This window comes from Pyrus communis, chromosome 14 (assembly GCF_041283825.1).
Source record: "Pyrus communis isolate YQ-2024b chromosome 14, ASM4128382v1, whole genome shotgun sequence".
NCBI classification, from domain to species: domain Eukaryota; kingdom Viridiplantae; phylum Streptophyta; class Magnoliopsida; order Rosales; family Rosaceae; genus Pyrus; species Pyrus communis.
In genome coordinates, this window is record NC_142578.1 from 5,939,870 (window position 1) to 6,081,658 (window position 141,789).

The 141,789-nt window shown below is 38.6% G+C and overlaps 12 protein-coding genes and 1 long non-coding RNA gene across 23 annotated transcripts; 8 read left to right on the forward strand and 5 right to left on the reverse strand.

The window, feature by feature from the left end:
• The first annotated feature begins 32,647 nt into the window (after nt 1-32,647).
• On the forward strand, nt 32,648-34,300 carry LOC137712321 (17,18-epoxy-17-hydroxycur-19-ene N-malonyltransferase). The gene has a single exon (XM_068451421.2). The coding sequence runs from the start codon at nt 32,773-32,775 to the stop codon at nt 34,045-34,047; it is 1,275 nt and encodes a 424-aa protein (XP_068307522.2). The 5' UTR covers nt 32,648-32,772; the 3' UTR covers nt 34,048-34,300.
• Nucleotides 34,301-34,670: 370 nt separating this feature from the next.
• On the reverse strand, nt 34,671-39,135 carry LOC137713605 (CBS domain-containing protein CBSCBSPB1). 2 transcript variants are annotated; one of them, XM_068452926.2, is made up of 15 exons: nt 38,618-39,135; nt 38,217-38,398; nt 37,740-37,908; nt 37,483-37,615; nt 37,223-37,393; nt 36,967-37,045; nt 36,765-36,878; nt 36,552-36,618; nt 36,246-36,351; nt 36,096-36,154; nt 35,871-35,980; nt 35,636-35,769; nt 35,473-35,558; nt 35,277-35,366; nt 34,671-35,029 (listed from the first exon to the last, which is right to left on the reverse strand). In XM_068452926.2, the coding sequence occupies exons 2-15, from the start codon at nt 38,351-38,353 to the stop codon at nt 34,844-34,846; spliced, it is 1,641 nt and encodes a 546-aa protein (XP_068309027.2). In that variant the 5' UTR covers nt 38,354-38,398; nt 38,618-39,135; the 3' UTR covers nt 34,671-34,843. The 2 variants fall into 2 exon arrangements, with proteins under 2 accessions (XP_068309027.2, XP_068309026.2); XM_068452925.2 differs by having other exon boundaries at nt 36,967-37,051; nt 38,618-39,131.
• Nucleotides 39,136-42,318: 3,183 nt separating this feature from the next.
• On the forward strand, nt 42,319-42,664 carry LOC148691133 (uncharacterized). Its single transcript, XM_088683861.1, has one exon. It carries the CDS (start codon nt 42,319-42,321, stop codon nt 42,526-42,528), a length of 210 nt encoding a protein of 69 aa, XP_088539987.1. The 3' UTR covers nt 42,529-42,664.
• A 1,848-nt stretch (nt 42,665-44,512) lies between these two features.
• Nucleotides 44,513-45,011, forward strand: LOC137713706 (uncharacterized). The gene has a single exon (XM_068453046.2). It carries the CDS (start codon nt 44,656-44,658, stop codon nt 44,869-44,871), a length of 216 nt encoding a protein of 71 aa, XP_068309147.1. The 5' UTR covers nt 44,513-44,655; the 3' UTR covers nt 44,872-45,011.
• A 6,351-nt stretch (nt 45,012-51,362) lies between these two features.
• Nucleotides 51,363-56,122, forward strand: LOC137713976 (MADS-box protein SOC1). Of its 2 annotated transcripts, none has more exons than XM_068453336.2 (8): nt 51,363-51,571; nt 51,663-51,750; nt 53,791-53,852; nt 53,990-54,089; nt 54,185-54,226; nt 54,397-54,438; nt 54,567-54,652; nt 55,887-56,122. In XM_068453336.2, exons 1-8 carry the CDS (start codon nt 51,390-51,392, stop codon nt 55,897-55,899), a joined length of 615 nt encoding a protein of 204 aa, XP_068309437.2. In that variant the 5' UTR covers nt 51,363-51,389; the 3' UTR covers nt 55,900-56,122. The 2 variants fall into 2 exon arrangements, with proteins under 2 accessions (XP_068309437.2, XP_068309436.2); XM_068453335.2 differs by having other exon boundaries at nt 51,364-51,571; nt 54,573-54,652.
• Nucleotides 56,123-56,799: 677 nt separating this feature from the next.
• On the forward strand, nt 56,800-60,822 carry LOC137713380 (gamma carbonic anhydrase-like 2, mitochondrial). Its single transcript, XM_068452667.2, has 2 exons — nt 56,800-57,219; nt 60,184-60,822. The coding sequence occupies exons 1-2, from the start codon at nt 56,847-56,849 to the stop codon at nt 60,558-60,560; spliced, it is 750 nt and encodes a 249-aa protein (XP_068308768.2). The 5' UTR covers nt 56,800-56,846; the 3' UTR covers nt 60,561-60,822.
• A 3,879-nt stretch (nt 60,823-64,701) lies between these two features.
• Nucleotides 64,702-73,610, reverse strand: LOC137712974 (F-box/LRR-repeat protein At5g63520). The gene is made up of 11 exons (XM_088684408.1): nt 73,551-73,610; nt 68,539-68,863; nt 68,334-68,441; nt 68,125-68,217; nt 67,893-68,036; nt 67,596-67,697; nt 67,451-67,490; nt 67,097-67,252; nt 66,180-66,361; nt 65,874-65,992; nt 64,702-65,355 (listed from the first exon to the last, which is right to left on the reverse strand). Exons 2-11 carry the CDS (start codon nt 68,776-68,778, stop codon nt 64,908-64,910), a joined length of 1,632 nt encoding a protein of 543 aa, XP_088540534.1. The 5' UTR covers nt 68,779-68,863; nt 73,551-73,610; the 3' UTR covers nt 64,702-64,907.
• Nucleotides 73,611-77,388: 3,778 nt separating this feature from the next.
• LOC137712320 (F-box/LRR-repeat protein At5g63520) lies at nt 77,389-80,333 on the reverse strand. The gene is made up of 10 exons (XM_068451420.2): nt 80,061-80,333; nt 79,825-79,932; nt 79,634-79,726; nt 79,418-79,537; nt 79,257-79,346; nt 79,097-79,136; nt 78,855-79,007; nt 78,556-78,737; nt 78,242-78,348; nt 77,389-78,154 (listed from the first exon to the last, which is right to left on the reverse strand). The coding sequence occupies exons 1-10, from the start codon at nt 80,310-80,312 to the stop codon at nt 77,728-77,730; spliced, it is 1,572 nt and encodes a 523-aa protein (XP_068307521.2). The 5' UTR covers nt 80,313-80,333; the 3' UTR covers nt 77,389-77,727.
• Nucleotides 80,334-81,915: 1,582 nt separating this feature from the next.
• LOC137713832 (squamosa promoter-binding-like protein 13A) lies at nt 81,916-85,366 on the reverse strand. Of its 2 annotated transcripts, XM_088683654.1 has the most exons (5): nt 85,046-85,366; nt 84,887-84,932; nt 83,884-84,421; nt 83,128-83,261; nt 81,916-82,731 (listed from the first exon to the last, which is right to left on the reverse strand). In XM_088683654.1, the coding sequence occupies exons 3-5, from the start codon at nt 84,306-84,308 to the stop codon at nt 82,052-82,054; spliced, it is 1,239 nt and encodes a 412-aa protein (XP_088539780.1). In that variant the 5' UTR covers nt 84,309-84,421; nt 84,887-84,932; nt 85,046-85,366; the 3' UTR covers nt 81,916-82,051. The 2 variants fall into 2 exon arrangements, with proteins under 2 accessions (XP_088539780.1, XP_068309289.2); XM_068453188.2 differs by having other exon boundaries at nt 84,887-85,318.
• A 13,639-nt stretch (nt 85,367-99,005) lies between these two features.
• Nucleotides 99,006-102,103, forward strand: LOC137713245 (SUMO-activating enzyme subunit 1B-1). 5 transcript variants are annotated; one of them, XM_068452529.2, is made up of 11 exons: nt 99,006-99,092; nt 99,217-99,312; nt 99,449-99,500; nt 99,611-99,806; nt 100,017-100,096; nt 100,202-100,318; nt 100,540-100,590; nt 100,848-100,914; nt 101,413-101,516; nt 101,592-101,696; nt 101,787-102,103. In XM_068452529.2, exons 2-11 carry the CDS (start codon nt 99,230-99,232, stop codon nt 101,892-101,894), a joined length of 963 nt encoding a protein of 320 aa, XP_068308630.2. In that variant the 5' UTR covers nt 99,006-99,092; nt 99,217-99,229; the 3' UTR covers nt 101,895-102,103. The 5 variants fall into 5 exon arrangements, with proteins under 5 accessions (XP_068308630.2, XP_088540261.1, XP_068308631.2 ...); XM_068452530.2 differs by having other exon boundaries at nt 99,011-99,128; XM_068452531.2 differs by having other exon boundaries at nt 99,016-99,124.
• Nucleotides 102,104-103,258: 1,155 nt separating this feature from the next.
• On the forward strand, nt 103,259-104,422 carry LOC148691134 (uncharacterized). 2 transcript variants are annotated; one of them, XM_088684136.1, is made up of 2 exons: nt 103,259-104,113; nt 104,200-104,422. In XM_088684136.1, exons 1-2 carry the CDS (start codon nt 103,367-103,369, stop codon nt 104,230-104,232), a joined length of 780 nt encoding a protein of 259 aa, XP_088540262.1. In that variant the 5' UTR covers nt 103,259-103,366; the 3' UTR covers nt 104,233-104,422. The 2 variants fall into 2 exon arrangements, with proteins under 2 accessions (XP_088540262.1, XP_088540263.1); XM_088684137.1 differs by having other exon boundaries at nt 103,262-104,348.
• A 1,550-nt stretch (nt 104,423-105,972) lies between these two features.
• Nucleotides 105,973-108,136, reverse strand: LOC137713244 (UDP-arabinopyranose mutase 1). 2 transcript variants are annotated; one of them, XM_068452528.2, is made up of 4 exons: nt 107,705-108,136; nt 107,336-107,586; nt 106,908-107,076; nt 105,973-106,453 (listed from the first exon to the last, which is right to left on the reverse strand). In XM_068452528.2, exons 1-4 carry the CDS (start codon nt 108,011-108,013, stop codon nt 106,136-106,138), a joined length of 1,047 nt encoding a protein of 348 aa, XP_068308629.2. In that variant the 5' UTR covers nt 108,014-108,136; the 3' UTR covers nt 105,973-106,135. The 2 variants fall into 2 exon arrangements, with proteins under 2 accessions (XP_068308629.2, XP_088540259.1); XM_088684133.1 differs by having other exon boundaries at nt 106,908-107,085.
• Nucleotides 108,137-126,638: 18,502 nt separating this feature from the next.
• Nucleotides 126,639-128,070, forward strand: LOC148691135 (uncharacterized). 2 transcript variants are annotated; one of them, XR_015956014.1, is made up of 3 exons: nt 126,639-127,134; nt 127,230-127,373; nt 127,837-128,070. It is a non-coding gene; the product is annotated as an uncharacterized LOC148691135 (long non-coding RNA). The 2 variants fall into 2 exon arrangements; XR_015956015.1 differs by having other exon boundaries at nt 127,852-128,070.
• Nucleotides 128,071-141,789: the final 13,719 nt, after the last annotated feature.

Genomic DNA, 141,789 nt, shown 5'->3' on the forward strand with positions numbered 1-141,789 from the left:
TAGGGAGCTAAAGTACAACTCATGCAACGAAACACGCCGTTCAGTTGGTTAATCACAAGTTCGGAATCACCAAGGACGAGAACGCGGGGGGCCCGCAGATCGTGTAAAACATGGAGGCCGATAATGAGGGCTTCATACTCGGCCTGATTATTGGTGCAGCTGAAATCTAACTTGAGAGAAAAATACCATCGGCAGTGGTCAGGCGACTGAATTGCGATACCGACACCTGCCGAGGTCGAAGTACTGGAACCATCAAAATGCATAGTCCAATGGTTATCGCGTGTGGTGACGAAACCGATGTCGACGTCGCCTCCCTCAAAACCATAAGGGGATGGGTGTTGTGCCAGGAAGTCGGCGAGGGCTTGCCCCTTGACGACCTTTTGGGGTACATACTGAAGGCTGAACTCGGATAAGGCGAGTGTCCATTTCCCGATTCGACCTTTGACAATAGGCCGAGTCAGCATGTAACGAATTACGTCAGTTTGGGCGATGACCTGCGCAACTGTGGGGAACATGTAATGCCGAAGCTTGGATGCAGCAAAAAACAACGCTAAGCAAAGTTTTTCGACAGGGGAATAGTTAAGCTCTGGTGAATTCAGGTTTCGACTAAGGTAAAAGATAGCTTGTTCGCGTCCGACGTTGTTATCTTGTGCGAAGAGGCACCCAATGGATTCAGCGGCTGCCGAAATGTACAATTTAAGGGGTTTGTTGCGACAAGGTGGAACAAGCACAGGTGGGGTGGAAAGGGCCACCTTGATTTGCGTAAATGCAGCTTGATGCTCTTCGCGCCATTCAAATCGGTCGGTCTCCTTCAGTTTAAGGAGTGTAGAGAATGCTTTCATCTTACCGGCCGAATTGGCGATGAAACGACGGAGGAAATTTATCTACCCGAGTAACGACTGAAGCTGTTTCTTTGTCGTCGGAGGTGGGGCGCTAATGATGGCGCGGGCTTTATTTTCATCGACCTCGATGCCGCGATGGTGCACCAAAAATCCTAGGAAATTACCGACCGAAACACCGAAAGCACACTTGGCCGGGTTCATCTTGAGGTTGTTCTTGCGCATGCGAAGGAACGCTTGCCTCAGGTTCGACGACGTTTGGATTTTACGACCACATCATCGATATAAACTTCGACGATTGTACCGATTAAGTTGTGGAAGATCATATTCATGGCTCGTTGGTATGTGGCGCCGGCATTCTTGAGGCCGAAAGGCATGACTACCTATTCGTAAGTACCAAGTGCCCCCGGGCAACGGAAAGCCGTCTTGTGGACGTCAACTTCGGCGATGAAAATCTGGTTGTAACCCGCGTGACCTCGCTTTTCGCCACGTAGGATTCTGGTCAAGGCCTGCATTTCATGATAGCTCCACGCGAAGCAATCTCTAAATTCGTGGAGTAACTTACGGAGTTCGACCTTCATGGACTCTGGGAGTAACGCGCTAATAAACAATGTTCGAGGATCATCGGCCGTGCCTACGTTAACTTCTTCTAACGGGTCCTTGACTTGAGGCCGATGGTCTTCGAGTTCGGCCGGCGCAGCCTGAACTTTATCGAAAGATAGAACGGGGCCGTTATCTGTTTCGGCCAGAAATTCGATTAAATTGATGCCAGAATGTGGTTGCTTGGTAATGGCGTACCAATGGGCCAGCAGACGTTCCATTGTGGATGAAACCGCTGCCTGACGCCGTTCTTGCGTGGTGTGCTCAATCATCGGCGCCGACCTCAATCACTTTCTGTACCGAAATTCTCGTTGGCGGCCCATCCTCATTGAGGCCTTGGAGGGTGATGTAGCCGACGTGATCATCGTAATAGCGAGCCTGAATCATGTTGGTTTCAAATGGCTGGTTATCGGCTGGGTAGACCACGACCGATTTGCCATCCCAAAAGATGAGGACTTGGTAGAGTGATGAAGGAATGCAACTGGTATGGTGGATCCAGTCGCGACCAAGTAATGCGTTATAATCGGTCTTGGAATCAATGACAAAGAAAGCCGTCATGTGTTGACGACCGGCAATGCTAACTTCCAACGGGAGTACTCCTTTGGTCTGAGACTTATCACCAACGAAGCTGCTCATAGTGATCCCTGACGGAATGAGTTCACTATCCTTCATGACGGAGATTGGCATAATGTTGACTATGGCACCACAGTCGACGAACACCTTAGAAATGGGAAATCCTTAGATGTGAGCCGTGACATACAACGGCTTCAGGTGTTGGAGATTAACCGAGGGGGAGCGGGGAAATAGCTCGGCCAAAGCTGTCTTAAGGTTGTCCCCGCTTCGGGTTTCTCTGTCGTCGTCGTTTGCGACGAAGTCTACTTGTGTTGCTTCCTCGGCAACTACGTCCCCGTCCAAGAAATTCGACTGGTGGGTACCTGGCTGGAATTCAGCTGGTAGGACGTGGACCATACTGATCTCCATATGTTCAAGGACCGAAAGACCCATTAGATCGTGGTCGTCGTTCTCTGCAGAACTAACCTCAGTAGTAGTCGGCGGAACATCCTCGATTAAACTTTTGAGTTCCTTGGTAAGAACTGGTATCTGAGACGTGGGAACCAAATCGAGTGCGGGTGGGCTATTTCCCTCGACGATGTTGACTGCCGAAGATTTACGTTGGTCCTTGGCTACACGGGCTCGTTCTTCATAGGCAATACGGGCGTTCCTCGTGTCTAGATATGTATCCAACCGTGCTATCCGTTGTTCCTCGTCGGCCGTGAGGCCGAAAAGTGATACAGCCGAGAAAACTTCGAAATGATAGCGTAAATGCTGGAGGTCTTCAAGCGAAAAGGGTAATTCGGCGATGTCGATGTCTGTATAGGGATCGACCTCAAAACCAAGGACCTGAGCCTCCCGTATATGTTGGAACCTAGCTTTAATTGCTGGGTCGGAAGTTTTCTAGATAATTTGCTCGGCATCAGGGCAAGTTAAAGCTAGGTCGAGGGCTTCCTGACACGCCTTGGGTAATCTGTACAAGTCATTGGCGGAGTATTTCTTATGAAACTCTCGCATGTATTCCAAGGATTCACCGAGGAATGGAGGATGTAAGTTGCGCCGTATTTTAATAAACGGCTCGCGCGGTGGTAATGGAGAAAGTCTCTTTTCGGCCTCTTGTCTAAAGTACTCTAGACGAGCTCTCGTTTCCCCAGGCCGGAGAAGGATCTTAATACGTTTCTCAGATTCCTCAATGGTGGTTTCGAAACCGGTAGCTGCTACTTTCTTCCCTTCGGCTAACTCGGTCATGATAGTCGGGGTTGGCCGTTCGCTAATGTCTTCCACGGCCTTCTTTGGTTGCCACTGGTTGGCCGGGCTGACCTGTTCTTCTCGTCGCCGAGCCATGCAATCTATCCGCTGACGACGACGTTTTTGGGATTTGGACAGCGCCGTATATAAGCCAGTCGGAGAATTGTAACTGTACCAGCGTTGATCCGATGTCCTGGGTGGTTTGAAAGTTTTGCGATCGGCTGGTGAGCCCGAACTGTTGGTATTGCGCGAGTAATAATCCTTATTGTAGAAAGGTGCGTCGAAATCCAGACGCCGCCTGACCGAGGTCTGGTCTTTCGGCCGTACTTGTGGGCCGAGTCGATCAAACACTTGACGTCGTGGACCATTACCAAGTCCCTTCGGTGATGTTGCAGGGGCCGTGGGGAGTGTTGAGGATATCTTCTTCCCAGGGTCAACTGGTGTTTTACAATGATCACATAAAACTGTTGATTCATGAGTTCCGTCGGGACTTGATCTCGTCATAGGATCATCGGCGGGTGGCCCTGATTGTTCCACAGGTGGTGCATTTGAAAACAAATCAAGCTTTAATCTTGTTCGGCCATTCCGTTTATGGATATGCTGCACCGGGACGTATTCGGCCTTCCCTTTGTTTTTAGGGATATGAGCATCCACCATACCGATCGTTGTTGAAGGGAAGGGATTGACGTCGACCGCCATCTGCTTTTCCGGAAATTTCAACTTTCCTTTCTCGATCCAACTTTGAATTGTGTCTCGGAACACAACACAATTATTGGTTGCATGCTTATTAGAATTATGATACTTGCAGTATATCTTTCCCTTTAATTCATCGGCCTTAGGGATATTATGTCCCGGCCGAAGCTTGATGATTTTTGCTGCCAATAATTGATCGAAGATTGCATCAGCTTTGGTGATATCGAAAGTGTATACTTTCGATGACTTACTCATTTCCTCGGCGGCCAAACGGGTTTTGGTGTCTTTGGAATTCACCTGCGCCAAGGCCTTGCAAACATAGGGTTTGTCTATTACTATCTCGGCCGCATCTACACTAGCATACTGAGGGTCTTCACTTTCGGCCGATGCGTAGCTAACCGTGGGATTCTTATACAACGTTCCCCGAGATGGTGACTTCGATATCTTTTCTTCTCGGAGCAAATAATCATATTGCTCAACGTGTTGACCAAGTTCGTACATATCTCGGATGTTTGCCCCCAGGAACTTCTTTTTGTACTCCACGTCTAATCCGTTGAGGGCAATCCTGACGAATTCCACTTCGAGGAGTGGCACTCAGCACCAATTCCTGGCCGATTTAAACCTTGTTAGGTATTCCATTGGAGATTCGTCAGATGCTTGAGCCATCCTGGCCAACGATGATACGGACATCTCCATCCCTGGCCGATAGAATTGTTCATGGAACTTTTCGACTAACTCTTCCCAACTCTGCACGGAGTTGGGTGGAAGATTAATGTACCAGGCGAAAGCTGAGCCTGTCAGTGAAAAGTTAAACAGCCGTAGTTTGTAGAAATCGCTATTGACGTCCCCATACTGCGCTGTGAACCGAGCCACATGTTCTAGTGAGGATAAAGATGATTCCCCGGCGAAGAGGCTGAAATCAGGGATCTTAAATCCTCGTGGGTATTCAAACCTTTCTACATAAGCCGGGTATGGATGGATGAATTTTGGAAACTTCGGCACTTTCTTTAGGGCCGAATCAATCATTCTCTGGACTTCGGTCACGTTTATGGAAGCGGCTTCTTCTCCCTGGCTTGGTCCCTCGGATCTATTTCCTGGTCCTCTTCTTTCTAAGGGGACTGGTTGCGGCCGAGCGGACCCTTTCTCGGCTGGTATGGGCACATTCGTCGGGAGCTGCCGAGGTGGGCCGACCTGGCCATCCTCAAAGGCTTTACTAACCAGTAGTTCAAGCATTCTGGTCTGTGTATCGCTGTTACTACGTATTGCGTCTAGCAAATCATTCATCTTTTGACCAATCGACTGCTCGACCTGACGATACTGTTCATCCAGTCGTCTCCTAAGGAATGTCCTAGTTGGTGGATCGGAACCTTCCCCACCATCGTCATCACAATCTTCCACAAACATTCCAGCCGTTTGATTCGGGACTGTTGGGTTGTGAGGTTGCCCGTCTAGACAGATTTCATTCTCTCGGCGTGTTACACTTGTGGCCTCGGGCGGCGCAACAATGATCGGATTTTTTGTAGAGTGCAAATCCTGCCCAAGGCCTTGCACTGGCAAGTCAGTTGTTGACTTTCCCATGGTTGTTTTCTTCTTTGTAGACCGTGTTTCAACGGGCATGAACTCCGAAGGTTTAGCACAAACGTCCCACCGGGCGTGCCAAAATGTTGACTCTAAAAATTACAAAACCTACGTGGCGCGCAGGCCGAGTAACTAGTAAGCTAACTACGTCCTTCGATCGAATGCGGGGCGTGCCAACTCGTTGGCCGAGCTCGGCCGAGGAGTAAAATTTGTTGATGTCACTTTGAGCGCGTCGTTGACTTCTCTATCTTGCGATTGCGACCGAGGAAGGAACATTCTCGGTCTCTGGGTTCCACAGCCTGAAGACAAGGCTACTAATTCTACGGAGTTCACAAATCGTCGGAGCCCGATTCGGTCACTGTGATTATATTCGTAAGAGTATAAACACGTCGAATCGAGACCAAACTGTATGGGCACAGGTACTCGAACGTGATGTATGTCTTGATGGTAAACGTAGTTCGGCCGTTGGAATGCCGAACCCTGAAACCTACTTGCGAGTATCCAATCATAAAATAACTCGACGTCCTGTACGCCGAGCAATGCAACTCGTAACACCTGACTATGCCGAAAAGGCTAGCAAGGTGACCTCTGCCAACAAAGGTTCGAAAACCCTTCTCGGCCGAGACTTAGATAGATAACCGGTCGACCTCGACGCAGTGCTGTTTATCCAAACTGAAGGTGCTTCTCGGTCGGCTGATTCTGCGGCAGCAGTGCTGTTTATCCAAACTGAAGATGCTCGCCGGGTGCTTCCACAGTGCTGTTTATCCAAACTGAAGGTGTGTCGGCAGGAAAAGAAAAGGAAAAATCTCAAGGTGTTTGAGAGGTTTTGCGCAGGGCAATTGTATGCTGATTTTGTGTAGGTCCTTTCTGTTGCATGATTTCTTGCATTTATAGTGCCCCATTCCTTGAAACCAATTCGTATTCTGATTTGGATTGGGAGTCCTTGTCCCATTTCGATTCTAACTCGAACAAACCTACTCTCTCTGGGATTCTGAATTTTCCTTCTTTTCGAGACTCCATTTCTTACCGGTCGAGAATCCTGGTCGTACTAGGACTTCCTCGACCTTTCCTATTCATCCGGACTTCTTAGAATAGGATTTGGCCGATCCTGCCAGCTGGCCCGGGATTTATTACTCGGCCCATAGTATTTACCATCACTTTGGGCCGAGCATATCCTGCAGCTCGGCCCAGCAATAATATTTTGGGCCCAAACAGAAGTATATAATGAGATTTTTGAAATGCCAATAACACTTCCCGATGTTATTTGCTTTCTTCAAAATTTAAAGAAAACTATTATTTGTACCCGATTTTACACCATCTAATTTAATTAGTTATGTACATTAATCTAACGGTCCAATTATCCCAATACGGTAGTATGCGGCCATCGTAAGGTTTAGGCCAAGATTCTAGACGTAATTCTAGTCTAGGTTAAAAATGATTTAGGCTAGAATGAGTCGATATCGTCGCAGCCCTTATTTATGTCAAAATTGATAGCACGGGTTGATCGTGCTTGCGGTCAATCTAAAAGTTCGGTCGAACCCGTCTATAGCAAGGGTAGAACAATTTATTGGAGCCTGAAAGTCGCAACTTCGGCCATGATACGTGATTCGTTCGTCTAAGAAATCAAGCAAAACCCAAGATCTTGAAGTTAAAATATCCGTCACGGCCCAGAAACAGAGAATGTTATGGTGGTCTAAAGAATCCCACACGCGGAAATATCTAAAGAGTAGCAACGATCAAAGTCTGGATGCAAACGGAGTAATTGATGGTCAATATAAGGTAATCATGGTTCATGATCCGCGAAAGAAAAAGGTCTAATTTCTCCTAGAGATATCCAGAGGAGATTAGCACATGAGAAACTCAAAAAGGCAAGAAACAAAGTTAATCAACCCATAAAGGCATGAATACTTAATCACGAGCTGGCGATGTTTTCTTAAAACTAAAAAATGGAGATCTCAAGTTCGAAATCCGCTGCTGGTGTGAAAGCTAGACTTGTGATCAGGGAGAGGCTGAAATTCCTCTGTGAGTCTTCCCAACCCCCAGAAAGGATGGATAACCGTGATTTATCGTCAATTGTTCCCTTTTTAAAAAAATAAAAAAGTTTTTATTTTCGGCTACCGGCCATTTACATTTCATGTAAGTTTATTGCTTTAGGTTTCATGTAAGTTTATTGCTTTAGGCTTTAATGTTTTAAGTACTTCTAGTTATCTTGGTATTTCAGTTTCATTTTAATTTAAGTTCGTCTATTCAATTGCATTTTACTTCACGTCGTTTACTTTACGCGCTTACCTTCCTATCCTTTTATGTTATTGTTCTTTATATTATCTCACTTTACGTTCATGCACTTTAATTCCTCGCACCTTTAAATTCCTTTGCATCTATAAATCCAAAATTACAAACTATTCAAATCCGCTCTAACCACCCTTGATCCTAAGGGAGTAAAAGGACCTAGGCCAAGAAGAGATTCCTTCCTTGGCCGTTCAATCATTCGGTTAGAAATCAGATTCACGACGCACAACATCCACATATTCCATCCAGACCACTCCTTGGTTTGGTGGGCACGCCTACGCACCCAAATGGAAGGAGGACCAAAATTCCTTCTCTCGATCGGCCCAACCCGACTGAAAAGAGAGAAACAGTTATGGAACTAAATTTATGTATCTCCAGCCATGCACGGCCAAAGTTTTCCATCTTAACTTGTAATGCACATGTTAAGGTCTGCCGAGAAGCTTGAGGGCTTGTTATATGCAGCAAACCCTAGCTAAATTTAGCCTTGATTAACAGATTCATCTTGGCTCCTGGTTGGTGACAGGTTTTGCAAAAATTCGAGCTAAAATTGGCATGTAATTTTTGGCTGGAAATGACCTAAGTGCAATAAAATATCAAAGTAATTTTCGTACACATTTAGATCTCTTAATATTACTATTGATATTCTTCTCTATTCATAAGTGAGTAGTTTTATATTTGATTTCTTTAACTAATAAGTTCAAAACAAATTTATTATCACTAATGACTTAACTCGAACTCATAACTCCTTAATACATCGTTGTATTAAAAATACACGTTCGATACATTCAGATGCCATTATTTCCACTGGACAAGAGTTGGTGGGTGCTAAATTGGCTAACATTGTGATAATGGCATAATGCTATGCATGTGATAGCATGCCACTGTGATGTGAGATTTGATATTTTTTTATTCTTTTTCTCTTTTTTTTCCTTTCACTTTAGTAGGTGGTGGGGGGAAATAGCATATAAAATGTTTAACATCTTATTGTGAATGCGTGACTTTACGCGACATGTTCATCCTTTTAAAATTTGCCTTAATCATGTTGATCGACCATGATTTAAGGTAATCAAGATGTGGTTCATGTGGAATTAAAAATTAATAATGATTGAAGCAAATGGTTGTGTAAATATTATGGCTTTTTAACTAAAATGGTTTCTAAAATTAGCATAACTTTTTACTTTAGTCTTTTAGATTTAAATAAGTAGAAATGGTCTCTGAGTTTGTCCACTATCAATCATTTTGGTCATTCTATGAAAATTTTTGTTAAATAAGAATCAAAACAAAAAAAATTACTCTCAATTTAATAATGGGTCTAAATGATTTGACAAAAATTAAGGGTATTTTTGTCATTTAATCTTTATTTAATTGAGATTTTCATGGAAGAACTAAAATGATTGATAGTAGACAAACTCATGGACCACTTCTATCGATTTCAAATCTCAAAAAACAAAATAAAGAGTTATGATAATCTTAATGATCATTTTTGCTAAGAAGCCAATATTATTAATATGTTTGAGGTTATTATGTACTATGTAAGTAGTTTTTGTTAAAAAAAAAAAAAAAAAAAAAGAGACATTTTTTGATGTAAATTTTACACCTATAAATAAAATTTTAATGAGAAAAAAAATGACAATTTGATTTCTCCTCCTAATCTCTCTTCTCTCTTTATTTCTCTTTACTCTCTCTTTATCTATATTTTATTTGTAATACATTATCAGCACAAATGTGCTCTTAATTTTCGTTTTAGGAGAATGTAAAGATAAAAGTATGGCACAAAACTACAGGATCAAAGAAGTGTAGAAAAATAACTACTCTTTGTAGGATTATGTTGTCTATATTTCTTGCTAAAACTTTTCCACTGATTGTGACGACCCGTCTCTAATTTTATGTTTTTATTAATTTTTAAATGAGTAAATCGACGAAAATGCCCTAGAGGCTAGATTGTTGATTTTCGTTAATCGCATTTCGTGACACATACAAGTTATTATTTTACCATACTCTCGAAGTTCTCGACGGGACGATCACGTAATCACAATCCGAATCGAAACCTGAGTTACGATAGGGATTTTACGAAACTATAAATCTGAAAAGTACTTTTGTAAAGATTACTATTTATTATTTTATATAATTCTCATTATTATTATATTATTATTTTTAAATTATTTGGTGAGAAATGAGATAAGGGATAGTAATGGACGGAGGAAAGAAGGGAGAAAGCAGAGGGGGCTGCTGCCCAATTGGAGGAGAAAATGTAAGGGTGGATGGACCAACCAGAAGATGGAGGTGAGGAGATGACCAATGTGAGAGGAGAGAAATGAGGGGAAAGGAGAGTGTGAGGTAGTACCAGATCCCCCTGACCCGATTCCTCCCTGCTGACCCGATATGGTTCCTAGACACCCCGACGCTGATTCCGGCGTTTTACCGGTGAAATGATCGTCACCACTACCCAAAACCAACTCCACGACCTTCCTTCTTCAAGTTCCACCCCAAACCCGATGGTTTTTCATCTTGGTTTCGTGGGGATAGCAACGGTGGTGCCGGGAAGAGATTGGCGGAGATTTGCCATTTCTGAAGGCGATTCCTTCGTCCACCACTTAGCCTTCCCTTGAGCCGAGGAACAAACCCCAAACAAGTTTGGAGGCGGCGGAGCTTTGGATTCGACAAATCAAGAACACCCAATTCAAGGGTTTCTGGTGGTTTGAGGATGATCTGGGGCCTTTCCTGACCAAATTGGATTTGGCCACAGATATAAAACTTGCTCTACTCGTTGAGATCTTCATTTTTGTAAAATTTGAGAATTTTTGAAAATAGTTGAATTTTCCAGCAAGTCGGGGCAGCGACGTGTGGACAGAGACACCACTTGACCTCCCTAGGCTAAAATTAGTGCCCCGATTCCATATTAGACATCTGATTGACGAAATTATGTTGGTTAGTTATATTTCCATTAAGGACCGCTACCTGGCTATTATATGATTTGACGATCCGACCATTGAATGGTCACCAAACTTTAAAACATAATAGTACATAATATTTAAGGATATTAGGAACTAACGGATCGGGAATTTGACATACAGATCTTCCTGGATGGGTTTTCTAAGTTTGCAAATCTAAACGTTGGCCTCCACTTAATTTTAGCAATTGGTGGAGATCTGACTGTTGGATCGTTTCGAAAATTTAGGATGTTATTCTAGAAGATTATTGAAACTCTTAGGAAGTTATGGATTGGAAATCCGAGGTGTGAATATTTCGGATCGAGTTACGTAGGTTTGTGGACCCTACAGTCGACTTTTGACTGACCGTTGAATTTTGGTCAATGGGTTACAAATCATTCTAGAATGTCCTTGGGGATATGTTTTATGTAAGTTACATATTCTATTGATAAGAATTCTGAGACGTGATTTGATATTTGTTCTAGGCGACAATTGTTCGTGATGCCTCGATATTCGTGCTAAGGAGTTGTAGCACGAACTTCAGATGAGTAGGTCTTTTTCTTTTTATAGTGTGTGTGTATGTGTGTGATTGATAGTTTCCATTTATGCATTTGAAAAAGAATTTCTTACGTACGCCTGGATTAGACTAAAATTTATAAGCATTAGCGAACTGACGGAAATTATGAAATTATTCTGGATCCTACGAGATGCCTTAATCTAAGTTATGGCTTAGATGAATGTTATATTGACTAGAAATTATGGAATATGCTACATCCTATGGGATGCACATGTATGCTTATAATCTTTGATGCCATAATTATATCTACAACTATGAATGTTAGTATGTTGATTAGAACTATTGAATCATTGTGACACGACTATATTTGTGTTATCTGCTTATCGTTTGATGCACCCGGTGTTAGTGCTTGCCCAGGGCCAGGGCCAGTCTTTCACGTGTATGTTCACATCCACACCGCACGCTCGCCTTGGATCCAAGTAGGTGCTAGTCATGTCGTATAGGTTGCAATAGGTAACTCCAACTCGTATATGACCGCGAATAACGCCAGTCTTCACGTGATTGTAGCACTATAGCGTATATTATGATTACACCCAGTCCTGTTGTACAAGTTGCATTAAGTAACTCTAACTTGTGTGCTAGCATAGATTAATGAGCATCAGTTCAGTCGTATGGGTTGCATTAGGTAACTCCGACTTGTGTGCTAGTATAGATCGATGAGCATCTGATTTTATTATGCTATTGTTCAGATATTGTGATTGGTATATTTTTGGAATTATTGTTGATTTGCATTGATTTCACTTAAACACAGTATGATTTTCTAGAAACTATGCATGTTTTACGGCGAAAGGTTATAACGTTTTGAAAGTTTTTATTAAAACTTTATTTTCAGGCCCACCCACCCTTGTTTTTCGCCCCTCTAGGTTTTAGCTGATGAATTTTTGTATCGACGAGGGTTCTTGGTAAATCTCAGTACAGGTGGCTATCTTTGAGGGTATAATCCTTATCCTATATTATTGTACTTTACTTATGCCTTAACATCATGTGTGAAATGAGTTCATTCTTGCTCACCGCGCACTCTTGTATTTAGGCACTTGTAGGTTTAAATTTATTCACATTTTTCACATCACTACACTTTATGGCTTCATCACCTTCCAGGTGTCGACCAGTACAACTCAATTCGAAGTCCTAGTGGACATTCCGGGTCGGAGTGTGTCAGTTTGGTATCAGAGCATAAGTTTGGGCAGTATTGCATTTATCACCCGTGTGATGTAAGCATTCTTGATTCTTGAGCCTAAATGTTGAATCTTGCCGCCTCGTCAAATACGAAAAACACGTTAGATTTTTCCTAAGTTTTGGGGGTGACTTATTGACATTCTAGAAAATCATTTTGATGAACGTCCCTAGACTACAAACGAAGAACCTCCCTGCCAAGGAAAATTCCATGTTGGAAATGAGTTGTTGGCCCTGAAGCAGGGCTATTATATTGATAGTTGTGCATCACAAAAGATTTAGTCACCAATTCCACTACCATCTAGTTATCTCTACCAACATTTTCGAATTAGGAAATCAAGAATAGTTTTGATTCCTTAGCAGTACCCGTTAGTATACCACCTATCGGAATCTTTGCAAAGATTTTCTTTTCGTCTAAATTTCCAGAAGCATCTCAAGTGATATGTGGTACCAAAGTGATGGCACTCGACGAAGGAACATCTAGGGGAAAATCACTTTTGGTCCTCGATATCACTAATCTTCTAAAGCACACTAGTTATAATTTCGAATCTTCAGGAGGAAAATCGACTTACGTTTAAGCCCATCCTAAAGTAGATTTGTAGTAAATTCCTTTTTCAGCCTTAGGACGTTCTAACCAATACTAGTTTCCAGGGCTTTTTTTGGTGTTATACTCGTCATTTTGATGAGTATAGGAATCCCTGAAGTAGTAAGCATCTTCCCTAGAATTACTAAAACCACTTTACAGGATCATTTCCTTACCAATCATCTGAGACCATCTACCCGAGCGGGTTCTAGCCTGTAATCAGCCTACAGTGGCATTACTAATTGACGATACTGTCCGATATTCAGGAACTGTCAACCAGTATTCAGGCGGTATAATTTCTGATACCGGACACATGAACTAGTATCTGGGAATGATACATTTATGCCAGAACGCCGGTTTACAGTTTCAAGGTAACAAACAATGTCAAAAATATCAGAAGTATCATATATACGTTAATTAACGGCGCGACTGATAGATTGATTAACAGTTTGAACCGAAGAAACTAAATCATGGAACATAGGAGCAAGCCTTGTCTTAGGACAGTAAATTCATAGTATGTTAACCATATTACCCAGTTAGGTAACCCGAACATTCTTGACAATTCATTCTTATGGTCACAACCACCTACAAACATTAGAATTGGGGCATGAGTTGATTCTCACTGTAAAAGTACTTGAGTAACAAAAAAAGTTGTGAAAATCTATAGCACGTGATGTGGAGAAAGGAAGTAGTATAGTACATTTTGAGGACGTACATCTCCGGTGTCATTTCTAAGAAATCTAGTCTGGATATCACTAAATGGAGAAGTGAAATACATTATCGATCCGCTTTCTCGTACTACACCAGTTTCTTTGCGTCGTTTCGAGCAACTCCTACACCATTGGAAAACTTAGTTACTAAAGTTTACCAATTAGGAGTTTATCCAACCAAACACTTTCTCTAGGGAATATCAAACCTATCCGCGAAGGTGGAAGGCTAAACCTTAGGGTCGTACCTAGACTTGAGCGACTTAAGCAGGTGATGTTGAAAAATCGTTGGCCCCTACTTTGGGTTGATGGTCAAGCCAACCAACCTTTGTAACCCGAGTTTTCTCCCATAGCCTGATGCATTCATAGTGGTCTTATCGACGACTTTCTTATCTACCTTGACAATGAGACCAAATTCTCTAAATATCAATAGTTAGCTTTATACCAAAGTCCTCAACTGTTAACTTTGATTAAATTAGTACTTTTCTTAGGAGACGTGATCACCGTAAACGATAATCATTTCTTTTTCCAAAAAGGGTTTAGTGGAAGAAAGTTGAAATTCTCACAGAATGTGGTGAAATTTGAGATAACTTTGGTCTTGTCAATTTTATTGACAATTTGTTAGCAATCTTTCGGCTATAGTGTTTTTCCTCACTTACAACCGAGGAAAGTTAGTTTAGTTGTGATGTTGATTATGAATAAAATTTCTGACAACTGAATTGTTGTCTTATCTCACCTTCGTTTTACACCTTTCAATGATAATGATCATTTTGGAAATCCATGATGACGTGTTCTTTTGATGTTTCGGCTGTATAGAGGCAACATGACGGAGTATCGCTTATATTTCCCAACATGTAGAACCGTTCGGAATGAACCATCTTTTTCATGCCTTAGAGTCAACAGTTACCATTACTATCTTTACTTGAAAACTGGATGACACTTCTTTGTGGAGAAGTGTGCCCAAAATCTTTATCAACCTTAGACCTCTTAAATACATCTTCATTTGAAGGGATCCAAAATTTTTGATAGCGATATGGAATAACCAAATCAACGTCTACAATTGTACTATCGTGTATCACCCCAGTTGTGCAAACATAATTACTGTTACATCAGCAAAAGATACATCTACCCTTAAACATCTTTAGTTTGTCCTATCCCATTCTAGTTGGTATTCACGAGTATTGATTTGACGTTAATTACAAATGAGCAAGAATCGTTCAAGTGGTTATAATCATTTCTTGTATATGAATGGAGTTGAGAAATATCACCATAAGCTCTTGGTATGAGATATTTTGTAATGTGGAGATTACGATGATATTTCGATGATTATCGATTGATTTGACAAATCAACTCACTTTTCGTTGGTTAAGAGTGACCACATTTTAAACCACTTGGTAAAATTACCCATTCTTGAATTTTCCAGATTTTATGGCATTTCGATCATCGTCTATTAGAACTATGATTTCATATTCACCTCTTTGTATCGGAAAACAGTTCCGATCAACCTTGAATACATGTTTACCCTACTAAACTTCGCATTAATTTTGAAGCAGACAGACAGTTTTGGTGAACCGCTCAAACATTTAAATTTTTAATTTTGACATATAATGCTTTAATCACCCTACAAATACATTGTTGAACGAATCTTTATCGTTGATGATTGATTATTCCGGAAGCCACCATTGCAGCGAAATGTTATATATTTGATCTAGTTATCCTATACTCTAGATTTGATGGACTTGTCTTGACCTTCAAATTCTTGAGTGTTATTTTAGCCTTCTCGACAAAATTTTCTACTAAATTCGAGAGAAATTCAATATGAATTTGCTCACTATGGTGTTGTGAACTGCATTGTTTAAATATTGGTATATGTGTCACTACTTCATCTCGCCGTGACACAGGGTTGACTTTCAAGCCTTAGGAAGTCTTTTTGAAGGCTATAGGTACAAAGTTGTTGTCTGGTACCACACTTCACCCTCAGACTAATGGCCATTCTGACCGAACCATTCGGACCTTTGTGGCATGTTAATTTATCCGTTCTATAGTTTTAGCATGATAGTAGTATATACTTATCTTTGTTAAAGTTGCGTGTAACTACAGTTACACTTTTGGTTTTTGGGCATGGTACTGTTTGAGCCGTGGTATAAAGATTTTATGCATTGTACATGATTGACAGTTGAGTATTGTGACCAGGTATTTGAATGATCAAGATTACGATACAGAAAATTTTATGGTATTAATGATGTTGCCTAAGAGGGTAATACATAAGCGCAGTCGAGACGCTAATCAGACGAATTATACGTATTTTCCAATGAAGGGCAAGATGGTAATATTGCATCCTCGGAAATTTGTTACTTGCTCATCAAGACAACAGTGAGTTATCGGTATTGCGGGCTGCATACCGTAATATCAATAACTTATTCGTTGTGTTCGTTAAGCAAGTAGACAAGTAGGTCATTCTACATTAGCATTTGTATTTACTTATTTAATTAGTTATTCATTGTCTGGGCTTGACTCAAAGATACTACACGCTTATCTTCGAAGTACGTAACGCATCGAGTGCATAGGTGAAAAATAGTCTATGTTCATTTTTAATTTCAGCACAATTCCTTTAACTTTATGTTATTACATGTATATGTATTTTGACGGGATGTTATTATACATACGTAAATACTCTTGGCTTTATGTTTTTATAAAAAGTATTATATTATAGTATTGTGTTGAAGGAGAAGGAAAGTGGGAGTTTAGGTGCATGAAAGAGGAATCATTGCACTCCGATCGCAACGAAATGACATTCTCTTTTATGCAACCACTCTAACTTGATATCTTCCTTTACATATTTATTTTCCTGCTATCTTTTCATTACTTTTGTATAACAAGTGATTTCAAATTTCGGGGAGGAAATGTTTTTTTTAAGGTGGATAGATTGTGACAACCCATCCCTAATTTTATATTTTTATTAATTTTTAAATTAGTGAATTAACGAAAATGCCCTCGAGGCTAGATTGTTGATTTTTTTTTATCGCCTTTTGTGATGCGTACGAGTTATTATTTTACTATACTCTCAACGTTCTCGACGGGACGATGGTGTAAGCGTAATCCGAATCGAAACCTAAGTTACGATAGGGGTTTTATGGAACTATAAATCCATTACTATTTTTTATTATATATAATTCTCATAATTATTATATTATTATTTTAAAATTATTTTGTGAGAAATAAGGGAACGAAAAGTAATGGACATAGGAAACAAGGGAGAAAGCAAATGGGGCTGCTGCCTAATCGGAGGAGAGAAAATGAGGGTGGATAGACCAACCAGAATATGGAGGTGAGGAGATGACCAATGGGAGAGGAGAGAAAGGAGGGGAAAGAGTGAGGTAGTATCGGATCCCCCTGACCCGATTCCTCCTTACTAACCCGACACGGTTCCTAGACACCTTGACGCTGGTTCTGACGTTTTCCAGGTGAAATGACCGTCGCCACTACACAAAACCAACTCCACAACCTTCCTTCTTCAAGTTCCACCCTAAACCCAACGATTTTTCATCTTGGTTTCGTAGGGATAACACTGGTGGCGGCATAAGGAGATCGGGGGAGATCTATCATTTCTGAAGGCGATTCCTTCGACCACCACCACCATTAGCCTTCCCTTGAGCCCAAGAACAAACCCCAAACAAGTTTGGAGGTGGCGGAGCCTCAGATTTGACGAATCAAGAACACCTAATTCAAGGGTTTCCAGCGGTTTGGGAATGATTTGGGGCCTTTTCCGGCCAAATTGGACTTGGCCACATGTATAAAACTTGCTCTACTCGTTGACATCATTCCTGTAAATTTTGAAAATTTTTGGAAATAGTTGAATTTTCTGGCAAGTCGGGGTGGCGCATGAACAGAGACACCACTTGGCATCCCTATGCTAAAATTGGTGCCCTAATTCCATATTAGACATCTGATTGACAAAATTCCATTGTTTGGTTATATTTCCGTTAAAGGCCACTACTTGGCTATTATATGATTCGACGATCCGACCATTGGATTGTCACCAAACTTTAATACGTAATAGTACATAATATTTAAGGATATTAAGAACTGACGGATCAGGAATCTGATGTACGGATCTTCTCGGATGGGTTATCAAAGTTTGTAAATCTAAACTTTGGCCGCCACTTAATTTTAGCGATTAGCGGAGATTCGACCGTTGGATTGTTTCAAAACTTTAGAGTGTTGTTCTAGAAGCTTATTGAAACTCTTAGGAAGTTACGGATTGGAAATCCAAGGTGCAGATCTTCTGGATAGAGTTACGTAGGGTTGTAGACCCTGCCGTCGACCTTTGACTGACGGTTGACTTTTGGTCAATGGGTTACAAATCATTCTAGAACGTCATTGGGGATGTGTTTTATCTAAGTTACGTGTTCTATCAATAAGAATTATGAGACATGATTTGATATTTGTTTTAGGCGAGGATCGTTTGTGACGCCTCGATATTCGTGCTAGGGAGTTGTAGCGCGGACTTCAGGTGAATGGGTCTTTTCCTTTTTATAGTATATGTGTGTGTGTGTGTGTGTGTGTGTGTGTGTGTGTGTGTGTGTTTGATGGTTTCCATTTATGCATTTGAAAAGGAATTTCTTACGTATGCTTGGATTAGACTAAAATTTATAAGAATTAGTGAAATGACGGAATTTATGAAATTATTCCGGATCCTGCAGGATGCCTTAATCCAAGTTACGACTTTGATGAATGTTATATTGACTAGAAATTATGGAATATGCTACATCCTACGGGATGCACAAGTATGCTTATAATCTTTGATGCCATAAGTATATCCACGGCTATGAATGTTAGTATGTTGATTAGAACTATCGAATCACTGTGGCATGACTATATTTGTGTTATCTGCTTATCGTTTGCTGCACCTGGTGTTAGTGCTTATCCAGGGCCAAGGCCAGTCTTTCACGTGCATGTTCACATCCGCACCTTGGATCCAAGTAGGTGCCAGTCATGTCATACAGGTTGCAATAGGCAACTCCGACTTATATGTGATCGCGAATAACGCTAGTCTTCACGTGATTGTAGCACTAAAGCGTGTATTATGATTACACCCAGTCCTGTCATACAAGTTGCATTAGGCAACTCCGACTTGTGTGCTAGCATAAATCGATGATCATCTGATTTTATTATGCTATTGTTGAGATATTGTGATTGGCATATTTTTGAAATTATTGTTGATTTGCATTTGATTTTATACTTATACGTAGTATGATTTTTTGGAAACTATACAAGTTTTACGGCGAGGGGTTATAACATTTTGAAAGGTTTTTATTAAAACTTTATTTCAGGCCCATTCATCCTTATTTTTCATCCATCCAGGTTTTAGAAGCTGAACTTTTGTATCGATGAGGATTCTTGGCAAATCTCAGTATAGGTGGCTACCCTTGAGGGTATAATCATTATCCTATCTTGCTATACTTTATTTATGTTCTGAATTCACGTGTGAAATGAGTTCATTCCCGCTCACTACGCACTCTTGTATTTAGGCACTTTTATGTTTAAATTTATTCACATTTTTCATATCACTACACTTTATGGCTTCATCACCTTTCAGGTGTCGACCAATACAGCTCGATTCAGAATCTTAATGGACATTTCAGGTCAGGGTGTGTCATTAATAATATTTATTATTTATTCTTTAATCCCACAATATTTCTTATAATAGTTTAGCCCTTGTTGCTGATTCATCACTAGGTAAAAAAAAGTGTTGTACACTTTTTTTTTAATCAAAATTGTTCCACACTATGCTACGTTGCCAGACGATGAAAATACGAAAGAGGAGATCTACAATTTGCTTGTAAGACCGCTATGATTGGCTGTTGGTTTGCATTGGCTACTCATTCAAGAATGAGGATCTTTTCCAAATTCTCTTTGTAGGGATTCTTCATTTGAGTTCGTTCATCGTATATCGTGCAGTAAAAAAATATTTTATTTAAAATTGAACATAAATAGCATTTAACGAAAGCAATTGGAAGATCCAACAGACACGATTGGAAGATCCCTGGAATCCTCATAAAGAGGATTCTCATTCCTGATTCAATAAAATTATCTTTCTACGGCTAAAATGAAAGCAATTACCTTTATTTGCTAATCAACTAAAAGCATATAACTTTTTATATTATCTAACTCCACTAGAGCATTATGAATTTAATTATTATGTCATTAAATCATATTATGATGATGAGTTGTTAAGAAATTAGGATTTGCAGTCCCTCTAACTTTCGTCGTATGAGTGGATCTGTTTTTGGGCTTGTTTTGTCGCCATTCAACTTTGAGTGTTGCCGCCGCTCTTCTTGGTTCTCAAGTTGATTTTTATCTTGTTGGTTATGCTGATACTGATACTTATCCGATCTATACAGAATAAATCTTTTAAATGAGTTATGTCTTTACTGTTAGTGAAACTACAATTTCTTAGAGGTCTACTAAGAAGATTTTAATTGCTACGTCTTCGAACCATGACAAGATACTCACCCTCTATGAAGCCGCACGTGAGTGTACATGGCTTAGAGAAGTTGCCTAGTATATTTGACCCACTTGTGGATTATTGTCGGTCCTTGACGTCCCAACAATAATATTTGATGATAATTCCGCATGTATAGACTAGACTTGGGAAGGGATGCAAGTAGAGTTCAGCAGGAAGAGTTGATATAAGTGTAGACATCGAAATTTCGGTGAAATGAATGTTAACCAATAATTAAAATTTCAACGCTTACGTGTCACATAAATTTTACATGTAGCGTGTGACTCAACGAAAAATCGAAATAAATTGGAAAGGTCATCAAATAGGACACGTGTCAATATCTGGCAGAAATGATTTATTTCATCTGATTATTTAAATCCAAAAATCAAGTTTTGGAATTCTATAAATAGGAGGCCAGGGCATTCATTTCGAAAAGGAGAAAAGAAAGGAAGAAAGGAAGGAAGAAAGGAAGAAGAGGAAGAAAGAAAGGAAGGAAGGAAGGAAAAAAGAAAGGAAGAAGCCTTGAAACTCTAAAGCTCTCAAGCAAATCCCGAAGGATCAAGAAAGCTCTCTTCGTTCTTCGTCAAATCCTCCTTCAAGATCAAGCCCCAACGGCCCTTGAAGAACTTCCACCAACTCAAGATCAAGCCCCGACGGCCCTTGAGGAAAGTGTTCATCGTTCATCAACTGTTCATCCCTAGATCAAGCCCCGACGGCCCTTTGGATCAACAGCTCATCCCAGTCTTCAAGATTAGGCCCAAAAGCCCTTGAAGATCCGCTCATCCATCAACCTTCAAGATCAAGCCCAAAAGCCCTTGAAGAAATCCATACATCCAGTCTTCAAGATCAAGCCCCGACGGCCCTTGAAGAGAAGTGTTCATCGTTCATCATCCGTTCATCCTAAGATCAAGCCCTAACGGCCCTTTGGATCAACAACCTCAACAAATCCACATATCCAATCAGTCTTCAAGATTAGGCCCAAAAGCCCTTGAAGATCCGCTCATCCATCAACCTTCAAGATCAAGCCCAAAAGCCCTTGAAGAAATCCATACATCCAGTCTTCAAGATCAAGCCCAAAAGCCCTCGAAGATCCGTTCATCAACTGTTCATCCCTAGATCAAGCCCCGACGGCCCTTTGGATCAACAGCTCATCCACAAACCTACACCCTACGAAGATAGAATCAGAGGATCAAATTACAAAGAGATTGTAACCCCAAAATCAATACAAACAAAAAATATATTTTGTACACGGTATTCTTGTTTCTTGTTTCAGGAATTTTCCGTGTTTACAAATTTGGCACGCCCAGTGGGACCATCTCTACCTCTCATCTCTGTCTCCGTTCAAGATATTCAAGCACAGTCCATGACTTCAAACAAAGAACAAGTCATGATTATCGGCACTACCTCCATTGAAAAACAGCTGGTTCAGATGAAGGAAACAATTGCAAGGTTGATAAAGACTGCAGAGGAGAAAAACTTGCAAACCGCCGGACTCATCAACCGTCTGGAGGCGCAACATGGTGTCATAGTGAAACCAAGCTCTCTTCCAACTAAGAGGACCGAAGAAGGATTCAACCCAAATGCCTACGAACTCATGTCAAAGGTTAGGCATGACTTTGCTTCCTCTTCAAATCTTGGAAAGAAGGTTTCAAACACCGTCAACAACAAAGATCGCGACCTCACCGAGACTCAAAAGAAGTTGAAGGAGCATGATTATGGAGTTGACAACAACAAGGCTGGACTTGGCTTCACACCAAATGCACCCGTGAAGATTTCAAGCAAAGTGAAGAAAGCTAGCGCTCAACACATCAGCGTGAGCATTGAACAAGACCAAGAAGAGCCTAAACCCTCCCCTCGGACGTCGGTCTTCAATAGGATGAGCCATTCAAGCTCCAGAACTTCAGTGCTTAATCGCATTGGTGGTCAAGACCGAACCTCTGTCTTCAAGAGGCTTAACGCGCCGACATCCCAAAGCTCTGTTTTTGAAAGGTTGTTAAAGCCTAAGAAACAAAGCAACACAGCTACCTCTCCTCTGCAACGATCAGCTTCAGAAAGATTTGGAAAGAGGAAGACAACACCAAAGGAAGAAAAGCTCGATGGGTTAGGAGAAAAAGACGACGCTCGAAGCTTGATTCCTTCAAGGATGGAGCGCCAAGCAATCCTAGAGGTTGACACAAAAGGACCACTGAAGGTAAGGAGGCGCATCATCGTCCACACTGGCAAATCTTCATGCCAACAAACCCAAGAGAACGGCACTGAAGAAGAGATCCAAGATGTTTTCTACATCACGGTTCAAGAAGGTAAAGAAGACGAAAGCCCGAGGAAATACTCAGAGTCCCTACTCTCCGACCCTGATCCAAGCGGCAGTACAACCATGCAAGTCATGACCACTGGAGCAACTTCAATCGAGGAGCAGCTAGCTCGGATGAATGAAGCAATCGCAAAGCTCACACGGACTGTGGAAGAGAAGGACTTGCAGATTGCCGCACTTGTCAACCAACTAGATGCGCTGCCCGACGTAAAAGTCGACCCAAATATTGGCCTATTAAAGAAAGAAAGTGACGAAGAAGAGGAGCCACCAGTGGAGAAAGCTGAAGAGAAGCCGAAGCCAGACCAAGCAATGACATCCATGGGATCTCTCTCTATCCAGCAGCTACAGGAGATGATCGCAAGCACTGTCAAAACACAGTACGAAGGAAGCTCGCATGACTCCGTACTGTACTCAAAGCCTTACTCCAAGAAGATTGATGCTTTGAAGATGCCAAGGGGTTATCAGCCCCCAAAATTCATGCAGTTCGATGGAAAAGGCAACCCGAAGCAACATGTCGCCCATTTCGTTGAAACTTGCAACAATGCTGGGACAGAAGGAGACTACCTCGTCAAACAGTTCGTGCGTTCGCTGAAAAGTAACGCTTTTGACTGGTACACTGACCTCGAACCTGAGTCTATCAACAGTTGGGACCAGCTAGAAAGGGAATTTCTCAACCGTTTCTACAGCACTCGTCGTACTGTAAGCATGCTAGAGCTGACCAGTACGAAACAGTGGAGAGATGAACCTGTCATCAACTACATAAATAGATGGCGCTCCTTAAGTCTGGATTGTAAAGATCGACTTTCTGAAACCTCTGCCATTGAGATGTGCGTTCAAGGCATGCAGTGGGGACTACACTACATCCTTCAAGGCATCAAACCACGAACATTTGAGGAGTTAGCCACCCGCGCCCATGATATGGAGTTAAGCATCACCCGTCATGGGAAGAAAGAACAGATCGCCGACTACAAGAATGACAAAGTTTTGGGGCCAAAGGTGGATAAGGCTGCGTGGAAACCCACCAAGGAAGCAATGACGCTCAACACAACTCCAGTCAAAACCCATACACGAGGCAAGGCGATTCAAACCGAAGCTTTTCGTGATCAAGAGATACGTAGACGCACTTTGAAGGAGCTTGAGGAGAAGACTTATCCATTCCCCGACTCTGACGTGGTTGCCATGTTAGATGACTTGCTGAAAAAAAAGGTGATCAACCTACCTGAGTGTAAACGGCCGGAAGAGATGAACCATACTGACAGTCCAAGGTACTGTAAATTCCACCGCTTCATTGGTCATCCGACGGAAAAGTGCTTTGTGCTAAAAGATCTCATCATGAAGTTGGCTCAGAAAGGGATCATCGAGCTAGATCTTAATGATGTGGTGAAATCAAACTATACCTCCGTCACTTCTGGCTCTTTGAACTCAAAATCTTCACCTCAACCGCTGGGGGCATGCTCCAAAACCATGTCAGTCAAGTCAAGTGAAGTTGAAGGATGGACTTATGTCACTCCAAAGAAAATGCACAAGAAACATAGGTCTCCTCCACAAGTTCACCAATCGGAAAGGGGGCAAAGCAGCTACCGTCAACCTTCAATATTACATGAAAATGTTGAGGATGATGAAATTATGACACAAAGATCGCCCGTTGCCATCACAATGCGCGATTTCTTCCCCGAAGACTTCTTCAATCACTCAGTCAAGACTCCTTGCTATGAAGATTGCAAGGAATGCCTCTACCAGATCGTTTGACAAAATCATCAAAAAAAAAAAAAAAAAACACGCTCCTCGTTCGCACGAGCCTAAAAGGCGACAACCAAAGCTCCTTGTCCGCACGAGCATAAAAGGCGACAACAAACGCTCCTTGTCCGCACGAGCATAAAAGGCGACAACAAACGCTCCTGGCCCGCAAGAGCATAAACTGTGTACGGCAAAATCATCATCAAAACCATCACTCATTTGAACTACGTTATGACTTGATCTCTTCTTTGGAAGAGTACGTAGGCAACTTGAAACTTCAAAACTTCAAGTACAGTCACATCAAAATAAATAAATAAATGTTTCATTAAAGAAAGTCAATTTTATTACAAAAGAAAAGAAAAAAAAAATAATACATATGTTATTATGTATTAGAAAATATATATATATATTCTCTACTCAACAAAAAAAAAAAAAAAAAAAAAAAAAAAAAAAAAAAATATATATACATATGTTATAATGTATTACAAATAATAATAATGGCGGTGGGCTGGATTGTTGAGGATAAAGCCCAAAACCATGAGTGGGCTGGATTGTTGAGAATAAAAGCCCAAACCGTGGGCTGGATTGTTAAAGATAAAGCCCAAAACCGTGAGTGGGCTGGATTGTTGAGGATAAAAGTCCAAAACCGTGAGCCTATTGGCATCAGCCCAATGGCGTCCTTCTTCTTCCTCGCACCCATGCCCAGCAACCTCTCCACTACCATGGAAGTGAAGCATCAGCTTTGCTACCTCACTCCGCCAAACCCCACCTGCTACACAGGGTGCGCACACCCGGAGCAAGGTGGCCTCCACCGACTTGGTCTCATCCCCCTCACCTCCGACCGCGCCATGAGCATGCGCTTCTCACGTGACTGCGACGCCTGCGACGGCGACGGCCAGTGCGAGTTCTGCTCCGTCGAGTTCCACCATCCGCGTTTCCAGAGCCTCCGACGGCAAAGATCGCCACAGCCTGCTCACCAGACGCAGAAGCTATCCGTCCCCGCCGCCTTTCCCAAAGAGAAGCCCGAGTGGGTCATGTCCGGGTCTCCCCAGTCGACTCTGAGCGGAATCGGGAGCTGGTCCAGCAACGGAAGCCCGAAGGGCCCGTCTTCCCAGGTGCCTTCACCACCGACGACGCCGTTTGGAGCTCAGAACGACATCTGGGTTATCTGTACAATTTGGACTTCGACTATGGTCCTCTAACACAGCTTCAGCATTTCTCCATCAACAATTTGGGCGATCCGTTTATCGAGAACAACTACGGTGTCCATTCAAGGCAGTTTGAGGTTAATGTTCTCGATTGGTTTGCTCGGTTGTGGGAGATTGAAAAGAATGAATATTGGGATACATCACCAACAGCAGCCACAGGGACACCAGCACCACCAAGCCACTGCTCCGATCGCACGGTCTAAATGAGATTGGATCTTCCAACTCTTCTTCTTGTTCTTCGACATCGTCGGCGGCTCTGGTTCGCCAGCGAAGCTCTCCAGCTGGCTTCTTAAGCCATCTCACCGCCCCTGAGAGCAATGGAGGATTCTCAGTTACAAGAGGAACTGGAAGCTATAGATCACAAGGGGGCAATAATGGTGGTCCCGGAGTAACAAGAATAAAGTCTCAGTTGAGCTTCACTGGGCAAGATTCTCTTTCTCAAATCTCTCAACTCCGCCAAGTAAACGAGCTAAAAATATGGATGTTGACATATTTGACTGCCTCAATACTTTAGAATCTCAGTTTAGCCTTCCCCATACGTCTTTAGAAATGGCAACAGTAGAGAAGCTACTACACATTCCTGAAGATTCTGTTCCTTGCAAAATTCGTGCTAAGCGTGGCCGTGCAACATATCAAAGGCCTTCAACATCAAATCCAGGATCTTCATAATGATCTTGAGCATTGCACTTGCGGTTGCAAACCAACCGCGAAATGATCCCAAATGATGATGAAGCACGCGAAGCTCACGAGGATCCAGTCGTTGCTGCTGCGGTCGTCGCCGACGATTCGATCCTCCATTCACAGCTTCAACTCTGTCACGGAAGAGGACGTCTTTGCCGCCAACGAAAACCACCGCTATTGCCGTCTGCATATGGCTCATTGCATGAGGAAGTTGCCTTCACATGATACAGGATGTCTGCTCACCTGTGTAAATGACTTGAAAATTGTGTCGGTGAGGGTCATGTCAGCACAGGAAACCTCTCATGGAGCTGAAAACAGAAGATTGGTTGTTAGTCTGATGGAACCAACCATTGAGTATATCATGAAATGCATATTTAGGAATGCGTCTGAGAAACAAGTAGGTGATGTACTCGTTGAGCTTGGAGTTGGGTTGAATCAAAAGGAGTTGCTTGGAAGGTTCCCATGTGTCTCGACCGTTCTTCATCATCTACTCAAGCAACTTCCATCTGAAGTAGTTAGCTCAAGGGCAGTGGAGATCCTTCATCTTATTGAGTGCAGCAGGGATGATTCCCTTGATCAGTGCTTGAACTACAGGTTACTTGAATTACAGGTTACTTGGATTTAGGCTCTGTGAAAAATCTCAAATGGACACTGTCAATGCTGTAGTGGACAAAATCATTGAGGTTATTATTGAATATGATGGACTTGATGACTACTTGAAGGTTGTGGATGCTTTTGTGGATATTGTTCTACAAAATCATATGGATGAACATCTAAGCTCCATTTTAGAAGGCATTTCAAAACGAGCATGCACTAAAGGTATTTCTGATGATGACCTGGCAACCTTGCAGTCCATTTTGGTGAAGCTTCTTTCATATTGCAAGGACATAGAAGACATATTTTCCATGAATCATTTTCTCAAAATCTTGGATCTGATGTATGGAAATTCGCGAAGCATCGTCAATATCCATATCCTTGATATGGGGATAAGGAAGGGTTGTATACGTGATCCAAGAACTATACAGTTTCTTCTTGAAATTTCTCAGGCAGTGCAATGGGTGTGTAGTGGCTGTGCTTGGTGGTTGTGCTCGGTACTCATGCTCAGTGGCTGTACTCCTTGCCTGTGCTCAATGGTGATGGTGGAGCTTTTCCCTCTGTCTCCTCACGCTGCCAACAAACCTCGAGCTCCTCACTCTGGCCACCATGATCAAAATCAACGAAGAGCTTCATTGACCGCTGTCAAACGACTAGCCGGTCTTCAAACTCGACGCCTTACGCTCTGCTTCAAGCTCTGGCTGCTTCTGCACTTCCGCCATGGCTGCTGCCTGTGAATGTGATTAACAAAAACAAAGTTTGTCAACTCACATCTGCTTGCCTCTGCTGCTGCCTGTGAATGTGATTAACAAAAACAAAGTTTGTCAACTCACATTTGCTTGCCTCTGTGAATGTGATTAACAAAAACAAAGTTTGTCAACTCACATCTGCTTGCCTCTGCTGCTGCCTGTGAATAACAAAAACAAAGTTTGTCAACTCACATCTGCTTGCCTCTGCTGCTGCCTTTGAATGTGATTGACAAAATCAAAGTTTGGCAACTCACACCCAAAGACTTTCTCCGTCTCTTACCTCCTACTACTTCAAGCTCCTCTGCATTTCCTCCCTGCACCATGTGGGGAATATATATATAAAAAAAAAATATTATTAAAAAAAAAAAAAAAAAAAAGAGGATCTATCTTGGTGGATCGGCACCACCGAAAGCAAAGAAAAAAATATAATAAAAACAATGATGGTGCTTCTGGAACCATGTGCAAAAAGAAAAAAAATATATATATATAATAAAAAGAAAGAAAAAAACAATGGTTGTGCTTCTGGCACCATCTGAAATATATATATATATATATAAATGAATGGTGGATAAGCGCCACCGAAAGCAAAGAAAAGAATAAAAAAAAAAATATAATAAAAAGGAATGATGATGGACGGTGATGTATATGTTTTATCTGTATTTAGCACAATACACTGAATAAAATAAAGCATATCCATTAATCTCCAAGAAATTACAAGTGTGTAAAAAAAAAAAAAAAAAAAAAAAAAAAAAAAGAAAAGATGGAGCTTTCACAAAGGATGTTCACGTGAAGCCCCATTACTTGGCAAAACTCTAGAAGCGGAAGGCATCGGAGCAGAAGGCATCGGAGCGGGATGCATTGAAGCTAGAGCATTCCAGGCCTCAATACTTGGCCAAACGCTGGAAGACCCAGGAAAAATGTGCCTCTGGAGGAAAGACGAAAACCTTTGACGATCACTTTGAATCCGACCTTCAGATTCTTGCAGCTCATCAAGCTTCCTCTTCATGCCCGTCGAATAGTTGTTTGCAAGCACGTGCAAACTTCTATTCTCATACTTCAGCTGCTTGATCTCTTGCTTGAGACTTTCCACCTCTGCCATCAACGATTCAACCTGACGGGAGCGAGCAAGTAGGCGTTGGCCCATGTTGGACACAGAGCCTGCACACTGAACGCTGAGAGCGAGGGACTCTTGAACGGCCAACTCATCGGACCGTCCTGACAGCAGCCTACTATCTTTTGGAGTGAGGAGGTTCTTAGCTACTATTGTAGCTGTTGTGGCGTCCTGCATCACGGAGTCTTCACCTGTAAGAGGACCGGTAGAAGATAAAAAAGAAGGGCGCCATACATTACCTTGACCGGGTGCAACCGGATCGCTGCTGAGACTCAAATCTAAGCAAAGGTTCGATGAGTTAGTCATGTTTTCAAATGTGTTCAGAGAGAATGGGTGGATGAAGATAATTCTCAAAAGGCCGGAGACGATTTTCAAGAATGGGCAATTTTCAGAGTGTGTATGTTGGAGTGATCGATACCTCTGTAAAAAGCCAAGCGACACGACCACCGATTCAAAAATCCGGATTTTCCTGCGTGAAGTTCGGCGACGCGTTCGCGGCTTTTCAGAAAATGCGTTCAACTTTGTCAAAAGATATCTGACAAAGTCGAGAACACGTGGAGGCCATCATCGCAACTACACGTCTTTAGCCGACAAGCGCAAAGTTCGGCGACGCTTTCTCTGCTTTTCAGAAACGCGTGCAACTTTGTCAAAAGTGGCGCTCGTTCAGAAATCGAAGAGGCGTCGTTCAGAAATCGAAGAGGCGTCGTTCAGATATCGAAGAGACGTTTGTCGACAAGGGTAAAAGAACGGTACCACCACTTGCTATTAAGAAATCCCTATATACGTCGACCTTCGTCTCTTATGACAAGGCAGACCTGAAGAAAATGCCCAACTCTTCCTCATCTCTGAGGGCGCACTCCCAGCAAAGCCTCTCGAAATACACAATTCTTCTTCTTCCTTTGAGAAAACCTATTCAACCTTTGAAGATACCAGATGCCTCGAGTACAGATGACCCAGGAGGAAACGATAGATTGAAGCATGTGCTGATTCATTCACCGCTTCTTCAAAAGCAAAGGTATCTCATATCATCAAGGGCGAAAGCATAGGTATCTCATATCATGCTTTTTCCCTATCTTTTCCTTTGCCCTTGTTCTCACCTGCCAAGACAAGGACAGAGGAAGCAATATGTCGGAACCTCCACTCAAACCAGTTGCCACCAAGGAGTGAAGCACCATTTAAATGCAAAGGTTGCATTCAACTCCTGCATCGGAGGACAAATACTACAAGAGAAGATGCTAAACCTGCATAAGGAAATACCACTTCTGCAAAGGGGAGCAAGTAAGGCAAGCAAAAATGATACATCGAAGCATGTGGAGACAAGCACAACAAATATATGTGCTGATTCATTCGCTGCTTCTTCGAAAGCAAAGGTATCTCATATCATGCTTTTTCCCTGTCTTTTTCTTTGTCCTTGTTATTACTCGCATGGCAAAGTGAAAGAGAGCAGTCAGCGGCACTTGGAGTCAGTCTTCCGATCTGGAACCGACTACCTGGAATCTATTCCTGATTGCTTACCTAGTATTGCTCTCGAGTAGTCATCTTCAACGGTTGATACACTGCCAGAGAAGGGACAAGGAAACTTCAATCTTTCCAACCCTCTTCAATACGAATTGGAAAGATTGAACAAAGAAACAAGTCAGCACCTCCACCTTGTACTTGCCTGCCATATCCTGAAACCGCTCGTAGACCTTCGGCGGGAGACCAAAAGAATCCTGCTGCCCAGTTCAAGAGTAGCACAAAGGAAAATCAACGAGCGGAGGAGACCAGAAGAATCCTCCAGCCCAGATCAAGATCAAGCCTCAATGGCCCTTGAAGAAATCACAAGTCCGATTCAAAATCAAGTGATTCACCACCCTTGAATCAAATTCAACTCCAGATAAAAGGAGTAAGTTCAGACCTTCGGAGGAGACCAAAAGAATCTTCCAGCCCAGTTCAAGATTAAGCTTGTGGAAAATCAACGATTGGAGGAAACCAGAAAATCTTCCAGTCGAACTCAAGATCAAGCCTCGATGGCCCTTGAAGAAATTTCCAGCCCAATTCAAGATCAAGCCCCGACGGCCCTTGGATCGACATCTACATTAAGGAACTTCAAAACGCATCTCATACACGTGACAAGCACATGTCAACGACGCGCCTTGAAGTGGGGGCATTTGTAGACATCGAAATTTCGGTGAAATGAATGTTAACCAATAATTAAAATTTCAACGCTTACGTGTCACATAAATTTTACATGTAGCGTGTGACTCAACGAAAAATCGAAATAAATTGGAAAGGTCATCAAATAGGACACGTGTCAATATCTGGCAGAAATGATTTATTTCATCTGATTATTTAAATCCAAAAATCAAGTTTTGGAATTCTATAAATAGGAGGCCAAGGCATTCATTTCGAAAAGGAGAAAAGAAAGGAAGAAAGGAAGGAAGAAAGGAAGAAGAGGAAGAAAGAAAGGAAGGAAGGAAGGAAAAAAGAAAGGAAGAAGCCTTGAAACTCTAAAGCTCTCAAGCAAATCCCGAAGGATCAAGAAAGCTCTCTTCGTTCTTCGTCAAATCCTCCTTCAAGATCAAGCCCCAACGGCCCTTGAAGAACTTCCACCAACTCAAGATCAAGCCCCGACGGCCCTTGAGGAAAGTGTTCATCGTTCATCAACTGTTCATCCCTAGATCAAGCCCCGACGGCCCTTTGGATCAACAGCTCATCCCAGTCTTCAAGATTAGGCCCAAAAGCCCTTGAAGATCCGCTCATCCATCAACCTTCAAGATCAAGCCCAAAAGCCCTTGAAGAAATCCATACATCCAGTCTTCAAGATCAAGCCCCGACGGCCCTTGAAGAGAAGTGTTCATCGTTCATCATCCGTTCATCCTAAGATCAAGCCCTAACGGCCCTTTGGATCAACAACCTCAACAAATCCACATATCCAATCAGTCTTCAAGATTAGGCCCAAAAGCCCTTGAAGATCCGCTCATCCATCAACCTTCAAGATCAAGCCCAAAAGCCCTTGAAGAAATCCATACATCCAGTCTTCAAGATCAAGCCCAAAAGCCCTCGAAGATCCGTTCATCAACTGTTCATCCCTAGATCAAGCCCCGACGGCCCTTTGGATCAACAGCTCATCCACAAACCTACACCCTACGAAGATAGAATCAGAGGATCAAATTACAAAGAGATTGTAACCCCAAAATCAATACAAACAAAAAATATATTTTGTACACGGTATTCTTGTTTCTTGTTTCAGGAATTTTCCGTGTTTACAATAAGACTTGCTCATGGTGGAGCAAAAAAATTTGTTAAGGAGGGTCAACTTTAAGTAACTATAAAATAATGATAACTTGAGTTTACATAAAAAATTTACTTAAAAAATAATCATAAGTATCAAGTATATTCTTAGTTTACAACCTTAATATTATTATGTTTTAATGAATTACATTATAGTAGGTGACGTTTTTCAACAATGACGAAAAACAATCATACTTATACATCTTGATGCGAATTCAAATAAAAGTAATTGAATACGAGTATGAGGACATAAGGTTAAATATTTTTTATTTGATTAAGAGGCAAATAATGAAATTAAGTGTTGAAACCTCTAGGCAAATTGGGAGATGGGTCATAAAGAGAAGAAATCATCCTTAGATATCTTCCACCAAGGCTATCATATCAAATGATCTGAGCCTTTGAAATTTTATTCAACGACTCATTTATTTTGACTTTTTAAAAGTTCTAATAATTTTTCACCGTTAAATAAAATTTCAAAAATTTAGATTACTTCATCCGGTAGTCCTGTTGAAATATCTTCTCGGTCGTAAAACCCTCCTAGGCCTTAACTGGCTCTGTCAGTGCAGCAGATTTGAAAATTCAACTAGCTTGACTGGTGTATACAACACTGACTGTGAACTTTTCCACAAGAGAACAGGAGAAAATAATTAATTATAAGTTAGTCAAGATTGATGGGTGACTTGTCACCAGGAAAACGCGGTTAGGTCGTGTAGAAAAACACCAACATCAAAGTATGCGGTGCGATGAATTCATTGGAATTCACCTCTGAGTTTCGGAATCTTTAGGGTTTCTTCTTCTTCTCCTTCTTCTTCCTTCTTGTCGAAATTCCAAGACATGGAACTCGAAATAGTATCTAGAGAAATCATCAAACCCTCCTCTCCAACTCCATCTCACCTAAGAACTTTCAACTTCTGCTACTTTGATAAGATGGCTGGTCGTATGTACGTGCCGGTGGTTCTTTTCTACAACCCTGCGGCTGGCGCATGTGCTGTTGAAAAATCCAATCTGCTCAAGAAGTCTCTGTCGGAAACACTAGCCTTGTACTACCCATTTGCTGGAAGGGTCGTAGAAGCAAAATATATTGACTGTACTGATGAGGGAGTGACATATTTGGAAGCGAAAATCCATGCCAAGTTGTCAGAAGTTCTTCGAAATCCTGACAATGAAACATTAGACCTTCTATTTGCAGACAATTTGCAATGGGAGGACACAAATCTGAGCACTTTACTGGCCGTTCAGGTTAGCTACTTTGAGTGTGGAGGAATGGCAATAAGCATGTGCATGTCACACAAACTTGGCGATGCCGCCACCCTGATCACCTTCATCAAAGACTGGGCTGCCATGGCTTCAAACTCAGGTGAACATGTGATCCCTCTATTCGATATAACCTCAATGTTCCCACAGGACGACATACCGATTGGTAAGGAACATGTTAATGATAAAGGGAAGCTTGCCACAAGAAGGTTTGTATTTGATGCCCTAAAAATTGCCGCCCTCAAGGCCATTGTTGCTCAGAAAGTGCATAACCCTACAAAGGTAGAGGTTGTGACTGCACTACTATTTAAGTGTGCAAGCTCAACCTCTGGTGGACGAGCAGTCCTTTGCCAAAATATCAATTTGCGTTCGAGGCTCGTCCCTCCCATGCAGGAAAATTTTGTAGGAAATTTGGCTTGGTTCTTTCCAGTCCCAAAACTAGAGGGGGATGGTGAGATAGAGCTGCCTGGCTTCGTGGGACAAATGAAAGAGGCTTTGGCTGAATTCTGCAATACATATGCGAGCAAGTTTAGAGGCAAAGAATGGTGCTTGAGCATTCAGCAACACATGAAGAAGGCTAAGGAATTGTATGGGAGCGGCGCAGCTAAATATATATGTAGCAGCTGGTGTAGGCTTCCGATATACGAAGTGGACTTTGGGTGGGGAAAGCCGGTGTGGGCGAGGATCGGCAGCCAGGCGGGGAAGAATGTCAGTATTCTACTGGATACCAGAAGTGGGGATGGGATTGAGGCCTTTGTGACGTTGGAAGAGCAAGACATGGCAAAGTTTGAGCGTAATGAGGAGTTACTAGCATTTGCTACTTTCAACCCAAATCCCATTGAGGAACTCTCGTAAGCTCTTTGATTGACTAACTCTCAATCACTACAAATTGTTTCACTTTCTTTTCTCTTGCACACAACCGGATTACAACGCCGGCAGGCCATATATTTAGGCTTTGTAGAAAACTCTAGCTCTGTGTTTGGAAAATAATGTAAACAAGTTATGAGAACGGCATCTTAAGATTACGAGTTTATGTACAAGACGACGTTGAGTTTTAAATTTGTATTGGAAAATGTTCATAAGTGAAGTTAAATAATGTCTTCTTAAACATCACAAGAAATTGCTATCAGCAGCACGCCAGACCAAACTAATCGTCGTGCACTCTTCTTTTATTCTTCTATGTATGAGAGTGCTTGACGGCTCTTAGTGCCAATAACAGCTCTCGTGTTATGTATCATGTCAATCATAGACAACCAAAATAAAAGTTCCTAAAACGACAGTCTTCACAACAACATGGCACTTTGAGCTGTTTGACAGGAGAAAATCAAGAATCCAAATTCCCCGAATCCAAAAACTTGTACATTTCATGTGGCAATGTTTAGTTCTTTTTTTTTTTTTTTTTTTTTTCTTACACAAGTTCATGAATCTGCGCGAATATGTGTAGGAGGAAAAAAAACGTCACACATGTCATCGATCAATAATCAGCAAAGGAAGAAGTGAATTTCACTTGTGTATGTTGTATAGTTTCTATAAAAAGCACGTATGAAGCACAGATTTTGCCCTCCCAGCCAAATTCAATGAGGTCCCAGGAAGAGTGTTTCTGCTGCTCTAGGAAAATCTCTACAGGCTTCAAAACAGAAAAATGAATCACTCAGTTACCGGATCTCTTCAGGTACGCTAAAACGCCTAAGCCAACAGCAAGAGCAGCCCCAGCTGCCGCAGCATTGTATGCTGATGCCCATGCAGAATCTGCATATGCATAATCCACATTTCCTGCAGCTGAACCCCTTCGCTGGCGACTGCGTGTTCCTGAATAATCCAAATGCAGTCTCAAACCCTGCAGAGTTGATCATTTCAATGTCAGCCTGAGCTCATCACATACTTCTTGCTATGACGAATCACAAATGTATATTATTGTCCCAGATGACATAATTTCAGGATCATACTCTAGAATTTGAGTCTCGGGTAGGAATAAGTAGAGTACAGGAAAATCTATAACCGAAAACTAAGATCAAATTCTGTTGGAAACTTCACTATATTTCTCCTCTATAAGCATCTAGCAAATGTAGACAGATATATCATACCTTCCAACCAACTTGCTTTGCATGATCCACAGCCGCTACAAGATCACTATCTGATGCCAATATAACTTTATCACGGTCTTCATCTTCATACTACAGAGTGCAACACCAATTAAAATAATACGATTAGGATGAGGGAACTCTAGCGCCAGACTGAAAAACAGATAAAAAATGTTTACTATTGTAATCTACGAAATACCAAAATTTGAGGAAGGTTGTTGCGGTCAATGTCATCTCCCATTCTCTGAATGATGGAGGTTATAAGTTCTGTCAAATTCTGAATATCTGAAGAGGAAAGAAAACTCAGTTAAGAGCTAAATTTGGCACACTAATTTGATGAGTATTTAGAACAAGGAGCATACTGCAAGTGAATCTATGCATTCGACCCCTTTTATCTTGAAGTTTGAAAGCAAACGTATTTGGAAAATTGGACGGCGGAAAGGGAAGTGATCTCCCTGTCACTGCGCTCTCAGAAGCCAGTTTCAACGAATTTTCACTGAAATGGCAATTATAATGCATAAGTACATATAAACTGAAAAAACAGTCAAAACTTTTGATGTTTAATATCCATAACATATGCATATATAGATATATAACCTCCGAGACTCATCGTCATCATCATTGGGACTCAAGGCCATGGCAGAATCCCAAAACTTTTGCATCATATTGGTTGCGGCCTCATTACTCACTCCAGCAGTATTTCCAACCTGGTTAGCAACGAATATTGTGTAAAGCTAACAGCGGCCACAGCAGGAACGACAAAAATGTACAATAGGCAACAAAAAATTGTAATAATCAACAGTAGGTAAGGACTAGACTTACAGTGGCCACAGCAGCATGAGTGATATGAAGCACATCAACAACGGCAACTACAGCTCCATCTGCATCCCGGTATTCAATAATTATCATAAACTATAAGTCTTATATTACTTGACAAAGCAAAACACATTACCCTTACTATCTGTATCTTACCTCTGTCGAGAACAGGAATGTGTAAAAACTTTCCATCATGCATGGTATGCAACGCATCGAGGATTGGTGTATCAACTGTAGCACACTCTGGATTTGGAGTCATGACCTATTAATCAAATCAAAAGAATGCTGAGATGGTTGGATTATTTGTATTCCTTCCATTATACAAGCATTAAATGAAGAGCTTCTTGGAATTAGCAGATGTTACAACTTCTGGCCAGATAAGACAAGGACAGAGGGATACATTTGCAGTTTTCATTAAAATGGCCCTACGGACAAGATTTCCAAACTGATAGAGACGTGTACCTTCTCTACAAGAGTGGTCTTCGGAGGAAGATTTTGTGATATTACACGCATTAAGATATCTTTTGAGCTGACAAGAACCAAAAGCGCAGATTAGAATCCAACTTATCTATGAAACAATAAGATTATCACAGCGACTAAAAAAGGATAGAATTACTGTGAAAAAGTTAAAAATGTAGTTTTGTTACTTTAAAAAACTTAGGACAATAAACTCACGTAAGAATTCCTCTTGGTTTGTTGTCAATCGTCACGACTGCTGAGCTTACTCGCATTTCCTGCATCTTCTTTGTTGTCATCAAAACTGTATCTGTTGGTGAAACTATTAAAACCCTGAAAGACAAACCTCTGTTAAATCAAAACTGGTAAATTTTATAATCGTGTGGCCACATAAAACAACAGACATAAAAATATTACCTACTTTGTACTCTCCAGAATGATTGTTGACAAGGATGGTCTAAACAAACGCTCTCGAAGTGTCTCAACGAATGTATTGGAACCTGCATCTCCAAAAAAGAAAAAAATAGCATTAAGTTAATATTGTTTTTTCAGAAAACTGACTACTCGTCATCACGCAAGTCTACCCAAAAAAAAACACAGATATTCGTCCAAAACTGCAAATATATCTTAACACTTTGACATAAAGTTCTAAAGAAAACACTAAACTCTCTACTAACCAGAGCTAGATGTGCCCCAATGTTTTTCAACACCTTCCACAGCAGCAGCAATAGCCTTTCCCTTTTCAGCTGCTCTTTCCATTCGAGCAATGGCATCATATAAACACTTTGCTATATCAAGTAAAGCAATGACCTCTCCATTCTCCACAACAGGCAAATGTCTGAATTTCCCTGTAAATGCAGAAATCATCATGCAGAAAGAGCAAGCCACAATAAGATCGTATGCCAAGAAGTAAATTTGCCTCTCATTTAATACTAACCTTGCACCATTTTCTGAAGGGCCTCAACAGCAAGAGTGTCTGAAAGAACAAATATTGGGTTCCTTGTCATAACTTTAGAAACAAGGGTTTCTTCAAGATCAAGCTCACGAGAAATAACCCTTGTCGCTATATCCTTCAACCAAATAAAGAAATAGATGCATAAGAAAACAATGCAACATTGAGTTCAAATATTGTGTTCTTTGTTTTTCTATGAAGGTATTTTCTTGAAAAATGCGACACTGAGTTCAAAGTCATACCTTGTCCGTAAGTATTCCACATAGCAATGCATTAGAGTCCGTCAACAACAAAGCATCGACTCTACGAGCAGCCATCCGACGACAAGCTTCTTGAACACTGGTATTTTCAGGTACCGTCAGAGCCTTTGATAGCCGCAACCGTTTCACTGTACGCTCTCCAGTTAGCCCCCTGCCCCCAAATGCAAACAGATAAGAGACTATTGTCACTTTCATTCCAATGCACAAAATTTCAAACAGAACATGCCTATGCCTATTGATTTAGCTGTCCTCTACAGCAGAAACCGATTCACTCTCAATATCTACCGATACCCAACTTCTAATCAGAACATCGAAATCAACCTTCATAAAATTTTACTGTTTTACATTTACACAATCATGGGGTTTTCCACCCAACTCACATTCATGTAAAACCTCAATTCTTTCAAATAATAAACATTTCATTTCATTGGATATATATATCGAAAGTCGAATACTCACATTGAACGAGAAGCTGTGAAAGATTTTCGGCCAGAATCTGGGCCTCCGTTACTAGCATCAGAGGGTTTCTTCTTGTCCTGCAACGATGTGTTCGTCAATGACAGACTTCTCCTCGAAGAACCGCCTTGACTAGCCATCGTCGCCTTCAATCAAACACCTTTATATTCTCCCTCTTCAAATCCCTGCACCAAAATTAATTATTCAAAATTCAAAGCAATTCACGAATTTAATTTCCAAATTTTATTCATTCCCAAGATAGAAATTCCTCAATCTTCGATTTTCAGCTCGTTTTCTCCATTGCCAAACATTCCAACCAAATAAACGATAAAAATATAGGATTCTTTTATTCAATTTTCTTCCATTTTCTCGGCAACCAAACAGAAACAGAAACAGAAACTCACCGGACCCGGAACAAAACCTCCTCCTCCTCTTCCTCCTCCACTACAATGGAAATTCAAGACTGCTTAAGAATCAGAATCCGAAAACCTGAACGAAAATTCACAATCTGATTGAGTCACATCCTATCCCAGGTCCAAGGCCAAGGAAATCGAAGCTAACGAGCGACTCTATTGGAATTGGAGGCGGTGCTTCGAGGATTTTCCCGGGAAAAAGAAACGCTCGCGGTCGGGGAGTCTGGTCAGAAAACCGTGAAATTTTCCGGGAAAATACACCGACCGGCGAGAATGAATGAGACCCAGAGAGGGAGGGAGGCAGGGAGAGAGAGAGAAAGTTTCCAATAAGCTGAAAAGATGAGACGACCGGCCAATCGAACCCGCCCACGTCGACGATTTTCTAACAGAAAATTTCAATTACCTCCAATTTACTGGCGCTTTTTTTTCAAGCCCTCAAAAATTCGTTTGCGGTTGATTTACGGATTTGACCTTCGAATTTGAGGAAATGTACATCCTTTGTCGCGGCCGTTGTGGGAGGGCTTTCCAGTCTTTTTATGTTCATACCATAAATTCCAGATTTGGTTAATTAGATATCTGTCAAATCTCTTACTATCTAACCACACAGGTAACATATTATGTTTCTTTAACGGTCTAATTGGATTATTAGTCCTGTAGTGATATGATAGTTAGAAAGTAACCTCCGTGCTAAAAAAAACCTAGAATTTATGTTTTGTGGTGAAGTCTGTTAGGATTTAAGTTCAAAATTGAAAATTCCTTCAACTTTCCATTAATTGTTAGCATATAAGCCACACATATTAGGCTAAAATGGAACTCTCCGTTAATTGTTAGCACGTGAGGCTTACATGTGAGGCTAACCTTATATTTTTAGTCTCATATGTGAGCTTCGTGTGTTAACAATTAACAAAGAGTTAACGAAACTTTTAATTTTTGACATAAATTCTAACAGACTTCATCACAGGGACTTAAATCCTAGTTTTATTTACCATAAGGGCCATCTTCCAACTATTATATCATCACGGGAACTATTAATCCAATTAAGCCTTTTTAATTGAGTGTCGAGTTTAAATGCGGTCTGGTAGCATAGATTAGTCATATTATTTGTAATGAAAAAAAACCTTGTGTTATTTAGAAAGCACTTGTACTTTAGTTACGAGCCTCCGGTTTAGGCTCGTGAAGTATGTGTTTTCATCCCAATCTTAACATATTGTGAATTTATTAATGCCTAAGGATTAAGGAATGAAAATATAAGTGGATCTCGCATAAAATTAATGTGTCATACTTAATTTGAACCAAGTATCAATATTAAGATGGTTGTTTATCTCATACCTGAACAACTAAGCATCATTCTCATGCCTAAAAAGTGAATAAACACGCCCTTAACTACTTGGTATGCTTGGTTATGTTCGACTATGACATTGATCCTACATTTTTACTAAATACCATGTTATACTTAATAATCTTACAGGATATGTTACACTAGAAAATCTATTTATGCAAAATGGTAATCTTTATGTTATCGCGTAATAAATTGCAGCAACTCAATCTAATTGTTATGTGGCGAAGTTAGATGCAAAATATTGGGGGCCATTAAACTCGTTTTTTAAAATCTTCTAATCTATTAAACATAAATTATTGTAAGTTTAAGAAGAATTGAAAACATGCGCGCTTGAGGTTTGGGATCAAGGCCACCATTTCATGCCTTTACACCGGTTCGCGCCTGTTCACAGAGAGTTTGTTGTTTCAAGTCATTATTTTTTTGTTTGTGGTGTTTAGTTTAACTAAGGACTAATGCTTGATTGTTGAAAGAAGAACAGCATATCGTGCTGAAATAAACAAGTTGTAGATTACAAATGAATACGTGGTCAAACAAGTAAAAAATTGAAAACTCGAATCAACATCACTAAAAACAAATGGACACGTGTCCATTTTTAATTAGTTTTTTTTTTTTTATCAAAACTTGCTGCTCTTCCTTCAACAATAAAGCATGTTTGTGGAGTTTAAAATAATCTCAAAAATCCTAGAGGCGACATGTGAACTTTTGCTCAAGAAAAACATAATTGTCCTCATTAAATGGGCAAGCTTCTCAAATAATCCCACACACAGCTTAGCACCCTTGAAGATCCAAGCAACTGAATACGACTACCCACATCTCACCTGCCCATGGCAAGGAAAAGTAAAAATAAAAATATTAAACATAAGAATTAATTACCCAAATCCTATCTATAATACATTCCCAATTGAAGATTGACTACATTCAAGTAAGTAATCCCTATTTAAATCAATTAAAGATATTTACACCATTATATCTCAAGATATTATTTCCTATTTAATATCTTGATAATATTCCCTATTTAATATCTCCATAACCATTGGCCAATATATCAAGATATTAGAGAATATTTACACTATTATCTCAAGATATTATTTCCTATTTAATATCTTGAGAATATTATCTCCATAAACATTGGCCAATAAGATGCCGCCATGTGCAGGGTAAAACCCTAACACTATGGCTAGCTTTCTCCCCCTATATATATCTCCAATTCTACCAAAGTTCGGTAAACTTTTGTTACCCATAAAAGCTCTAAACAATACTCTTTTTAGAGAAATTACCTTAGGTATCAGAGATCCATTAGCCAAATCCCCCACCTCATGGGCGCATAAGGCTTAGATCTTTGTTCAAATGTGTTGATTATTTTGCAAATGCATTTTGGTCAAAGTAAGAGACGATGAAAATTTGCATCGACAATGTTCTTAACTAAGTCTATTGATTTTATGCAAAATATTTATATTGGCTATTTATGATTGTGGTTAGTTGAAGACATTATTTACTAGATTATGAAAGCAATTTTGTACTGACTAAAAACAAGTTAGGACTTTTAGCGAAGGGTGATGCTATCTACACATCTCCTATTAATATTTGTCCTTTAATCATTTTCAATTCATGAGTCGAAAAAAGAGAAGTATAAAATATTTAAAATGAATGTATGGATAACACAACTATTAACAAATTATGATTTGATAATCAGATTCTAAATTCTAATAGTAAGGTTTGTGCAAAGCATCAATGATGCATTTGTTTATAGAAAAGAAAAGGCCCACTGCGTGCGAATTTTGCCCTTAATGTTCAAGATTCTACATATAACTTCCCTACAAGAATGTAGTGGTGTTGGATTTATAATTCAAAAACTGAAATGTATAAAAGCAAAAGATGCCCTAATTAGTTACCTCAGGAGGCTTTGGATTTATTTGGATATGCTATACTATCCTGCAACCTGTCATGATCTTGGAACCAAATCAATCATTACGAAAAGAAATAGCGAAATTTACGTGGATTAGTGGATGTTATCGCACCTGAAAAATGTCATTATGCACTGATTTTTATAAAAGTTTTGTTTTGTATTTTTACACATATAAAGTACATAATGACATTTTTAAATGGTTAGCCTGAAATGTCAAATCGGGATAGCTGTGCTTATTTTAGAATGTCGAGAACAGATAACATTTACGAATGAAATTCCAACAAAAAATAAAAGAGAATTAAAGGGTTAAAGCTAGCATGATTGGAGCTTAAAATTGTTCATAGGAATCCACTTTTCTTTAAAACGTGTTGTATAAAACTCATGTTCCTGTGGATTAGAGTATTCAAATTTCATTTTACCAATTATTTCAACAAGCACGTAACAAAAATGTTAGATTGGGCACCAATTTTAATGGGGTGGTTGTTGTTCATACTGCTCTCTCCTGGCCTCTTGTTCCAGATAGCAGGAAATTCCAGGCATGTAGAGTTTGGAAGCTTCACCACAAATGGCAAAGCAATTTTGGTTCACACTCTTATTTTCTTTGGCATCTTCACCATCCTCATTTTGGCAGTGGGAGTCCAAATCCACACAGGCTGATTCATCCGGGTGCTAGTCGAGCTCAAGACCTGCTGGCTTTGAGTTTTAACGCAAAATCAACAAGTTGTACAAAGACTGGCATTTCATATTATATTTTTCTTTCATTTTTCCTCCTCAGTATTTGTGTATCTTCAAAATTTTACTTTCTCTTGATTTGGAATTTCTTGTTCATGTCTTGATTGGAGTTGAACTGGTTAGCCTTAGTTTTCTTTCTTTTACTATGCATTTTAAGCCAAGATTTGAGATGCAAATGCTCAAATTAAGCTATAAATCCATAGAGCACCATTAGTTAAGAAGAAATATTGGTAAGAAAATGAGGCAGAAAACAAAGTTATATATTTGTACACAGTGATATATTTAGACCTTTACTAAGGAGTAAACGAGTAGAAGAATATTATTAGACCGTAAATATTTTTATGTGAACTCCTTATGATAGAAAAACGGCCAATCTTAATTAATCTTTATTTTTCTACTAAATGATAGATTTTTTATTTAGTCAATGGTGATGTTCTATTGAGAATGAATTTCACATCGATAAGAGAAGATACGTTGCATGAATTTATAAGTAGTTGAGTTACTTCTTATATTGCTAATTGATTTTGTAGTTGAATCTTTCAAATGGGCACAGTTTTTTAATTTTTAATTTTTTTTAGTACAACGATATATTTTACATTAAGGGGAGGGGGGAGTTCAGCTGAGCCACACAATAGGCAACCTAATTTGATATCGAATTTACCATCTACAAGATTCGAACTTAAGACCTCTCGCTTGTAAATGAAAATGAAGGGGGGAGTCTTATTTAAGGAAAACTAATGAAAAGGACTTGAAAACTTTGAGTTTTAACTATAAAGACAAAATAAAGGGTAAAGTGAATAGTATCAGGTTTGACTTTTTAGTGTAAAAATGTGATTTTTCGTTAAAGTGAGTAGTACCGTGAGTTTTTCGTTAAAACTTCCTTTTATTTATTTATTTTTAAACAGAAAGTAGAACTATCGTTGGATCATAAACCGTTATTAGGTCAAGGCCCAACTTGTATGCACACGTCAAGGCAGGCCTAAATACCCAATTCAAAAGTAAAATTAACAAAAACGAAACACTTTTTTGTTTTTTTTGTTTTTTTTTTTGGTTTTCCTAACAAGGAAAGGGGTAAATCCGAACATACGAGTCTACTAGGGCATAGGTTTTTTTATTTTTTTATTTTTTTTTATCAAACAATAGATTTATTAAATTAAAAAAAAAGAAATATTTTAAATTATGATTTTTTAAAATTTTGATTAAGGTGTTTTGTATTGGACGATTCTGTTTACACCCAAAAATAATAACTGGACAATCTTTTACTTTGTTCGACCCAATTTTTAAACAAAAAAAACACTTTTTATGATCTAAACCTCGAGATATCATTTAGTGTAAGCGGTAGATTGACATATACATTATATATTATTATATAAGTGAAAAGATACTTGAAAAAGAAAATTTTCTTCATTTGTATAATAACATATAACGTACTTCTTTGTGTGCCGAAAACATAAAAAAAATCTCGTCTAACCTCAAAAATTGGTGGACATGCCCACTCCTAAAATTGATTGACATTAATTTCTTTTGTCCATAAATGTGCACCAATATGCCGTGTGACGACAAATTCTAAAAAAGCAATTTACTTTGTAAAATTTAAAAGCACAGATTAGGAAAGAGACCTTCACCCGATTCATTCCATCAAATTCATCAAATTAATAAATTCAGACTTTTAAAATTTTATCTAACCACTACAAATGTAAAACTCCTTTTTAAAAATTATAATAATTTTAATATTTCAAAAGCACGAATCAGGTAATTTGATGAATTTAGTGGAACAAATTATTAGTCCCACCAAAAAGGTCGCCAACTTTTTTCATCCTCATCCTCCTCAAGAAGATCGCAGCCGTCGAAATCCAACAGTCAAGATCCTGACTCGTCCATTTTCACGAGAAAAACACATTGTGCCAGTGCATTTATGTTCCCACCCTCAAATTTCTTCAAAAACTTCCAAAACCCACCCACCTTCCTCTCAGATCTTCGAAACCCATCTTTTACTTTATCCTTCTTTTCCTCGTCGTTGGTCTGGTTTTGCAGAGGAGAGCAGGGGCAAAAATGGCAGACTGGGGTCCGGTGGTGATAGCGGTGATGCTGTTTGTGCTATTGACACCCGGGCTTTTGTTTCAGATACCCGGACATGGGAGGTTGGTGGAGTTCGGGAACATGGAGACCAGCGGCGCTTCCATTCTGGTACACGCCGTCATCTACTTTGGCCTCATCACCATCTTCCTTATTGCCATTGGAGTTCACATCTATACTGATGCTGATTAAGCTGTTGTTTTTATAAATTTATTTATTTGTATAAGTGAGTGATTAGATTAATAAAGTGTGTGCACTCAATTAAAATTTTAATCTTGTATTAATTGTGTAATTAGTTTGTCTATTATAATCTATTGTTGATTTGGTATTGATCTTGTTTCTTTGTATTTAATCATCAAGTTTTGTGTGTTTTATACGCATTTTGAACCAACTGGCTCTTAGTCTAGCGGATTTCTCTTTCAAAATATTTTGAGTGAGGGTTTGCTAAAAGAAATGTTTTGAAAGAGGTTTCAAATTCGAATGACGATGAACATAGAAGTAGAACTTAGAAGCATTGTTGGGGTTGAAATGGATGGATGGATGGATACTTGATGCATTTTTATATGCTCATGCTCCTAAATTATAATAAATTGCTATTGACGTTTACTTGGGTGCTTTACCCACATTTATGAGAGAGTTCAATACACTCTGGATCTGGAGAGGTACTCTCTTATAACCGTTGACGCGACTTAGAAAATATACCATGGATACCTGGGGTAATTTTATAACACGGGACACTTGCGATAACTTTGGTGTATTTCATTATTCGTCACGTGTCTTTTTATTTAATCATGATTTTTTTTTCTTTCAAAATTTAAAAATGAACATTTAAATGTTGTCTAACGCGGGCCGGGTGGAAAATTATTCATGGGGTACAAGAATTTGGGTCACTCGCCGTTGAGTTGTTTCAGACTCCGTTGGTCCTTTTTCAATCCCTTGGGCCCTTGCAAGTTAGAATTGGTGTAAAATTGCATGAGACTCGTAAGTGAAATGATTTATAAAACCTTCACCTTGCATACTACGGCAAAAAAATAAACGTGAAAATATACATTTACCTCTAAATGTAAATAAAAAAAAAGTGCTGATATGCTCATTCCATAGTCTTATTTTTTCGCTCACTTTTGAATGAAAATTCCAATATCAGATTAAACATTATGTAAGCAGACTTAAAAAACTCTGTTAAAAATTAATCCTCCTATATATTCTATGTTAAAAAAAAAAAAAAAACTTAAAATGAGAAACGAATCAAACCTTTCCATTTTGTCTCTCAATCACTCAGCTCTTTCCAATTCTTTAGTCTCCCTCCATCTTCTCTCTCTTCCGTCCCCTCCCCCTCCCCCCCCCCCCCCAAAAAAAAAAAAAAAAAAAAAATCTACCTCTTCTTTTCTCCCTACTTTTCAATCCTTAATTCTAAATTGAAATTCAATAATAAATAGATATGAATCTTAAATTTAGATCCTGGTAGAGGGAGAAAGAAAAGGATAGAGACTAGAGAGGAACATAAAAAGGAGAAGAAAAAGAAAGGAAGATAACTTTCTTAGCGGCAAAGAGAAAAGGAGTTGCCGCCATCATATGTGGTGTCTGGTTGCGATTGTTTTCAACTGGGTTGTACGGGGACATTCATGGCTTATCCATTTTTGTAAAATCTTCAATATTCAATCATCGTTTATATTTATTTTATTTAGGACTTAAAATTGTTAGGGATATTTTTGCAATACAAGTGGATTGGAAAAATATAAGACTATGAGTGGACATAGTAGCACTCATAAAATAAGGTACTGGGATATGAGATAAGATCAAAGACAAACATTTTTCAAATAATACTACACTTTATAAGCCCTTGGATCTATTTACATTTAACGCTTTTAATTAAAAGTTAAGATGAGTACTAAATGACGTGACAATGAAAATAACCGTCAAATAAAATATTTTGATAAGGGAATTTTGTGAAGTTAAAATAGATCTAGCCTCCATCTTCCCCCTTTGTCGTTTAGGTCAGCAACTCTCCAACACCAACAAAAAGGTCTGCAATGCCATTGACGAAATTCATCTTTGTCTTTGATGCAGTGAATACTTCTTAACGTAGGCTATATAAATATTATTTGTCTGCCATGAAAATAAAATCAGGGCTAATATGAAATCCAAATAAGAATATAAAACTATTTGCAGAGTTTACCACTTCTGTTTTCCTCCCAACTTTAATTTTTTGCAATCATTTTTTTATGAGTACAACGATATATTTTACATTGGGGAGAGGGAATAGTTCATCTTTAGAACTAAGACCTATCACTTACAAGTGAAGAGGAATACCACCAGACTATAGTACTGAGTAGCCAATTTTTTGCAACCATTAAATAGCAAACAAGAAACTACTCAACATGATACGATTAATCACAGTTTTTATTCATTTTAAGTTTTAATCTTTATTATTTATTATATTAGTTATAATTTGTGTCATTGTTCATGTCATTTAATGACTAAAAGCCTCCATGTCACTCTTAATAAGTCATTGGCCGTTGAAAAATCTAAAATGGCTAAAAAAAATGTAAAAAAAAATTGTTAAAACATTTGTCTCTTGATCCTGTTCTTTGGAAAATATAGAAAAAAAATGAAGAGCAAAAGTTAATCACTCCAAACATGGTTAGCAGATTTTTTATTACAATGTGTCAATATCTATTTCAACTTGAGCTTGCCCCAAGCAATAAAAATGCTTGGGATGAATTGGATTAATGGTCCTTATAGTGATGGGTGATCGGAAGATAGTTCTCGTGGTAAAAAATTTGAATTTAAACTTTCGTGGTGAAGTCCGTTAGAATTCATGCCCAATTTAACATTTCCGTTATTTATCCGTTAACCCATTCCATCTTCATAACCCAAAAGGAAAAGAAAAAAAAATCTCATTCATCCAAGGCTATGAATTCTTTGCTCCATGCTTCGATTTCGACTTCATTCAAAACTCTTTTGTCCATCAGATCGACTGGATTTTTTTATTTCAGCACTAGCCAATCCAAGTATCACTGAAAATCTTAGTTATTCTTTCTTACGTGGAACTTTAATTGAACTGCTTGTTTGTTAATTTTGCAAGAACTAAAACCAAGAAAGATGAATAGAGTAGCAGGCATATCTCAAAGGTCTGTTTCTGGGGATTTGCTCATTAACAATGGTACGAGCAACGAAGGGAAGCTGAAAAGCTAGAGAGAGAGAGAGGGAGGAGGAGGCAGGTCGAATGTCTAGAGAGAGAAAGAGAGAGGGGGAGGGAGGGGATGCAGAGAAGCAGGTAAGCAATCTGGAAAAAAGATGGGGTGGTTGGGGTGGGAATGTGAACGAGACTTATAGAAATATTAATTTGTGCTTGAATCTTAACAAACTTTATTACCAGAGTTTAAATCCGAATTTTTTTACCATGAAGCTGTCTTTAGCTTACCCTGTTACCACGGGAATAATTAATCTAATTTAGCCAAATGCTTAAACTTGTAGGGTAACACGAAAAGGCGTTAAACACGTTCGATTAATTGTTAGAAAGAACGATACAAGAAAATAGTAAAGCTTTTGATTTGATTGGTCATCTGAGGGAAGAGACATGGAAGGGAAAATATGAGAGACATGTCGGCATTTCTCTCGTAAATCACATGTTATGACTAGATGAGCAATTAAAATACACAAAGTGATTGATAAATGAGATATTGGTCACTTGAGAATTTTATGGTTTGCATTTCACTTTAAGTCTGTGAGTTGCGAGTTGGAGTCTAACTTCGTTTAAGAGGCCTTGTTGATAGTGTTCTTTTACATTTAAAATAAAAGTTTTGCATAAAGTGCTTTAAAACATATTAAACATGGACACGTACCAAGAGAAGAGATATCTATTTTTTAGACAAAACTTGTTACGTCTCAAACACTCAACTAGGTATGTAACTAAAGGGTAATATTAGGTAGGCCAAATTTTTAAACTAAATTTTGTAAACCGAATGATGTGATTGTTGATGATTGAGTTATTACTTAAGTATTGATTAAAATGCTTATTTCATATTGATGACACATAACTTGGTTTGTAAATAAGGTAGAATTTGATCTCCATAGCATTATCCTTAATTAAATATTGAATTGTATGTGTTCTAATATTCTAGTGGATAAAATGATAAATTTTCACTTTTACAACCCCGATTCGAAACTTCCTCGTTCTTAAATTTTTATAATAATTTTCAACTCTCCCATCTTTAAATAATAATATTAGATTAAATTTTGAAGACTCTAAGATTCCCTCTTTTCTCTCTTAAGTCTTCCACCCAATGATAATAATTTAAGTCGATCTCTTTTGCACTCCTAGGTTTTAAGTCCACCTCTTTTCTCTCCTCCACTTTCGCTACTGGGTTTAAGTCCATCACCATCATAGTGGCGTGGACCACCATTGAGGAACAACTCCAATCTTGTCTGAACATGTCCATAAATCTCCCCTAAAAATAATCCATAATTTGACGCTTTGTCACCCACATTTTCCTGTAAACCCAACAAAAGTTTTTTACGTCTCATTTTATTCAAAAGGTATTGATGGGTTTCACAAACTTTTGATTTTACAACCCATGTATGTCTCATCCCCTTTTTTACTATTTTTAAGTACTATGTTTCACGTGTCAATTAGCGATTAGTATAATCGCAACATGCAATATATATATATATATATATGTGTGTGTGCGTGTTAGTGAAGAAATTGTTACCGAATATTTTTTTCCACCGTTTTATTTATCATTGTTAGATGAGTTTAGGGTACTGATCATTAACATCACTTAAGGGTGATGAATAACAATGCACCCAAATTGTTATTACACATTTAATTTGTCACATCCCGGCCCGGGCGGGACTACTTCCCGGGCCCGACTTCACTACTGTAGCACGATATTGTCCGCTTTGGGCTTACCATTCCCTCACGGTTGTGCTTTTGAGAATTCACGAGCAACTTCCCAGTGGGTCACCCAGCATGGGATTGCTCTAGCCCCCTTCTCGCTTAACTTCAGAGTTCCTACGGAACCCGAAGCCAGTGAGCTCCCAAAAGGCCTCGTACTAGATAGAGATGGGAATATACATATAAGGATCACTCCCCTGGGCGATGTGGGATGTCACAATCCACCCCCCTTAGGGGTCCGACATCCTCGTCGGCACACCACGACCAGGGTTAGGCTCTGATACCAATTTGTCACATCCTGGCCCGGGCGGGACTACTTCCCGGGCCCGACTCCACTACCGTAGCACGATATTGTCCACTTTGGGCTTACCATTCCCTCACGGTTTTGTTTTTGGGAACTCACGAGCAACTTCCTAGTGGGTCACCCATCATGAGATTGCTCTAGCCCCCTTCTCGCTTAACTTCAGAGTTCCTACGGAACCCGAAGCCAATGAGCTCCCAAAAAGCCTCGTACTAGGTAGAGATGGGAATATACATATAAAGATCACTCCCCTGGGCGGTGTGGGATGTCACAATCCACCCCCCTTAGGGGTCCGACGTCCACGTCGGCACACCACGACCAGAGTTAGGCTCTGATACCAATTTGTCACATCTCGGCCCGGGCGGGACTACTTCCCAGGCCCGACTCCACTACCGTAGCACGATATTGTCCCCTTTGGACTTACCATTCCCTCACAGTTTTGTTTTTGGGAACTCACGAGCAACTTGTCAGTGGGTCACCCATCATGTGATTGCTCTAGCCCCCTTCTCGCTTAACTTCAGAGTTCCTACGGAACCCGAAGCCAATGAGCTCCCAAAAAACCTCGTACTAGGTAGAGATGAGAATATACGTATAAAGATCACTCCCCTGGGCAGTGTGGGATGTCACAATCCACCCCCCTTAGGGGCCCGACGTCCTCGTCAGCACACCACGACCAGGGTTAGGCTCTGATACCAATTTGTCACATCTCTGCCCGGGCGGGACTACTTCCCAGGCCCGACTCCACAACCGTAGCACGATATTGTCCCCTTTGGGCTTACCATTCCCTCACGGTTTTGTTTTTGGGAACTCACGAGCAACTTCCCAGTGGGTCACCCATCATAGGATTACTCTAGTCCCCTTCTCGCTTAACTTCAGAGTTCCTACAGAACCCGAAGCCAGTTAGCTCCCAAAAAGCCTCGTATTAGGTAGAGATGGGAATATACATATAAGGATCACTCCCCTGGACGATGTGGGATGTCATATAATTACTTACTATATTGTTGATCACATCTTTATTTAGAGAGGTTGCATTCTTAAATCAAAATATTAGCTAGTTAGCTTACACGATACGGTAGATATGTAATCAAAATAGGTGATGTTAGTAACACATCATGTGGTCATCTAATATCTATTGACATAAAGTTGGAAGAGATTCAAATTTTTTAAGGAATTGTTACTGGTACTTCAAATATCTCATTTTGCATTCTAAATTTTTTATAATTCGAAAAAAAAATACACTTGTAATTAAGAAATATGGAATAAAATTGTTGGAATGCTAATAACAGTTCCAACAAGGCAATAATAATGAAATTCGAGTGGGATGATTGCAAAAGGGGAATTTGGTAGTGACATCTTGTCAAAAGTCCAAATATTATTAACCAGCACCTTCATGAGCTAATCACGAATCAATCTCCTAATTAACTACAGATTAACACCGATATTCTTCTATATATATAGTATGGAACGGTGAGTAAGTTAACAGTGGACAAATATAATAAGGTATTAGTAAATATGGGGAGGGGGAAAGTGGAGCTGAAGAGAATCGAGAACCCAACAAGCAGACAGGTCACCTTCTCAAAACGCAGAAATGGACTTCTGAAGAAGGCTTTTGAGCTCTCTGTCCTCTGCGATGCTGAAGTTGCCCTCATCATCTTCTCTCCATCTGGCAAGTCCTACCAATTTGCAAGCCACGAGTACGTTTAATTAACACGTAATTAAACTAGCTAGCTAGGTGTGATGATGATCCTTCCCAATAATAATTGGTTATGGTAACGTGTGATGCAGCATAACTAGGACCATTTCCATGTATAAAAGGGAAGTAGGGTTGCCTGAATCCAACAACTCAAGCTTCGGAAGGGCCAGAACAATGGAGGTATATATACAATATAGTTATGTATTGCTCTTTTCGGTGGAATTTTTTTTTCGGTCTAACGCTTATATCTAAACATATTGTTACTAATTTACGTGATATAAAATAATTGGGCGTCAAAATTGATATTTCATGACCTAAAGTATTAACAATTAAGAAATAAATACGCTTATGTATTATAACATAGGTGACACTAACAAGAGTGTGAACTACGGAGTAATAGTACATAATAAAATGATTATAATATATATACAGAAATACAGTCCATATCCATTGGGCATATTTGATGTCGTATTAAAAAAAAAATTCATAATTTTCAAAACATTTCTTAAGAACATCTTTTAAACAAGGTTCTAATAGATGTTAGCCACTAGTCAGGCAGAAGACTTAGGCCTAGTGCCTAGGTAGCTAGACAGGGCCTAGGCAGACTAGGCGAATTTAAGTAAACTTATTATTTATCATATAAATAAGTGCATGTTTATACTTAAAAAATGCATAATTGTATTGAGATACATAAATTAAAAAAAATAGAATGACATATATGAAAGTATTAGAAAATATTGAAAACATTGGGAACCAAAATGTATAATGAGTGTTCATCCACAATTCAACAATTCGCTAACAATTTATTAAAAATATATAATACAAAATGAAAGTTATTTATTTTTTGTCTAAGTGAGAGTTGTGACCTAAGTGACTGCTTCGGCGGCTAAGAGATCCTAGACACCATTTCTTAATTTTCAAACGCCCAGGAATTAATTGAGGCACTGGTCAGCTGCCTAGCGCCTAGACGGTGCTAGGTGGGGATTTTTAGAACAATGCTTTTAAGAAAAGTTTTATTTAAGATCCAAAAATTGGTTTGGCATAAGATTCAAATTGTTCATAAAATTTTAATAATTAAAAAGAAAAGGAAAAAAAAAAACTCTACAACAACTCCTGGTGGATCCAGGAATTACTACTAGATTCAATCGAATAGACAGATAGATCCAAAGAGAAGGTCGAAGGACAGGGAGAGGAGAGCATATAGATGAGAGAGAAATAGGAGAGATGTTCGGAAGGGAGGAGAGAGAAAAACAGGATAAAGATAGAGAGCTAGCAAAAAAAGATTGGAAGATACGAGGGGAGAGAGAAAATAGTGGGTTTGGAGTTTAAAATCTCTAAAGAGGAGAGAGAAAATAGTGGGTTTGGAGTTTAAAATCTCTAAAAACTTACTTTTTGTGTTGTTTAGAAGTAGGTTAATTTATGTTAGTTTTGAGTTCACTTTTTTTTTTTTTTTTTTTTTTTGTTTTTTGGGTAAAAAGTTCATTTTTTTTTTAAGTAGTCTTACCAAACGAGTATTTAAGGTGTAAAACTTAAAATGTATTTTTGAGTCTAAAAGGTGGAATTCAAGTAGAGTACTAAACATACTCTTAAGTTTTTCTTCTTTTGATGGATCAAATGTCTAAAAGGTGGAATTCAAGTAGAGTACTAAACATGCCCTTAAGTTTTTCTTCTTTGATGGATCAAATGGGCTCCTATATGTCCATCCTAATTCTTTTCAAATAAGATGACTCTGATCTTTTCTCCAAGCTAATTAAACAAAGGGTGGTGCTATTCATACATCCCTTTTTACCTCTTAAATACTCTTTGTTAATTTATGTCTTTTGATTTTTTTCAATTCATTAAATCTGATGGTTAGAAATTGAGAGAGGTGCGTGGGAGGTAAAAATGAGTGTATGGATGACATCACCCTCAAACAAATAAATAAAAATTCATATCTAATTAGCTAGTAATTAATCACTCCTACAAAAGCATGAAAAAACAGCTTTTATATCAAAGTTCAATTTTATGTCACTTCCAATAACATCGATATTCGATATTTCCCCCCAATTTGTTAATTATCACTCACATTTTATCACAAAATACTTCAGTATTAGTTGGAATAAGATTATGATATTTAAACTCTTCTTTTCTCAGAGATATGATCAATGTGGAATATTTCAACAATTTCTTGTCTCTGCAATGTTAAACTAATTACTTTGATCTGCTGTATATTTTTGACAGTATTGGAGGAATGAAAATGAAGAGTTAAGAAAATCAATAGGGAAGTTGGAAATGAGGCTGAGGTAGGTTTGCAGCAACTACAACTTTTTTCCTGTGCGACGTGTGTGTGTGTGTGTATATATATATATGTGGTTGTTTTATTTCAAATTTCAACAAATTATAAATTAATTAACATGGTATTATGAACATATATATGAAGGAACTTGGCTGGGGAAGAGCTATCAACGCTTGGCGTGCAAGAGCTAAAGCAGCTGGAAAGACAGTTAAAAACTGGGGTTGAACGCATCCGCTCTAAAATGGTATATATGATATTATTATATTTCTGGTTTAATTTATATGTTACTGATAACAGCTAGGGTTTAATTGATCTGTGATTAATCTAATTAATTAACAGAGACGGATCATTTCGGAGAATGTTAGCTTGCTGAAAAGAAAGGTAACAACCCTCTCGTAGTTTCCTGCTTAAGTTGTTTCGATTAATTCAAATGAATTGTTACTTTGGACGTACGGAAATAGTAGTTCGTAGGGTTTATATTAAGGTTTGACATGCTTGTGAATTGGGTTTATATCAAAGTTTCTATAATTTAGTTGTATAATACGCTGCAGCATAAAGCATCGCAAGAAGAAAACACGCGTCTGCTAAAAAGAGTGAGTAAATATTGCCCTAATTTCCTATGTTAATTAATTGCAAATTGCGGTGAATCATAGAAATGCTTAGTTAATTAATTGGACACTTTCGTTTGATTAACATGTGCTGATTTGTCTTTTGAATTGAGATTAAGTTGCACGAGCTTAATTTTGCTGATGCCACCTGCTCGACTTCTTCTGTGGGAGCAAATGCACGCATTAGTGCATTTCCAAGGTACAAAAATATAAGGATTAATCTCGGTTTACTACTTTTTTGGTTTTCAACATTTGATACATAAAGTTTTTTTTCATCTCAGAATGGTATCTAAAGTCATAATTTTAGGATACTTTTATACATCCGTTAAAGTTTCTATTAAATAAGCTGTTAAATAGTGACATGATGCCTACATGGACAATAACTGAATACTACGTGTCAATATAAGCCCACGTAAATATTAAAAAAAATAAAAACAGGGGTTAAATCTCTATCCTGCCCCTCACCCACCCCACCTTCCCCTTCCCTAATACCCACCCGAAACCATCCCTTTTCACCTTCCCCTTCCCCAAAACCCCCAAACAACCAGCTCCCTTCTTTCTCTAGATGACGAAGTTTCTTGATCTGGATGAGAGCTTGGTGCATGCACAGGCTGACCCGTCGCCAAAGAAGTTTGATTTCATTATGCAGCCGAGGATCGACGGAATCGAGTGGCTGTTTGATCCCTACTCTTCCACGTGCTCATCTGGGTTCAAGATTGTGATTTTTTCTGTAGAGATTTCCTTCTGGTGTTCGTTCATCTCACCTATTTGATCCAATGTATAAGTCAAGATCTTTTCCTGAGGTTTTAAGTTTCTCTAAAGATTTTCTTGTCTCTTTTCTACTCATTTGGTGATTTGGTGAAATGGGTTATGGTGGAATTTTTGTTTAGAAGAATGATTGTTACAATGAAATGGGTTATGGTGGTTCGACAAAAAAAAAAGGGTTATGGTGGAATTTTGGAATGGAGAGAGAAGGGAGGAAGGGTTGTTTGGGGGTTTTGGGGAAGGTGACGGGGAAAAGGGATGGTGGCGAGTGGGTATTAGGGAAGGGGAAGGTGGGGTGGGTGAGGGGCGGGATAAAGATTAGCCTAATTTTTTTATATACACGTGGCCCAGACACGTGACGTCCAGTTATTGTCCACGTGACGGGCGCCACGTCATCATTTAATGGCAGATTTAACAGCAACCTTAACGGATGCATGAAAGTGTCTCAAAATTATGATTTCAGGTATCACTTTGGAATGAAAAAAAACTTCATTTACCAAATGTTGAAAACCAAGAAACTTCATGATAGTAAACTGAGATTAACCCAAAATATAATATGTACACACACATATATATATATATATATATGTTAAAATTATTATTATGTTAATAACGTTTATCACTAATTAAGCTTGCTGTTGATCAATTATACTCTTACTGTGTGGCAGTGAACTAATTTGAAATTCAGGGTTCTTCAACATGATCTATGAGCAGCACCATCCAGTGCCTAACTGATTTGAAAAGGCTACCTGCTTGCAGCAGCTTCAGCTTTTGCTGTTGTGTATGTATACTTAAGATTATATTTGCACCTAGCTAGCTTGAGTTTCTAATTTCTTGTGTATGAGCTATATGGAGTTTGTGGAAATAAATTTATGTATATGATGATTTGGATTGTTGTTATGCATATATGTTTCTGGCCATACAATGATAAAAATAATATTTTTTGTATTTGTTTTGGCTACGTACGTACGTATTTTTGTCTTCTTATTTCAGAGGAACAAGAACATCAGAGAAGCACGAATTAACTAGGTAAACTTGCAAACCAAATTCTGTAGAAAACGGCTAAGATTAAAACACACTTTTTTTTTTTTTTTTTTTTTTATCAACTAACTCTTAATTTAACAAATTTTTCTTCCAAATGTTAAAAGATTCAAATTCGGATTGCCCTCCCAAAGACAAATGAGCACGATTTGATTTTTGAAGTAATAGATTCAATTTTAACATTAGCGTTTAAGTTATGACTCATGCGAAGTTTTTCAGTGTGACTGTTACATCGTCACGTGATATTATCAATTCATTCATGTTATAATACACATATCTATTTATTAACATTATACTATATATCCATGACACATTACATTTTTCATTCATTCATACATTAATATATGAACTGGTAATACTACGTCACGTGACTGAAAATTTCTCATCGTTGAATCCAAGAGGATTCTCATTCCAATTAGATTGGACCATGATAGTTGGGCTTTTGGGCATAAAATTTTCCGGGCTTGAGCCCATTATACACACATCACAATCTGCAGCCCACATCTAAACCAACCCACTACCGACTCCCCCACCCATTCTCTCCTCCATTTCCAGCTCCCACTCCAAACCACCTCTCCCCCCCACCAATGGCAGCCATAGCTCGCGTCTCCAGAAAAGCCCTAACCTCCTTCTCCAGCTCAGCCCATCCATCCGCCTTCCACCGCACCTTCGCCGCCGAAGCAGCAAAAGCCGCGGCCATAACACCCTCGCCGGATCGGATCAAATGGGACTACAGAGGTCAGAGAAGGATAATTCCACTCGGCCAGTGGCTCCCGAAGATCGCCGTCGACGCTTACGTGGCACCCAACGTGGTCTTGGCGGGTCAGGTCACGGTCTGCGACGGAGCATCCGTTTGGCCCGGGTCGGTCCTCCGCGGCGATCTCAATAAGATCACCGTCGGATTCTGCTCCAATGTTCAGGAACGCTGCGTCCTCCACGCCGCTTGGTCTTCCCCAACAGGTAGGTTCCCCAACTTTCTAGCTTTTTCTTTAAATATTTCATTTGGTTTCTTAATTTGTTGTTAATCCTACAATTGGTTTTTAATTATTCGAATTGAAGTGTGTTAATAGCTGAATTGCTACACTGAGTATAGCTGCTGTGTATTTGGTAAGCTGTTGAGGTTAATTAGCTGAGAATTTGAAGGAAAAAATTGAACTTTGTAAGTAGATAATGGAATTTTGTAGTGCATTTGGGTCTTTCACTAGGTGTAATGTAACTCACAAGCTGTTAGTTTTTCGGGTCCGGTAGGGTAGGCAATTCAAAATAAAAATATTACTCCTTTAGTGAAGTGGTGATGGTGACTTCTTTCTGAAAGAATAAAAGTTTCCTGTTGCCATATTGTCATTGCATCGTGTCAATAGTGAGGTAGTAATATAGTGGTTGGAAGCTCGAGTTGATGTCCCTTTGAAGAAATTTCACCAGGTTGTTACTCATTATTTCCTCCTTTCCCAATCTTCGAGTTGTGGGGATTTGGAAAGAATTAGTTTGGAAGGATAAATGGATTGAAGTCTCCTTTGTGCGGATTTTTCTTATCTACCAATGTGTCTGCTCTCTCTATTTGAGTGGTTGGAGTTTAGTTTTTGTAGAATTTGAATGATTTGGAAGTTACGTGTGTTCTTCTTTACTAACAACAACAAAACGCCATTGCGCTCGGTTCTGTGTCACGTCTTCGGTTAGATCCAAGTACTCTTAAGTCTTTTCTTAGAGTCTCTTTCAAAGTCTTCCTAGGTCTTCCTCTACCCCTTTGGCCCTAAACTTCTATCTCGTAATCGCATCTTCTCACCAGAGCATCAGTTGACCTTCGTTTCACATGTCCAAACCACCGTAACCGATTTTCTCTCATCTTTCCTTCAATTTCAGGTACTCCTACTTTACTTCGGATATCCTCATTCCTAATCTTATCCTTTATCGTGTGCCCACACATCCAATGAAGCATTCTCATCTCCGCTACACCTATTTTATGTACGTGTTGATGCTTCACCGCCCAACATTCCGTGCCATAAAGCATTATCGGCCTTATTGCCGTCCTATAAAATTTTCCCTTAAGCTTCAATGGCATACGACAGTCACACAACATGCCGGATGCACTCTTCCACTTCAACCATCCAGCTTGCATTCTATGGTTGAGGTCTCCATCCAACTCTCCGTTCTTTTGCAAGACAGATCCTAGGTAGCGAAAGCGGTCACTCTTTGGTACTTCCTGATCTCCAATCCTCACCCCTAACTCATTTGAGCCTCCATTTGCACTGAACTGAGCCTAGTTTCATGCAAGCATTGTTGAGGTAGTTATTGATGAGGTATCATTTCGTAGTTTTAAACCTTCTGCCATGATTTGGAAGGAGTATCTTGCGATGCAAATTTGTACTTGGATTATTGCACATGGTAGACATTGGGATACCATCTGATTCTTTATCACTATTGTTTTGAACGTATGGCACAAATTGTTAAGGGAATCAAAGTGTTTCCTCCTTGGATTTTGTTGTTCTTTGAGAACCATTGTGCTTTTGTCGACCGGAAGAAAGGGACCGTCTTGTGCAATAGTATGTGGCTATTATCTGAGTAGTATGGGCATACAGAAATAGAAGGAGTATTTTTTAAAAAACAAAAGTGCGCAGGGTGTAGTTTTTTCTTCTAGAGGTAGTGTGCAATTGCCGCTGCCATTTGGAGTTTCTATTCGAATATGGGGCCTATATATTGCATGGACAGGGACACAGATACGGCAATACGCGATACGTGACATGCCGACACGTTAAATAAGGACAGGGACACAACTAGGACACATCGATTAAAATATAATAAATTTATAATAATATTACATATATTATAATTTATAATATAACAAAGTACCCATGTTCATCAAATTCATTCACCATACATAATAATTTAAACAACACAAGATTCAAGTCTCAATGATCTTCAAGTCTCTCTTTCTATTTCTTCTTGAACTTAATTGTCGTCATTAGTAAAGATTCCGGCCTCTAATTGGAGAGAGATGACTGAAGAGGAGTTTGGCAAACTTTTAGGTTTTAGAAATTTCAGTAGTTACAGAATTGCCCCAAAATGTCTTTACATTTACAAAAAGTGCCTGCTGTGTCTGGACCGTGTCCAAACTGTGTCCGGGGTGTGTCTGAGGCATGTCGGGTGTCAGGGTGTCCAACATTCCGACACTTTGGGGTTTCGGAGTGTCTGTGCAACATCTATTAGACTATCCTTAGTTCATTCTCCATTTCCTGAATTCATGGCTAGAGAAATATGCTAGGCATGGGCGTCAAGTATTATACAATATAGAAATTCTCTTCTTTGTGAGGAACAGCAGGTTCCGATAATTAGTGATGGATAAGATCAGTAGAATGTGATATGTAAGAAAGTGGTAATATCGATTATTTTGCCATTTGTATTTAATGTTTTAAAACAGCTGAGTGTTTCTGGGAATCTGGTCATTCCTGAACTTATATCTCGCAACATCTCTTGCTTGAAACTTTTGGACCTTTAGGTTTATAATTGGGGTGTAAACTCACGTCATTCAAGAATTTGGAATTTCCTTATGTTCTAACATTTAGCATATAACCATAGAGCATCGTGTTTCTTGATTCGTTTTAGGCCGAGTTTCCACTGATCTCTACATTGTTCCTGGTCCTATCCAGAGACCAACCTTAATTTGCGTCAACTTCTAATGAATATAATGATCTGGTCTATCTTTTTCATTGGCTCTGTTTAAAGAGCATATGCTTTCATTTTAAAAGTACATCGGTTGTTTGTGCATCCTGGAAGGTGACTATGACTCTTGTATATCATTGTTATTTGTTGTTGATGTATTTTCTCGACGTGCATATCACGTCTGTCATGGAATGTAAGGGATCTATTGCTATTTGATCTACTGGGATTTTCTGAATTTATAATACGCAACCACTTTCACTTTCTCAGGACTTCCAGCAGAGACATCCATTGAGAGGTTTGTGACTATTGGCGCATACAGTCTGTTGCGGTCCTGCACAATTGAGCCAGAATGCATTATCGGGCAACATTCGATCCTAATGGAAGGTTCCTTGGTGGAGACCCACGCTATCCTTGAAGCTGGATCTGTGGTTCCCCCGGGAAGGAGAATTCCAACTGGTGAACTTTGGGCTGGAAACCCGGCAAGGTTTGTCCGAACTCTGACACATGAAGAGACCTTGGAGATCCCGAAACTCGCAGTCGCAATAAACGATCTAAGCAAAGAATATTTCCAAGAATTCCTCCCGTATTCCACAGTATATTTGGAGGTTGAAAAGTTCAAGAAATCTTTGGGGATTTCCATTTGATCAGTTTCATCTTCATGTTTCCTTGTATCGTTTAGTTGGAGGCTTTCCTTGTAAGGAAATAAGCAGCTCCGAGACAGAGCTATCTTTTTGGGGTGTCCACCTTGTATTTCGATCGTCCTGTTTTGAAATATCAATCGACAATCGGATGTTCTAATCGTAGTTTCCGGCCGGCACGTAACAGGAAACTCCGATCACTTGCATCCCCATTTGTTTAAGCTCAGCTGACTTGATGTCATATATAAAAAGATTCACCATTGCTGTTCTTCTAGAGTTATGATATCCATATCAGATCCAGAATTCGAACCTTGGGGGGTTTAAATACAAGTTTTTTAAATAGAAACAAGGTGCGAGGTGCTTAGTATTTCTTTTCAGTTTATTCACCAAGGCATTTCGTCGAATACTTGGTAGGCTTGTTGTTAGTCAAATCATATTATGCACATGTCAACAAAGATTGACTTATGCTGATACGATCTAATGAGCGATAAAAGATAGAATTTGTAGAGTGATATCGATTCAACCTATTGAGATGTACCTAGCAGGCATTACAACAAATATTTAGTAGGCACAAATGAGATTTGTAAAAATTGAAAGATGGCTAACTTTAATGTTTTGTTCGTTTGTCGGCTGCCGACTGTATATTAATTTCCATTATTTTTCCTATTGGTCAGATGCCGGCTATAACTTGTTTTTATGTTTTTGGTTTGAACATTGATTGATGGAAAAGGGCACCAAACAAATCCCAATCGATATATTTCTAAGAAATAAGGTTTGACATGTCCCCGGTTGCAACATTGCTAATTATTTGGGATAACTTGTCTTTTAGAAATGTTCTGGTTGTATGGTGAGGGAATCTCGCGCGCGATCTAAGAGATATTTCTTCTATTTTTCTTTCATTGAACTTAAAAAAAAATATTCCCATTCAATGCGACCGGTTTATTTATCTCCTTAAATATAGAATAATAATCCCTGTTATATATACAATGTACATCCTTTGCAAGATTTGATTCATGCGGGAATATACAATGCAAGGTTTCGTATTTTTAAAAGAAAAAAACATTATTTAGCTAGGTCAAGAGTTCGATTCTGTTGACAAAAATGAAAGTTCATATCCTTGAAAAGCAATGCCAAAGTAATGTTACTTGACTAGGTCACGATTTTGATTATAATTAGTTGTTGGGTCAAATCTAGTTTCGTTTTCAATAAGGTTTGATATAAATTAGATATATTCATTTTCCCTTGAAAGACATGCACTAAATCATGGAGAAAATGGGACAAGAAATTAGGTTTAAGTCATTGAGTGCGTGGCTTCAGCCTTCATGGGTTTCTGTCTCTAGTGAAAAGATACTGAGACGGCTTCGGAAAATAAAATCTTATGGTTTGGCAGGCGTGGGCGTAGTTACGTTGACTACAACGTATGTAATTTTTTAGTGAAGTCGGGTTTAAATTTTTTACTACAATTTCAAATTAGTTTAAAGTAAAATATTAATCGTTTAAAAAATAAAATCTTATAGTAGTTGTCTCAACTAACAATTTTCTTCTAATTTGCCCTATCAACTTTCAGTTTGATTCTAATCCCCTCTTGGTTACATTTTTAAAGCCGTAATTATGCGAATATAACAACTTTTCCAACCACCAACCAGAAAAGGAGACCTTCAATTTCAACACTTAACTTGAGCATACCTAAATCGGATGGCAATGATTACATTGAATATTCACAGCTAGTCTAAGTGCTATATTTTGAAATCGGGTTTTCTTGATAAATAGTTCTTGAAATTGATCAAACTCATCATCTTGGTCCTTTACTTTTAAAATCAATCAATGTCGTCCCTGACATTTATTACCGTACATCAATTTGGTCATTCCGTTAAAATTCCGTCAACTATTCTGTTAGTTTGTATGTGAGACCCACAAATCCAATGAAATGGTGACATATGGATTACACAAAATAAAGGTTTTTACTGCAAATAGTCTCTGACATTGATCCAACTCCTCATTTTGTTTCCTAAGTTTCAAAAGACTTTCAATATCACACATCAATTTAATCCTCCTGTTAAAATTTCGTCAATATTTTTTGTCTCATTAATCCAATCATATGGTGCCAAATATATATATATTTTTTTTTTTAAGATTTAAAACTACAAGTAAAATAAGAAACTAAAAACCAAAATTAAAAGAAAAAGTCATCATCGTCTTCATCAGGATATGCTCAAAAAGAAAAGGAAGACACCATGACACCATTAAACTACTTGGCCTCCTGAACTACTCCTTATTCTCTCTAATTGGTTATAATACTATCAAGTTTGAATTGAATTTGGATTCGATTTTATCCAATTTAGATTGATTTTTTTTCTAATTGGGGTTGTGGGATACGAGAAAAATGTCAGCATGGAATACTTGTTTGTTGGTTCACTCTTAAAAAAATAGTTTGTTATAGTTTATCCACATTGAGTCATATGATTGGATTAGTGAGACCACATTAACTCACAAACGAAAAATATCGATGAAATTTTAACTGAATGACTAAAATTGATGTGCGGTAGTGAAAGTTAAGGACCAAATTAATCAATTTTTGAAACTTAGGGACCAAAATGAGGAGTTGGATCAATGTCAGGAACCATTTGTGATAAAAATCCTTATTTTGTGTAATCCACATGTCACAATTTCATTGGATTTGTGGGTCCAAAATACAAACTAACATAATAGTTGACGGAATCTTAACGGAAGGATCATCAATGTAGTGAATGTTAAGGACGACATTGATTGATTTTAAAAATGAGGGACCAAAATGATGAGTTTGATCAATCTCATGACCATTTGTGATAAAAATCCTTTTGAGATCAAGTACGCTATTCATTCATTAAAGTTCAAAATCCATAAAAGAATGGAGGATAGAGTGTGATTACATAGGCTTCGATAAAAACCTTGTTGAAAATTTCAACCCGATCGAAGAAAAAAAGAGCATCCCACACCAACAGATTTATAAATTAGTTGTATTCTCGAAAAGAAGATCACTTATTACATTTCTTCAAACAAGTTCTTCCATCATCCAACCGTAGCCCAATCCTTGCTAATTTGTGAGCGACACTATTTGCTTCCCTCCGCATGCGGTTGAGCTTCCTATGAGGAATGAGGCGCATAAAATGGCGTGCTTCATTGAACACTAAACTCTTAAATTATACTAAACTAAAGTAATGTGAGAGGTTTTAAACTCGGAACATAATACATTAAAAAGGAAGACTATTTCCGCGAAGACTATGTACCACTTGCTAAAAGAAATGGAAACATTATTATTAGAAATGAGGAGGAAATTGCGACTAAGGCAAGGCATCATTTGTTGTGCATTAATGTGACAATTTAATGTCATAAACCACTAAGCATTGTGGAATACCAAATTGCTAATTTTTATTTAATATATTCCATCTTCCAAATGAACAAAGATTTTGACGTCTCAACCGTTTTATACATCTATTTGTATGCAACCCGTCTCTATAAATTCCACTCTTTCTCTTATCCCATTTGCAACTTCAATGGCTTCTCCACATCCATCACCTCACCTTTTTCCCTCTGCGTCGTCGACTTGCCTCGCCATCGATCTGTGTCATGGCGGAGGCCAAGGCGATCGATTTGCATCACGGCGAAAACCAAATAAAGGAGGCCTTTGAGAGAGTGATATGATCCATGGAGGTGGACGTGATGATTCATACCTTTGTGGTTCTGCGCTCTTGTGTTTGCTGAAAAATGTGGGATATTGGTATGGTTCAATCAAATAAAATCTCTCAAAATTTGGGTCTTTCAATTTGATTGAGCCGTGCCAATATCACAGTTGACTTTTCACTTCATCGCGTTTCATTTTAAGTAAACATACACAAATAAAACTAGTTTCAAACTTTTAAGCGAAAATGAAATTAGAAGCCGTATATATGCACAAGTTGATGGCCTTCTAGTGTGTGTTCGGCAAAAGGTTTTCTGTATATTTAGTCTCTGTCAAGTAATATTTTTGATTAAAAGTTTATAACCAGTTCTGTTTTTGCAGATTCCCTTGTTTCTAATTAGTTCGTATACGTGCGTACATACACACAACATATACGTATACAATCCCATTCATGCTTTTCTATATTTTCTTGAAAATTAATCTTGCACATAATATAAAGACTGGATCAACTGTATATTAATCCGTTTTTATATCCCATGAACGCGTTCTATGCAGAAAGGAAAACACCTAACTGCAAATTAAATTACGGCCATACAGGCCGTTCATCGATTCGTGTAACCTAAGCGTATAAGCAGTTCTGTGCTGCTAGAAGGTAATAAAACAAAGAGATTCAAGGGAAGAGCAGCAGGCAACATCTAATGCTCCAATGGTGCTGGTGCTGGTGCTGGTGCTGGAGTATATGACAGCACAAGATAAATGGTGCTGTAGACATGAAGAGTGCAACGAGCATCATTATCCTTCTGAGCTTCCCCGGTCAACCTTGAAGAGCCACGTGCAATTTCTCCCCCGCAAAATATTCCTGCCAACGGAACCCTGGGGAAGTTCTCCACAAAAGGAGAGCCATCAACATTGGTCCGTCCAAAGAATGGCTCACCACGGCCACAACAAGCGAACATAAAACCCCCAAATACTTCACTCATGTGACGGCCATGTTTTGGATTTTCATCTAACTTCAATTTTTTCAGGCTTGCAGAGATGTTGCTACATGAAGCTAATGCAGTTTGAGGGTCTGAACGATAGAAGTTGAAGTAATCACCAGTTTTTATGCCTACGCCACTGACATAAAGGTACTGATCATCTCCTCTGCAGAAAAAGCCTCGTGTTAAAACTCAAATCATAAAGATCTATCAAATTATCAAGCATATTTAAATCAAAAGAAATCAAAAGAGGATCCTAGTTTCCTAAAAATTAATCACTTTACTGCAGCCAGGACTTTATTGCCAGTGACCAGACCACACAATAACACAGAAGGCAGATGCAGATGCAGATGCAGATGATAAGATATAAACATAATATATGAAGATTAAGATTGTAGTACCGTCTGAATTAAGATCTTTTACTTTACATTCTTTAAATTGATTTTCCGGCAATGATCCTCTACCATTCATAATTTTAATGTGGAAAACAACAGTAACTACAGTGACGTGGTAGATGGAGCAAGGAGTTTAACAGGGATGAGCAGACGAACCATAAATCGAAGCATAGGACACAGTGAAGGATGTTCTTGTTTTAAGGAATTTCATATTTCTTCGTTACAAGAACATATGCAGCAACAATAAGACAATTTACTAGCCAATATACAAAGCAGTCATGAGTATTACCCTACAACTCCATGGTATTCCAAGGACGTAATCCACCTTGGCTTCTCTGACCCGATAGAGATTTTTCTACGTTTTGTAACCCCGATGTACAGATCAGAAGAATCAGCATGATTTCCTAACTGTAACATATTCATTTCAAAAACATATTCAAGTACTTGTACGAATGCATGATATATCAACAGTTCTAAAACTCTTAGATTTAGAAATTCACTTGTAATATTTTTGATTCATTAGTCGAACGCAAAACATTTCAAGTCAACTGGCACTTTCTGCATGCACCACTTGGAGTTTAACTGTGAGTTTTACCCCATCATTGATATCGTCAAGAATTTGTTGACCATCAAGAATTTCTGGGTGTCCTTCTCTTCTAGCAGTAAGCCAAGTAGAATGCTCGCACTCATTCACTTTGACAGAAACAGCCTTGTGCCTGGGACCTACTGTGGACACTCCGTTTGACAATGCAATTTGGAATTGAATGTCTCCAATACCTTCTCATTTATACCAAACCAAATAAGTGATTAACAAAACACATTGGATAGTTTGACATTATAACTTTACAGAACAAGAAAGCTACCATAGACATACACATTGTTAAGAGTAAGTGAAAATGAGTGGGCCCAGGTTTCCACATGAAAGCAGGACGACGGAAGCAAACAAGTTAACGGAAAATTAAGAGGCAAATATCTACAGAACCGTACAAGCCTATAATGAGGCGTACAAGATCTGGAAAGTGCACTAATAAAATAAGAGCAATTTGAAAAGAAAAAAAATAACATGCATAAAAGAGTGACAGAAAACCTTCGCTCGTGAACAGTAGAGATTAGCATGCATCTCTCAAATATGAGACCCTTAAAATTATGCTATATACTATAGCTGAAAATTGAAAGCGCAAGAAATTTTATAAAATCATGAAAGCATTAAATATGTTTACAAAAAAAAAAAATAAAAAATAAACAAAAAAAATATTACTTCACAAATGAATACATCTGGATGTGTTTCCAATCTTTTACGGGGCTTTGCAAAGTATACGTACAATCCAAAGAAGCTCTGATTTTGCAAGGCTACAGTAGCAATCTATCAAGAAATGATGCGTCTTTTATTTCTTTACTTTGTATGTGACACTTCTGAAGGCATGCATGTTAGTTAACTTAGCATAAAACTACGTTGTAAACAATATGGGCAAAACAGTACTTTATAAATGAATAAACAAACCAAACATTTACCATGTGGCTTGCCTTTATCCTGGGCAAATATAAGAGCAACAGCGTCTGTAAAGTATTTTGCACTCCCGCAGACATTTCTAGACTCGTTCTCACTTCTATATAGAAAACGACCTCTTTCATCACCCACAATGACAGTTTCTGCAGGCATAGCATAATCTGCAACAAATTGAGACATTGAGATACAATCAACAAAATTTGACCCAGCATGAGCATGCAACAGAAAAGTTAATCACAACACAAAATCTGGAAGCAGCAGCTTATCTCACTAATGTTTCAAGTGATAAAGATATCATCCCTCATTTTTCTTAGCTATCAAACAAAATATTTTCTTTTGATTATATTCTCAGTACTCACCCAATGCATCAACAATCGGTTTCATGTCAAGAAGCCCATCCTGCACCATCAATCATGTCCCGAGTTAGCAATGCAGCAAAGGAAAGCTACATCTGATTCAAATAAAGAGAGAAAGAGGCAATCAAGTGTGAGGACAGCCACTCACTCCAAACATCATAATTCCAACTGGGGATGTGCAATCTGAAACAGACGCTGTGTAATCCATAATATCCGTGATGAATTTATCAAGCAAGACCTCTTGAGGTTCCTGATGTCATTATAAAAATTTTACACATCACGAAAATCCATTATTCAAACAGTAGAAAAGCTTGAATGACTCTACAAATTCCCAAAAATGACAATAAACAACCAAAAACTGTATGTCCTAAGTTCCCCATTTCGAAATCCATCACTGTGGAATTCTTAAGAAATCAGCGTAGTAGTTTTATGGTAAATTTGGCACCTTTGTTGTTCGTAACAGCGGGATGACATCAACTTTCAATCCCGGCACAAAGCCAACAGTCAAAAGGATGCCACAGTTCACATCCTTTGCTGGTATAGAGCAATCTTCGTCACTTCCATCACCACAAACTTCTCCCCACATAACCTAAACAACCAAATGTTACCCACAATTAGTAAAGAATTAAACTTTCTACATTGTAACGCAGGCACACCCGAAAAACACAACCACAAACCTCTTTGATTTCATCGGTCAGAGCATCTCTTCCAACAATTCCACTTGAAGTAGAAATGATGAATGGAACACTGGACCCCAATTTTTTCGATATCTGCAATTTCAAACAAATAACAACAGAAAATTCCATAATTTGCTTCTCTTAATTAAAAATCATCTAAATTCGATACTAATTATAATTAAAGGGCTTATAAGAGCAACAACACATACAAGCTTGGAAATGTCATACAATCGAAACCCACTTCCAATATTAGCTACAACGAAATGAGGCCGTATCGGTTCGGCCAGAACCTTCTCGATAACCTCATTCACAGCAACCTGTCAATTCCAACACAAAATTTGAGAAAGTGTGAGTGAAAATTTGAGCTTGTGATTTTCTCGGAAACCAAACAAGGGGTCTAGACGCTAAACCAACCTTAGGCGAGGGGTGGAGAGAGAGGGCGGAGGCGAGTTTCGGTCGATTGAGGATGCGACTGCAGATTTGGTTCCAGGATTTGCTAACACACGCCGCCGATGCGAAGGATAGGGCGGGTAGGCGCGAAAGGATGTTGTGGAGAAGGTCGTCGCTTATCGGCGAAAACAACCCTGTCGCCGTCGTATGGGGCCGTTTTGTGTCGATTTTTATCGCCGACGACGACGACGATGCCACGTCCATCGGAGCGCTGGTTGTTTCGTAAAGATGCTGCCGACTTTGGATTGTAGAAGTTTGAAGTTTGGGTATTGTTGGAAAAGGAAAGGATCTTCTTGTTACACAAATAAGGAATATGGTTGGAGTCCTTGTGTAATTATATATAATATTATTATTGGAAGAATAAGCCGTCCTACAGCCGTCAAGCCGTCCTACAGCCGTCAAGCCGTCCTACCTTGTCGTACCTACACACTAGCCAACCTACAGCCGTCAAGCCGTCCTACAGCTGTCCTACCTTGTCCTACCTACACACTAGGACGGCTACCTTGTCCTCTACAGCCGTCCTACCTTGTCCTACCTACACACTAGGACGGCTACCTTGTCCTACCTACACATTTGTATCATGTATATATATCCTTGTAATCTTGTAGAGAAAGATAATGAAAAAATAAGCATTCTCTTCCATTTTTCCACATTCATGTATCAATAATAAATATAATTTTTAGCCTGCATACCTTTTTCTACATGGTATACAGAGCAGGTTTATAACCCTAGTCCTAATTTTTTTTTCTTTTTCGGCAGCTTTCTCTGCCGTTCCCATGGCTGTTCGTGGCCCGTCCCGTCCCGTCCCTCCTCTGCTCGTCCTCCCCTCCACTGCACCTACTGCAATTTTGATTATCATACCCGAGACACCTGCCATAAACTTCATGGCTATCCCGTTGGCCATCCCCTCCATGGCCAACCGTGGCGACCACCGCGCCGTGCCACTGCTTCCAGTTCTTCCCGCAGCCATGCACCTTCCAGTCCTCCTCGGCAGCCACGGTTTTCTGCTTCCCGGCCCCATAATTTCACCCAGCCCCATCACGTGCAAGGCACCCAGGCCCCCGCCTCCTCTTCTACTCCAGCGACCCACCAAGTGCACGGGACCCAGACCACTTTGCATGACTTGCAGCTTGCCATGCCTGACCTCTCTGCCGAGCAGCACTCCCGTGTTCTAGCTGCTCTATGTGACACCACCACCCCTCCTCAGGCCAATGTCGTGCTCACTACTGATTTTGGCCAAGGTTTGTTACCTGTCACCTCTCGTCATGGTCAATGGATTCTTGACAGTGGTGCTACGGATCATATTACTTCTTCCGCTTCATGTTTGGTTAATCGTTCTCCTTCACATTTGCCGCCTGTTTCTTTGCCTAGTGGTGCTTCCGCTCCCATTACTTTTACCGGCACTCTTCCTTTAAATTCCTCAGTTACTTTGAAGGATGTTTTATGTGTCCCTAATTTCCGAGTGGACCTTTTATCGGTTGGTAAACTTACAGATGAATTATCGTGTTCCATAACCTTCTTTCCTTCTTGGTGTGTTTTGCAGGACTTGGTTTCGAAGGCGATGATTGGTGTGGGTAAGCGACGTGGCGATCTGTATTACCTTGTGGCCCTTACCTCTTCTCTCCCCACCCATCAACCTCTCTGCAACATCATTACCATCCCCTCCTCCCTCTGGCATAGGCGTCTTGGTCACCCCTCCTCCACTCGTTTGCAAGCTTTAGCATCTAGCTCTCTTAATTGCACTTTTGATTCTAGTCATATTTGTGATGTTTGTCCGTTGGCAAAACAAACTCGTCAACCTTTTCTTTTGAGTTCAATTTCATCAACTTTCCCTTTTGCTTTAATTCATTGTGATATTTGGGGCCCGAATCGTCAATCTTCTCTTTCTGGTGCTAATTATTTCTTAACCATTGTGGATGATTTTTCTCGCTTTACGTGGGTCTTCCTCATGAAACATAAATCCGACACTCAACAATTAATTAAGGATTTTTTTGCTTATGTCACTACCCAATTCCGCACCACCATCCAATGCATTCGTACTGACAATGGTGGTGAATTTTTATCTCTTCGTAGTTTTTTCTCTGATCATGGGGTGCTTTTACAAACTTCTTGTGTTTATACCCCCCAACAAAATGGCGTTGTTGAAAGAAAACATCGTCATCTTCTTGAAACTGCTCGCGCCCTTCGTTTTCAATCCCATTTTCTTATCAAGTTTTGGGGGGAATGTGTTCTTACCGCTACTTATCTCATTAATCGTCTCCCTACCCGTCTTCTCCATTATAAATCCCCATTTGAGGTTCTCTTTTCGAAAACCCCATCTTATGACCACTTCCGCGTCTTTGGTTGTCTGGCATATGCCACCTCTGTCACTCCCACCATCAAATTTTCCCCTCGGGCTCATCGTTGCATTTTTCTCGGTTATCCTCATGGACAAAAGGCATATACCCTTTACAATCTCGACAATCACCGCATTTTCACTAGTCGAGACGTCATCTTTCACGAAAGTACTTTCCCTTATGCCGTTTCTCACCCTCTTATCCCATCATCTTCACCTACCCTACCCATCCCACCCCCTCTGGACTTTACATATAACCCACCTCTTCCTGCTCTGACGCCTCACCCTCCTCCACCTTCCTCCCCTTCCACGCCTCCCACAGATTCCCTTGCTGCCCCATTACCCGTTCCTCCCCATGCCCGTGCCCTCTCGGCATCCCCTCCTTCCCCCCCCCCCCCCGCTACTTCCTTACATTTCACCCTTTTACCCACGGACATCCCTACCCCCTCACTACCTACCAATCTTCCCCTTCCCCGCACCTCTTCCCGTACCCATAAACCTCCATCCTATTTAAAAGACTACGTTTGCTCGCAGGTGATTCTGCCATCCCACCCATCTTCGACTTCGCATCCCGGTTCTACACAAGGTACGCGATATCCACTTTGTAATTTTCTCTCTTATCACCGTTACTCTCCCAGGCATTTTTCTTACATTAACTCTGTCAGTCGGACTGTGGAGCCTTCTTCCTTTGCCGAGGCTGCCACTGACCCCAATTGGCAACGTGCTATGACTGAGGAGCTTCAAGCTTTACATGCTAATGGTACTTGGACTTTAACTTCCTTGCCCCCTAGCAAAATTCCCATTGGTTGTAAGTGGGTGTACAAACTCAAGCACAATTCTGACGGCTCTATTGACCGCTACAAAGCTCGTTTGGTTGCTAAAGGCTTCACTCAGGCTGAAGGTATTGATTATCATGACACTTTTTCTCCTACTGCTAAGATGATTACGGTGCGTTGTCTTCTTACTCTTGCTGCTAGTCAATCTTGGTCTCTTCATCAGCTTGATGTTAATAATACTTTCTTACATGGTGACTTACATGAAGAAATCTATATGTCTCCTCCTCCTGGTCTTCGGCGACAGGGGGAGAATCTTGTGTGTCGCCTTCACAAGTCACTTTATGGTCTTAAGCAGGCTTCTCGCCAATGATTTGCCAAATTCACTAGTGCCATCATTTCTGCCGGTTTTCAACAATCCAAAGCTGACTATTCATTGTTCACTAAAAAGTCTGGTATTTCTTTCACAGCTTTGCTCATTTATGTGGATGATATTGTGATTACAGGCAATGATGCTAGTGCCATTAATTCTTTGAAATCTTTTCTCCGTGATCATTTTCGGATAAAAGACCTTGGTGATTTAAAATATTTTTTGGGTATTGAGGTTTCTCGTTCCAAACAAGGGATTTATATTTCTCAACGCAAGTATGCATTAGAGATTCTCAAGGACTATGGTTTTTTGGGAGCACGACCCATTGCTTTTCCTATAGATGACACAAAATTATCTAATAAAGGAGAACTTCTCAAGGATCCTGAAAAGTATCGACAATTAGTAGGTCGGTTAATATATCTCACTATCACTCGGCCGGATATCACCTATTCTGTGCATGTTCTAAGCCGTTTTATGCACGAGCCAAGGATATCTCATATGGATGCTGCGCTTCGTATTGTTCGTTATTTAAAGGCTACTCCAGGTCAAGGTTTATTATTTCGTTCTGACAACCAGACCAAGTTAACTGCGTTTTGTGATTCTGATTGGGCAGGTTGCCCTATCACTCGCCGTTCGACTACTGGGTATTGTGTATTCTTGGGCGGTTCTTTGATTTCTTGGCGGACGAAACGACAGAAAACCGTTTCGCTCTCTTCAGCAGAGGCGGAATATAGGGCCATGGCAGGTGCTTGTTGCGAGATAGTTTGGCTTCGTTTTTTGTTGAAGGATTTGAACATTCCTTTGGATGGTCCTTCCATTTTATTTTGTGATAATCAAGCAGCGTTACATATAGCTGCCAATCCTGTTTTTCATGAACGAACTCGTCACATTGAGATGGATTGTCACTTTATACGAGATAAGATTGTAGATGGCACAATAGAGACCAAGCATGTGGGTACGGCACAACAGTTGGCAGACTTGTTTACCAAACCCCTTGGGAAAGAAAAGTTTTCGGGTATGTTACGCAAGTTGGGAGTTCTTGACATCCACTCTCCAACTTGAGGGGGAGTGTTAGACAAATAAGGAATATGGTTGGAGTCCTTGTGTAATTATATATAATATTATTATTGGAAGAATAAGCCGTCCTACAGCCGTCCTACCTTGTCGTACCTACACACTAGCCATCCTACAGCCGTCAAGCCGTCCTACAGCTGTCCTACCTTGTCCTACCTACACACTAGGACGGCTACCTTGTCCTCTACAGCCGTCCTACCTTGTCCTACCTACACACTAGGACGGCTACCTTGTCCTACCTACACATTTGTATCATGTATATATATCCTTGTAATCTTGTAGAGAAAGATAATGAAAAAATAAGTATTCTCTTCCATTTGCATTCTCTTCCATAAGCATTCTCTTCCATTTGCATTCTCTTCCATTTTTCCACATTCATGTATCAACAACAAATATAATTTTTAGCCTACATACCTTTTTCTACACTTCTCTGTATCCTTTCCGCCTAATCTTCCCCGACAAACAATCTTTGAAATTTGATGTTAAAAACAAAAGTTTATTTTAAAAATTATAATAACTGTTACACTAAATTTGGGTCTGGATTGTTTAGTGAGATAGATCAGATGGAAGGGATTCAAAAAGGATCCATTTTCGTTGGAAAAATCGAATTACAGGTAAGAATTAGAGAGATTAAAATGGGTCCGGCCCTTACATGACGACGTTGGTTCAAACTCTGTTGGTGACTAATCTAACAAAATCTATCGTTAAAAAAAAAAAAAAAAAAAAAAGTCTAGCCTGACTCCAATTATTATTTGACACATATTAAATAAATAACAAAAAAAAATTTAATTTATAAATACATGTCAATCAATTATTGGATCTAGAGGGAGATTACATCCATTTTGGATGCAAAAGATTTGATCTCAGAATCAGACACCATGAGTTTAATATGTATCACACTATTATCACAGTGTGAGTTTGATAATGATGAGTTTTATATGTTAAATATGGACCCATCCACTTTTAATTTTTCTTTAGGGCTGTGCTATCCACACACTCATTTTTACTTCTCACACATCCTTTGTTAATTTTTATCTGTTGATCTTCTTCATTTAATCTGATCCAACAGTCGAAAATTAAAAGGGTGTGTGAAAAGTAAGAAGGGGCATGTGGATATCACACCCCTTTCTTTATTGTATGATCGGCTACTTATTTTCTTTATTTTTGTTATTTATTATATATGTATCACACTCATGAGATCATTATATTGAACTCACAAATAAGAATTATTCTCATGGCACTCAAATTTTCAGATTTACTATAGGAGTTTGATTCCTATACTCTTGGTATCACACATAGTTTTCTGGTTTAGTGTGGAAGGCGTTATTTGTTCACATTGACCAAAAAAAGAGAGTGTGATACCAATATATTGAGCTCATACATGAATCACATTCGAAAAGTTTCCGCTCGACACTAATTTATTAAACTCGTGAGTTCAATATATTAAATTTATGAGTATTATACTTATAAACTAGAAAGTTCTAAAGTATGACTCTCACAAATATTGAACTTACACTAGTGTAGCAGTAGTATTATAAGTATCAAATTCAGGTTGCCTGATTACTATACATAAGTAGCACACTCACACAAACTAATACGGAAGGCCTTGAGGTTGAAGTGAAGTTTCTTCTCAAAATACTTTGTTGCCTATTCGTAAAATTTTACGCTTATAAATAGAGTCGTTCATATTATAAATCACTAAACATTCTTAATTTTAATTGATTTTATTTTAGAGATGGTCTTTACATTACAACTTATAACACAAATGATTCTGATCATAAACACGAAGTTCTATAAATAGGTCACAAGGTATTTGAAGAAGAAGCTCATCCTAAGGATGGGAAAACGGGTCATGGATCCACGGGTTGGGACGGGTTCATGCCGTTTGGTGTAGGTCCAAATGTTATATACACCAAATAGGTCAAGGTGCAGTGGGGTGGGGTGGAACGAGGCATTGCGAGTCTAAGAATTTTTGGAAACAACCCCCTGGCTTAGACCGTTGATTTCCTACCGTTTGATTGAATCTTTACCAGTTGATAATTTTCTATGAATCTAATGCCTTATCTGCTCTCAACTTATGTTTCTTCTTCTGGTTTTCTTCCCCAAAAGCCCGTCTAGAATGAACCCTTGCCTTCTTCAGGTTTGTGTTTTTTTGTCTCTTTCTTGCATTTAGGTTTCTAGTTTCATATCCTGATTGGCAGCTGGGGAAGGCGACAAATCAAACCCTAGAGGCATTTTGCTGGGGAATGATCCACTGAACAGGGACGCTCATGTTCTTGTTGTAGAGAGGGCAGAAGTGGTGAAAGAGGAGTTTGATCAAGCCAATGACGACGAGGTCAATGAGTGGGCAAAGGATTTGGGTTGGGCTTGGGGATAAGATTGGGTTTGGGGTTAAGGTTTTGAGGCAAAGATAAGGGAGGGAAAGAAAGAGAGAGAGGCAAGAAGAAATGAAAGTCGGTGGAGAATTCAAGGAGGATGAGGAAGGAGTGGAGAGGATGCGGAGATGTTGTTCGACAGTTTCCAATAAAAAAGTTTGGTATCTAGAGGCCAAAATACTAATTGAAAGAATGTTTTTATGATAGAACCGTTTGGACCTGTATGAACTAGCCCGTTTGAAACAGGCCGGGTTAAGGTGAGTTTCAATTTTTAATTATTATTGCCTGGCCTGGCCCGTTCTGTTTTCAAAACAAGTCTGGTTCGACCCTTCCAATTTTGGGCCTGGCTCAGCCCGTGCCCACCAGTAGTTCATCCCCAATCCGTGAGGAGCCAAGTCTTTCTCAATTAATAAATAGATTATCAAGATGTCTTTTTTAATGATTTTTTTTTTTTGGAGGGATGAGTGTCACATCCCGGTCTCCCGCCTTGAGGATATTGTCCGCTTTGGCATTCCTGGCCTGGACTAGGTCGCAGACACCAGGCTACCGCACGGTTTTGTTTTTGCAGGCCGCAGCCCCAAAAAGACTCCTCAAAGGGTACCACCAGGCATGTACATTTAAGGCCCAAAGACCACGCCCTCACGGGCGATGTGGGATACTACAATCCACCCCCCTTAGGGAGCCCGACGTCCTCGTCGGCACACCACGACCGTGAGTCTGGCTCTGATACCAAATTGTCACATCCCGGTCTCCCGCCTTGAGGATATTGTCCGCTTTGGCATTCCTGGCCTGGACTAGGTCGCAGACACCAGGTTACCGCACGATTTTGTTTTTGCAGGCCGCAGCCCCAAAAGGCCTCCTCAAAGGGTACCACCAGGCATGTACATATAAGGCCCAAAGACCACGCCCTCACGGGCGATGTGGGATACTACAATCCACCCCCCTTAGGGAGCCCGACGTCCTCGTCGGCACACCACGACCGTGAGTCTGGCTCTGATACCAAATTGTCACATCCCGATCTCCCGCCTTGAGGATATTGTCCGCTTTGGCATTCCTGGCCTGGACTAGGTCGCAGACACCAGGCTACCGCACGGTTTTGTTTTTGCAGGCCGCAGCCCCAAAAGTCCTCCTCAAAGGGTACCACCAGGCATGTACATATAAGGCCCAAAGACCACGCCCTCACGGGCGATGTGGGATACTACAGTGAGGATATTCAAGAGATTAAAGAATTTTTAAAGAGTGTACAAATTCATATGTATTCAACCAAGATTTTCATTAAATCTATGGAAGTGCATGGGTATTCATCAAGATTTTAAAAGAGTTTATTAAACTCCATATGAATTTGAGTGTATTAATTCTGGATTTTAAAGTACTTCATAAAACTCAATGTGTATTCAAATAAGATTTGGTTTTAAACTATTTTAAAAGATGATGAATTTTAATGGATTTGGAGTAACTTTATAGTGTTTTTTAGATTTTGGAAATGAGGTCTCTCTCCCTACGGTTTGTAGTGAATTCATCTAAAATTAACATGGTGTCCATGAAACTCCATTAAACATCATGAGTTTATAAGTCTTTGGAAAATATTTCAAAAATAATATTTCAAAATATCAATTAAATACACCCTCTAAACTTGTGTTTGACACAATTTTTTGTGAAGGTCAAACCTAAAACCTTACCGACAGTATTCTTCCTTTTATATTATAATAGCAAATTAGCAATAACCCTTCTTTGGGTCATATAATCGATGTAACAAGTTATGTGAGAGTCTTTTAGTTAAATATTGACATCCAATAAACCAGGTTTTGATTGTTAATTAGTGTAAACTTATGATTTATCATCAATGCGATGCCAGTTGAGCTCAAGATCTGTTGGACTTCAAATGTAACACAAAACCAACAAATTAATTAGGGCAAACCCAGTTCATATGTACAAAAGGGAAATATTTCTCCCTTTGTTATTAGAGTTGCAAACAAAGATACATAAGATAATACTCCTAACACTTAAATTACCAACAACAAAAGCACTACAAGCACTTCTTATTTATATATATAGAAGCCATGATGAAGTTCTTGCCTCAGACCCAGTACATAATCCAAACGCTTACAACAACATATGACAAGACAGAACACCAACTTCTGCCAACTCCCCAACAAAAACAAGACCACAAGAGCCCTAATTTCTCCAAACTTTATTTTTTCCAATGGGAGAAAACCGACCAAACATCTACTCCAAGTAATATGGAGCTTGCGGAGGAACGTAAGTCATGGCCAAGTACACAGAGCTACAAGCATGGACGCAGCAACGAGGATGACCGAGTTCTTGGTTTTCTTCTTCACCAAGCAAAGCACCACACGCGATCTCCCCATTTCCAAACATTCCGGCTACCGGAACTCCTGGGAAGTTGTCAGCAAACGGCTTACAGTCAACATTACGTCTATTGAACAACGATATGCCGCGTTTGTTGCTGGAGAAGATAAACCCTCCGAACACCTCTCGCTGGATATCGGAATCATTGTGAACCAAAGTTTGAAGGTTATCAGATGCATAATCAACGGTGTTCAATGCAGTTGCAGCATCTGAATGGTAGAAGAAGAAGACGTCGTCGGGTTGGATTCCCACACCATCAACAAGAATGTAGTCCCCATATCCCCTGTTACAAATTTCAAACATAAACATAGATATAAATACATATATACGTCTACAAAAATTCAAGGGCAAATAAGTTCGTGTGACTTACCCTCTAACTTCATGAAAATTCAAGGTTGTCATGGAGACTGGTGGTCCTGCTCCGTTGTGGTATTGTCTTGTTTTGGTGACCCCAGTGTAAATGTCCGACATGCCCAACTGCATCAGCATGGATTTTTGTCAGAACGAAATTAATCTGTCTTGAGTTTAACAGTCTAGCATGATACGTTGACAGTCGTGAATTGAGAGTACAAACCCTGTGGATGTCTAGACTTTTTTTCTGTTTTTCATTTTTTTTTTTTTTTTTTTTTTGTGGTAGATTGACAGTTTGACAATGTAACGGTCTAGGTATTCATGTCGACGCACCTGGCTTTGAAGCTCCCTTAGAATGGTGTGGGAATCAATGAAGACACCTTCGAACTCTGACATTACAGCGGAAATCCATGAACTATGAGTAGGCGTCTCATAAGATGATATTGTCTTGATTTGAGGACCGAATGGCATCAAACCCGGCGACAATGTGACATGGAACTCAATTTCCCCCATGTCTGCGCATAAAATTGACGATTTGTTAAAACCAGAACTTCGAATTAAGAAAATATATGACAATATGTGTGTATGAGTCTGAGTGTATATGTGTGTTGATAGGGACATAAGGGACATACAATCAGGTTTGTGTTGATCCTTGACAAAAACAATCGCTGCACCGGCAATGTAGAACAAATCGCTACTGTAATTTCTGGTTTCATTTCTCCGAGTGTACATAAAGGAGGCACTTGCATCACCGACGATGGCTGTCTTGTCAGGCATAATAGCATCTGCAAGATAACGGAAGATATCCACCATAAGATCCATGAACAAATTTTCGACATCCAATAGCGGTATCAGAGAAGAAAACAGTACTCACCGAGGGCTGCGACAACCAGGTTCATGTCAAAATGTTTATCCTAGATCAACCATGTCAAAAATTAGCAATGGAAAGGAAGAAACCGAGTTCGAAGAAATAAAAGGAAACCAAGATGTCAATTTTTAGCCTGTAAAACTCAGAAGACGGAATACCAACTTACCCCGAACATCATCATGCATGAAGGCGGAAGAGGACCCGAATAGCTCAGAATGTCTCTCACAAAATGCTCCATCATAAGCAAGTGCGGTGCCTGAGTATCGAACACTTCCATGTCATGTAATTGCTCTTCACAAAACAAACTGAAAAAACAACAAAGCTCACATGTCTTGGACTCGCTAGGGGGAATATTTCAACTTTCAAGCCAGGCACAAATCCAACGGAAACGACGAGGCCTCCATTGATTTCCGGGTTCCTTGCAGAGTTACCATGAGCGCAGTTCACCTACACAAACATATAGTGCAATATTCAACATGGTCTCAATTGGTGCCAAATGTTCTTCACTGAACTTAAAAAGTTTCATAAAATTTAAGAACATGCCTCGCGGAGATTACGAGTTTCGACATCAGTGCCGATTAGTCCCATGGCTCTGTTTGTAATGATCGGAATTCCAGAGCCTATCTTCTCAGTAATCTGCATCATAACCATTAATTAAAAACCGAAAACTAAATAAATTAAGAACTACGAAGAAAAATTAATAACAAAAAGACTAAAAAAATCTGAAAGTTTACAAGTTGGTGAGTTTCTTCCAAGCTGAAATTTGTTCCAATATATGCGACAACGAAGTCCGGTCGAATCGGCTTAGAGAAAATCTCGGCAAGAACTTCATCAATCGCATTCTTCAAAAACAAACAGTCACCAGAGTCAAAAATAAAAACAGAGCATTTAAGGAGACATAGAATTTTAAGAAAATAGAGTATTTAAGGAAAACAGAGCATTTAGGAAAACAGAGTATTTAAAGACATACGTGCAGGTCGGGGTTGAGAGAAAGGGCAGAAGCAAATTTGGGACGAGAGAGCATGTGACTGCAGTTCTTGTTCCAAGTTGTGTTGACGCAGGCGGCTGACGCGAAAGCAACCCCCGGTAGCCTCCCCAGAATGTTCTGCAAAATGTCGTCGTCTACCCGAGAAAACACTCCTTGTTCACGATCAGTTTTCAGCTGTGCAGCCGCCATCGATCTACCCTCACGACATCGGCTTCGTTTATGTGAACAGAACATGAGTCTTACTGAGTAGCTCTGTTCTGTGGTGATAGTGGTAGGGGGAGGTCCTCTTATATAGGCGTTTCTGTTTCATCTCTTTAAGAGTTAAGCATCAAAAGATTATGTCTTTTTTGCATGAAACCCATAGACTTTTTATCTACTCTGCAAATAAACCAATCCAATTAAACAGTCCATTACATGTGAAGCTAACAAGGAAAAGCAAAAAATTTAATAGGGTTTGTGATTCTCTGAATTTACTACTACGGTGTGAGCAGTATATTACAAACGAGCGCCACTCGCGTGTTATTGGGTTAATCTTAGTCGTACGTTCAAGTGGAGCCCACATCAATGAACGGTTCAAATTGCTTGTGCTCATATTGTGATTGTACTATAATCATATCTATATTGAATTGCCTCAGATTTTTTCTCAAAGTTGTTTGTCGGTTTTTACCTGAATGTCAGAAACGCAATTAATGCGTACCTGGTCGTATTGAATTCAAATAAGTCATTTGTTTTTTTTCATCACGGGCGTCAAATAACCTAATAATCGAATCTAAACTCACTGAGTTGGTTTTAACTCGTTTGTCGATTTCAATTGAAAGTTAGAAAACCTAAATAAGTAGAAATTGTGCTTATAGAGTTGTGTCTAAATCCTCTATTCCACACAAATAATTTGATTTTAGGCTCATATTGTGCTTAAATTTTGAAATTTTGTAACTTCATGATACTTAAGTGCTAATAGCTCAATCTCACTAAGATTCACAAAAACATAACTCTAAGAACATGTTATTAGAGCTTACTTAGGTGTGTTATGAATGATTTACGTATTTAGAGGTGTGTTACGAATTAATTATGTATTTTAGAGGTTTAAGATTTGGAATTGTATATTTCTATCCAACGTTTACAAGTGTAACTACAAATCAATGTAGTAACACTTGAGTGTCAGTAACTCAATATTACTAAAGTTTCAAAAACTAAAGCCAAAAACATTAACTACCAAGTTTAAATATATAAAAGGCTTACATTTTACAAACCAAGTGACCGCAATAACAACTAACGGTCTGCGGCTATAACTAATGGTCTATGGCGGTTGAAATTACAAGATTTAAAAAAAAAAAAAAAAAAAAAAACACCAACTGGTGGCTAAACACGGTTATCTGCCTTTTTTTTTGGGATTGGGAAGACTCACAGAGGCATTTCAATCTCCTATTTTTTAACACTTGTTTTTAACCTCTTGCACATCTTTCTGTATTTCTGGTTATTAGATTAAATAAATCAAATGAAAAATAATGGACATGATTAACGTAGAAAAAAAAATGTTTGAGCTTATCATTTCCCTATATATTAAGAGAAATAATACACTTGAGTGGAGTGCATAATTATTTTTTATTTTTTTTAAAGTACCAAAATCGCTCCCTTGAAAGCAACACAATTAAGAATGCAAACTTGGCAAAGTGATTGGAAGGTTAAGAAATTGTGAATGCAAAAACATTTTTATCCATGATAAATATAGGACTTGTTTGAAAATACTTTTGGTGAATTGATTTGGAATTCCAAAAGCACTTTAAGTGCTTTCTAAGATCTATTTTTATGTTTACTAAAAATTGATTTAAAAAACATCTGCTTCAAAAGTCAGTCACTTTAAAAATAATATATTTATGTTTACATGAACAAAAGAAAGACCTCCAAAATCATACAATGAGGTTCTAAATTCCATTCCGAAACAACTGATCTAGAAATCCTACAAATAATTTTCGCTACTGCCAATGAAATGGAGGTGTTTGAGGGTGTTGATTCCCACTGCCCTGAGACCCATCAGAGCCAATGTGAAACATTCCGGGACAATGAACGTTTGCATCACCACTTCCATTGGAGACCAGAACTGAATCCATGGGCTCAATGGAACTGCTGTTTCCGTGTAGACCCGCGGGGCCAAATCGTTGTTGCATCAGAGAGATTGAATTAGGCTGCTGCACCATGTGGCTCAAACCTATTTCAGATCTCTGCTGCGTCTGCGGTGATGACAGAAGAGAGAGAGCACAGTCCGAATCGTGGGTTTGAGTTGTTAACCTGTCACAAAACGTCTTGCTCTTTGTTGTCCCACCGCCACCACCACCAGCAGTTTCGGAGAATGAAATGGTGTTGAGAAGGGGCCGGCAGACAGAAGCACTGTGATGATGAGATGTTTGGTGGTTGTGGTGGACTGGGGAGCTGTCGCTGCTTTGGAAGAGTGAGAATTGCTTTCCTCCCTTGTAACCGCTGCTGCTGGTGCTGTCTGAGGACCCAAGGAACATGTTTTGCTTATCGATCATTGGCAGTTGGTGGTTATGAATCCCAGAATCTGGCTCAGTTTTGACAATGCCGGCCCAGGTAGGGTTTACGATATTTGTGGAGGGGTATACAAGTGAACTAGAGAGTGGCAACAATCGGGGGGTACCTGCAACAAGTGGAAAAACAAATTTTAGTGCAAGAAATCCGCATTGGTTTTTTCTCAACTTACCGTCTCAGCATCCGTTCACTTGAGCCCGCACGTTCGTGCGAAAGTTTAATTAAAAACACTCAAACAAGGTTGTAATTTATGATCAGTTGAGTGACAGCAGAGAAATTAAGCAGCACTTGACAGGAAGATTAATAGTTTGGAAGAATCTTAAAAATAAAAAATAAAAATATTTGAAGAGATGGATCTGCTAGTGGCCCCTAGATCATCAACTGTGGCAGGACCACCAGACATAGTTGATGAAGCACTCAACCAAGTGGATGTTCGTATAAAATGTCTGCTTTCACAGCTTTAATTTCCACCAAGTGCTCCCCAAAAACAAAGGTTGCAGCTAACCTTGGTAACTGGACATAAAACTCCCAGGATGTGACAAGGGTTCTGGTTGAGGCTTTCTTCGCCGCCGGTTGTGTCCATCAAGACGTTTCCTACAGCTTCTCTTTCCCTCATCAAATTCCTCCAGAGCATGGAACCTGCAACAAAAGAGCGCACGGAGCGTGAGGAACTTGACCTTGCCAGATCGTGGCTTCGAACAGAGGGTACTCATGCGAACGGAGCTACGAATACATAGATATGAGTTGAACATTTGTTAGTTTACCCCTGAATTTAATCTAGGCTAGAATTAGGAGCTACCAAAAAAACGGATTTGCAGTTTGTTCTATAACCAAACAACTTAGCAGCTAGAACAAAAAAATTCAGTTCAGTCTAGCCGCCATCCTATCTAACGATTTTCAAGACAACATTTGATATCTAATGTATAATCAATTCAGCTCATCCTTTATCTCACAAGTAATAACGATCCTCGCGCTAAATCCTAAATCAGAAAGAACCTAATAAAGCATTGTCGAAATGTAAAGTGACCTTCAATGTGCACATTTTTAAATCTGATATCTCTACAATCATAGCAGTAAACAAAAGTACATGATCATCCATTAAGGCAGTAGAATGCAAAAGGATAAACAAACTTCCAACTGACATTATCTTTGAATGATCATTGTGTAAATAAAATCGAAGTGGAAATCAACATATGCAAATACTTAATCAAATGAAAATCAACATTACAAGACTAATGAAAATTGTTGTAAAATCTTATACCTGCTACACTGCTGGCAAAATCGCTGCTTGTTTCCGTTAATCGTGACCTGAGGAGTCTTAGAATGTAACTCACAGACCTTATGCCGCCGATGGTAATCCCTACAAGTACTAAGGTCCGAATTGCATCCATCAACGAGGCAGGAAACCATCTGAGATCCGCTGTAAGCCACTCTAGACCTCTTTGATGGTCCAGGCGAAAATGATGAGGTAGTTCTCGGAACGGGCTCCTTCGGCATATCCACCAGGTCATTATTCCCAGAACCACCCAACTGACCAAGCTTCAAATCAACAGAAAAGCTGCTTCCTTTGAAGGTCCTATGATCTCCAAAGCTGCTAGACCCATCAACTGTAGTGTCCAAGTTGGAAAAGGTTTCTTGTTCTAGTTCAGACAAATCCCAAGAAGCTGCTTTCAAGTTCCAGTCCATAAAAGCACTTATTTCAAAAGCTGCTGCTTCTACTACTACTTTACCTCCTCTTTGCTTTCCCCACCCTCCCTTCCTCAATTAAGCTTCTTTCTTGCTATTTGTAATTGTATCACCTTCAATAAGAATATAATTTCAAAAATTCACAGTATAAACAGCATCAACAGAGTAAAATTACCAAATTAACCACATCAAAAGTCCAATTAGGCAAAGATCTAATCACGGATTAGCTTATGAACTTTTAAATTCAAAAGGGTATTAATGTATTATATCATACAGAACAGCAATATGCAGAATTGACAAGAATTGACTCCATAACAAAGAAAACACAAAGTAGGAAAGCAAGAAATGCAGCTCTGGACATTGCAATTTTTTAGAACCCCAAACTAGAAAGTCAAGAGACTTTTTTTTCTTTCCAATAAATTAATGATATGGAAGCAGTGTTGTTCCAAGAAATTGGGAATCTAAGATGGAAAACATTACTAGTTTAGATCATATTAAACAAATAAATAGAACAAAAACAAACAAGAGGAGAGAGAGGGAGAGAGAGAGAGAGAGAGAGAAAGAGAGAGTAAACTTACAGATAAGTTGTGCAGATGGAAGACTGGTTTTCCAGCCATATATTCACTGACATAGATTCCATTAATAGTAAAGTGGGTAGTCAAGGAAATAAAATATAAAGCTAAAGCTATGATTAGTTGGGTGTGTTAGGTTAATAAGTGAAGAATCACTGATTTTACCTGTCAGCAAAATGCCATTGAAGGTGTCTGCTGCACAACACACAGAAGAGAGAGAGAGAGTGAGTGGATAATGTAATGTGACTGTAGAGAGAGGATTTATTAGTGAAGTTTTAGAGAGAGAGAGAGAGGGGGAGGGGGGGGGGGGGGCGCGCTTAAAGCAGCACTAGAAAGAAGGGGCCAAGGTCATCGAGTTTTTATTTAAAAATATTTATTCTTGTACATTTTAGGGTTTGTATGAAATTGGTGAGGGAGGAGAGAAGGGAAAATAGTGACAGCTTGTTGTGGCTTTCAGACTTTTGCAAACCAAAGAAAAAGAAGTACAAGAATGGATGCTCAGAAAAAACCATGTGGCCTTGTGTTTCACATTTCATGGCATGTCCTTCCATTGGGTTCCTTTTACTTCAAACCCCTCTCGTGCACCCCACGCTCCTCTCCTGCCGAGTGGGAAACTCGCAACCCATATTTAACCCTTCCTTCTAAGAGCAAGTCCACCTTTTTGTGGACGGCGAGGGTTGGGGCCATAAAGTTTTTGTACAAATCCAAAGAAATACTCTAACGAGCCTTGATGAAGAGGGAAAGTGGTGGGCCATGTGAAGTCCGCTCGAAGCCTAAGCAACTTATGATCGGTCTTGCGTTAGCGTGCAAGGCTGATGTCAGCTACGTTGTTTAATTTTTTTTTTTTTTTCTTTTTTTCTTTTGTCTGGCAATACACTCGTGAACTTGGCGAGTGGGCTGACAGCTTCTGTTGTCGTGGTGCCCTTTACAACAGTCCAACAATCACCAACTACGGCTCTATGGCATGGCAATTCTTGAGTTGTTGGATTTCTATTTTATGAAGTTATCGATGTGTCACGTGGCACGTCTTGGTGATCCAAATTTCATGGTAAAAAAAATTAAAAATATAGGAAAAATTAGGATTTTTTTTTATTATATATAAAAATCCAATCATCTTCTTCATTCCTCACATCACAACTCAATATTGATTCTTACTACAATCTTTTATATTTGTTTTCCTCTTTCCAAATCATTTTTTTACCAAAAAAATGAGTGAGAACTGAGAAGGCAATTTAGTCGATCAGGGAAGACGTTGCTTTGCTTGAGGGTTTGGTGCATGGCACTACATAAGGAAACCAGAAGATTGGATAAGGACAAGTTGCACTATATGAATGATCAAGAATCTTATAAAAAATCGGAGCAGACATTATTAATGTATAATGACATGTGGCATGACGAGAGTGTTTGAAAATTTGATCGGAAATATAAGGCGTTCATGACACGTGGAGGATAAGGCCTGCAAAGCAACTTAAAAAATAAAATAAAAAATATTTGTGATGGTAATCTGTCTTGCTCTTGCTCTTGCCCAACGAATGAAAGTATACAAAGGCAAGTACGATTCTGAGTTTATAGTAAGAGCAAGTTAACAGCTTTGCCCTTACCCTACCTACAGCGGTGGAACTGCTCTAAGTATTTACCTACACCGAATACGTCAGTGTCTTAATATTCCAAATCAATAACATAATGCCGTATGTTTTTACCTTCTCACACAAATGTGCGGTATTATCTTGAGATGAGCCTAAGGCCCAAAAAGCGTTGCTTTCATTTGAATTGCAACTTTAGAATTATTAGCGCCAGACTTATGCTCGGCTGTCTGTCTCCAGGTTAGTACTGAATGGGGTCCCTTAATAGCTTGGATTAATAATTGCATACCTTAATTGCCAAAACATAAATAAAATAATTGTACATTTGTCAACTAGATATGTACTGATCTGTCTTGGGACATTAAAAGAAGGATCTTTCCGTGTTATGTTAGGTGGTGAACAAGAAGAAGAAGAAGATTTGGAAGCAAAGACTGAGAGCAAAACATGCATAATGTGGGACTAGTTTTGAGTATGAATTGTTATAAATAGGTCAAAGTTAGGGAGATAACCTTTATTAATGACAGGAGTGAAGCAGGTGTAAAATATTACACTGTAACTATAGCACAAGAGGATGACAAATAAAGGAGGTAGGAATAGATAATGATGTTATTGATCTTTTCTTTCTTTCTCTTTTCTATATCTATCGATAGCAGTCGGAGTGTTCTATTTGTAGAGCAACTCCGTATTATTACATGTTGAAAATTTACAACACACCTTTTGAAAATGATCTCCTTCATTTCCAAGTCCACATATCAACACTGCCAATGTTTTCATTCATCTGCCAATGTTGCAAATCCAATTTATGTGGGTATTGAAAAAATCTACCAAGATTTTTAATATCATTGTGGGCATTCATTAACCGACTAGCATTTTCAACATGAATCACATTTCCAGTGGAATTTGATTAACTACATTACTACTTTACATCAATTTTAGGTCAAGGAGTCAATTAGCCAAAGGTCTATTATTCAAATTCTCTTTGTCTATTTGAATGTGCCATGTCAATGATATCATTTCACTACAAATAATTGGGATTGTTGCAATCAAATTGACAAGTTTGACATGGTGGTAATATAGACGCACCCATTTTTACTTTTTACATGCTCCTTGTTAATTTATGTTTTTTTTATATTTTTCAATTCATCCAATTTAACAGCCAAAACTTAAAAGAATATGTGGGAGGTAAAGCGGAGTATGTGGATAGCACCAACCTTTTGACAATGAAGAATTTCACCAATTTAATGAATGTCAAACTATATTTCATTGATAGAGAAATAGACTCTAGATGAAAAATCAAAATCAGCTGATTTTAGCACAATCATAAATGTATTTTCTCACTCATTATGGTCACTTAGGCTAATCTATATTATTGTTAGTAATTAAAGAGATCACATTTTTGTACCATATTGTGTATCACTCTTTAATAGATGCATTGTCACCTGATACTAATACTAGTTGAATAGTTAACGCTCTTCAGAAAAACATGTCTCAATGTATTTGAGTATTATCCGACCACATTGCGATGCCCAAAACTCTTCTCTACGAAAGAGACGGTACAATGTAATACAAAAATAACAAGTTTTTGTTGGTATGTTCCAATTACTAGTTGTTTGCCTTTGAAATTTCAAACATAGGGATAGTTGTGGTCGCTGTAAATGTGACAACCAAGAAGCTAGAATTTTTGGCGTTTGGACTTTGGATGGATAGCTAGCCGAGCGCGTGAGACTTCATGTAATCAACTGTGCATCTTTGAAGGCCCATTGAATGGGAGATAGGCGCTGTCAGACTCCATAAACTTCACTTCTAACTTTAATTTTCATGGCCCAAAATATTTCTGTATTAAATACTTGTTTTTTTTTTCTGAATTATGTTTATTTTCTTTATTATAAATGATATTTTGCACTGTATATTTAAATGAAAGACTTTATTTGCGAATTTGAACCGTATATTACTAGTTTATCATGATGTTAAATTCACACACTCCCTTTTAGTGTAAATATAGTTTGTTAAAAAAAAAAAGCCACTTAGTACTAATGTCAAGTGGCATTCCTCTTAATTTGTAAGTGAGAGGTTTTAGGTTCAATTCTTGCTAAAGGCGAATTTGAACCATATTATTATTAGTCCATTGTGAGGCTAAGCACATCCCCCTCATATTTAGTGTAGATAATATCATTTGTTAAAAAAAATAAAATTAAAGATTATTCATCATAAACTACGACAATTTACCATAATATCGTTAACTAGCCTTTTATTAATCAATTACATTATTATGTTTTTCTTCATAAATTATGTTTTAGGTTAATCACATTTTCCCTTAGATTTGTGTTTCACTGTAACCTCATACAATATCTTTTAAACAATTCAATCACATACTAATGTTTATTTTCATTTTAATGTCATACATCTGTCACACTTTTCTTAAGTTGTTATATGCCTATGTGGCCGTCATGAAGTTTAGTGCAACATTTCACTTTTTTGTTGCGGGAAAGTCTGTCCTAGCAGTTCATCGGGTAAGTGTAATTGGGGCCTGAAGTGGGGTCCACGATGACATGAAGACATATAATGGAGGAGCTGACGGAAACTGTGACAGATATATGACATTGAAATGAAATAATAAGTAAATATATGAGATAGAAATGTTTTAAATATGTTGTATGACATTACAATTATATACAAACCTAAAGAGAAAAAAAATATAATTTACCATATATTCTAAGCTACTCAAGATGATTGAAAAAAAATCATATTTACTATCCAAATAAATTGAGAGCTTGAAAATCATGGCTAATTTGAACTTAAAGACAAACTTCATATTTGTTTTTGTGAGGAACTTTAATTGTAAACAGTATAAACAGATAAAAACAGAATGTTTATTTTTATTTTTGTATATAACGATATATCTACTTTAAAGATTAAAGAAATAAATTAGTTTTAAAATCGTTATTTATTACATTAAAATATAAAGAATTTATTTACAAATAAAAAAGAATATTACTAAACTATTAAATACTAAGTAACTTTTTTTTTTAATTTATTAATTTAGAGAAAGACTAATTAGAAGTTGATAATTTAGTAATTAATCCAAACGAGTTGACATGTGTAGATTCTTCAAGGGTTAAAGACGTCATGCTACAGATTACCAAAACGTCATGCTACAGATTTACCCAAACGTCATATGCCAGAGATTTACCCAAACGTCATGCTACAGCTGCGGGACAGGGGTTCTTTAAATCTGCAACAACCAACATTGTCAGTGTGGGCAGCTGTATTGCGACTGTCCATGGGACCAAACTCTAATTACTTGCCAAGTGTCGCCTCACCTAATGAGAAAAACAACTGACGGGCTATTGTACTGTTCAGATTCAATAATATATTAACACATGTAACGTAATATTGTGTTATTACATCGGAATATCATGTAACAGTGAACCGTTTTATGCAAGTCATCACATGAGAGAGATTTATTTAATATGCAATCGTAACATCTCGTACCAATAAAAAAGTCAAATCATATTGATTATGTTAATTTAGGGTGTCACGATGACGTATTGAGGAACGTAAGTAAATCTTTTTGAATAATGATAGATACATTAAATTCGTGCACCAAAACGTTAGCAAAAATAATATGAATTTCAGGTTATACTTCACACAGCACGTCTTGAGTTTGATTCCTAGCGCTGGTAAATCGCATGATGGTGGTCAAGGTAGTTGAAATCTTTCTGTGAATCTTTCCAACCCCATAAAGAGTAGACTATCGTGACGAAGCCACTAGTTGGTCTCATTTTTCACCCAAAAAAAAATACACAAGTTGGAATTTAATTAATAATTTGTAAATGAAAATATGACTTTAGTCTTTGAAACTTAATCTTTTCCACATAAAACCCGACGTGCAAAATAATTTACCTACATAATAAAGCAAACCCAATATACGCAAAATAATTTACCCACAATATATGCAAAATAATTTATCTACATAATAAAGCAAACACAATATATGTAAAATAATTTACCTGCATAAAAATATTATTATTTTATTTAATACTAGTTTATCTATTAATTATTTGTACATATAATAATATAATGTGCCCAATACATATGATGATACATACAAAATAAAAAACCTACATAATGAAGGTTATTTGCTCATCATAAATTTACATATAGGTATATTAATTAGTATAATATGTTTGAACATATATGTAAGACTTTGGATGTGGTCCCTAATTATCAATATTTTTTTTTTTTTACTAAAGCCTTGTTGGTTTTCAATTTTTGATCGAAGTCCCTAAAATTAATGTGATAATTTATTTATATGTATGTTACTATATTTTTTAAATTAAAAATTAAAATTTATAGTTGTTTATATTAATGATATTTTAAATAAAAACTCATAATTTGTGGGATTAAAAATATTAATTATACTATTTTGTGTGTGTGTATCTATATATATATATATATATATATATATGAACATGGGTACATTCATCAAAATTAACAAAAAAATTATTGAAAACATGGATGCATTCTTCAACACCACACAAAAAACAGTAATAGATATTAGATTTAATAACAATAGTAAATTTCTTCGATTAAACTTGACGTGGATAAATTCTCAAATCAAAAGAAGAGAATGTCCCCATATAAGTTTAAAAATGAATTAGAGAAAAATTGAATAGATTTTATATATAAAAAAAGGGTACATTTTACATATAACAAATTGGTATAATTGAGAATGGGTACATTTTAAGATAAAAAATTTGAAAAAAATTACATGAATGGGTGCATATAAGATTAAAAAAATTGAAGAACATTTTATAAAAAGCTAATGGGTACAAACTTATTCTAATTTTATTTATTTATTTTGGAATGCTTTGAATTGAAATTAGTTAGGAGTTTAATAAATGTGTGAGTATTAAAATCTGAACAAATCCTAAATCAATTATTAATTTTTATTTTTAAAAAATTATGTAACTGCCATGGAAATTCATCATTACATTAATGCTAGAAACTTGGATCAAAATCTGAAAACTAATAAGGTTTCAATCAATGAACATTAGTAACTAGGGACGAGATACTAATTTTTCCTCTATATATATATATATATTGAGCTTACGGTAGTACTATATACATTTGAACGTGTATATATATATATATATGTTAGGTGTAATAATATGTACAATAATTATTTGTTTATTGTAATTACGGTGAGTAAGAACATTTATTGATTTATTTTGAATATTATTGTACAAGTTGTAAATATTTTGTAATAATAGGTCAATTACTTTTCTAGTTGGGAGTCTTTTTTAAATTTGGATTTTATCTTAATAAAAAGCTTATGATGAGCATCTATTTGAGTCGAGCATTTCCAAGATCTAATTCAAGTTTTTTCTTATGTAGTGGAAATGCCTTACAATCTGAAGTTTTACGCTTAAGGGAAGAAATGTTCTTGGTGGATGCAGGACCTGGGACCCCCAGAATTTGTATGCAAGATGAACCTTATAACTAGGTGGGTTTTTCTTTTTCTAAGAAAATAAGAGTTATAAGGGTCTATATCTAAAGAACCCTAATTGTAATAAAAATTCACATCGTGTAAAATGACCATGTTTGACACACTCTGACCGAAATCAAGGCGGTAGGGAGCTCACTAGCTTCGGGTTCCATGAGAACTCCGAAGTTAAGCGAGTAGCGCGCGAGAGCACTCCTAGGATGGGTGGCCCATCGGGAAGTTCTCGTGTGAGTTCCCAGAAACAAAACCATAAGGGCGTAGTCGAGGCCCAAAGCGGATAATATCGTGCTACGGTGGTGGAGCGAGCCTGGGAAGTGGTCCTGCCTGGGTTGGGATGTGACAATGTCTGCATGAATTTAGTGCATGTATCACCACTCAATTATTTTTCGTTCAACTCCTCCACCACCATGAAGAAGAAATCCTAAAATGTAGTTTTCATATGTTGGCACCATGGCATTGCCATGCCACCACCAATTCTCATATAGATTTTGTTATCACCTCTCAAAGTGCATCATCTAACTATCGAATGCTAAACTCTTAACATCAAAATGTATTTTGTGAAGGCGACTACGCCAAAATGCTCATATTTCATGTCAAACGTGGACAACTCAATTTCTAACTTTCTTGCTTAGAGCAAGTCCACCTCTAAAAAATGCATTGGCACCTAGCCCATTTAATCCACTCAGTGAACACTGATAGACCTCATGAACAGTTTAATTGATCAAATGCATGTCCACCCTTAAAACTAAATAGCCTAGTCAATTTTATTAAAATATTATTAATTTTTATTATAAAATAATAATTGGATTTTTAATTTCTGAAGCAAACCAAATGCATCTCCAATGAAGCAGACCAGAGCACGCCAACCCACCACCCATGCCGTCAATCCCTACTCCTTTCTATGACGAAATGACTCTTCTTCTCCCTTACCACCGCCAATCCCTACTCCTTTCTATGACGAAATGACTCTTCTTCTCCAATGAAGCAGACCAGAGCACGCCAACCCACCACCCATGCCGTCAATCCCTACTCCTTTCTATGACGAAATGACTCTTCTTCTCCTTTACCACCGCCACCTTCATCATCATCACCGCCACCATCCTCTTTGTCGTTATACCACCACCAGCTCATGTCTTCGGTTCCTGCTCTACCCTTGCTGTTATCTTCGCCTCCGGCACCGTCTGCGGTGTCCTGTTAGACCAACCGCGGCGCCCATCGTCAACTTCCGCTGCGGACAAACAATCATAGTCGAGCCCAACATCTCCGGTGGACGGACCTCTCTCTGCGACCTTCGCTTTGGTGGATACAGCCCCCTTTGCTAAGACTCGGAGCAAAAAAAAAAAAAAAAAAAAAAAAAAAAATTTAAGGTGGCTATGACATCAGCCTAGATTCATGTAGGCTAGTCTCTAGCTCAACATCTTTTGGGCCTGCCTATGGACTGGCTTGGGCTGGATGCCAGCCTATTTAGATGGGCTGGAGGGTTTTTAAGGGATGCCAGCCTATTTTTTTCACTTTGGACCAGCCTATGTGCTTGGGGTGGAGTTGCTCTTACCTTTTGTTTTAGAGCAAATCTTCGAAATAGGATTGTGATGAGAGACATAAAGATGGGAATAAACTACCAATTACACTGTACAATCTCCCTCTTTTAAAGATTCAACATCTAAACTTGCGTCACGTCGCCTCCTTTTGAAACTGTATATAAACTTTATGGTAAACTAGTTTAAAGCAACAAAAGGTTTATGATTTTAGAAGAAGAAAAGAAAAATAATTTTAGTTACTATTGTTAACATAAAAATGTGGTAATGTTAACAAAGGTGGTTTTAAAAAGTTTACGGTGATTTTAGGGCTTAAATACCAGGGGTTTTAGGGTTATGAACTGGTATTTATCAAGGACTAGAGCTCCGTTCTCTTCACTTGAAAATTGAACACAAGTAGTATCAGAGAATTTGGTGTGGTACTGGCCTAACCACTTTGATGCCTTTGTCAATATATCTGGAGTAGTGAGAAATGTTGCTATGTAGTTTTAGGGATGTTACAGGAACTTAGGCCATCTCCAACTAAATGAGGGTCAGAGGGGTCCCTTTAGCCCTATAGCCCTCCAAGAAATTAATATTTTAATGAATAATGCTAGTATATTTCTCCAACCGAGGGGGACCAAAGGACCATAGGCCAAACAGAGTCCTATAACAAAAAACCATCCCTAATGGAGGGGACCAAAGGGCCATATGCCAAACATAATTTATTATTTTAATTGAATTAATATGGTTACTTAAATTAAACTACCTCAATAATTTTTCGAGATGTAATCCTAATAATTTTTTGAATAAGATTTCGAGTGACACTTATCGCTAAAGTGAATAACTCCCCCAAGCAGTACTAGGGTGGAGATTGTGTTGTTTAAGTTTAATGTTATTTAATATTGTTTAATGTTGTTTAGTGTTGTTTAATGTGACATCCCACATCGGCCAGGGGAGTGATCCTTATATGTATATTCTCATCCCTACCTAGCACGAGGCATTTTAGGAGCTCACTGGCTTCGGGTTCCGTAGGAACTCCGAAGTTAAGCGAGAAGGGGGCTAGAACAATCCCATGATGGGTGACCCACTGGGAAGTTGCTCGTGAGTTCCCAAAAAAAAAACCGTGAGGGAATGGTAAGCCTAAAGCGGACAATATGGTGCTACGGTGGTGGAGCGGGCCCGGGAAGTGATCCGTCCCGGGCCGGGATGTGACATTTAATGTTGTTTAATGGCTTAGGTAGTTATAGGAAAAAAATTAGAATTTTTTTTTTAAATTTTGTCCCAAAAAAAAAAAAAAAAAAAAAAATCCAACGGTCACCTGGCGTCAACATGACGCCAAGTAGCTGTGGGGTTTGAATTTTGGCCTAGTGGGGCTCACAAGCTCTTTGTCTTACCCTTGGTTGGATACGATTTTCGTGTTATTTCAGATTATTTTTAGTCCTATGACCCTTTGGCTCAATCGGTTGGAGATAGCCTTAAGTACTTAACTTTCCCAGGCTTCTCCTCTTCCTTTATATAAAGGTCGGCAAATCAAATGAACTGATGAACTCCCTTAGATCAAATTGCTATGTCTTTGTTCTAAATTCGTGGAAGACCTGGGGTCCAACTTTTTCTTATTAGTTGTATCTCTAGGTGACACTTGGTTTTTTTGGGCTAGATTCATCTGTTTTGTGTTAAGGAATAGTGGTCGGTAAAGGTTAAGAGCAGTGGTTGTGCTTTGTGTCAGCCAGTAAGTGTTCGGTAACACGTGCTTAATATGATGTTGACCATAATATTGCTTATGGATGTTCCTTTTAGGCCTGGCAAATGGGCCGTGTCTATCGTGTTCGTGTCGTTTTCGTGTAACACTTGTTATCTTAACGGGTTCTTAACAGGTCGGGTCACTTTACTCAACGAGTAAAGTGACCCGACCTGTAAAGAAAAATATTTATTTTTTCTTATATTTGCACATACCACACATTGCCACATAAATATTACTTCAAAACATTAAAACACATTTGTCGTTTAAGTACAAAATATTAAATGTGCAAGGATATGCAAAATGAAAGAGTTTTTGTTTTCAAGGTTGTGAAGTCTTTCTCAAAAGTTTAAACCTTGCCAATGGAACTCAAAACTTGCATGTTTTTCTTTTTACAAAATCTTCAATTTTCATCGATCATTATGACATAAGATTTTGTGGTATACTAGTGTAAATATTTTAAATTGAAGATCGAATTCATTCCTTGTATTCATAAAGGGTCAAGGAGTGTAGCTGTAAAAAATCATCAAAATTGGAGTTAAAATAACCGTTAAATCGTGATTTTCGTTGATAATTGTCGAAAAGTTTTGTCCCGTTACTTTATATCTGAATGTTTGTTTTTTGCGATTTTTAGCGTATGCGATCTTGAAGTATATACAAACAAGTTTGACGGTTGGATCGTTGAAATTAGTTTCGTAGAATGCGTATCTTATTAAAATGATAGATTCACTAATACTTACAGTTTATTTATACTTTCATCAAGTATAATATAAGATTTTGTGGTATCCACTAGTGTAAATATTTTAAATTGAAGATCAAATTCATTCATTGTATTCATATAGGGTCAAGGAGTGTAGCTGTAAAAAATCATCAAAATCGGAGTTAAAATAATTGTTAAATCTTGATTTTTCATTGATAACCGTTAAAATGTTTTGTCTCGTTACTTGATCTTTGAATGTTTGTTTTTTGCAATTTTTGGCGTATGCGATCTCGAAATGTATACAAACATGTTTGACAGTTAGATCGTTGAAACTAGCTTTGTAGAATGCGTATCTTATCAAAACAATAGATTCACTAACACTTAAGAGTTTATTCATGTTTTCATTAAGTATAACATAAGATTTTGTGGTGCCCACTAGTGTAAATATTTTAAATTGAAGATCGAGTTCATTCATTGTATTCATATAGGGTCAATGAGTGTAGTTGTAAAAAATCATCAAAATCAGAATTAAAATAACCATTAAATCCTGATTTTTCGTTGATAACCGTCGAAATTTTTTGTCCCGTTACTTGATTTCTTAATGTTTGTATTTTGTGATTTTTTGCTAATGCGATCTCGAAGCATATACAAACAAGTTCGACGGTTGGATCGTTGAAATTAGTTTCGTAGAATTCGTATCCCATCAAGTTCAATGGTGTACATATATATATATATTTATTAAGTAGATTTAAATTTATTTATTTTGTACTTATAACACTTAAGAAATTGAATGGTATGTATATTTAAGCTGATCCAATGGTCACCAATTTTTAATATTTAATTTAATATATATATATATATATATATATATAAAATTATTATAGTTTATTGGGGTATAAAATTGTTAAATTAATATATATAATTATTATAGTAGTTTTTTAGGGTTATAAAATTATAAAATTAATATTTGCTTATCGTGTATCGTGTTACTCATCTATATACCCGAACCAATCCGTTATCTTAACAGGTGCTTATCGGGTTACTCGATAATGACCCGATTCGTTATCGTGTCGATCCGAATACCTATTAATTTCGTATTGTGTCGTGTTAGATTATTGAGTCGTGTCAGGAATTGCCAGACAACTTCCTTCTATGCTTGTCGTTTGCATGTTTTTGAACTCTTTACCTATCTTGAGTCCTTTTAAAAGTGAACTTCCAATCATTTTGTAATAAATCATGAAAAAATGACTCTGATTACACTTCAACGCCCATCAAAATGGATGTTATTCTTAATTGCAATCGTTTTTCTTCACTTATCTTGGACTTGGATCCTCTCCTAAGCCTAAGGAGAGGATCCTCTTGACCAAAGATCTTGAATCTTTGGATTTTCATCCAACAGCTACAGACAAGAAGGTCCATTTAAAGTTATAATAATTATAATCTAACAGTCCAAGATCTTTGGTCAGGAGAATCCTCTCCTTAGGTTCAGAATAGATCCAAGTCCACTTATTTTTCATATATTCTAAACCTAGTTAATGTTCTTTTACAATTATCATGATTAGTGACTGTTCAACGACCGAGCCACGTTCATACCCATGTCTCTATACCCTACTTTGACAATGACTTTTCTCGTTGTACTATGCAAGATATCACAATTGACATGTACATGCAAGAAATTTGTAATTATAGTAGTACAGGGCGTTTATTACTGTACCCAAAGTTTTTCCTTTTTCTTTTCTAAATAATATCGTTCGTTTGTATGAGAAAAGTAAAACAATCAGTTATGTGTGCGCGAATGTGACGAATACACATTTCAAACCAATCACTTTAAGATGGTATTGAGAACAAAGCTTGAATCTTTAATATATTGGGAGGTACACAAACTATTCAGATTCTTGGACTCAAAGTTCAACGCATAATGCCTGAATTAATATAAAGATAAGAAATATAATGAAAATAATTTGAAAACTTTAAGTTTTAAGGATAAAGATAAATAAATGGTAAAATGAATAGTATCAGGATTGACTTTTTAGTGTAAAAATGTGATTTTTCGTTAAAATAAACAGTACCGGAAGCTTTTCGTTAAAATTCTTTATAAACATTGGTCGATCATATTTTTACCTCCATACATGCATGGTCTATGCACATTTAAAAATTCTTATCAATAAATATATGAGATCATATTTCTCCATATTGTTCACTGGATTTTGTGCTTGGACGATCAAGGTAGCTATATATTAGGCCACTCGCCATGACATGAAACCCAAAGCAAGTTTTTAACCAACATGCAGGTAACATTCATTCAGTAGTTTTCCCCAACAGGGTCAAATTTTTTTGAGTTTTGATTTACTGCGATCACGACTATAACTATTCGTAGCGGTTTTCTTTTTAGAAAAAAGGGCACACCTAGTGGCGAATTAGGATTATCCATCACTTCTGGGTCCGAAGGAGGCTAGTTGGGAATTGCACTTTACTTATGGTGACAATCAAGCAGATCCACAGTGGTTTTGAATCTGATTAATCTGCTTTTTACCTGAACAATTTACTGCAGGAGTGGGACTAAAAGCACTGTCATGCATTTTGGAGGAAGCAAGCGAGTACTGTATATTCACAAATTCACAGCAGGTTTCAATTTGATTTACCCCAACGGTAATTTTGCTGCAGGAGCTGGACCAAATCAGCTAGTGTGCACTGTGGAGGAAGCAAAGACGAATCATATTGTTTCAAGGGAGTTTCTACTAATTCCCATGTTTAATAGGCATGTCATCCGCATCTTATGTTGCACATTACGTAATAGAATAACGTGATTTGTTACGAATCCACTCAAATTATAACGTATGCGCAATTATTAGCATTGTCGGTTAAACATATATTTCTGTGTTATCGTCATTTGCATTTGCTAAGAATCTGTGCAAAGTTACGTAGATACGTGATGAGAGATGCAGACACACTTATACACCCGATGACATGACAATTCTCTCCAATTCGTGGGCCTCAGACAATGGTTTGTACCAACCAAATCTAATGGGTAATTCATGCCAACCCAAAAAAAGGCCCAATACAAGTTGGGTAAAAAATAAATAGAAAAACACTGAAATTCCAATTCGGAAGCCCCTCGTCGTCAGTCTGTCAGTTTTCTCAGCAATTCAAATTCTCAGCTTTTCTAGGGTTTCTCTCACCTCCCACCTACTAATAATTTTGCAAGTAACTGAATTTTTAGGGTTATTCAGTGTACCTCTCAACTTTTTTGAGTTAGAAATGTGAAATTAATTTTAATTTTCCAAAATTTCAGGTTGCGGTTGGGAATGGACGGCGAGGAGTTGACTGAGCAGGAGACTGCTCTTTACGATCGCCAGATTAGGGTTTGGGGTGCTGGCGCCCAAAGAAGGTAAGCAATTTTAAAATATTTCATGAACAATGGTTATGAATTAATTAAAGAAATATTTGGAATTTTGAGCTATTTTTTGCCTTTTTTTTATTCATTTTGTTTTTTTTTTGTTTGTTTGTTTTTTTTTTTTTTTAAGACTTAGCAAAGCTCATGTATTAGTCTGTGGAATTACTGGAACTGTTGCAGAGGTAAATTCAACACCTTCATATATGATTTTGTTTTTGGGGTGGTGATAGAATGTTTTAGAATATTAAGTTGCATTCATGTTAATATTTTTTGTGACCTTTTTTTTGGGTAGTTTTGTAAGAACATTGTACTAGCCGGAGTTGGTAGTTTGACACTGGTGGATGATCGAGTAGTGACAGAAGACGCGCTGTCTGCCAACTTTCTGATACCTTCTGATGAAAATGTGTATGCTGGGAAAACTTTGACTGAACTTTGCCGTGATTCTCTCAAAGATTTCAATCCGATGGTTCGTGTTTCTGTAGAAAAAGGTCTGCCCTCTGATGCCTTCAATTTCCAATATAATTGTATCGTTATTGTCGCTATCAAGTGAATGCTAGTGTAGCTGAACATCATTTTTGAGTGCATGGCTTTGCCGTTCTGTGCCACTGAAGATAGGCTAGTTAAATAATGCTTTCTAATACCTCGTCCAAGCAGCGAGAAGAGAAATTGAGAATATATACTTCATCTTGATCTCACAGGTGATTTAGCAAGCTTTGGGGCAGAGTTCTATAGCAAATTTGATGTCGTCGTTGTCAGCTGTTGCTCCTTCACAACTAAAGTACTACACATACCCATCCCCTTGATGTTTAACATTTACCTTCTTGAAACATCCATTTTTCATGAATTCATATTCTTATTTTCCATCTCAATTCTTCTATTGCAGAAATTGATCAATGAAAAATGCCGAAAGTCTTCAAAGCGTGTAGCATTTTATACTGTTGATTGTAGAGACTCCTGTGGTGAAATATTTGTTGATCTGCAACACCATAAATATTCGAAAGTGATCATCTTATTTGCTTTCTCAGACTTTACTAATGTCATTATTTTTAGTTGCCCAGTTTCATCGTTCATTTTATGTCGAGTGAGTTGATAGCATCATTACTATAACTTCAACAAAGCTTCCAAGGGCTATGAAATTTTAGATTACATGCACCTGGAGAAGTATAGCATTGTCAGTGTATATTCTCTAACGAGTAAATTTATCTCCTTTTTTCTTGACAGATAAAAAACGAGGAAACAATCGAATGTGAACTACAGTATCCAAGCTTTGAGGTATGATTAGTTGGTCATTGTTCTTTCTTATAATGTTATTTTAGATTTCATATCATCCTCACGCTAATTAAATATAGGCCTTAGTGGACTGATCAAATTAAGACCACAAGATTAATATTCGTCGGTGGTATTAACCCTTGTTCATACAACATGTATATAGGATTGCCATCTGTTTTTATGCAAATTGTGTTGTAGTGTTCATCATAAATATTTCTAGCGTACTAATCATCAAGTATCTTATGGATCTTACATTACAGGAATCAATTTCAGTACCTTGGAAATCATTTCCCAGGAGATTCTCAAAGCTATACTTTGCCATGCGAGGTGTGTTTAATTATTGTTATTTAATTTTTTTACTTGTTCTGATAGAAGTTGTGTAAAAGAAATATAGCAATATGGTAAAAGAGGAAGGTGAGAAGACTCCTGTTTTTACAGAGGGAAGAGGGATGGAGCCATGGAGAGTCCTTCCATGAAAGTGTCAAAGCTATTGCTAAATGAGAAATGAAATTCTTACATTTAAAAAGATTTACAATTACAAAAATGGTAATGGTAGAGAGATGAGCTATACAAATATCATTTGAATACCACCGGAATGCCTCAGTCATAGGATGCATCGTATTTACTGCTTTCTTATTAGTCTTACTCTGATGCTGCTGTTCTACTTCTACTACACCTTGTATGAATTGGATACTGTTAAATGATTTTGAATTTTCCCATTAAGAAGATTTTTACCCTTAATCCATTATAAATCTCGTGTGAATAGGTTACCATCCTCTTATAATTATAGTAGACTGAGCAAGACTGTCCTCACCTTTCTTGCAGTAGTAGAAAGGTTTGAAGAAGCCGAGCAACGTAAACCTGGAGAGTTATCAATTGCAGATCTTCCTGCTGTTCTGAAGTTGAAAAAAGAACTCTGTGAAGCACAGGTATGGGTACTCAGAATTTGTTATTGTTCGTTTGTTGTGCATTTTCTTATGCTTGCTTTTGTGACAATATTACAGTCAGTGAATGAGTCTCATATTCCAAATGCGCTCCTGGAAAGATTGGTGACAGATACAAGAGAGTTTCCTCCAGTTTGCCCCATCATTGGAGGGATTCTTGGGCAGGTGCTCCGCCTATCCATTTTCTTTCACATAAAAAATTATAGCGTAAGTGTTAGTTACCGTATATTGACATCTTGTTAATTAACTTCTCAGGAGGTTATTAAGACAATATCAGAGAAAGGAGACCCTGTCAAGAATTTCTTCTTCTTCGATGCTATGGATGGAAAGGGTGTAATCGAGGACATATCAGGGAACCCTTGAAGCCAAGCAGCCTTGCAGAGGAAAAAGGTTTGATATTTCAAAGAATTTGGGAAGTATGAGACTACCTAATCGCAACCATGCTTGTTTGTGATAGAATTTTAGAAGAGATGACCCCTTTTCATGGATCCTAATCTTGCTTATAGCGTAGCTTCAAACAAATTCTACCGCTATATTTATGATTCTAATTCTGATTTTACATTTGTTCGTCAGCTTGACTTGATTCGTAATCTTGCTTATAGTGTAGCTTCAAACAAATGCATACATCTGAATTTGTGTTGACAGATTCAGATGTATGCATTTGCTTTGTTTATTTGATTAGCCAAATCTTCGGCTCGACGGAGCGTAGCTTTTTTTTCGTGTTGTACCTTTTTGAGGGGAAAATTGAAAATTGTCGAGTGGAGCTGTATAGAATGAGGGTAGGGACCTGGAGCTGTGACCATAAAAACTGGTCGTGATCACATTGTTTGTGGTCATCAGGTCGTATGGGTTGTGGGCAAGGAGCATTCAATTTGTCTGGAAAAGTTAAAAGAGGAAAAATCAAAATTTGTGAACAAAATAATAAGAATCTGCTCTGTTGGATATATTTCTTTCTTTTCATTCTCTTTAAGATCATTAAGATCATATGATTGATACGAGGAGAAATAAGGATCATGGTCCAATTTTTTGCCCATTTTTTTTCCGTGAGTGACAAAAAAAAATGCGCGGGTGAGAAAAACTCTAAATTTTGAACGATAGTTTTCTTGTGAATTTGATGTTCACTTGTGCAAAGAAATGCATGGGTTGAGAGAAGTTCTAAATTTTGCAGTTTTCTGATGAATTTGATCGGAGAAGTGTGGTTAAGAAGCAAACTAATTACTATAACTGGCCGTTGTTATTGACATTCTAAGAAAATTATTTTTTGCACTCGTATGATAACTTTTCAAAATAAAATCTTTCGTTTTCTATATCTTAAGAAATGTTTCCTTATTGTCGCAAAAGGAGGGAGTTTTTTTAATTTTTTTTTATTTATAAGAGAGTGGAATCGAACTTAGATGAATCTCACATTAGGAAGAAAAAGCTAACAGTGTTTGTTGTTATATTTGGATAAATTTCGTACTTGGGAGGAAATAAACAAAAAATTGAGTTAAAATTGGAAAGGAAAAAGCACTATTAAAAAAGGATTCTTCCTTTCTTGATTAAAAAGTAAAAGTAATTAAAAGCATAAAAGAAAATAGAAAGAATCGGATCCGACGACCAGAAAAGGAAGGGAAGCTGTAAAATCTGATTAGTGATTTAATGGTCCAGATTAACAGACGGTGAAGTCATATTAGAACGTGGAAGGTTCTTATCCAAGTTAAAGTCATATTTGACTGACTTTTAAAATCAAAATTAACCCACCAAATTCTCTCTAATCCAGATTATCCCTTCACTAATCCAATCAAAAAGATTCAAAAATACAAAACAAATTACAATTTCAGAGGACCCCACCCACCATGAAGGAGGACCCCACCATGAAAGCTCACCAAGCAGAAGAAAAAGAAGAGAGCGTAGTTGCAAAACTGCATAAGCAGTTCATGAGTCTGCAGCAAGACTGGGACTCTTACAAAAACTCAAACCCGAAAAACAAGAGGAGATATTCAACAAATTACCCATCAGGTTTTTCAATGGCCAAAAATCTTAACCAACTGCTTGATTCTTCCCCAGGGCATCTCATGTGTTCACTTCAACATACAGTTTCTCCATCAGAGGGAGGAGAGTGGAAGGTGAGGAGTAATGACTTGGCAGTGGAGGAGATACGGAGAGAGAGGAGGGCTGCCATTGAGAGCGGCAGGCTAAAGGGGAGGAGGCTTTTCGAGGAGGAGGATTGCGAAAAGGAGAGGGGGTATGGAGGAAAAGAGGAGGGGACATGGTCGGGTGGTTGGAAAAATGGTTTGGCTCGAGAGAGTGAGGTGAGATCATTGTCTTTTGATGGTGGTTCTGATGGTGATGATGATTCTGGTAAGAGCAAAGAGATTGGCGTTTGTTTTCAGTGGTGTTCGAGTGCGCAATCTTCGGGTTCTTCTTCTTTTTTGGCTGATGAGAATATGAAGACAGGAGGAGTGAAAAAGGTTGATAGCAATGAAGGTGGTAATAACGGAGGAAGGTGCATTGTTATGGCGATGCGTGTGGTTGCTGTTGCTTCGATTGTATTTGGAATTTGCTCTATCAGAGGCTTTGCTGGATATGGAAATGAAAACGAGGTGATCTTAGTTCCCACATGATGTTGTGTTTCTCAATCATCCTGGTTTTTAAGACAAGCAAAGTTCTAAATTACCATGATTTATAGGGAGGGAGATTCGAACTCTTGTGCATGGGGTGAGTACAATACTCTGGCCAACTAGTCTAACCCCCGTTTGCTCTCTCAATCATCTTCGTTCGTCTTCACTTTTTTGTTTGATCCTTTTCTCCAAGGAAGTTGATGAGCCCTTTTTTTCATTACTTATTATTATGAGTGAATTTACGTTGTCTGTTTTTTGAATTTACAATCCAAAAAGTGGTATTTTTCTAAAGCAGAGTGAGCAAATTTATTTTATCGGGCAGATATTAAAACAATCTTCATTTGAAGACCCTACAAACTATACGTGACATGGTGGAAATATCACCAACAGCTTTAAGCATTAGGCACATTACATGATTGTATATGCCTTAGTACCTCCTCAAAATTTCCAGCAGAATTCTCATCAACCCGATGCGTATGGATTCCATCGTATGTTGTTACCACAATCCCCTCGTCTTTCGAAAGGCGTTGGACTTGTTTCTTGACGATGCATCCTTGATGTGTACACCTATAGTAACTTCTGCATAAATAGTTGAACAAATCCAGTTTAATACATGAGCAGGCAGAACAAGAACACATTGAACTAGAGCATTTTCTTAACCGGAAAACAGTAAAAAGTAGAGTTTTTATTTTTTTATTTTTTACGTATAAAATCTACAAACCTACTAACCAATATATTCCGTACTAGAGCAAATATAAAGAACGAAGATATCACAAAAACTTAAAAACTTACGTTTAATACCAGTTTCCTTAAAAAGATCAATACCAAAAATTCAAAATTCGAAAACTATTTGATGATAGCCGGGAGATATAGAGATAGTAACCTAGGAAATTTGTTGTTTTTAACAAATTTTTGCCCATATTTTCGCCACCTGTACCCGTCATCAAGTATATCAACCTGGCTCCTTGTTTGAAATGCATATTTGTGCTTCTCGCTCTCTTTGTCACCTTCTTTTCTTCCTGACTTCATCTGGCCTGCACTTCTGTCACTGAGAAAATGAGGAAAGCTTGACTGGTTCGATGAACAAGTAAGAAAAGCTGGTGAGGTTGCTGATGAACCGAGGAAGAATATTTGGTTATTTTGATCCATCTGAGAGAGAAAAAGTTTATGACTAAAAGTGTAGTGTACATGTATTTATTCTGACAAAAACGCGAAACATGTAGAACACTGTGGGCGGCTCAGTGGCCAGTGGCCAACGTACATTGTCACTAACTGTGAAGGAAACTTGTGTCGGCACGTATCCTTTTATGTCATACTCAAAGTGGTGTTACTGTTACACGCAATATTTTGCATTGTTTTCACTTGAGATGGAAAGCTAAAAATCCATGTTACATGAGCATTTTGGGCAATTCAAAAGCTTTGTTCTTAACTAAGGAGTAAAGTAAGAAAAGATTATTTCCATGGTGAAAATGAAAAGTAGGAGACACTTAGACCAATCTAAACAACCATCACCAGCCCACCTGTCAAAAAGTAGTTTTTTTTTGAAAAGAAAAACTAATGAAAATGGTTTGAAAATTTTAAGTTTTAACGAAAATGACAAAAATATGTTGAAAGTGAACAGTACCATGATTGACTTTTTAGAATAAAAATGTGATTTTTCGTTAAAGTGAATAGTACCGAGAGTTTTTCGATAAAGCTCATTTTTCAAAATGGAATTTTCGCACTCCTCTTAGAGAATCAATAGATAGAAATAACGGATTGATCGTAGAGAAGAAAAAAATTTGAAGTGTGAAAGTCATTACTCTTAAACAGTTATGAAAATTTATAACAACGCATAAAGATTTACTCTTTCAACTCGAACAACTTTATAGGAACAATTTTAGTACATTAAAACAGGCAATGTGATCATCACTACCTACTAATACAGTAAAAACTCATAACGACTCAATAGTAAATTTTAGCAATTTGGATGATTTTTCATATAAAACTATTTGATTGAGCCAATTAGTTTGCTGTTTCAGGCGGTGGGTTGAGCTCATCCCAGGCTTCAATCCAAGTAACCATGGCATCCCCAAGCTGCTCAAAGTAGGGATCAAGAGGGCCAAGCTTTTCCTTCACCTTGTTGGCAAGCTCAATGTAGCAATCTTGGACAGTTTTGCACTCTTTTGGGAGCACAATTTGTTGGAAAAATGGAATCATATCTTCTTGCCAGTATATCCCTTTGTACTCTTTCTTCAAGTTCACAAATGGGTTGCTTGCCTTGCTATGCCATATGTATGGCAGTCCTGTCTTAACTCCTAGACCCAAATGGTCACATATCACCTGAAGAAAGAACACACATATCATTGTTCAGGGTCTTATATATATGCAACTATGCAAGTGTATGTATGTCACATAAAAACATCCAAATTGGCTAATTGAAAGCAAGAATTATGTTAGCATTAGTCGTTGAAGTATTGTGAGACTTAAATGTATCAATGGCTCACAAACAACCCCAATTTACATCATGAGTTGGGGAAGAAAAGGAAAGAATAAGCATGAGATAAAATAATCTCCTAATCAATATGATTCTTGAGTTTTCAAGTATTTGATTATGAATTTTAATATAAAACCCGTTTCTTATTTCGTAAGTATTGATAAACATAAATAAGTCAGAAAATGAAATAATTATGACACCTAGGAATTCTAGAATTAGAATAATTTTAATAATCATTTTATATAAATAAACACGTCATAAATGGACTAAAATGGGATGGGAATTTGGGAACTAATTTACCTTGGCACACCAGCCAGCCCACATGTCATCATATCTACCAAGGGGTCGGCCATCACCCATGAGCCCAAAATACATGGCTGGACCTATCAGCTCCCTATTGAACGCCAGGTTCATCCCACACATTGGGAAAAGGGTGCCTCTGGGGATTGTCATCACAGCATCCGCATACCTACATGAGCTAAAAAAACTCAATCCTCATTCATTTTAAACCAAGGCCAAAATCTAAACAGTAATGCTATTTAGACACGAAACTAATTGCATTGTTGATACATTTTTTTTTTTAATAAAAATGAGCTCTATTATTGTATATTGGATTCTTCCGTATTAAAAAGTACATCAACAATGTAGTCAATTTTATTTGTCTTAAATATAAATATCATTACTTAAACCTAGAAGATTGACTATGGAAATGGATTGGTTGTGGTAACCTGGAGTTGCGCTCAAGAGGCTTGACTAGCTGAGTTGGGGCATCATAGTCAGGGATATTCAGCCAAAGGCCGTGAGAAATAGCAGTAGGCACACCTTCTCTCAAGCTAAACGGGTACCCGCGAACAAAGTCCGCCCCGTTTGCAAACGGATCGTAGAGTGTGTTGAAGAACAATGGGGTTGATGGTGTCAGCAGGTTCCTAATGTGCTGTGACAAAGCATTTATCTCCTTCCCACTAGGCTCCTTCGCCACCTTCATTTTTTCTCAACCAATAAAAAAAAGTTAGTGCAATATTTATATCGTCACATTTATACAAACATATCATTTGATAAACGTGGAAAGGAACATTGTTAAGGAGCACTAAACTTACAAAGCAATCGTCATCGATGGTGAAGATGTACTTTTTCTTGGAAACCAAGAAACCGAAGCAGCGACAAGCGGAGTCCTTGAAAGAAATGCAGCTGGCCTTGGGACCTAGGACCTTGTTCACATCATTGCGGTTGTAGAGCTCGTAGTTGAAGCCGTTAGCGACGGCAATGGTGTTGGAGGGGTCACCATCTTGGACAATGATGAGGTGGTATGGCTGAAAGAAAGGCCTCCACATCTCCAAGAAATCAAGGTTTCTGATTGTTGGAATCACAATGTCTAGATCATCTTTCAGATCAAGCAGCTGGGCCATCTCTGAAAATCTTGAGAGAAAAAGAGAGAAAATGGATTGGAATTTTAATTGAGGGGAGGAAGAATTTATAGAAGGGAGGAGCGTAGGGTTTGGTTGATTAAATATTGAGGTAACGAGGAAAAGGAGAATGAAAAGAGTGGAGGTTACATTAAACTCTCCAACCACGCTAGTATGTTGGGAGCGTTTTATACTTACACTAGCCGTTCCATGTTTTGGGACTTTTTGACAGAGATTTTCTCGTGACAAGACAATTACATGAGTTACAACTGAGAGGTTAACTATTAGGATAATGCTAGGGTGATCAAATTTTTTAAACCAAATTACAAACTAAATGATGTGTCACCAATAAGAAACAAACACATTAATCGAGACTTAATTAATAATCCAATAATTTACAACTACATCATTTAGTTTGCAAATTTAGTTTAAAAAATTTAATTTTCCTAGCATTATGTTCGAGTTGACACATGGCAATTCGCTATTGGCTTTTCCTCAAAGATAGCTTGCTTGCTTACTTAGTGTTTGTGCTCTATCTTTTGTAGGATCTTAGTAGGAAAAGGCAAAAATAAACTTGCCCGTAGGCTATATGGAGGGACTTACATATGTGATTTTTGTCAGTATCCTAAACGAAAATTGCCATTATGAAAAAAGTTTAAACTTTTCTATATGACAGCGTGTTATTTAATTAGGATACCCATACTATGTCGTACTAAGCGTAGATAAACCTCCCTTCTATATCGAGTGTATAACCCTTTCTTTCAAATGATTTGTCGTTTGATTGTTCAGTTATAATGTCATATGTTGCTTCTAATCCATAATATATTAATTATGTCGTCCAACTATGTAACCATGCATGTTGTAACACATAGATTAGGATAACACTTGAGCGGTGCCATGGTCACACTATCTTATCATATGAAGAGAGAAATTAATAAAGAAAAAAAAACATACATCCCGTTGCGTGCAAGTTCTTCAGATCATATACATTTATTTATTTTTTGTTCAAAAACCATGCACTCGTAATGGATCAACAATCTATAAAGCCATGCTTGATTCTATCTCTATCTCACATGGTCTACATGCATCGATCGCTAATAAAGAGAAGACTCCTCTATGCAATGGATTACTGGTCGCCTAAACAAGTTACTTTTTGAGTTAGAGAAGGAAAGTGCACCCATAATTTCAACTGATGAAGTTACTTGAATTACACATATTATGGTACTACGAATCCAGTGAAGAAAAAGGACAAAAAATCAATAAACACGCAAATGAATCCATTTACTTCAACGATTCCTCCAAAATACTTCCAAGTACATTGTAAAAACTTAAACATTTCGTTAATTCTAATATGACGGATAGATGACAACACTGATTTGTAATAATCAATTTTAAAGACAATAATATAGACCAAAATAATGATGGGTTAATTAAAAAAAAATCATTTGTAATGAAAAGCTTAAATAAAATCTAACATATGAGACTGCTAAAAGCCTCTTTAAAAGTGCTTTTAAAATAACTAAATGTGCTTTTAGATCACCAAAAGCTAATGTTTGGCAAGAAAAGTTAAAAGTGATTCTAGGTTCAAAAATGCACTTGACCATGAAGCACTTGCATTTAAAAAAAAAACCTTAAAATGTGTTTATAATAGAAGTGCTTGTTAATATAGACAGGGGAAGATTATAGAAGGAAATCAGAATCAAGAACTAGAGAGAGAAAGAGAGATAGAGAGAGAAGGTTTTAGAGAGAAGTTGTAAGCTGTTGTATTAATCTTTCTTTTTCTTAATCTCCAAGCTATTACAATGATGTATTTATACACAAGACTAACTCTCTAACTAACTATCTAACTAAGAGTTATAATCTTTTGACAACTGTCATGATCCTAGCCACTGTCTATATCCTTACATGCCCCCTCAAACTCATGAGGGGATGATCCGACCATGAGGTTGAAACAATGAGACTTAAAAAGAGGAGCACTAAGACCCTTAGTTAAAATATCTGCAAATTGTTCTCGAGAGGAGACAAACTGAACACAAAGCTGCTTCTTAGCAACCCGTTCACGCACAAAGTGTACATCGATCTCAATATGCTTCGTGCGTTGGTGTTGAACCGGATTAAAGGACAAAGCTATGGCAGACAGATTGTCACAGAAGAGAACAGGAGGAACAGCAGGCCGGACATGCATAAAAGCCAGGAGTTGTTGAATCCAATCAAGTTCAGCGGATGTAGTAGACATAGCTCTGTATTCGGCTTCCGTCGAGGAACGAGAAACAGTGGGTTGTTTCTTGGAGGACCAAGAAATAGGGTTATTGCCGAAGAAGACCACCAAACCAGTGGTAGAACGCCTATCATTAGGATCACCAGCCCAATCGGCATCACTAAATGCCTTTAGTAGTAAATCTCCTCGAGTATAAGAGATGCCAGCAGACAGTGTCCCCTTTAGATACCTCAAAATCCTCTTGACAGCAGTAAAATGCGACACCATTGGAGATTGCATAAACTGGCAGACTTGATGAACTGAAAATGCAATGTCCGGTCGAGTGAAGGTGAGATATTGTAAGGCTCCAACTATACTTCGATATGCTGTTGGATTATTGTAGGGAGTTCCATCATCTTTAACCAACCGATTGGAAGGCAAACAAGGGGTATCACATGGCTTACAATCAACCATCTCAACTCTCTGCAACAAGTCCAGTATATATTTGGACTGAGACAAAAATAAACCCGTAGCAGTTTTGAGAACTTGAATGCCCAAAAAATAATGAAGATCCCCCAAGTCCTTGATATCAAACTCAGAAGTTAAAGAGGTAATCACTTGTTGAATAGCTGACTGAGAACTGCCAGTAAGAATAATATCATCGACATAGAGGAGAAGGACCACAATATCACTGCCAGCAAGTTTAACAAATAAAGAAGAATCAGCATATGTGGATTGAAAGCCAAGAGAGGGAAGAAAGCTGGTAAACCTGTCATTCCAAGCTCTAGGCGCCTGTTTCAATCCATATAGAGACTTGTGCAATTTACAAACCAAATCAGGATGTGCAGGATCGCCAAAACCAGGAGGTTGAGCCATGTACATTTCTTCATTTAACAAACCATGCAAAAACGCATTCTTGACATCCAACTGTCTAAGAGTCCAAGTGAAGTGAGCTGCCAAGGCTAGAACTAACCGGACAGTGGTTGGTTTAACCACGGGACTAAAGGTTTCACCATAGTCCAAACCAGGCTCTTGACTGAAACCTTTAGCAACAAGGCGAGCTTTATGCCGAGCCACTGTCCCATCGGAGTGCTTTTTGAGTTTGAAAACCCACTTACAGCCAACAAGGTTCTTGTGAGGAGGCAACTGTACAAGACTCCAAGTGTGTTGGTTATGCAATGCATCAACCTCTTCCTGCATTGCTTTGGACCACACAGGTATCTTCATTGCAGATTTATATGTTGCAGGTTCCACCAAAGATAAATCAACATCAGAAGATGCAGCCACTTGACTGAGAAAAGCCTTCTTCTTAATGATTCCATTCTTACTTCTAGTTTGCATAGGATGCATATTAAGTGGAGCAATGGGTAACACCACTGGAAGTAAGTTCGGACTAAATTCAGAGTCCACAGGGAGGGGAGAAATAGAACGTGCAGGAACAGTAATGGACTGAGAAGAGATACGGGTTGGGGAAGGGGATTGCTCAGTAGGTAGAGAGGATGAAGGACTGGGTGGGGGTGTGGGTGAATGAACTAGGACATTGTCCATAGTAAGAACTGGAAGTGGTGAGTATGGCCGAGAGGTAGGTGATGGCACAGGTGTGGACTTTGGTAATGCAGACAGGTGACAATAGGGAAATTTAGACTCATCAAACACGACATGTCTAGAAATGTAGAACCTACCTTGTAACACATCAAAACAAATGAACCCCTTATACTTGGAGGCATACCCAAGAAATACACACTCTTTGGTCTTAGCTTGTAATTTGTTCTGAAGATAAGGTCGTAAAAGAGGAAAGCAAGAACACCCAAACACCTTAAGATGAGTCAAAATAGGAGGAGTACAAAAAAGTTTTTCAAATGGTGAACAATTATTCAAAACTGGTGTAGGCATGCGATTGATCAGATAGACAGCAGTTTGGCAAGCAAAGGTCCAGAAGGAGGAGGGTAATTGGGCAGATTGTAACAAAGTGACAGTGGTCTCAACAATGTGTCTATGTTTTCTTTCGGCCAAGCCATTTTGTTCCGGAGTATAGGGACATGATCTATGGTGAAGAATACCTTTATTGGTAAGAAACATTTGAAGTTTATGGCTACAATATTCACCACCACCATCAGTTTGCAAGGTTTTAATACAAGCAGAAAATTGAGTGTGCACAAAGGAATAGAAACCAACAAAGATGTCAAAGAAATCTGATTTATTAACAAGAGGGAACAACCAACAATATCTAGTGCACTCATCAATGAGAGTTACATAATACTTGTAACCATCAATGGAATTACATGGAGATGGACCCCAAAGGTCACTGTGTACAGTTTCGAAAGGAATTACAGATTGGTGTGCACGAGACTGAAAAGGCAGTTTAGTAAACTTGCCCTCTAGACAACTATGACAAAGCATAGGAACATTATCCTTTGTACAAGAAATATGAGACTTAGTAAGCATGAGAGAGGCAGTAGTATTTGAAGGATGCCCTAACCTACTATGCCAAAGATTAGAGCTAACAAGCTGTCCAAGCAATGCAGAAGCTTTAAAATGCCCTTGAGAATGACCTGGAGAAAGAAAGGATGGACTGGAAAGGGATGGAATGGGGTATAGTCCATTACTGCATTGGCCTTTGTACAAGACCCTCCCTGTGGCTTTGTCCTGGATCCAGAAACAGTAAGCATCAAACACTAGCCAACAGTTGTTATCAAGGCAAATGCGATGAACAGATAACAAATTTTGAGACAACCGAGGCACATAAAGAATGGAATTCAATTTGAGTGATTTCACAGGTGTTTGAATGATAGAGCTACCAATGTGGGAAATTTTCAAACCTTCACCATTGGCAGTTTGCACGGTCTCAGTAGCTGGATAAGGAGATGCCAAGGACAAATTGCTGAAATCGGCAGTCATATGGTTGGTAGCACCCGAGTCAGTAAGCCAAATCTGTGATGAAGGAGCTGGAGAGGACTGAGAAGATACTGTGTGCAGAGCCTGGATATTGGACTGAGTAGGTGCGGAAGAAGCATACTCATGGCGAGACATCTGAGAGTAGTGTGGACCACCAAAGTTGGGACCTTTGTCATTGAAAAAACAAAACCAGGTGGTATGATTTGCCTTGCCACAAATTTGACAGCCTTGTCTTTCCAACTGTTTGGAGTTACAAAACGGAGCAGTGTGACCAAACTGATTACAGAGTTGACAAGATACTTGCTGCATAGCTGAGTGTCCAATAGACTGTGAAGGTGAGGATCCGAGCACTCCAGAGAAAACAGGTGCTGATGGTGAACCGTGATTAGAAAACTGCTGTCTAGGACTCGGATTAGAATACCGATAGCCCTGATTAGATTTACTTTTGCCCTTCTTGTGGAAACTAAAGGATCGAAATCCACCAGAGGAAACAGGCTGAGAACCTGAAAAACCCGAATGAGCACCACTAGATGAATGGGATTTAGGAGCAGAGTTACTAGCCACCATGGCAGACAAAAAATGAGAATTGGCAGTACTGTCCACAATCAGTTCTTCAGCAAGAAGCTGCACCCTAAATTCTTGGAGAGAAATAACATTCTCACGACCCCTTATAACACTACGAAATGTATTATACTCAGGAGGTAATCCATTGAGGGCTAGAATAACAATATCCTCATCTGCAAAAGGAACACTAGCCGCGGACAAGTAATTGCGAGCTACCTTAATTCGCTGCAAATATTGAGACACAGAATCAGTCCCTTTCTTGATAGTTTGAAGATTTGACTTGAGTTGAAAAACACTAGTCCGAGATACAACAGAAAATTGTTCATGTAACCGGGTCCAAAGATCACAAGCACTTGTGCTTCCAATGGCACAGGAAAGCGCAACCGGAGACAAAGTTGCAGTAATCAACTGCATAAGGGCCCGATCATGCATCTTCCAAACAACATAATCTTCATTCTCAGATTGAGTGGACGAATCATCAACAGCAGAAGAGTTAGAAAGAACATATCGAGATGGACAAGGAGTGGAGCCATCAACAAATCTCATGATCCCGTGCCCCTCAAGTAGCAATTGCATTTGGAAATGCCAATTCAAGTAATTAGAATCATCAAGCTTCACATTCACAGAGGTAGAAATCGTAGAGATAAGACTAGTAATAGGCGATTGGAGAATTTGTAATTGAGATGCCGTAACCATATTTGCAGAATTGAGACAGAAATTGAAGAGGAGAAATATCACAAACACCTGGTGTGCACAAATCGATAGTCGCAGAAAGAGAGAGAACGGGCAATGCAGAAACCCTAGAAATCACAGAGAGAGAAGATACCAAAGAATCAACCAAGAACACAGTAATAGTCGATCGGCAACACCAAAATCACAGAGCAAGAAGATGAGCGGAAGCAGCTGAAAGATCGAAGAACACAGCGCAAGCAACAATGGCGAGTGATACCATGTTAATATAGACAGGGGAAGATTATAGAAGGAAATCAGAATCAAGAACTAGAGAGAGAAAGAGAGATAGAGAGAGAAGGTTTTAGAGAGAAGTTGTAAGCTGTTGTATTAATCTTTCTTTTTCTTAATCTCCAAGCTATTACAATGATGTATTTATACACAAGACTAACTCTCTAACTAACTATCTAACTAAGAGTTATAATCTTTTGACAACTGTCATGATCCTAGCCACTGTCTATATCCTTACAGTGCTTTCATTAAGATAGTGTCTAAACAGAAGTATTTAAAAAAAACAAAAAATAAACGTTAGCATGGGAGCTTACAAATTTACGACCCATTACATTGAGTGGTAGTAGTTGTCTTCTATATAGGGCTCTGTTTTCCTACAACCCAAAAGTTTCCCTCAACTATTATAAAACTCGATGAAAGTAAATATTGACGGCGCTGACAGAGGTTTTTGCTCCCTTGGTGGAAGGCTCTCTCCAATGACCACTGGGGAAAAATACTTTTGCGTCGGCCATGCCGTCGCAAAAACTATTTGCAGCGGCAGGGCGATGACAAACGTGGGGATGGAAAGGTAGCGACGCTAATGGTCTTTTGCAACGGTAGGCAGCTGTCGAGTTGGCGACAGTAGTAGACGTCGTAAAAAGGGGTAGTCTTTTTGCATTTTTCATTAAGTTGGTGGCGACCGGGGAATGTCGTCGCAAAAAGAATTTTGGATATAAAGAAAAGATTTTTATCACAAAGGGTCCCTGAAATTAACTCTCACCATCAAGATGGTCCCTTAAATTAAAAATCAGTCATGTAGTCCATGACAATAAGTGTCGCAAATCAATGTGGTCATTCCTTCACAATTCTGTTAAAAATTCCGTTAACTGTTGATGTAGCACATAAATTGACCCAACAAGATTTACGGGTTTTTATCACAAATGGTCCCTGAAATTAACCCACACTATCAAGATGGTCCCTGAAATTAACTCACACCATCAATATGGTCTCTGAAATTGAAAATCAATCAAAATTAGTCTTTGAAAATAGATGTCGCAAATCAATATGATCATTCTGCCACAATTATGTGAAAAAATTTATTATGTGTTGATGTGGGTTTAATAATTAATTAAAAAAATTGTCCACACACCTGTTTGCACATGAGAATTTTTGTTTCTTATAGTAGGGCCTACTCCTAAGAGAGATCCCTTCCATAAATTCTTAGAGGCACAAGGCTTAGCCAAAGTAAGAGGAGTTGTGGAAATAGTTTTCAACTAACAATGGACACATGTCGGTTATAACCTTATAATCTCAAGGCAGACCTTGTCATTCTTTGCATCACCAAACCATCAGGGAAACGTCAAACAAGCTCTCCATGATTAAGGTTGTGAGGATGTTGATTGCCTAAATGCTAAAAGTGATGTCCTAATGGTCGTTGCCAATGTGCCAAGCCGTCACCTTTATTCAAGTTCAATTAGGTGAAGGGTGTCGAAGTATGTAAAGATGGGTATATTGAGAATTTTTTTTAGAGAATAGAGAGCGGAAGAGGTAGAGAAATGTGAACTGTGATTGGAGGTGATTGCTTGACTAGTTTTTTGGGTTGACAACTTTTTTATTAACTATTAAATTGTTAAGCTCTATTTGTAATTTTTTCAAATTTAATTAGATTTGTGTGACCCATTTATGTGTCACATCAGCGCATAACATATTTTTGACAGAATTGTGACGAAATGATTACATGAATTTCAGACACTTACTTGCAGGACTACATTGATCAATTTTTAATTTTAGGGACCATTTTGATGTCTCGGGTTAATTTCATGGACCATTTTGATGTCGTCGTGGGTCAATTTCAAGGGCCATTTGTGAGAAAAAAAAGACTTAGGGGCCCATTTATGTGTCACATCAGCATTTAACAGAATTTTTAACAGAATTATGACGAAATGGATGCATTGATTGATTTTCAATTTTAGGAACCATATTGATAATGAGGGTTAATTTCAAGAACCATTTGTGATAAAAATCCTAAAAAAAATAATGATTATGCATACTTTACCAGGTAAAACTTGAGTTCCATGATTGTTTGGTTACCCTTATTTGATAAAAATTACCATACATCAAGGTCCAACCAAAAACGAAAATTTTGAATATAACTGAGGACGACGAATAACCAGCTTTGCTTCTGCACCGTAATTTCCATCCAGTATTTGTGTATAGAGGTCTGTAGAGGAGGAACAATTTCCAGTTTCCAAGTCAAACCTATGGATCCACTGCAAACACTCAATATTAGCAAGCACAGTCAACAAACAAATCCATTTAACAAATACATAGAAAAACTTATAACTACTTGGTGAAAAAAAAAAAAAAAGCTAACAGCATTCCAAATATTCGAACAAAAAACAAAGGCCAAAATACAGATTGTTTCCCCTGGACAAGAAAAAGGATTTGGCAGAATGGGGCTTATGCAATTATGAAAAATGTAAATCGGCTGCAGGTTACAAGTTCAAGGAAGAAATTAACGAATGCCTCTTATGGAAATTGTAACTAAAGAAGAAAAGGAAGAAACAACTTTGAATGAGGACGGAAAAAATAAGAAAAAGAAAGGAAGAGAGGTACAAATTGAAAAACGAAATTCAGTGGTGAAACGCTCATGTATCAATTAATGGCTGGAACAAAGCACCTAAATGACGTCGTGTGGTCCATTGCTTTTACTTTTTTTTCTTTCTTCCTCCTCCCGCCACTGCCACCTTTGCTGAGTTCCCTTCCTTTGTCCTACACGTTTCAGGGCATTACCGTGCAAGTTCAGAAGAAGCAGGGGAGCAAATTCTCGCTCTTAGGATCAATTTTTGACGATCGGAGGTGCTGCATCGCACCTCCTTGCGCCTCTATGGCCTCGCCAGTGGGTGAGGCAACCCATGCTTTATTTTCACCTCAACACTTCACTCCTCCAAGATATAAAACAACGTTTAACTTAAATTTGTACAATTAGGTTTAGTCAAGGACATAACATAAAAGAACATCAACAAGGGCGTTCTAGTGCATTGTAGATTCTTATCCAAGGCTTGTATCAGTTGATGATGCCATGTGAGTCGCTATAAAAATGTAAAGTTTATGGCTAGCTAATCCAATAACGAAAGTTTCGTAAGGGAATTAGAGCAGGTTACCATAAGACAAAAGATATTCTTTCTAAAGAGATTCTATTTGAAACTATTATATGTCTAAAGTCTAATAACATAGTGAATTGGACGGGACACTCGATGCCAGGAGAGCACACTGAGCAAGTGCGATATGTTAAAATTTCGTAATTGTTGTTTCCAGCCATTTGCCTAATCCATTGGACAGAAAAAGTTTGAATCAAAAGTTATATTTGGCTTTAAATTTGATTCAAACCATCTTCAATGCACCAAAAAAATTTCGGTCGCATATGACTCGGGTGTTATGTAAAATGTAAAGTCATATTTGACAGTGAATATAATTGTAGAGTAAAAAAGCGAGACCTCACCTTTAGAAGGTACCAAAGTAATATTTAACTGTATATTTCACTTAATCACTTCCTAATGTGTATGAGTTAAAACTAAAAGGTCAAACTTGCTACATATTGCAGATATTTTAACTTTCAGTCATATTTAGAGGCCAAAAATACATTATAGGATTTTTATCACGAATAATTCTTGAAATTGACTTACTCCATCAAGATGATCTCTGAATTTGAAAATCAATCAATGTAGTTCCTGAAAATAAGTATCGCAAATCAATATGTTCATTCCGTCATAATTTCGTCAAATATTTTGTTATGTGCAGATCTAATGCATAACTAGGTCCCACAAATGTATTTAAATATTATTACGATCAATGTAGTTCCTGAAAATAAGCATTGCAAATCAATATGTTCATTCCGTCATAATTTCGTCAAATATTTTGTTATGTGCTGATCTAATGCATAACTAGGTCCCACAAATGTATTTAAATATTATTACATGAATTAAAAATATTTAAATATTTAAAATACTTTTTATTTTATATAATTAAAAACATTTGAAAAAAAAAAAAGAAAAAAAAGAAGAAGAAGAAGAAGTGACTGTTCATCGTCTTCTTCCCCTCCCACTCAGCACTACAGCCCCCGCCAAAGGTGAGGAGAAACATTTAATTTTGGAAGTTTTTAAGTTCTTGAAATTTCCTACTCTTAAATTCTTGAAATTTCCTCGTTTTTCAGCTTGATTTGTGTTTTTCATCTGGTTTTTCTGGGTTCTTCAAGCTCGGCTCAGGCATCATCCCAGTCTCAGGCACAAGCCCGGTTCAGGCACCATCCTTGGTTTTTCTGGGATTTAATCTGGGATTTTGTGTTTAATTGACGTGCACGACCCGAGCGCTCTGTCTAGTGGGTTGGCATACATAGCACCAACCCAGACCCATGTCCAATTTCGTCTCGATTTTTCCACCGGGTGTTCAAATTGGCGGCGTAGATTGCAGTTTTCAGGCCTCTTCGTGTTCGATTTCAAAGGCTGCAGCCACGGGTGGTGATGGGAGGGAAATATGTAATTTTTTAACTAAAAAAAATACAGAGATGTGCGACGGGGGAGGTAGTGGGAGGGTGGGAGGGGAAGAAGATGATGAACAGTCATCTTCGTCTTCTTTTTTATTTTTTTTAAATGTTTTTAATTATATAAAAATAAAAAATAAATATATTTTTAATTCATATAATAATATTTAATTAGATTTGTGGGGCCTAGTTATGCGCCACATCAGCATATAACGGAATATTTGACGGAATAACCACATTAATTTGCGTTACTTATTTTCAGAGATTATATTGATCGATTTTCAATTTTAAAAATCATTAGTGAGTCAATTTCAAAAACTATTTGTGATAAAAACCCTACATTATAACTTTTAACTTTAGGTTTTTAAATTGGAAATAGCCTTAATTGTTTCATCCTTAAAAGTGACATTTTTCCCGAGACAAATATGTTAAAACCAAAATGACGCTTAGATTATCGAAACACGCAGTTGTATAAAAAAATTTCTGTTGGAGAGTCTCATATACTTCAAGGATTTGTATATAAAAGATCACATTGGTGGTTATTCCTGCATGGGAATGGGCAGCGTCGCAACGAAACACATCCGAATTTGTGCACCTTCATATTGAACAATTTATCAACTTGCGATGTCATTATTGTAGAAGCTTAGCTTGTAAGGAACTCAGAGAAGTAGAAAAATATCTTCTTATTTCATTGTGTATATTAATAATACATTTACAATAATATATATATAGACACCAATACAAGAGTAAAAAATAACCCTAACATTTACAACTAATTACACACTGCCCTTGTCTAACTAACTCCAGCTATACAGCTACTACTATTAGACTCTTTACACCCCCTCAAGCTGAGACTTGGTGCATGAAAGGTGCCAAGAGGAAGCTTGGACCAAAGAAAACAGAATCTGTGCTTGGATAGAGACCTGGTGTGTAAGTCAGCAAGTTAATTGTGGCTACAAACATAGAGAACCTTAACTAACCGAGCCAAGACAAGTTCCCGAATATAATGATAATCTACCTCAACATGCTTTGTCCGAGCATGGAAAACAGGATTGGAAGCAAGAGAGATTGCAGAAATATTATCACGCCAAATTACAGGAACTTTAGACAGAGAAAGATGAATATCAGAAAACACCTTGCAGATCCAAGTAAGTTCAGCTGCAGTATGAGCTAAAGAACGGTATTCAGCCTCTGTTGAGGATCGGGCAACAGTTGGTTGCTTTTTAGCAGTCCAACTAATTAAATTCGCACCCAGAAAAACACAAAACCCACTGGTAGAGCGCCGATCATAAGTACAACCAGCCCAATCAGCATCAGAATAGGCAGTGAGATCTAAAGAACCCTTTTTAAACCAGATACCTTGTGTAAGAGTACCTTTGAGAAAGCGAAGAATACGTTTGGCAGCCTGTATATGTTGTTCCCTGGGAGCATGCATGAATTGAGAAACTTGATTGACAGGAAAGGAGAGATCAGGTCTGGTCCAGGTGAGATACTGTAAGCCACCCACGATAGATCTATATTCGGTGGGATTAGAGAGTAAAGGACCACTGTGATCAAGCTTTGAAGTACCAAGAGGGGTAACACAGGGTTTGGCACCTGCCATATTAGTCTTGTGAAGAAGATCAAGGAGATATTTACCCTGATGCATGAAAAGACCTTCAGAGGTGCGATGAACCTCTAATGTGACATCCCACATCGCCCAGGGGAGTGATCCTTAAATGTATATTCCCATCCCTACCTAGCACGAGGCCTTTTGGGAGCTCACTGGCTTCGGGTTCAGTAGGAACTCTGAAGTTAAGCGAGAAGGGGGCTAGAGCAATCCCATGATGGGTGACCCACTGGGAAGTTGCTCGTGAGTTCCCAAAAACAAAACCGTGAGGGAATGGTAAGCCCAAAGCGGACAATATCGTGCTACGGTAGTGGAGCGGGCCTGGGAAGTGATCCACCCTGGGCCGGGATGTAACAAATTGGTATCAGAGCCAATCCCTGGCCGGAAATGTGCCGACGAGGACGTCGGGCCCCTAAGAGGGGTGGATTGTGACATCCCACATCGCCTAGGGGAGTGATCCTTAAATGTATATTCCCATCCCTACCTAGCACGAGGCCTTTTAGGAGCTCACTGGCTTCGGGTTCAGTAGGAACTCCGAAGTTAAGCGAGAAGGGGGCTAGAACAATCCCATGATGGGTGACCCACTGGGAAGTTGCTCGTGAGTTCCCAAAAACAAAACCGTGAGGGAATGGTAAGCCCAAAGCGGACAATATCGTGCTACGGTAGTGGAGCGGGCTCGGGAAGTGATCCGTCCCGGGCCGGGATGTAACATCTAAACCCAAGAAATAATGAAGGGGGCCAAGATCTTTAACAGGAAATACTTGACTGAGCTTGTGAATAAATTGCTGACAAAGAGTGGTATTGGGACCAGTCACAAGAATGTCATCTACATAGACCAACACAAAAACTGGAACTGATGATTGCAGAACAAACAGAGAAGCATCAGAAGAGGATTGTGTAAAACCAAATGTGTGCAGGGCTTGGAACAGTTTCTCAAACCAAGCTCGGGGAGCTTGTTTTAATCCGTACAGAGATTTGTGTAGTTTACACACATGATTAGGAAGATGAGAATCAATAAAACCAGGTGGTTGACTCATAAAGACATCTTCCTTGAGTTCCCCATGTAAAAATGCATTGCTAATGTCCAATTGATTTAAAAACCAGTCAAATTGAACAGCTAGAGTTAATAAAATCCGAATGGTAAACGGCTTGGCCACTGGACTAAAGGTATCTTGATAATCAACACCTCTTGCTGATGAAAACCTTTAGCTACTAGACGAGCTTTATACCTATCGACTGTGCCATCAGGTTTTCTCTTAATCCTGAACACTCATTTACAACCCATAATATTCTGAGATGGAGAGGGAGGAACCAAGTGCCAAGTACCAGTGAGTTGAAGAGCATTAAACTCTTCCTGCATAGCTTGTCTCCAGTGGTCATATTTGGAAGCTTGTAAGTAGGTAGAAGGAATAAAATCGACATCCAGAGGTAATGGATGTTTGGTTGCAGAATAAGCCTTGGGTTTGAAAATACCAGCCTTAGATCTAGTGAGCATAGGATGAGCGTTAATAGCATCTGAAGATGGCTTAAGAATATGGGCAGGGTTGGACAAGGGGACGGGAGAAGAAACAGGTGCAATGGAGGAAGGCACAGATGGTGAAAAAGATGAATTGGAAGAGGAAGAGAGGGCTGGAGATGGCTGAAGAATGGAGAAGTGCAAATCAATAATGGCAGAGGAAGAGGGAGTTGGTTGTGGAGCAGACACATAAGACAGGTGATGAAAGGGAAAATGTGTTTCATTGAATTGCACATGGCGAGAGATATATATGCGCTGAGTATCAAAAGCAAGACACCTATATCCCTTGTGCTACAGACTATATCCCAGAAAGACACATTCTTTACTCTTGCCTTCTAACTTGGAGGAAACATATGGCTTTAACCAAGGATAACAGGAGCAACCAAAAACCTTTAACTTGGAGTAGTATGGAGAAAACTTGAATAAAATTTCCCATGGAGAACTATGCAAACTAGAAATAGGCAGGCGATTGATAAGGTAGATGACAGTAGAGAAGGCTTCAACCCAATACAAATGAGGAACTTTGGATGCTACTAATAAAGTCCGAGCTGTCTCAACTAAATGACGGTGCTTTCTTTCGACACAACCATTTTGCTCAGGCGTGTGGGGACAACTAAGCTGATGAGATATACCATGAGCCTGAAGAAAGATGTAAATTGATTGCTAGTAAATTCACCCCCTGAGTCAGACCTCAAACACTTGATTTTATTGCCAACAGAAGTTTCAACATAGTTTTTGAACACAACAAAAGTGGAATATACATCAGATTTAGCCTTTAAAGGAAAGAACCAAGTATATTTGCTATGATCATCCACAATTAGAAGGTAGTACTTGTAACCAGAAACAGAAACAACCGGAGCAAGGCCCCAAACATCACAATGTAGCAAGCTTAAGCTAGTAGTTGAAAATGAAGTAGATGAGGAAAACGGAAGCTTGTGATTCTTAGCAACTGCACAGTCAGAGCAGAAGAAGTCAACAGAGTGCTTCCCTTGCAAAGCAAGTTTATTGGTAGACAGAACTCTCTTGAAGATGGAGGAAGATGGGTGCCCCAAGCGACTGTGCCAAATATTCACAGAAGCTTTAATACAGACCAATGCACGGGATGACAAGGAAGATGGAGAGAAAGAAGCAGGAATACCTTGAAGATGATAGAAACCATTTCTAAGGGGTCCCCGCAAAAGCATCTTCCCCGTAGAACGATCCTTAACAACGGAGCCATTGGAATTCAAAGTCAAAGAACAAGAATTATCTTTGAGAAATTGATATGCAGAGAGTAAATTGTGCTTCATTTGCAGAACATGTAAAACATTGTTCAATTTGAAAGAAGCATGATCAGTATGTAAGGATGTGCTGCCAGTATGGTGAATGGACAAACCTTTGCCATTGCCGATATAGACCTTATCATCACCAGTATAAGGAGTAGGAGAAGTAATATTGGAGATATCATGAGTGATGTGAGAGGTAGCGCCAGAATCAAGAATCCAAGAGGGAGATGGTTTGGATGCATACTGAGTGTACATGGCAGCGAGTTTGGTAGGAGGAACTTTCCCAAAGATGTCCGGATTCATGCGATCATAGCAGTCAATGGCTTCATGGCTTGTGGATCCACAGATTTGACAAGGAGAACGAGAATGAGAGGAACCCTGAGAACGAAAGCCTTGATTGTGATATCTATTGAATCCAGAATTAGAAGAATTTCCCCGATTGCCCTGATAGGTACGATTGCCTCTGTGGTTGGAAAAACGATTGGTATTCTGACCGCGATTAGAGTTGTATCGAAAAGAATTTTGCATTGGTTGATTGTGAGCAGCATAAGCCTGAGAGGAATGAGGTGTGGGAAGTAATGGTGGTTGATTCTGAGCATCATACGCTTGAAAGGGTTCAGTAGCAACAGATTTCTTGCGACGAGCCATTGACAACTCTTTGGTAAGAAGAAGACCATGCAGTTCATCCAGAGTAGTAGATGAGAGCCGAAGAGTGATAGAATCAACAAACGAGTCAAATTCCTCGGGTAAGCCATGTAGTGTAGCAGCAATGAGGTCACGATCGGACACACCAGCACTGGCGGCAGTTAAGGAATCAGAAATGGCCTTGATTTGCTGCAGATACTCAGAGATTGAGTGAGAGCCTTTCTGAAGAGACTGAAGACGAGAACGAAGTTGATGAACATGAGCGTCTGAAATTCCTCCAAAACGTTGCTCCAATTTAACCCAAAGATCTCGAGAAGAAGAAACCTCAACTGTAAAAGGAATGATCTTCTCCGAGAGTGTAGAGTTTAACCAAATCAAAAGATTTTGATCTTTTTCATACCACTGTTCAAACAACGGATTGGGTGAGCGATCAGAAAGCAAGGGAGAGGGACAGGGCTCAGATCCATCAATAACACCAAGAAGCTTGTAGCGACGGAGAATAGGAGCAAAGAGCGCACGCCATGGAAGATAATTCGAGCTCTTAAGTTTGAGAGGAACCATACTCCCAATGTTTTGAATCGTCAGAGAGGTATAACTAGGCACCAAATTAGGGTTTGAAAGAGAGGGAGAAGACGATGAATCGGACGCCATTCTTGAAGACAATAGCAAGATCCAGATCCAGCCAAACAGAATACAGAGAGACACAAGAGATCAAAGAATCACCAAGAAAAATCACCAGAGATCGAAAAGTCACCAGAGATCAAAGATTCACCAAGAATTCACCAGAGATCGAAGCTAACGCGGAGCCGTGAGGATCGAAAAGTCACCAAGGCCGGGAGGCAGTGGCGATTGATACCATGTAGAAGCTTAGCTTGTAAGGAACTCAGAGAAGTAGAAAAATATCTTCTTATTTCATTGTGTATATTAATAATACATTTACAACAATATATATATAGACACCAATACAAGAGTAAAAAATAACCCTAACATTTACAACTAATTACACACTACCCTTGTCTAACTAACTCCAGCTATACAGCTACTACTATTAGACTCTTTAATTATAACGTCAAATTATTGTTGTTATGTTGTTACAGTGTTGTTATAATGTTGTCAACTTGACTCGACTCATGCCCAACATATGCACACAACTGGTGCGCAGGATAGAAAGTCTGCTTCAAAATGATATGGTGCATCATCATGTGTGCTATGGGCCTCAATGAGTTTGAGCATGAAGGGAACTATATTTTAGTGAACCCGGCAAATTGCTATGGGCTCCATCACGCATGGCACATCAAAATCGTACACTTATTTTTGTTAGGCTTTCCTCGGACACAGTGACATTCAGCATCTTTAGGGTGCAGTGTTTTTATCAAATTCAGTGGGTCTCTCGAGTCTCCATGCACTACGGTTTTTGAACATTGGCGTAATATCATTATACTTTGTATCAATTGTATAAAAGTTGTAATTAAAAGAATTAAGTTAACAAACTTAGAAGTGACAAATAAGTGTGATTTTTAAGATGGAAATTAGTAAAAAAAAATAAAAAAACTTAAGATGAAGCCTTTGGGCCCAAGAGTTGGATTATTGAGAGTTTTTGTCTCAACATTGGAATCTTATTCACTTATTTTCTTAAGAAAGATGATCAGTTCATAGGAAGCAAAACAACGTCAAGTTGTTGCATATAACAGCCATAATTTATATGCACTTGTGTGACTAACTGTAGCAGTTCTGTTGCAAAAATTATGTATGAGCAAATCATGCGAGTTAGTATCAATTGTTTGGAACCACATATATCCGATATGCGGATTGTTTGTAATAACTTTGGTTCCGAAACTAGCATATACTTACTCAATGATTTCTTCTGCGTGTCTACAAGATAAGGAACATTATGACATGTGATTCGAACGTGGCATTTGATTGAAGGATCAACATATATTAGCTAGCAAGGGTGTTGTATAATTTGATCGTGATATTTCAGGAGTAGTGCTTATAATTATGTTAGACAAACTCACATGGGAAAAATGAACCCGTTTCAACGGGACAATGGTAACATGGTTTTGTGTTAAAAGACGCAGTAGGCCCCCTCTCTCTGCCTATTCACATTCATGCATGTTGAAATGTGCAAGGAAATTAGGGCCAGCCATGCAGATGCAGGTATGTAGGTTTTCTGGTGGATATGGAGTTAGGCATTACGCATTGCATTTGTACCTTCATCCCAAAAGGCATTGAATTATGGCCAGCCATTCGTAACACAAGTCATGCCCCATATTGGACTATAACCATCCAATGACAATGTTGAAAAATAAAAAGTAATCCATAAATCAAGGAAGGAAAAGCTAAACTGAGTTGTGGCTGGCCAAATACAATCTGATCAGATTTCTATAAATGGTTTACCAAATACGGTGATGTATTTTATAATCATGTACAATAAGAGATGTGCTATGATAAGTTGTCTCCATGAGATTAAGAGTTGTTAATGTATGCATGTGGATCTCACATTACATTTACAATAAAAGTTTTGTGTAGGTGATTGATCCGAGTGAATCGAAAATCAACTTGAAAGGTGCAAGTTTGGCAGCAAAATTAAAGTTTTGCAAACTTGTGCCTAGATGTTCGATTTGGACCCATGACTCGCCATTTCGAAGAAAATGCCAACATGTGACAGCCCGTCCCGGATTTTTCGTACCGTAGGGGTGAAATGATGGTTTTGCCCCTAGTGATTTTGTTTCGTTGTGTGGTCATTTTGGGGATTTGGTTGGCTGCATTTGGACCACACACACACCCCCACACTTTCAGTCTCATCCTCTGCCTGTCTCGAGTCTCTCTCTCTTCCTTCTTCTTCATTTGTGTACGGACAAGAACCAATTCACTCGAAAACGTGGTAGATTGAGGAAACAAATTACATATTTGTGCTCGTGAGGTTCTTAGGAGTTCAACCATACCCATTTCAGGTAAGGATACCTTAGTTTTCACGTCGAACCTGAGATGCTCAAATCGGGGTACTGTTCATGCACATATTAATTCATGTGTTTTTGGGAATTTCAAGTTTGTAGGAAGCTTGGTGAGGTCCTTAGGAAGCTCGGGGTGGTTCGTTTGAAGATTTTGGACATTGGGATCGTGAGTTGCAGGTTTGGCCGGATTTTGTGGAGTTTTTCCAACGAGTTTTCGTGGGTTTTAGTACTTGAAAGTGGTAAGGATTTGTTCCTCTAGTTGTAAGCTTCATTTTGGTACCAATTTCGTGGAATTTGGGTGAAAAACGAGTGAGATATTAAGTTTAGAAAATTTTCCCGGTTTTCCTGCGACGGCGATGGTGCTGGAGTTTGGCCGGAGAAGACGACGGAATATTCCGTCAGTTTGGACAGAATATTCCTAACGGCTTTAACGGAATCCGTCAGAGTTAACGAAATATTCCTGATGGCGTTAACTGACGCCGTTAGTGTGCCAGGCACATGCCTGCGCGTGGGTGGCGCGTGTGGCCGTGCCTTGGCTGGTGCATGGGGGCGCGCGCGGTGTCAGAAAATTATTTTAAAAATATGGGGATGTTCGTGAGGTTAAGTAGATCACGTTGGTGTATTCATACACCCCATTTGAGCATTGTATGAGAAGTTATTTCGTAATGTTGGTTATGTGCTTTAAAATTAACCTTTTTATAGTTGTTTCGCATATAGGTGAGACCTATCCCGAGGACGAGCGCAGTCACTCGAGGTAAGGGGGTTACGACCCTTCTACATACCAGTGAGTGGGCTTTTGGTTTTCCGTATATACCTATATACTTATGATTTTCCCAGAAAATGAAAGGAAACGTTTATATGTTTTAAATGCCATGCTTTGCGTTTACCTGTTTAATTATGCATTATTAGTTGTGTGTATATATATATATATGTGTGTGTGTGTGTGTGTGTGTGTGTGTGTGTGTGTGTGTGTGTGTGTGTGTGTGTGTGTTTGGTGCTGCGGACGCACAGGTAAGTGCCAGGTAAGTTATGGTTTATGTTTATATTTAGTAGTGATTTGAGATACTAAGAGAGCTTATAACCTGCACCCCGGTGTTAATGCTCCTGCCCAGAGTAGGGCACAGTCCTTCACGTGATGTTCACCTTCCGCACCACACGCTTATCTTGGATCCAAGTTAGGTGCACAGTCCTGTCATACAGACCACTATAGGTGGTTCCGACTCATAGGTGACCCGCGATTATTCACCCAGTCTTCACGTGATCGTAGCACTTGAGCGTATTTATTTACACCTAGTCCTGTCGTACAGACCACTTTAGGTGGTTCCGACTCGTGTGCAGGTATAGTTAGTGAGTTGGAGATTTGAGCTCTAAATTCAGCCGTACAGGTCACGTTATGTGACTCCGGCTGACAGATTACATGGCATTGATTGACATTACCAGAGTACTTGCATTTTATTCAGAGGCATTCGACATGGCACATTTCTGAGCATATTTTTTTTATATATGTGTATATATTCTATTTTTCTGGGAAGTATACAGGTTTTACGACGAGGGGTTAGAACTTTGTTATTGAAATGATTTTGAAAAACTTTGTTTTTGCCCACTCACGCTTTCTATTTTGCGCCCCTCCAGGTTCTAATTTGGATAGCACTTTTGGTGGCTCCCCGGAGGATTTCTCAGCATATCTAATAGATTATCACCAGTGTAGGACCACATTTGGGTGTGTTTATTTAGTGTTTGTTTCCCTGGACTGCACTAGGTCTTTTATGCTCTGAATACTGTAGGACCACATTTGGGTGTGTCACAACATGAGTCCAACAAACCACTTTGTTGTGACATATGGGCATTTTAGGCCAAATTTCATCTTTTACTATGTTTTATCAACATTTTAAGATTTTATAATATATATTTCGGTATATTGTTATTTTCTTAATTTGTTTCCTATTTGTACTCTTAGAAGGTCTAGGGCCAAGGGACATTATATGAGCAACCATTAGGGTGATAGGGTTTAGTTATCTTTCTTATTATTCAATCAATAGATGAAGTATTTTTTGGTGAATTTCAATTCGCTTATGCATTAAGGTTATCGTTTGATGCATTTTTTTGTCATGGTGCATTACACCCTCAGTGTTGGTGGGAAATTGGAGGGTTTATGAGGTATTTTCCTATTTGGTGGGAAACTGTTGGTTCATCATGATTGCATGAATAATATCCAAACACAGCGAATAAAAGGTACACAAGAAAAGATTGAGATGATATGTACACATAGCTACAAATCTCAGGACAAAAAGGAAAAAAAAAAAAAGGAGATAAGAGATGCAAATATTTTTTTTCAAATAATGACTCTCCAGTAATTAATTTGATTAAAATTTCTGCTATAAACATCGCAGACAAAAAGGATTCGGTTGAGATTTTCAAACGTTCTCCTCCAATCTTTAAGAGCTTAACAAAGCAATTAGCTCGCTGAAGATATATCAAGTCTGAAAGCACAACCGTATGCAATACCAAATCAGTCGTGTCAAATTTGCACTATACACGTCACAAAACTTATCTTGTAAAAACTGAACCAAACGTCCCCTCCAATAATTCCCAATAATTCCCATATCGCACAGCATTCTAGTCACAACCATTTTGTGCCATCCATGTCAACATTATTGCCCACCCTTTGGAGCGTTCCGTATCTATTTGGTACTCTTATTTATTTGATTAATACTAATCACGAGTCACAATACATTAATCCACTCAGTTTTTTTTATGATATGGGATTCCAAATTTTGGTAAATTTCTTTTCAAATTCTCGATTAAAAAACTAATATAAATGGCAAAAAAATGTTTAGTGATCTGTTGCGTCTTACTATTTTTCAGATTGGTGTCCGATTTTCTTCTTCTTCTCACAAGAGTTAAGAGCATTTCTAATGAAAAAATATAAATTTGAGAGGTAAGAACCATGTTTATATCTTATTTTACATATTCGGCAGATGTAAATGTAAGTTCTACCCTAATGAGAGATGTAAATTTGATATCTCATTTAAATTCCCTGTTTGATTAGTCGGACCCATCACCTAAAGATGTAAAAAAGAATGTAAGTTTAGATTTTTATTTATGTCACATCCCGGCCCGGGGCGGATCACTTCCCGGGCCAGCTCCACCACCGTAGCACGATATTGTCCGCTTTGGGCTTACCATTCTCTCACGGTTTTGTTTTTGGGAACTCACGAACAATTTCCCAATGGGTCACCCATCATGGGATTGCTCTAGCCCCCCTTCTCGCTTAACTTCGGAGTTCCTACGGAACCCGAAGCCAGTGAGCTCCCAAAAGGCCTCGTGCTAGGTAGGGATGAGAATATACATATAAGGATCACTCTCCTGGGTGATGTGGGATGTTACAATCCACCCCCCTTAGGGGCCCGACGTCCTCGTCGGCACACTCGCGGCCAGGGTTAGGCTCTGATACCAATTTGTCACATCCCGGCCCGGGGCGGATCACTTCCCTGGCCGGCTCCACCACCGTAGCATGATATTGTCCACTTTGGGCTTACCATTCCCTCACGGTTTTGTTTTTGGGAACTCACGAGCAATTTCCCAATAGGTCACCCATCATGGAATTGCTCTAGCCCCCTTCTCGCTTAACTTCGGAGTTCCTACAGAACCCGAAGCCAGTGAGCTCCCAAAAGGCCTCGTGCTAGGTAGGGATGAGAATATACATATAAGGATCACTCCCCTGGACGATGTGGGATGTTACAATTTACATATTCCCGAGAAAATGAATAATTTATATTCTGTGTTCAAAGAATTTGTCAACAGAAAAAAAAAATAAATGAAAAATACTCATTCCCATGTATTTTGCATCTCCTGCATCTCTAATGAAAAAAATGTAAACTTGAGAGGTAACAACCGTATGCAATACCAAATCAGTCGTGTCAAATTTGCACTATACACGTCACAAAACTTATCTTGTAAAAACTGAACCAAACGTCCCCTCCAATAATTCCCAGTAATTCCCATATCGCACAGCATTCTAGTCACAACCATTTTGTGCCATCCATGTCAACATTATTGCCCACCCTTTGGAGCGTTCCGTATCTATTTGGTACTCTTATTTATTTGATTAATACTAATCACGAGTCACAATACATTAATCCACTCAGTTTTTTTATGATATGGGATTCCAAATTTTGTAAATTTCTTTTCAAATTCTCGATTAAAAAACTAATATAAATGGCAAAAAAATGTTTAGTGATCTGTTGCGTCTTACTATTTTTCAGATTGGTGTCCGATTTTCTTCTTCTTCTCACAAGAGTTAAGAGCATTTCTAATGAAAAAATGTAAATTTGAGAGGTAAGAACCATGTTTATATCTTATTTTACATTTTCGGCAGATGTAAATGTAAGTTCTATCCTAATGAGAGATGTAAATTTGATATCTCATTTAAATTCCCTGTTTGATTAGTCGGACCCATCACCTAAAGATGTAAAAAAGAATGTAAATTTAGATTTTTATTTACATATTCCCGAGAAAATGAATAATTTATATTCCATGTTCAAAGAATTTGTCAACAAAAAAAATAAATGAAAAATACTCATTCCAATGTATTTTGCATCTCCTGCATCTCTAAGAGCAAGCCCACTGTTGGGTATTGCTCGAGGGAAAGGGGGAGGCCTGAGCTCCGGGCCCGTGGTGGATTGCCAGCCCGAGAGCCCGAGGTGGGGATGACGCAAGGCTGACGCCAGGGTGGCGTCAGCGCATTATTTAATTTTTTTTGTGTCAGGCGCGTGCACCCCACCCGCGCGTGGGGGCGCGTCGCTGACACAAAAATCAGAAAAAAAAAATTTCTGTCAGTTACCGTTGGGAAGCCACGTGGCTTCCCACGGTGCGTTAGATCTCAACGGTCACTTTATTTAGACCGTTCGATCTCAACGGTAAAAAAAAAAAAAATCAGATTTAATATCCACCGTTCGATCTGAGATCAACGGTGGATATTAAAATGCTTTATAAATAAAAAAATAAAAGAAAAAATAGTTTTAAAAATCTGAAAAGTTACCGTTGTGACATGTGGCATAATCTGGAGTGTTGGAATTCAAATTTTTTTTATATCCAACGGCAGAGATTAATTAATTGAATAAAAATTTAAAAAAAATTGTAAAAAATTCAAAAAAATTCAAAAAAAAATCTGAAAAATCTGAAAAAAATTGTAAAAAAAATTGGTTTTACTTTTCTATAAATACCTTCTCATTATCATCTACCTTACACAACAATTTCATATTTTCTCAACTACTTTCAATCACATTCCTTTCTTTGTCTCAAAGTTTGAATCTTTTTTTTTCAACAAAATGACCACTGGTGCAGGTACGAATTGGTCGCTTATTGAAGATGTTGCGTTGTGTACTAGCTGGGTTGAAGTTACTCATAGTTCGCTTACGGGTAATGAGATGCAGTTGCGAGAAATGTGGAGTCTTATTCATACCAATTTTCTTGAGAAAATTGGTGGGAAAAGAACCAAAGAATCGATGTCCAGTCGTTCTAAATTACTAAGCCAATCGTTTAGTACGTGGAGAGACGCCTTGGCACAAGCTAGTAGTAATATTCGAAGTGGGGAAAATTACTCGGATGAGGTAACAATATATTATTTATTTGATACCCAAATTTACATTATAATTATTTGTTTGTATTATTTATTTGTTACCTACATAATTTATTATTTATTGTTTGTATTATTCATTAGTTATTTATTATTTATTATTTGTATTATTTATTTGTTACCTACATAATTTATTATTTATGGTTTGTATTATTTATTTGTTACCGACTTACATTATAATTATGTTGTTTGTATTATTTATTTGTTACTTATTTTCATTATAATTATTTATTTGTATTATTTATTTGTTACTTATTTTTATTGGGTAGGAACTTCAAGCACAAGCTTGGTACGTTGCCAAAACCAAAAGCAAAAATAAATCATTCAACCGGTGGGAATGTTGGAATATTGTCAAAGATTGTCCTAAATTTAGAGTTGTGCCAGTCGGTCCAGAAGTGCACATGAACATCACCCCTCTACACTTTACACCCGATCATGTTCATGAAGATGATGCAGAAGAAGTGCCCGAAATGCCCCTCCCTAAACAAGCGTCGGGTTCGACCCGTTATCCAATTAGGCCTGAAGGTAAAAAGGCTTCAAAGAGAAAAAGGGGTGCTTCCAAGAATGATTATGCAAAGTTCATGGAAGAACTTACTCGCCAAGGTGAATTGACTTTGGCGAGGGAAATGGCAAAAGATGAGGCTGATAAGGCTAGAGAGGCAGCAAAAGCAGCAGCTGTTGAGAGAGAATTTAATGCTAATGAGAGAGAAAGAGAGCTACTTAGGCAAGAAAGGGAACATGTTTAGAGAAGAAAGACGGGCTCAACAAGATCGTGAGATTATGAACATGTCTTTAGAAGGGAAGTCTCCAAATTCTAAATATTTTTGGAAGTCAGAGAAAGCGGACGTGGTGCGAAGGAGGCGTGCAAGAGAAACGATAGCAAGCCAAGGTGGTTCTAGCACCACAAGAGAAGATCATCCTAGCACCACAAATTGGTTAAGTGATGATGAATAGAGTACTTTTTGTAATCGGAGCCCATAATTTTCCAATCACTTTGGGTTGTAATTTATTATTTATTGTTTGTATTATTTATGTTGTTTCCAATTTCTTGAATATTTATTCAAATTAATTTGGTAAGTTATTTATACTAAGAATTACCCTCTGCCTCCTTGCTTTATGCCAATTGTGATTTATTATTGTTTAAGCCCACTCTAATATTTTCTTTAATTGAAAAAAAAAGTGATTTTCTTCTTATAATACATATACTAAGAATTACATAAACATAAACATAAAAAAATTACATATACTAAGAATTACATAAACATAAACATAAAAAAATTACATAAACATAAACATAAACATAAACATACTAAGAATTACATATACTAAGAATTACATAAACATAAACATAAAAAAATTACATAAACATACCAAATAATAAAACACACCAAATAAAATAACATAAACATACCAAATTCAAAAAAACACACTAAATGAACTTAATTATCTTCAGCTTGTTTCAATGCCCACTGGTGTTCTATCAAGTCAATTTGTCGGGCATTGTGCATGTCTGGCATTTGAAATGCAGTATATCGTTGAATGAGCCTTTCATTGTAACGTCCATCCCTTTGTAATGGCTCATGTTGCACGGGCTCATGGGTGGCGTCATGAGCACAATATATACGTGTTCTTGAATTGTTCATCGGGTTTGGCTCATATTCATCAACAGATTCATAATCGTACTCATCTTCCACAATCATGTTGTGAATAATGATGCACGTCATCATGATGGAGCGAAGCGACTCTATATCAAACAATCTGGCAGCACCCCTGATGATCGCCCAACGAGCTTGGAGGATACCGAAACAACGCTCCACATCCTTCCTGCACCCCTCTTGACAGCTTGCAAAGTGTTTTTCCTTTGCACTCCGCGGACGTGGCACTATTTTGACAAATGTTGACAATCGCGGGTAGATGCCGTCAGCTAGGTAGTATGGCCCGTCGTACATACGTCCGTTGACCTCATACGTAACTTTTGGTGCCTTTCCTTGCAGGACATCGTTGAACACTGGGGATTGGGCAAGGACGTTGATGTCATTTTGAGTTCCCAGGAGCCCGAAAAAGGCGTGCCAAATCCATGTATCAAAAGATGCCACCGCCTCCAGAATGATACTTTTTGTTCCTTTTCTGTCCCCGTAAGCGCCTTGCCATGCACTTGGACAGTTTTTCCACGTCCAGTGCATACAATCAATGCTTCCAATCATCCCAGGAAAGCCACGCATCTCCGCCTTCTTCAACAGCCGCTCCAAGTCCATGTGTGTAGGTTTGTGGAGGTACTCAGCGGTGTAGATAGATTCGATTGCTCCGCAAAACCTCATCAGGGACTTAAGAATGGTTGATTTCCCCATCCTCGTTATCTTATCCACTTGGTCTGCAGATGCTCCATATGCAAGCATCCGCAAGGCAGCAGTAATTTTTTGCTCAGGTAGTAGACCCATAGCACCAAAATCATCTTTTTTTTTGCACAAAATAAGAATCATGGTTGCAAACAGCAATCATGATTTTGTTGAACAAATGTCGTTCCATTCTAAAACGACGTCTAAAGTACGTATCAGGGAATGCACTATTAGGAACAAAATAATCATCCAAGAGTTCCATACCTCGTCGTTGCCTGCTTCTATCAAGGTTTCCGGAACGGCTGGGCCTGCAGATCTGAGCAGCAGCTTGGATGACTCGATGGGAATGTGAGGCTCTGCCCTTTCTTACTTCGTCATCTCTCATTTGACGCTCCTCATCCTCTTCCCTTTCATTTCTTACCCCCTGGTGATTGAACATTGCTTCTGATTCGTTAAACAATTCTTCCTCTTCCTGATTGAATTCCCACATCATCCTTGAGGAAGAAGAAGAAGAAGACATTGAAAGAAAGAAACAGAAAGTATGAATAATGATACAGATTTTTGTGAATAAGGAAGCAGAAACTTTGAATAATGATAGAGATCTTGAGAATTTTGGTGTGAGATTTGTGAGGATGGATGGTGGATTATATAGAGGATTCAGAAAGGATTAGGTTGTGCATAATGCCACGTGGCATGCCGTCATTCGTTACAAATCTGATGGAAATCTATCCTTAAAGATTGTGAACAGATTATGACACGTGGCATGCCGTCATTCGTTAAAAATCTGATGGAAATCTATCCTCAAAGATTGTGAACGGATTATGAGACGTGGCATGCCATCATCGTTAAAAATCTGATGGAAATCTATCCTTAAAGATTGTGAACGGATTATGACACGTGGCGTGACGTGATTGGTTAATAATCTTATCAGAAATCCATCACCAATAATTGTATTATTTTGTATTATTTAATAATACTTCGGATAATGACACGTGGCGCAACGAGAACGATTAAAAATCTTATCCGATATTACAATTAAAATTATTTTGTATTATTTTATAAATAAAAAAATACTAATATTTTATTGCCTATTGCCAGGGCTATTGAAGTGTAACGGTGGAGATGCAAATTCTATTGCCAGGGCTACTTACTGTTCATTAAGGGCAATTACTGTTCATTAGGTGGATTGAATAGTGCATTGCCAGGGGGGAGGGCTCCAACGCTGGAATTGCTTTAATGAAAAAAAAAATGTAAACTTGAGAGGTAAGAACCATGTTTACATCATATTTTATATTTTTGGCAGATGTAAATGAAAATTCTTCCCTATTGAGAGATGTAAATTTGATATCCCATTTAAATTCTTTATTTGATTAGTCGGACCCATCACCAAAAGATGTAAAAAAGAATGTAAATTAAAATTTTTATTTACATATTCCCATGAAAATGAATCATTTATATTTCATGTTCGAAGAATTTGTCAACAAAAAAAATGAAAAATACTCATTTATGTTGTAGGCCTATTTGACTGAACTGTGTTTAGGATAGAGAGGGAGAGGGGCCGGCGGCAACAGAGAAAGATGTAATTCTGAGGTGTGTGTTGTATCACACTAGGATTTACACAATCACATTCCTAATCCAATAGGACTGCAACAATCCCCTTTAAGTGTGTAAATAGTCAAACAAAACATCGCATTAGATCCTCAGCAGATAAGGTAGAACAGTTGATGAAGATGTTGGCACAATGGGTGAATGTGAGTCTTAAATTAAAAAAAAAAAAAAATGTATGCATTGGTAGTAAAACTCACAAAACATCTCTATGGTAAAACCTAATCCAGGTGAAAACCCATAGACTAAGGAGAAAAGTGAGAAGTATGCATAATGTCTTAAAACAAACGTCAAACAGGACGAAAGTAGTGAACTCAACGAAGTATGATCATCCCAGGATGGGTGCCTCGTTGAAACCTCGTTAGGTAGCAAAAACTTAGTGGGAAAAATGCTCCTAATCGTAGGAAAAAGAGTACATTAAGATCAAGTGATTATGCTTCAGGATACTCCCCCTAAATTAGACATAACTTCCAAATAAGAGAACATAAGCAATTCAACTCAGATAATTTACGCATACTGATTCCTTGGATGAGCTTCTGAAAAGTAGACTTGGGCAATGACTTGGTGAAGGGATCGGCCAAGTTGTCTTGGGAATGAATTTGCTTGACTTCAATGTTCTGATATTGTTGTTGCTGGTGAGAATAAAAGAACTTCGGCACTATTTGCTTGGTGTTGTCTTCCTTGATGTATTCCTTATTTAACTACTCGATACATGCTGCATTGTCTTAAAAAATCGTCGTAGGAAGGTCAACGATGGAAGTAAGACCACTAGTGTTTCGAATATGTTCCATGATTGTTCTTAACCAAAAGCACTCATGCGATGCTTCATGCAGGGCGAGAATCTCAGCATGGCTCGAAGAAGTTGCAACTAGCGTTTGCTTGGTAGACCTCTAAGATATAGTGGTGTCTTAAACGGTAAAGACATAGCCTATTTGAGAACATGCCCTATGTAAGTTGGACAGATAATCAGCATCTGCGTAACCAATGAGGCAAGAATCAACTCGAGGACTGAGGGGGCAACCGCTTCTCTCGATGATTCGTGGGTGTAGAACAAGCCCAAATCTATTGTACCCTTAAGGTATCGGAAAATGTGTTTAACACCATTCCAGTGTCTGCGTGTAGGCGCATTGACGTATCTAGCCAAAAGATTAATAGTGAAGGAGATATCGGGTTTAGTGCATTGAGCCAAGTATAATAAAGCACCAATTGCACTTAGGTATGAAACTTCAGGCTCTAAAATCTCTTCCTCATCCTCCTTGGGACGGAAGGGATCTTGTTTTGCATCTAGAGTCCAAACGAGCATAGGAGTACTCGAAGGCTTCGCTTTATCCTCATTAAAACGTCACAACACCTTCTGGGTGTAGTTCGATTGATGTACTAGGATTCCATTTGAACAATGCTCGATCTCCACGCTGAGACAATATCGAGTTTTCCCAAGATCTTTAATCTCAAATTCCGATTTCAAGTGAGCGGTAATTTTCTCAAGCTCTGTGAGAGTTCCGATGAGGTTTATGTTGTCGACATAAACTGCAACGATCATAAATCCAGAATATGACTTCTTGATGAACACGCATGGGCATAGTTCATTATTCACATAATCCTAACTTGTCAAATATTCACTCAAATGGTTATACCACATCTGCCCGGATTGTTTCAATCCGTAGAGTGACATCCTCAATCTAATCGAGAAATTGTTACGTGGTCTAGAACTATTTGAACCATTCAATGGAAGTCCTTCTGGAACTTTCATGTACATTTTCGTATCTAGATCCCCATAGAGATATGCGGTTACCACGTCCACAAACTGCATATTCAGTTTTTTAGAAACGTCTCCTCATAATTAATCCCAGGGCGTTGAGAGAAGCCTTGCGTTATGAGGTGTGCTTTGTATCGCACTATTTCATTCTTCTCATCACGATTCCTTATGGAAACCCACTTGTAGCCCACAGGCTTCACATGTGGTGGAGTAGGAGCTACAGGCCTGAACACCTTACGTTTTGCGAGCGAATTGAGTTCGACCTGGGTTGCTTGTTTTTAGTTTGACCAATCCGTTTTACATCGACATTAATTAACGGAATGTAGTTCAATGACATCGTTAAGCATGATGTCGAAAGCAACGGTATACGCGAATGCATCATAGACATTTATCTCATTCCAATTCCAAACCTTGTCTAATACTGTGTAATGGATCAAAATCTTGCGATTCTCTAGAGGCCGGTATGTCTCATCTAAGACATCACCGTAATCTTGAATAACCTCATGTGTTGGAACGTATGAGTAAGCAATGGTCGGATTCAGACTAGGGTCACTAGTTTGTGCCGTTTTCCTCTTCCGGGATTGTGAATCCTTTGAACCAGGGGGCTTACCATGCTTCAAAGTAGGAGCAAGTGATTGGTTAGCCGCTAGTGTATTTTTCCGTGTGGGAGGTGCGGCCGCCCCACCCTCTGGGATGGTCTGACCTTCCAAGGCGATGTTATAGCGTACGTTAAGTACGTCCATCCTTGCAGGTATGTTTGCAGCGGGTATATGTGATCTTGTCACCTTTGCTAGATTAGTAAAAGCATCTGGCATACTTTGAGTGATGCTATGAAAATCTAGAATACGTCATACTTCAGTTTTAGACTAAGGGGTGCATGGATCTGAATGAGACATAGTGGGAGTAATCCATGACAATTCGTGGCGTTCTACAAGAACGTTAGTGATCTTATCCCCTCCTAACGACGGGAAAACTGTCTCATCGAAGTGACAATCCGCAAAACATGCGATAAATATATCTCTTGTCAAGGGTTCTAAGTAGCAAATAATGGATGACAGATCATAATGACATAGATTCTTATTTTTCTCTAATGACCCATTTTGGTACGTAGTGGTGGTGTTATTAGCACATAGAATACACACCCAAACACATGTAAATGCGAGATGTCAGGCTCATATTCAGTAACCAACTATAACGGTGCATGAGGTTGGGTAGCGGTGGGCCTCAGATAGACCCACATAGCTGCGTGCAATATTGGATGGTCCTAGGAAGATATCGGCAAGTTGGTTCGCATAACCAAAGTCTGAGCTATCGTTTGAAGGCGTTTTATGAAAGCTTTTGCCAGGCTGTTTTGTGTGAACATGAGGTACATGATGTTCAACTTCAATCCTAATAGGCATGCAATAATCGTCAAAAGTCTGTGATGTAAACTCTGTAGCATTATTCAGTCGAATCGACTTAATCAGATAATCAGGGTGGTGACCCCTAAGCTTAATAATTTGTGCTAGGAGTTTCGCAAATGCAGCATTGTGTGTGGACAATAAGCAGACTTATGGCAATCACATCGATGCATCAACCAACACCATAAAGTATCTAAATGGTCCACATGTTGGTTGGATAAGTCCATAAATATACTCTTGAATCCTTTAAAGAAACATAGAGGGGTTGTGAATATTCTTTGTAAGGGAAGGTTGAATGTTCAACTTCTCTAGGGAGCATGCTTTGCAGAGCGAATGACCGGGATAAGATTTTAAGTGATGCTCATATGATGCTTTGAGAATACGGCGCATCATATCTCATCCGGGGTTTCCCATTCGATCATGCCAAAACAAGAGAGTGCTCTGGAACCCAGCCATAGGGCCATCCATGTGATGGGTCTCGATGACACGAATGGTTGTTATGTACAACCCACTCAGGAGATGTTCCAACTTCTCGTGAATACGCTTTTGACCATATTCGTAAGAAGTGATACAAAGAATGCCTATTTAATAGATTGCCTTTTTAATTGTTAATTCAGTACCATTTGAAAGCATAATACGGGCCTTCCCGTATCCTTTTATCAGGTTGGATAGGCCTGAGAGGGTTGTCAGAAATACATTTTTAGGTACGAAGTTAGTAAAATAGTGTTTCTCACGAAATATGGTGTGCGTAGTGGCACTATCAGCCATAAATTAATTGAATCGGTCACATGCATAAATATAATTCCATTCATTCAATTAATCAAGTCGAGAAATAATATCCATAAAATAATTATCCATAGTTCAAAACAAATCAAAACCAAACAAATAATTCCAAAGACTTAGAAAAATTGTTCGAAAATTAAACCATAAACCTAAAATGTAGGGGGTTCAGCCACTAGGAGGTGTAAAACATCCTAACATGTCTTAGAAAAATAAAACTTTATTCTTCCATGGGTTGATTCTTGCCTTGTTGGTTACGCAGATGCTGGATATCTGTCTGACCAACATAGGGCATGTTCTCAAACGGGTTATGTCTTTACCGTTGGAGACACCCCTATATCTTGGAGGTCTACCAAACAAACGCTAGTTGCGACTTCGTCTAACCATGCTGAAATTGTTGCTCTGCATGAAGCATCGCGTGAGTGCTTTGGGTTAAGAGAAGTTATAGGACATATTCGAAGCACTAGTGGTCTTACATCAGTCATTGACCTTTTTACGACGATCTTTGAAGACAGTGCAGCATGTATCGGGCAGTTGAAGAAGAGATACATCAAAGGAGACAACACCAAGCACATAGCGCCAAAGTTCTTTTACTCACACCAGCAGCAGCATCAGAACATTGAAGTCAAGCAAATTCGTTCCCATGACAACCTGGCCGATCTCTTCACCAAGTCGTTGCCCAAGTGTACTTTTCAGAAGCTCATCCAAATAATCGATATGTGTAAATTATATGAGTTGAATCGCTTGTAGTTCTCTTATTTAGAGGTTATGTCTAACTCAGGGGGAGTATCTAGAAGTATACTCACATGATCTTAATGTACTTTTTTTCCTACGATTAGAAGCATTTTTCCTACTGGATTTTTGCAACCTAACGAGGTTTTAATGAGGCACCCATCCTGGAATGATCATACTCCATTGAGTTCACTACTTTTGTCCTGTTTGACGTTTGTTTGAAGATATTATGCATACTTCTCACTTTTCTCCTCAGTCTATGGGTTTTTTCCCCATGCCTTGGGTTTTACCATAGCGAGGTTTTGTGAGTTTTACTACAAATGCATACTTCAAATAAATTTGAGACTCGCAATCACTCGTTGTGCCAATAACTTCATCAACTATTCTACGTTTTTTGCTGAAGATCTG

What these genes read in the sequence shown, in the direction of transcription:
- LOC137712974 (XM_088684408.1), bottom strand. Translation starts at nt 68,778, where the DNA reads ATGGACGTGGCATCGTCGTCGTCGTCGGCGATAAAAATCGACACAAAA. An exon ending in CTCTCCACCCCTCGCCTAAG is followed by an intron (nt 68,442 to 68,538) that starts GTTGGTTTAGCG and finishes TGGAATTGACAG; the next exon opens with GTTGCTGTGAATGAGGTTAT. An exon ending in GGATAAAGGCAAGCCACATG is followed by an intron (nt 66,362 to 67,096) that starts GTAAATGTTTGG and finishes ATAAATGAGAAG; the next exon opens with GTATTGGAGACATTCAATTC.
- LOC137712321 (XM_068451421.2), top strand. Translation starts at nt 32,773, where the DNA reads ATGGAACTCGAAATAGTATCTAGAGAAATCATCAAACCCTCCTCTCCA.
- LOC137713976 (XM_068453336.2), top strand. Translation starts at nt 51,390, where the DNA reads ATGGGGAGGGGGAAAGTGGAGCTGAAGAGAATCGAGAACCCAACAAGC. An exon ending in GAAGGGCCAGAACAATGGAG is followed by an intron (nt 51,751 to 53,790) that starts GTATATATACAA and finishes TATTTTTGACAG; the next exon opens with TATTGGAGGAATGAAAATGA. An exon ending in ACACGCGTCTGCTAAAAAGA is followed by an intron (nt 54,439 to 54,566) that starts GTGAGTAAATAT and finishes TTTTGAATTGAG; the next exon opens with ATTAAGTTGCACGAGCTTAA.
- LOC137713706 (XM_068453046.2), top strand. Translation starts at nt 44,656, where the DNA reads ATGGCAGACTGGGGTCCGGTGGTGATAGCGGTGATGCTGTTTGTGCTA.
- LOC137712320 (XM_068451420.2), bottom strand. Translation starts at nt 80,312, where the DNA reads ATGTTCTGTTCACATAAACGAAGCCGATGTCGTGAGGGTAGATCGATG. An exon ending in CCCTAGCGAGTCCAAGACAT is followed by an intron (nt 79,347 to 79,417) that starts GTGAGCTTTGTT and finishes TTCGATACTCAG; the next exon opens with GCACCGCACTTGCTTATGAT. An exon ending in AATTTTCATGAAGTTAGAGG is followed by an intron (nt 78,155 to 78,241) that starts GTAAGTCACACG and finishes AATTTGTAACAG; the next exon opens with GGGATATGGGGACTACATTC.
- LOC137713605 (XM_068452925.2), bottom strand. Translation starts at nt 38,353, where the DNA reads ATGGCTAGTCAAGGCGGTTCTTCGAGGAGAAGTCTGTCATTGACGAAC. An exon ending in ATCATTCTGGAGAGTACAAA is followed by an intron (nt 36,879 to 36,966) that starts GTAGGTAATATT and finishes TTTGTCTTTCAG; the next exon opens with GGTTTTAATAGTTTCACCAA. An exon ending in AATGCATAGATTCACTTGCA is followed by an intron (nt 35,559 to 35,635) that starts GTATGCTCCTTG and finishes TTTCCTCTTCAG; the next exon opens with ATATTCAGAATTTGACAGAA.
- LOC137713245 (XM_068452529.2), top strand. Translation starts at nt 99,230, where the DNA reads ATGGACGGCGAGGAGTTGACTGAGCAGGAGACTGCTCTTTACGATCGC. An exon ending in AACACCATAAATATTCGAAA is followed by an intron (nt 100,319 to 100,539) that starts GTGATCATCTTA and finishes TTTTCTTGACAG; the next exon opens with ATAAAAAACGAGGAAACAAT. An exon ending in AAGAACTCTGTGAAGCACAG is followed by an intron (nt 101,517 to 101,591) that starts GTATGGGTACTC and finishes ACAATATTACAG; the next exon opens with TCAGTGAATGAGTCTCATAT.
- LOC148691133 (XM_088683861.1), top strand. Translation starts at nt 42,319, where the DNA reads ATGTTAGATTGGGCACCAATTTTAATGGGGTGGTTGTTGTTCATACTG.
- LOC137713832 (XM_088683654.1), bottom strand. Translation starts at nt 84,308, where the DNA reads ATGGACTGGAACTTGAAAGCAGCTTCTTGGGATTTGTCTGAACTAGAA. An exon ending in TTTTGCCAGCAGTGTAGCAG is followed by an intron (nt 83,262 to 83,883) that starts GTATAAGATTTT and finishes CTTTTGTTGCAG; the next exon opens with GTTCCATGCTCTGGAGGAAT. An exon ending in TTTTATGTCCAGTTACCAAG is followed by an intron (nt 82,732 to 83,127) that starts GTTAGCTGCAAC and finishes CACTTGTTGCAG; the next exon opens with GTACCCCCCGATTGTTGCCA.
- LOC137713244 (XM_088684133.1), bottom strand. Translation starts at nt 108,013, where the DNA reads ATGGCCCAGCTGCTTGATCTGAAAGATGATCTAGACATTGTGATTCCA. An exon ending in CCATCGATGACGATTGCTTT is followed by an intron (nt 107,587 to 107,704) that starts GTAAGTTTAGTG and finishes GAAAAAATGAAG; the next exon opens with GTGGCGAAGGAGCCTAGTGG. An exon ending in CCTCTTGAGCGCAACTCCAG is followed by an intron (nt 107,086 to 107,335) that starts GTTACCACAACC and finishes GAGTTTTTTTAG; the next exon opens with CTCATGTAGGTATGCGGATG.
- LOC137713380 (XM_068452667.2), top strand. Translation starts at nt 56,847, where the DNA reads ATGGCAGCCATAGCTCGCGTCTCCAGAAAAGCCCTAACCTCCTTCTCC. An exon ending in CGCTTGGTCTTCCCCAACAG is followed by an intron (nt 57,220 to 60,183) that starts GTAGGTTCCCCA and finishes TCACTTTCTCAG; the next exon opens with GACTTCCAGCAGAGACATCC.
- LOC148691134 (XM_088684136.1), top strand. Translation starts at nt 103,367, where the DNA reads ATGAAGGAGGACCCCACCATGAAAGCTCACCAAGCAGAAGAAAAAGAA. An exon ending in GATATGGAAATGAAAACGAG is followed by an intron (nt 104,114 to 104,199) that starts GTGATCTTAGTT and finishes CATGATTTATAG; the next exon opens with GGAGGGAGATTCGAACTCTT.